General features: G+C 47.1%; 3 protein-coding genes and 1 long non-coding RNA gene across 12 annotated transcripts; 2 read left to right on the top strand and 2 right to left on the bottom strand.

Annotated features, from left to right (window-relative positions):
- The first annotated feature begins 32,782 nt into the window (after window positions 1–32,782).
- Window positions 32,783–61,874, top strand: TMEM72 (transmembrane protein 72). Of its 3 annotated transcripts, XM_032313673.1 has the most exons (5): window positions 32,783–33,141; window positions 51,019–51,085; window positions 54,969–55,040; window positions 56,618–56,757; window positions 58,151–61,874. In XM_032313673.1, exons 1-5 carry the CDS (start codon window positions 32,838–32,840, stop codon window positions 58,627–58,629), a joined length of 1,062 nt encoding a protein of 353 aa, XP_032169564.1. In that variant the 5' UTR covers window positions 32,783–32,837; the 3' UTR covers window positions 58,630–61,874. The 3 variants fall into 3 exon arrangements, with proteins under 3 accessions (XP_032169564.1, XP_032169566.1, XP_032169565.1); XM_032313675.1 differs by lacking the exon at window positions 51,019–51,085 and having other exon boundaries at window positions 33,069–33,141; XM_032313674.1 differs by lacking the exons at window positions 32,783–33,141; window positions 51,019–51,085; window positions 54,969–55,040 and adding an exon at window positions 57,704–57,808 and having other exon boundaries at window positions 56,688–56,757.
- Window positions 61,875–78,188: 16,314 nt separating this feature from the next.
- On the top strand, window positions 78,189–110,173 carry RASSF4 (Ras association domain family member 4). Of its 7 annotated transcripts, none has more exons than XM_032312376.1 (13): window positions 78,190–78,303; window positions 82,439–82,701; window positions 86,478–86,615; window positions 87,108–87,201; window positions 89,080–89,155; window positions 98,196–98,338; window positions 99,724–99,815; window positions 100,710–100,867; window positions 104,415–104,516; window positions 104,787–104,838; window positions 105,382–105,503; window positions 106,363–106,460; window positions 107,812–110,173. In XM_032312376.1, exons 4-13 carry the CDS (start codon window positions 87,140–87,142, stop codon window positions 107,870–107,872), a joined length of 966 nt encoding a protein of 321 aa, XP_032168267.1. In that variant the 5' UTR covers window positions 78,190–78,303; window positions 82,439–82,701; window positions 86,478–86,615; window positions 87,108–87,139; the 3' UTR covers window positions 107,873–110,173. The 7 variants fall into 7 exon arrangements, with proteins under 7 accessions (XP_032168268.1, XP_032168267.1, XP_032168264.1 ...); XM_032312373.1 differs by having other exon boundaries at window positions 87,105–87,201; XM_032312374.1 differs by lacking the exon at window positions 86,478–86,615.
- On the bottom strand, window positions 94,297–95,773 carry DEPP1 (DEPP1 autophagy regulator). The gene is made up of 2 exons (XM_032312378.1): window positions 95,526–95,773; window positions 94,297–94,983 (listed from the first exon to the last, which is right to left on the bottom strand). Exon 2 carries the CDS (start codon window positions 94,955–94,957, stop codon window positions 94,331–94,333), a length of 627 nt encoding a protein of 208 aa, XP_032168269.1. The 5' UTR covers window positions 94,958–94,983; window positions 95,526–95,773; the 3' UTR covers window positions 94,297–94,330.
- A 1,324-nt stretch (window positions 110,174–111,497) lies between the features above and the next one.
- On the bottom strand, window positions 111,498–112,712 carry LOC116572920. The gene is made up of 2 exons (XR_004278551.1): window positions 112,625–112,712; window positions 111,498–111,865 (listed from the first exon to the last, which is right to left on the bottom strand). It is a non-coding gene; the product is annotated as an uncharacterized LOC116572920 (long non-coding RNA).
- Between the last annotated feature and the right edge of the window lie 29,552 nt (window positions 112,713–142,264).

The following is a 142,264-nucleotide window of genomic DNA, read 5'->3' as shown; positions in this document are numbered from 1 at the left end:
GAAAACAAAAATAGCCAGCACACAAGGATAAAAAGTAACAGTGCCCAACAATCAATAAAAAATGGCCACACATGCGAGGCGGCAGGGAAATTATCCATCATAACAGGAAAACCCAAGCAATGGATTGAGTGCCAAAATATGACTCATCAAAACTGGTAGGACAGGGATCAAGCAATACTTAGAGGGACGTTACAGCACTAACTTGGTTTGAAAGCAGGGAAAATCTCAAATCTATGATTATCAGCTTCCATCTTAAAAAAATAAAAGAGAATAAATAACACCCAGAGTAAGCAGGAGAAAGAAAGAAAAAAGATTAGGGCATAAATCAAAAAATACAAAGTAGAAGAACAAGAGAAAAAAATCAGTGAAATTAAAAAGCTGGAGGGTTAAAAACAAAACAAAACAAAAAAAAGATCAGAGGTGCCTGGGTGGCTCAGTCATAAAGCGTCTACCTTCAGCTCAGGTCAGGATCCCAGGGCCCTGGGATGGAGCCCCACACCAGGCTCCCTGCTTAGCTGGAAGCCTGCCTTTTCCTTTCCCTCTCCCCCTGCTTGTATTCCTTCTTCTGTTATGTCAAATAAATAAAGACTTTAAAAAACATATAAATAAATAAACAAATAAATAATAAATAAGATCAATTAAATTGATAAGCCCTTGGTCAGACTGCTCACAAAATAGGAAAGAAGAACTCAAACTACTAATGTTAGGAGTGGTAGATTTGATATAATTATAGATTCTACAGCTATGGCCAACAGACACATGAAAAAGTGCTCCATATCACTCGGCATCAGGGAAATACAAATCAAAACCACAATGAGATACCACCTCACACCAGTCAGAATGGCTAAAATTAACAAGTCAGGAAATGACAGATGCTGGCGAGGATGCGGAGAAAGGGGAACCCTCCTACACTGTTGGTGAGAAGGCAAGGTGGTGCAACCACTCTGGAACACAGCATGGAGGTTCCTCAAAAAGTTGACCCAGCAATTGCACTACTGGGTATTTACCCTAAAGATACAAATGTAGTGATCCGAAGGGGCACATGCACCCAAATGTTTGTAACAGCAATGTCCACAATAGCCAAACTATGGAAAGAACCTAGATGTTCATCAATAGATGAATGGATAAAGAAGATGTGGTGTATATATATGCAGCCATCAAAAGAAATGTAATCTTCCCATTTGCGATGACGTGGATGGAACTAGAGGGTATTATGCTTAGCGAACTAAGTCAATCGGAGAAAGACAACTATCATATGATCTCCCTGATATGAGGAAGTTGAGAGGCAAAGTGGGGATTTGGGGGGTAGGAAAAGAATAAATGAAACAAGATGGGATCGGGAGGGAGACAAACCATTAGAGACTCTTAATCTCACAAAACAAATTGAGAGTTGCTGGAGAGAGGGTGGTGGGGTTATGGACATTGGGGAGGGTATGTGTTATGGTGAGTACTGTGAAGTGTGTAAACCTGGCAATTCACAGACCTGCATCCCTGGGGCTAATAATATATTATATGTTAATAAAAAATAATAATTAAAAAGAAATTATAGATTCTACAGCTGTTAAAAAGAAAAAAGAGCGTATTGTAGAAAACTTGAGACCAGCATAGTCAACAAGTAAAATAAAATGTACAAATTCCATGAAAGCCATTATCAGTGTTCACTAAAAAGTAAACAAATGATCTGAAAGATCTTTATATCTATTTTTAAAGTAAATTTATACTTTAAAATATTCCCACAAAGAAAATTCCAGGCCCATATGGTTTCATTAGCTAACATTTAAGAAAGAAATAATTCCAATCTTATATAACTCTTCCAGAAAATTTAAAAAAGGAAATACTTCTCAACCCATCCTGAGAGATTGGTTAGTATTGCCCTGACAGCAAAACCAGACAGACTTTATAAGAAAACTGTAGACCTATATCCCTAAGAAAACCGATACAAAAAATAAAAATAGCCAAACAAAATTTTAGCACATTAAATCCAATGATATAAAAAAATAATACATCATGGCCAAGTAAGATATTCCAGGAAGGCAAGGTCAATTGGTGATTTGAAAATCAATCTGTATAATTCACCACCTTTATCAATTAAAAAAGAAAAAATATCATATAGGCATTTCAGTAGACACAGTAGAAATATTTTCATAAAATCCACCTTCATTCCACACAAAAACTGTCAGAAAACTAGAAATAGAAGGAACTTCCTCAACCTGATAAAGGACCTCTATAAAGAATCTTCTGTGAGTTCATCCAATTTCATAGCTTCCAAAATCACCCATACACCAAGTCTCAGATTTATTCCTCTAGTTCAGACCTCCTCCCTGAAACTTAGACAACTCTCCACCACTTGAATATCGAATAGCAATCTCCAATAATAATATATTATTTCATTCACTTAGCTAAGATTTGAACTTTTCCTTCTACAGTAATAAGAAGTAAAATCAGAGTACTGTTTTCTTTACATGCATTGTTCTTATCTGAATGTAATTAAAAATTACATTAGACTTATAAAACAGGCCAGAAAACTTTCTCTTTTTCTATTGATGGAGTCCTTTATAAAAATCAGGAATTAACTATTCCTTGCAAGTTTTATAAAACTCACCTATAACCCATCTGGACTTGAGGTTTTAAAGGTAGAAGGTCTTTAAATGCCACTTTAATTTCCTTAATAATTATTGGTGTCTATAACTTTTCTCATTTTCTCCGGAACTAATTTGGGCCATTATTTTTCTAAAACTTCATTCATTGCATTTGGGTTTTTTTAATTATTAGCACAATTAAACATAATGTATAGTGAGTGTTTCAAGGAATGAGAGGGTTTAGCCTTTTCAGGCTTTGCTAAGTTCACTTACCAACCTATGCTTATTTGCATAGGTCAGCCTTCTTCCCAGATGGAAACAACATCATTTTCTTTGATGATGTTCATTTGTATCTCTAGAATTGTCTACAGCAAATAATGTCTCCTACAACTATGCCCTCCCTTGAAAGTCTATGTTGTTTTAGTACCAATTTCAAGAACCTATGGCATGCTTGGTTTCTTTCTACAATAACATATAGGTAGATCCTTCACACTCTTCCTCCTTGGCTTTGGTGTTTCATGCCACCAAAGGCTGCTACTGTGTCTTCCATCTTCTTAAGATTTATCTCTTCCCACTCAGTGCCTAGTGTATTGCCCAAATAACCACATTGATGTACTGATTACACTTGGAAGTGTTATCTCTGCTACATTACAATAAACCCAGGATTAACCAGAGAACAGCTGCCTAGAACTCCCAGTTGACAGTGGTAAATTTCTAGTATAGCTCCACTTCTAGAAGTAACTAGCTGAATAATAATAGTTATCATTCCCTGAATGCCTACTATAAGCCTGACATAAAATGGTGTTCTGGATGTGCCAGAAGCTCTATTAGAGCCAATGAAGCAAAAAATGTTAGCAATTTTGTTTCACTGATTAGGAAAACATGGCTCTCCTATGACTTGCCTGAGGTCATCTAGTGAGTAACAGTGGGGACTCAAATTCAGATCCATCTGGTTTAAACTGCGCACTGAAAGCTGGGATTTTTTTCAATAAAGAAGCTTCCTGGGGCACCTGGGTGGCTCAGTGGGTTAAGCCTCTGACTTCGGCTTGGGTAATGATCTCAGGGTCCTGGGATCAAGCCCCACATTGGGCTCTCTGCTCAGCAGGTATCCTTCTTCCCACCCCCAACACCCACCCGCCTACCTCTCTGCCTACTTGTAATCTCTGTCTGTCAAATGAATAAATAAAATCTTAAAAAAAAAAAAAGGAGAGTTTCCAAGGAATGACCCAAACCAAATGGGTCATGATTTGGTTTCTGCCAAATCATGTATACCTACAAAATTTTAAGCTCCTAGTTAATATTCTAATTCATGGTTAGTTATTAAGTTTCATGACTATCCTAACTCCTGCCTAATGGAAGTAGCTGTCTGCAGTCCTGTACTGAGAAAAACTGTGCAGCTGGTTTCAGGCTAAGAGAGAAAGATTGCAGAGAATAGATTCTAATGCTGTTTGTATTAGTCAAGATTCTCCGGAGAAACAGAGCGAATCGGATGGATAGATTAAGGAGAGGGGGAGAAAGGACTGGCTGGCAGACTGGAAATTCCAGCAGGAGTTGATGTTGGGGGTCTTGAGTTCCAGGGCTTTTTAGAAATAGAATTTCTTCCTTCACAGTAGAGTGGTCTTTTCTCTTATACCCTCAACTGATTGGATGAGGCCCACCCACATTATGAAGGGTAATCTCTTTACCCAAGGTCTACTGATTTAAATTTTAAAATTTCTTCACAACATCTAAACAGATATTTGACCAATCAAATGCCGAGCCAGGTTGACACATAAAATTAACCATCACACAGCTATAGACCAGGAAGAATATTCTGTACAACCGTGGATCTCAAGCTTCAGCATGTATGGGGATCCCTTGGAGGACTTGTAAAAACACAGGTCACAGAGTCCCATCCTCTGAGCTTCTGATTCAGTAGAGTGGGGCTGTCTTTATAGCAAGTCCCCTTGATGTTGATGATGCTGGCCCACGGACCACACTGAGAAATCCTGTTGCATCATGTTTCTACTTTGCTCTAACTGATGACATTAAAGCATCATAAACCATCATTAAAGAAATGTATTTTTCTGATCTGTATTCTCTGTATAATAACGATTATTTGAAAATTTCCCAACATTTAAGTTTTCAACAAGAAGTAATTTCTTAACCCCCAGAAAAATGTCCACCCAGCCCTGACCACCCCTTCATACAATTATATTAAAAAAAAGTTGGGTCACTACTCACATACATCTAATCAGTTAATTAATAAATAAATTAACTTAAATTTATTTAATTTATTCCAAAACAGTAGAGATACATGCCTGCTGGTCAGCCTCGATATGGTCAAAGTGCAGGGGAATGGCACCAAAAGTCAAGACTTCTGGCTGGGCAAGGTCATGGGGCTCACAGTTTGGAAAACTCAATGAAGCCAGAGCTCCTGTTGCTCCAGGTCTCTTCAGACCTAATTACTCTTCCACCAAGGTCTTACACATCTTGATTCTGTTCAATACAGACACTCAGACCGTTGGTGCTGTCGGTTGGGAAATGGACTGCTCTGTAAGGTAGGAGGTTGCCTGTGAATGGGAGAGACCAAGCGGAGGATGCTTGGAGGGAATTTCATAGAATTCAGAGAGCAGACCGGACACATCCTCTGCTCTCACATTGTAAAGTTCTATGAATCCCTGAATTCTAGCTCAAATTCCTGGGATGGAGCTTAAAAGAAAGGAACACACCTTAAAGAAATATAAGAAGGTGGCATTGTTAGTACAATGGTTATGAATGCCCATTATAAAAATATTAACCCTGCTTATGCATCTTAGGTACAGAAAACCAAAATCATGATGTTAAAGCTGTTTTGGGGTTTCAGAAAATAATAAATAAATAAATAAATAAATAAATAAATAAATAATCTCTACACCTGCGGGAAAACTGTTTCGACTTGGATTAATCTGGAACTGAATGTCACATTTGATCCTGCCAAGGCTTGGCAGGGCCCCAGACAGGGAATGGTTTGCATTCCATCTAGAAAAGCGGCTTGGGTGCTAAGGAACCTGTCATGTCAGTGGGGCCTCATCAGGGTGGCCAGGCCACAGTGCTCTTCGGGGTGGGCTCGGGCAGCACGAATGAGATGAGGGTCAGCCCAGCAGCATCCTGAAGGCAGTTCCCCATCCCTAGTCTCAGCCTGACCCTGCTTGTCCCTCTGCCAGTGTCACTGCTGGAAATGCGGGCAGCGAAACAAAATGAAATTTATTACCCCCAGAAGCTGTGATTCCCACTGTACCACACCAGTGCTTTGACTAGTGCTCCATAGCCTCATACTTGGAGCCAGAAAACCCAGGTTGAAGACCAGGATCCACCCTTTAAGGACGCTGTGTGTCAGGCGAGTCCTACCAACCCCCTGCACCTTCGCTTCCTTACCGGTAACCCCGGGTTATTAAGATGCAACCTCTCAACCTCTCAAGACCTATAGGATGTGGAGTCCAAAGGAAGCTTTAGACCCAGCTTGAATGAGTTTTACAGCATATGTCACAAAGATGAGAATATGGCATAAATTATTCTTAACTTTTCCTCTCTGTGACTTTCAGCAGAAGCATGAATAGAAGCAAGATTCTAAATCTTTCGTGGCAGTCAGCCAGGGGACCAAGAGGACAGCTGTGAGAGGGGGGAAGTGGTCTTGAAAAGGGGGCTGGCTGGAGCTTGGAGACCAGAAGGCGTGGCTGTGGCACACGACAGGGAAGAGGAAGCAGGCACTGGTGACAAAGACTGCAATGAAGCCTTATTCCTAAAGATAGCTGTGAGAACTTCTGCTGTGTCGTGTGTTCCCTCAAGTCTCCAAAAGACTAAATTCAAGTCTTATGCTACTCGGCAATGCTTCCGGAATTAAAACTGCATTTCTGTGGATTCATCGTAGTGCTAAGATCGGACCTTATGGCCAGGCAAGCAGACTCAGACAATCTTTGATTGTGCACACTTCAATGAAGAGTCGGGGCCAGAGTCAAAGTCAGCTTTAGGGCAAAGCTGATGGTTCTCAGATCCCGACAGAGGAGTGCCATGATCATAACAATGGCTGACATTCCCGTATGTTCCATCATGTCCAAAACATTTTCACGTATTCAGTACTTTCTCATTCCATCTATTAGACAAAGCAGAGACTTCGTTCCCTCCTCAGCGTTGACTGTTGAACACACAGGTCACTTTTCCTAAGCAGAGGACGTCTAAGAACCTCATGTCCGATTAGAGCAGGGCGCAGGGGACCACGGGAGCAGAGTCCCTGTCCAGCGGTGGGAGTGACGATGCTCTGGGTCACCAGTTTTTTCCTTTTTACCTTCAAAGGCATAGAGAACGTTGGCATTTCCAAGGATCCTCCCAAAAGGAAGGAAAAACTAGCGATGATCTTATTAACCACAGCGACAGGCAAATCAGAGAAGTCACTAAAACGGCCCTGAGGCCCGAGATACCGGTATTCCATCCGACCACGGCAAACCAAGTAACTGGATAATTTTCCAGTGTTTATTTGCAGGGAGGGGCTAAGATCTAGAAAATATCTAAATGGAAACAAATCCATCTGAACTGGGCGTTTTCCACGGATCTAATGGCTCACTTGCATTCCGTCCACGGACTCCTACTTAGGAGACAAGCAGAGAATTCCAAGCAACAAAGTCTCTTGTCTTTCAGAGTAGTTATGGGATTTCCAGATGGCATGTTGGAAGGTATGACAAATGGAGGCTGGCCTGGAAATGAGATAAAACCAGGGTGCTTGAAGGCCAAAATTAGATGTCGCACAGCAAGGTTTGACTTACCAGCAGTGCCGAAAACAAAACAACCCCTTGTGACCGTGCAGGGCTGAGAAAACAGCCAGGTCACAGGACCCATTCCTGCAGGCCCTGGAGCAATCAACAGCTGGGAATGTACTAGAAGCCTGGGAGGGAGCAGCCTGGTTTGACATTGAAAGGTCAGCTCAGAGAAGGCAGGGAAGAACACTCCCGCACCCCCTTGACCTTCCCCGCCCCCACCCCACCCAGGCTGCCTACCCAGCTGTAGACATGGGATGGCCCAGGTGAGGCCTGGGCCTCCCTGGGCTGGGTGGGAAAGTCACCTTGATGCAGCAACATCTCTGTTCAGTGCATGCGTCCCCTTGTCACACCAGCCCAAGTCCTCGGCTTCCCCCAGCCTCCCTGAGTCCCAGGTCCTGAATTCATATGCAAAGAGGCTCTGTGCACTGTGTGGAGGAGAGCAGAGAGCTCTGCTCTCAGATGCCAGGGCCCCACTTTCTAGCTATGACATGGACAAAGGCTCCATCCTGCTGAGTCTGACATCCTCATCTGTGAGGGGGACAGTAACATCCACCTTACATAGGACCATGAACAACTTAGCGCTGAAGAGGCTTAACTACTTGCATCCTCTCCTGGCCAGTTGCCTCCCAATCTACAGGCCTGTCTCAGGGCCCTGCCAACTTGGGGACACTGAGGACCGGTGTAGGGCTCGTTCCCCTGACTCCCCTTGTGCCCAGCGTGGCTGAGATAAATGTCCTCAGAGAACTTCTTCATGCCTACACGGAGGGTTTCCTAGGTTCCAGCCTCATGTCAAATCTCACATGGTCTCCACCCCCCCGACCTGCCTTCCCTTCTCTCCTATTTGTGCATTTATCTTCCTTTCTTCCTCCTTCATTTCTTCTCCCCCTGCCCCCGTCCCTCTTCCTTTCACCCTCCCCGTCTCCCCTTGCCTGGCTTCTCTATTGATGACTGTTTGCGTGGCCTTCCAAACTTTGATTTCGATGGACTCCCGAAGATACTGCCCATTTTCTCAGTTACTTCCAAACTCTTTACTCAGGGCCCCAGGAGGTCATGCCCTCAGCAGGTTCTTCTCCCTTACCTCCTAGACACGATCACGCAGTCGTCAAGTAGAGTGGACATTTGCTTTACAAAAGTAAAATGGGAGGAGGCGGGTTTATTCTCACCAGTGAGACCCTCAACGTCTTCCTGCTCCAAGCCTGGCTTGTCAGCTCTCCGTTCAGTCCTGTGAGTAAATGTAGTCCCTTCTGTTTAAGTTACTAGTGTTAAGTCTCTGTTGCTTCCAGCCAAAGAACTCTCCTTCCCTGAGCGAGAGAGGGTAAGACACCCAGGACACCAGCTACGAGGGAATCTGATTCTATTCCAGTTGTAGTCGTGAGAATGACTAATGCCCGACCCGAGGCGGGAGCAGTGTGTGCAGAGAAGGGGACTGGATTAAAAGCTATGAAGAAGGCAAGGACACTGGACTCAGGTGTGGAGGCTGAGTTCACCACCAGGCTCTTGGTCAGGGTGTTGGGTGGAAGATGGTGCTCTTACAAAAGTAGCCAGTAAGGGAGGGGGATGTCATATGATCTGTTTCAGGCACAGAAGGACAGATCTGCCTACAGAGCACCCAGGGGAGAAACCCCAGGAGCAATGGAGTGTATGGTTCTGAAAATCACCCCAAGAACAGATTATTTGCCAAGGATGTTGGGGAGATATTCCTGCCTGGGCTCCCAGTTCAGAGTGTACCTAGTGGGGAACTTGGATGCTGAGGTTGGCAAGGAGCCAGCATGAGGTGGCAGAAACCCTGGAGGAGAAGTCTGAAGATCTGGCCTCAAGTCAGGATCCCCACCACCCTGTGGCCTCAAAGGCGAGCCACTTACTGCTTTTGAGCATCAGTCTGCCCACCTATAGAATGGGGAGAAAACACCCTCCCAGCAGGGGGAATGATGAGTGTGGGAGGGTCTATGGGTTATGGGAATAGAGATGGTCTCACAGGCAAGGCTGGTCATGGGCAAGGAGGACCAACAACTTTAGATCAGGGCTGGGGCTACAGGGAGGAAGAGGAGGAAGCTGAGGGCCCTTAACACACAGTGCGATTATTCCATTTTACAGAGTCTGGCCCACCCTGAGTAACGTAGCTCAGACTACTTCTTTCTCTTCTCAATTAAATGCAAAAGCTCATCAAATACTTGCTCTGGCCTCCAAGTCCTTATGGATCTACTGTTTTTCTCTGTAGGTTTTCAGATTTAAATCCAAGTTGAGGAAAGTCTGGTTAAAGACAGGTTTGCTCTGGGGCGCCTGGGTAGCTCAGTGGGTTGAGCCTCTGCCTTCGGCTCCGGTCATGATCCCAGGGTCCTGGGATCCAGTCCGGCATTGGGCTCTCTGCTCGGCGGGGGGCCTGCTTCCTCCTCCCCCTCTGCCTGCCTCTCTAACTACTTGTGATCTTTCTCTCTCTCTCTCTCTCTCTGTTAAATAAATAAAATTTAAAAAAAAAAAAAAAGACAGGTTTGCTCTGGTCTCTGGAAGTGGGAATGGGCAGGACCCTGGGCAATATAGCAAAGTCCCACTGACAGTCAGAGATGTTCCCTTCTGAGGCTGGCTGCCCGAGGCTGAAAGACTTCTCCGTGTCTGGGGGGCCATGCGGTTCCCAGGCCCACATGTGGCCCAGGAGACTCTGTGGAAGACACCGAACATGCCATGAAACAGAAGGCACCTGTTTTTCCGTCACTGGAAAATGGAGCCATTGAGCAGACCAGAATGAAGCCATAGACGCTGTGGGTGAACGGACAGTGTGACTGACTGCTGTCACCCTAGAGCAGCACAGTTCCACGTGTGGCATCCTCTTATCAGAGCGATAGGAGAGCCCGAGGAAATGGATGCACATAACTCAGGACCCGCCTGCGCATCCCCCACACAGACAAGAGACAGCAGTCCCTTGGGTGACCGGGGACCAGTATTAGAAAGAGTAGCCAACGCGTTCTAGAATACTGAGGCTGGAAAGGTCCCACATCACGTCATCGCTCAGCCAGTGGTCAGTGAGACTGTCTAAAGCGAGGGAGGGCAGCATCTTCTACGCTGTCCATGAGGCAAAGACTCACGTGCTTGACCTTTGACCTTAGAGAACTCACCTCACCTTTCTCAGGCTTAGTAGCTTCCTTCTCTCCTTAGGGCATTTGGAAAGTACGCACAGAGGGCGGAGACACAGTCAGTGCTCAGTAGACTGTAGCTTTCATTTTCCTAAGACATTACTACTCTCTCTTTATCTTTATCAGATAAATAGCACCTGGCAGATCCACAGAAATGTCTGCTTTTATAGCAAGAAAGGTTGTAAAGCGAGCATGGGCGTTTCTCACAGGGCTCCACAGGGCTCTCTCTTCAGTTTTCAGTTCTAACACTGACAGGTCTCACCCTTTCAAGGACACCTTAATATTATGTGCCCACAGAAAACAGGAATAGAAGGATAGCTACAGGTCAACCTGTAGGGTTTCTCCTCAAGTAACATAACAATGTTTCTACACTGCATCTCAGATTCTCCTCCAACATCAGCTGAGGAGCTGACGATTCAGTTCAGTTCTGACACTAAGCACCCAGATCTAGGGAAGACCCCACAATCTAAGGGATCAGTCCCAGCACTGTCCTTGCTTCAGATGTCAGAGTCTCCAGGCAACCTGCACTTCTGCCCGGTCACCTGTAATTCAGGGTTTCCACAACGCCCCTTCAGCCTTGATAATTGGCTAGAATGATTCACAAAACCCAGGAAAGCAACTCTGCTTGCAGATATGGTTTTATTATAAAAGGTACGAAGGAACAGCCAAATGGAAGAGAGATTCATAGGGCAAAGTGTGTAGATGGGGTGGACAGAGCTTCCACGCCTTCTTCAGATGTGCTCCCTTCCCTACAGCTGTTGTATTTACAAACACAGAAGCTCTGTTAGCCTCATTGTTCCAGAGTTTCTAATTCAAGTATTTTTTTATCCAAGTATTTATTTTTTTAAATTTATGATGGATTAAATCATGGCCATTGGTGAGTAAAGTAAATCTCCAGCCTCTCTCCTCTCTGGAGGTCAGGGGGTGAGGCTAAAAATTTGAATCCTCTAATCCTCCACTACCCCCACTCCCCGGGGTTGGTTTCTCCAACAACCAACCCCCCTCCTGAGGCTTTCTAGAGAGCTGCCAAGATTCACCTCCTTTAGCTAAACTCAGGGAAATTCAAAAGCAGAGACTCAGGAGTAATAAAAGACACTCCTACCATTCAGGAAATCCTAAGGATTTTAGGAGCTCTGTGCCAGGAATCAGGGACAAAGATCAAGTGTCTATTTTTTTTTTTAAAGATTTTATTTATTTATTTGACAGAGAGAGATCACAAGTAGGCAGAGAGGCAGGCAGAGAGAGAGAGAGGAGGAAGCAGGCTCCCTGCTGAGCAGAGAGCCCGATGCAGGACTCGATCCCAGGACCCTGAGATCATGACCTGAGCCGAAGGCAGCGGCTTAACCCACTGAGCCACCCAGGCGCCCCATCAAGTGTCTATTTTTTATTGTACCACACAGCATGAGCTGGTGCTTCCTTGAACCACCTGGCTGACTAGACAAGGATCCACTTCCTGGGCTGCAAACATTGCAAGATATCATCAAACCTACCTAAATGGTAGGCTGTGTGCATCTAGGAGGATTGTGTGAAAGGAGCCAAACCAGTGCAGTAAACCAGTTAAAACTCTCCACGATGAGATACTATTTCACAGGTACCAGTGATGCTGCGATCAGAGCTAGCCAGAGCTCACCTTCACATGGGAGTGTAGGTTGGCACACCCATGAAGGAGACGTGTTTGTTAGTTTCCATAAAGTTAAACGCATGACTCCACCATGATTCAGCAATTCCACTCATAGGTATTCACCAAGAGAAATAAAAAACTTATGTCTACAAGGAAAGCTGTACTGGATGGTCATGGTCACCTTTTTCATAACAACTGAAAAAAACCTAGAAACAGAAGGTGAATGGATAAATGAATTGTCATAGAATAAAAAAGAATGAACCACTGATAGAAAAACCCAAACGAATAAATCTTAAAATTATAAAAAGCTAGACCCAAGAAGGTACATACTTTATGATCCCATGTATATTGATCTAGAATAATGAAAATTAATCTAGAAGAATCAAGGTAGGGACATGGTGGTTGGCAGTTGATTGGAAAGGGGTATGAGTGATCTCTCTTGGAGATTGAAATTGCGCTATAATTTATTTTTTGAGTGGTAGCTACACAGGTGTACATGATCATCAGAATTCCCCAAACTGAAAGCTTAAAATCTTCCATTTTACTATCTATTGGCTTGTACCTCAGTTAAAAAAAAAAAAAAAAATTAAAGCCTTCTCAGTGAAGATCATGTGCCTAAGAACTGTATTAAGGTCTCTTTCTACATGGGAAAAGGAGGCCCTCGGCCATGCAGGAAAAATCCTGTCTAATCCTATAATCCCAACCCTGAATTCCAGAATTGCATTAGTTGCTGGGGACTTGCTAAGGAAAGGTTCCAATGTCTGCATGAACACTGGTCTACCTTGCCTTTCCTTGAATTTTCCAGAAGCAGTGTCTGTGAAATGTGTTTCCTGAGTCACAATCCTTGCCTGCCTCTCCCAGTCCACGTCCTCAAACCAGAAACTCCTGGGACACAGTGAGGTTTGTCACCCATCTCTGTATACCTCATGCCAGGTGGGGGATAACAGACCCTAGGTACACTATAAATACAGAATGGCACTAAATCCCTAACTATCAGGGCTGGCTATGGATGACTCAGAAAACCCAATCCTAGACACCAAAGTACCCAGTCTGTCCATATGCGTTGGCTATAGTAACCATATAAGCATACGATTTTCTGGTAGGAGCAGGATAGATTTCCTCCTCATGCCACACACCATAGAGACAGCAAAAGAAACGACTCCCTCGGAAATTGTATTCTAAGGGGAGCAGACAAAGGGGGAAGTACCTCTTTCTGCAAGAAATCCCAGCATGTTGCCATGCTGATGGGAACAATTACATATGTAGTTTGTGAAGTGATTTATTTGAGCAAAAAATGAGGTCCTTCTCCTCCACCCACCTCACTTCCGTTTTCTCCAGCTTTCTTTCGCACTAAAGTGCAAGGAGGCAAAAAGGGGACTTATAACTCCTGCTTGAGACCCAATAGCCCCAAGGTGGACCTCCCAGATAAGTCCCTTGGGTAAGTCAGGTGGAAGTTACCAGCATCACCGTGGAAACATCTCCATTGCTGGGAAATACCGAAAATGGCTGGTGTCAAGAGAACTAGATTTCAAAAATAAGATAGGATTACATAGAGTCAGAAGAGGAGTGATAAAGGGATGATTTTAGTTAACAAGTAAGTGGTCATACCATCCACTGAGGTGATGGAGGTGTACAAAAGCAAACCAGTTATAAATCCAAAATTGAAGTCTGAGCTCATCAATTAGGAGTACTTAGTAATGACACTCCCATGACATCCTCCTATATCGGGTACATACACTGTATTTTGATTATCCAAGCTGAATCCCTCAACTCCATGAGGGAGATCCTAAGGGAAGCACAGGAACAGCCAGTGATGGGACATGCATCACAGCATCGGGAACAGGGTCAGTGTGACTGTGCTGTGGACATTCGCAGGTAATAGCTTCTGATCCTAGCAATGGAGTTCTCTAGTCTCAGCCCCAGAGGGAAGGAAGGAGAAACTGGCTGAGTTTGTAGACTTGAGGAAATACCCTGTGGACCTACCTTTATTAAGGGAGAACAGACCTTGAGAGAAGGGAAGGACCTTCTCACAAAAGACAAAGGACTAAAGCCACTTTGTTAGAATATTAAATAGAAATGAGGTTGATTTTGTAAAAGGCATGGCTACAAATCAATTCATGTAAGTTCCTTTACCGAATATTTATAGGATATCTACCATAAACCCAATATTATGTTAGTCACTAGACTAAGAGGACTAAGATATATTAACATGCTCCCTGCCTCCCAGGAGCTCAGAGAACAAGGGTCAGGGGGACACAGACATAAAAGCGACTCAGACTGCCCAGCTCCACGCTTTGCACCTTGTAAGTATTCACAAACACGAGTGGCCATGATGATGACAATGGTGGCATTACAGTGTGGTAAGGGTCACCACAGAGGTCCGGATGAGCCTTTCTGGCAGCAGAGAAAATGAATGACCAAGTCTATCAGGATGGTCAGGGAAGGGGTACTCAGGGGAGCAGAGGAAGAAACAAGATACAGTGGACCAGAAGAATGTCCAAGCCAACAGCAAACGGCCTGTGAAGACTCCTGGGAGCTCAGAGTCCCTTATGGCGAATGCAAGGCATGGTCAAAGAACCCAGCATCCTTGTCCGAGGATCAGGCCAGTTCACAGGTGAGATCGCACCAGCACCATTGCTATGAATAGGCTTCAGGGAAAACTCCAGTACTGTTGCTGTTCCCTCCTTGAACAGGATTCCTTTCCATTTTAACTCCCCGTCTTTAAAATGGCTATCAGAGATGAAGGCTGACTGACACAAGGAAAATTCTGCTACAGCGATCTGTGCAATGCCAACCATGAATATCTACAATCCCATGGACTTCACGTAATGAAAAACAACAGAATGATGGTGAATGGCATTCTATCAGATTCCAGGGCCTTTCCAACACCATCTGCACTTTGTTTTCCATAAATGAAAAGAATGCATGGATTAAAGGTTAAATATTGAGTATATGTTGTATCTCAATTCCATAGATAACTTTCTAATTCCTGACATTTTGGGGTCATCTGTCCTTCAGGTTTGCAGACTCTGGAATATGCCTCTAGCACTCCCTTCTGTCTGGCTCCAAGTCAGAGTACTGATTTCCCAAGTGTGCACATGCCTAGAAGAGGACAGGACCAACCAGGTAGAACTCAGTCATCAGAAACCAGGGAAGAATCCACGAGCAGGCTGATGAGGTTCAATTCCCAAGCCAAGAGCCCCACATTACAGCCCCAGCAAGATAGAGACCAGCTTGGTTGCAGGCAGTTCTGTGTTGGCATTGACTCGTGTTGTTTTGTGAGAGCTCATGGTCACATTTCCAGGTATTTAAAGATCTGTTAAATTCACCATTTAAAAGTAAATCATATTCAAGTAAATATATAATGAAATACAACAAATATTCAAAACTCATCACAGTCTAATGAATTTATTGCATTTTACTCTCATCTCTGGCCTTGAAGTCATTAGCAGCCCCTGGAACTGTATCCAGGAAACACTGGATGACGGTGTCCTCTGGGTGTTCCTTCCCAGCTCCTCATGCGAGAGCGTCCTGTTGGTAGCTTGAAGGCAGCCACAGTGGGAGCATTCACATGTCTGAAGTTGAATCCAGTTTTCCCTGGATGACTACGGTTGAACATTCACCAGCCAGCCCATCATCGTCCCTGAGCCAGATGAGTGCCGCGAATGTGTAGTGTAGGAGTTGTTGAGATTTTACTCTGGGGAGTGCCGTGGTTCATTCTGTGTCTGTGAACAACCCCGCGGGCTGTGGTGTGGCATCTAGAGTGGCAAGGGGAGGTGCCCGAGGAACAGAGCAGTGAGCAGCTTGTGGCCCACACCACAGGATGGACGGGCTGACCCTGGAGCAGGAATAGCTTTGGGGGCGATGAGCAGGAAACTGGAAACCGCAGGGCTTATGCTGCACTGGGAAGCACTGAGGGAGAGCTAGGAGCTCAAGTCGGTTCTGGGTTTTTTGGGTTTTCGTTTGTTTTTTAAATTGAAGTTGGACAGATCTCATAGCCCTCCAAACCCTTCACTCAGAAGAGGTAAGTGTATAGTCCAAGACCCTAGCTTTGAAGTCAATAGGTCGGAGTTCAAATGGACTTTGGCTATTTTTTTTTTTTTAAATTGGGGTGAGGAGGGGCAGAGGGAGAGGGAGAAAAACCTAAGTGGGCTTTACACCCAGGGCAGAGCTGGACTTGGGGCTAAATCCCAGGACCCTGAGATCATGACTTGAATCAAAATCCAGAATTTGACACTTAACTGGGCCAGCCAGGTGGCCCTGGCTCGGAGATTCGAAGCCTGAGTGATCTATAGATTCTGATGTCATCAGCCAAGTCAGAAGTCTCAGGAGGGTGCTTCAAGGGAGGACCAGGACTGAGAAAAGATGAGTCCCTTCGAGCTGTTTTGAAGCGGAAGTAATGGGTGGTGCCCTATGATCATGAACTTAGGGTGTTGGCCAGGCAGACACTGGAGGAAAGAGGTCTGAGTCTTTGGCGAGAGATCCTCCCCCCACTGCTCAGCAAGTTTTCAGTTCATTTTACAATCTCAGGGTGTCAGAGCTGGAAGGATGTTTGCAACCCTCAGATCCTGTCACCTCGTCATCCACATGAGATCATCACAGCTAGGGGTTCAAGGGAAGTATGCACGCCCCAAACCTGTCACTCCCAGGTAATCGCTGCAACCCTGACCTGCCCAAAACCCAGGGGTAGGACCTGGGTCTGTTAGGGGCCCCACCTGCCATTCAGCAGGGGAAACCCCATCTGCATCAGCCTTGACAGGATGGGCTCTCCATGCTGGGGACGGGTTGAGAAGTGAAGTAGCGATGGCTGCCCCAGGGGGCTCTGGGTGGGGAGAAAGCGCTAGAGCGAACAGGGACAAGGCTGCTGAAGAGGTGCTGAGGGCACTCTGCAGAAGGAGGTGAAGGCAGACCCCACTGGGAGTGTGCTGGGGTGGCTAAGGTAGGCTAGGGCAGGAGGCTGGGAAGAACTGCAGCCCAGAAAATGGGGTGACTCTGGGGTGAGCCCCACAGCCATCAAGAGAGTGCGCCTGCTCAAAATGCAGCTCTGCGGAAGCCACTGACCCTGGTTTGGAGCATAAGAGGTCTTCACATTTATGGGGTCTCCACTGACCCACCCAGGTAGCCCGAGATGATGGAAAACACAGAGCCAGAGCCAGAAAACGAGTGTGCTCCCTGCCAGCTCCGGGACCAGCCCCAGGCAAATAGCATCACTGGCTCCTCCATTCAGTATAAATGTCTTCCATGTGCCAAGCACTGAGGGGCCCCACTTTGCCCCTGCCCGGAGAAATGCATGTCCCAGTGGAGGGGGTACGAGCAGTAAGCAGGCACACAAATGAGAACACGTATGCATGTGCTGTGAAGAAACTCAAGGAGAATAAGGGACCCTGGGCCAGTTCCCTGAGCCCTGGGCCCTTGTCTTATTCATCTACAAAATGGGACTGTTATGGCTACTGACTTCCCCCTCTGGTGAAATCCAGGTGAAAACCGCTGCTATCTGCTGCAGGGCACGGAGAATGAGCCAAATTCAACCGCAGATGTCTTTCCCTCTTTTTCTTTTTCTTTTTTTTTTTGTACTGTGGGAAAATATACATAAATGTACTATTTTAACCATTTTTAAGAGGCATTAAGTACATTCACAATGTTACGCACCCATCACCCCCATCCGCCTCCAGGTCTTTTCCTCCCAACTCTGCCCCCATGAAACTTCCAGTCCCCATCCCCCTGACCCCCAGCCCCTGTCACCCTATTTTACTTTCTGTCTCTATAAATTTGCCTTTTCCAGGCACCTCACATAAATGGAATCACAGTGTGTGTCCTTTCATGTTGAACTCATTTCCTTGAGCTTCACTTCGAAGCGGAATTGCGGGATCATATGATAATTCCACGTTTAGCTTTTTGAGGGACTACCAAACTGTTCTCCGCCGTGTACCATTTTCCATGCACACTAGCAACGCACGAGGGCTCTCATTGCCCCACGTCCTCACCGACACCAGCTATTTCCTGGTTCTCTAGTAACAGCCATCCTAACGGATGGGATCTCTTGCTCTCTTTTATGTAATCACAGTGCAGTATCGTCAGATTGCACCCAGCAGGCATGCCCATTATATGCCTCCACTGCTCTCCCCATCATTTATTGATAGAAAACATTTCTGTGTAGGGTTGTGTATACCAGTCTATGTATTCTGCGCCATATGGACAATTTAAGGCATTGTCAAAGGTAATCTCAACAGGGACGCCTGGGTGGCTTAGTCGGTTAAGCATGCCTCAGCTCAGGTCATGATCCCAGGGTCCTGGGATCCAGTTCCGCATTGGGCTCCTTGCTCAGCAGGGAGCCTACTTCTCTGTCTGCCTCTGCCTGCTGCTCTGCCTGCTTGTGATCTCTGTCTGTCAAATAAATAAATAAAATATATTTTTTTTAAAAAAGTAATCTCAACAAAGTTATAACTGTGTCTGTTTCTTTCCATAGCAAGAGTGGTGACGGGGACTAGCAGCCTATCTAGAAAGCTTGGTGATGTGTCCTATCAGACCTAGGGAGTCTAGGAATCGGTTCTAGTATTTTCTTCTCCCTTCCTGCCAACCCTTGCCAGCCTTGTGCACATCACAAACCAGTGCCTGGGAGGAAGACACGACTGAAGGGAACTCACACAGTCTTTACACTCATATTTACGGGCCACTGCTCAGTTCCAAAATGACTGGAACCAATGAGTAGATAAATAGGGGAAAGGATGCAAGGTCTGCAGACCGTCCCCAGCTGGCCTGACCTGGCTGCCCTTATCTGATCCTCCACATAGCTTAACCTCCAGCAATAAATAACATGGGTCCTGGAGCAGAAGACACAGGAGTAATTTGTATCTCAAAATTCAAACAAGGGCCAAACTGCAGTCAATTCTATAAGTAGAAATCCCATGTTATTCAGATGCTGACTCTCCATGGTCTGAAAAAGAACATCGAGCAAGAAGGTGCTTTCCCAAGAGCTCCAAACTGCCAGGTCTTGAACTTGAGCACTTCTAGGGTCTGCAGCAAAGGCTCGGCAGAGACTGGAGGAGAGATGTCTGCGTCCTTGGCTAGAGATCATAAACCCTCCTCAGCAAGATTTCACCTTGTTTTACAATCTCAGGGTGTCAGAGCTGGAACGATGTCAGACCCTGTCACCTCATCATCCACATGAGATCATCACAGCCAGGGTTTATGCAAGGTCAGCTGGCCCCAAGCCTGTCACTCCCAGCCAGCCCTCAGACGGAACATGCCCACCAGGACCTATGAAGAGCTGTACCTGCCATTCGGGCCTAGGCCAGGAGGGAACTGGTGAGCCCACCAAGAGAATGTGGGGGGGAGGGCGGCAAACATCTCCTGAGTTTGGGCATGAGTCAGATTTCTTCCAACAAGCAGCAGCAGCAGTATCTCACTCTGCAGGCCAGAGTGGGGAAGGCCACTTTGTCAGTTTTGACTCACCAACACCCCACAACTTAAAACACAACCAGTGATTATCTTACAGCTCTGTGGACTGGCAGCTTGAGCTGGGCACAGTGACACGATTTCCTCCCCTGTTGCTGGAGCAGCTGGGGGCCAGCTGGTTGGAGATGACCTCAGTGAGAACAGCTCCTCTCAGCCCCTGTCCTCCAGAACACTGGCCTAGGCACCTTGCCACAGCAGCAGATGGGTGTTCCAATTCTGGATGAGCTCCAAAAAAAAGAAAGAGAAAACATGGATGTGTGTGGGACCCCGAGATCCAGAGCTGGCCCACCACATTTCCACTGCATTCCATTCCGTAGGCCAGCCCAGACTTGGGAGGAAGACAAGGAGCTGCAAAGGCACATTGCAAAGACCATGGGTCCAGGAAGGAGCGTGGGTTTGTGGCCATTCTTGGACTCTGCCACCACCCTCGTGACATGGTCCAGGTGGTTCACAGCCACTTGCCTTTGAGGAACCTGAGGGTTTGAACAAAGAGAATTTCAGTGGGGATTAGTATGGAATGAAAACCAGGGGGCCTCTTCTGAGGGTTTGGGCCATTTAAATCCCTAACACTGTTACTTAGTCCTATGGAGACGGCGGTCTGAGATGGCGGTCCTCCAACTGGACAGAATGCATTGTCCACGGGCTTAGTCACTAGAAGCCGCCATGGGTAATCTACCTCAGAGAAATGTGACAGTTCTTCTACCTGAGTGTTAGGCACCAATATCTGTACTCACCAAAAACAGCTGAGGTGCAAACAAAGACCAAGTCACTTGCCCAGTGTCACACAGCTAGTAAATAGCCCATCAACCTTGCTTTTCTCAGCACCCTACATGCTACCCTGGTTGCCGGTAGCTGAAAGCAAATGATCCACTGACTGGGGAGGCTCTAGAATGAACCATGGGCACTGAGAGCTCCAGAGAGGAAAGCACTGGGAGACCCCAGGAAGAAAGGCACGCTGAGAACTATGCATCTGGCCCCTGCCTCTTCACCTCCTCCCCCACACAGGGACCTGGAAGGCACATGTGGCTTCTGTGTTGTCATACTTGCAATCCCTGAGGAGGAGCCAGCTTTTCTGTTCTTTTGTTGGGTTTCTCTGTAAAACTGTCAGAATAGAAAAGCAGAGAAGGGAAAACAAGGGAAATCATTTTGTAACCCATTAAAATAAAAGGACTAGATCTTCACTTAAAAAAAAAAAAAAAAAGAGCTTTGACTAAAACCAATCTCAGATTATATAGATAATAATGACCGTGGGATACCTCTCAGGTCTCATGGCAGGGCCCAAGCCTGTCTTATGATCCAGGTTTCCTTGCTGGACACAAAGAAGAGCTGGTCTAATAGAGGACAGAGGGACCTCCACTGAGCCCTGCCATGTGCCAAAGCCAGGCCAGGCATTGCATTCCTTGAAATTAAAAGGGGAGGATCCCACCCCATGGATGGGTGTTGGCAGGCGACACTGAGCTGAACTTCAAGACCACACACAACCAGCAAGAGATAGCACTGCTGTCATTAAACCAGGACTTTCATTCTGGCTGTTCCCTCCTGGAGTCTCTCAGGGCATCCTAACGCAAACAGTGCCCGAGCCGGCCCCCCAGAGACAGGTTTATGGCACTGGCTGTCCTGCTTTTTGTTTGTTCATTTCCCAGTTGATTTCAATGTGTGGTCAGGATCAAGGGCCGCTGGGTGAGACGTGTTCTCAACATTACCTGCATGTTAAAGTTAGGGAGCTTTAAAAAAGGTATAGAGCCTGGGTTCCACCACAGACATTCTGATTTAATTAGTTGGAGGTGTGACCTGAGCCTCAGCACTTTTTAAACCTCCCAAGTGATTCCTATGAGTCTTGAAGTTAAGACCCACTCTCTGAGGTAACCTTAAGGAAAGAGTGAGTCTGGGATTCTCAGAAAGGTCAAAAGGCCCCATCACCTGGGTGCTTGACCCCACAGGGACGCACCCACACCACCATTCTCTGGGGTCTGAATCTCTGGTTTCACTCACTCCTCAAACGTTCGCCCCCAGAGAATGCCTCTAGCAGCACTCCAGAGCTCAGGCTGGCCTGTGTCCTGCCGGGGAGCTCTCTCCTTCCCGGCAGGCCTGACTTCCGGCATCTCTGTCTGAGCCGGGAGCCCAGCTCTGTACCCAGAAGACCCTGTCAGAGGCTTTTTAGTTCTTCTTGGTCGATTTTCTGGGTCATGTTACCTTTGAGGGGCATTTCTCTGAGGAGGCCCCAGAAGGGATGGGGGCACTAGAAGCCTAAGAAGACATCCCCCCCAGCCAAGCACAGGGCAGAGAGGAAGACTCTATCTTAGGTCACCCCATGGGCCAGCTCAGCCATCACAATGAGGGTGGGGCAAGATGACTATTCTGGAATAGGGTTCTAAACCCCGGATTGCTGGGTCCCACCCCAAGCGTTTCTGATTTGGTAGGTCTGAGTGGGACCCATTGAATGTACCTTTCTAACATATTCCCTGGTGACCAGTGCCACTGGTCCAGAGAGCCCCTTCTGCAAACCCCTGGTCCAAAGGTAGCTGTTTTCTACTTTCCCACTGTTGCAACTGTTCCTCTCACAGGATTCTCTGCAAGCCTAAATAAAACACCACAGCTTCTTGTGCTTAGGCTCCCTGCCCCAGTCTTCTGTGGAAAACAGGGTCTGCAGAGGGAAGACAGACAGTACAGCAGACAGAATAATGGTCCCCGACAACGTCCATGTCCTAATCCCTGGGCCCCGGGAAGGGTGTGCTACATGAAAAAGGGAAGTAAGGTTGCAGGTGGAATTAGACTTTGAAGGGGCTTTCCCTAAGAGAGGGACACTATCAGTCATCCACCTGGCCCAGGGCCCAGTGGAGCCACTTCCCCATCTGGGATAGAGATGAGATGAAGGAACACCTTTGAAGCTGAAAGTGATGTGGCCCCATTTGATGGCTTTGAAGATGGAGAAAAGTGATCACAAACTAAGAAATGGAAGGGTCCTCTAGAAAGTGTGAACAGCCCTCGGCTGACACCCAGCAAGGAGACAGGGCCCTCAGTTCTACAGCTGCAAGGAAATGAACTCTGCCAGTAAGCGGAAATGAGTAAGGAAACAGGTCCTCCCACAGAGGCTGCAGAAAGAGGCCACCCCTTGATTTGAGCCCAGACACAAGACTGAGCCCCACTGCAGCTCAGAGCGCTATGGGGCTCCCTCCCTTTGTACTGCCTTTGCCTCTGACCTGTATGAGTGCCCTGTGTGGCACCCTCCCTCCCAGAGCTTCCCGTTCCAAGGTAGTCTTTGGATAAGGCAACACAGATGGGAATTATACAGGCAGACACCATAGGCAGAAGGAGCAGAGGGGTGAGGTGTGACCGGAAAAGAAAACAAGAAAGGGGAGACTGGCTTTTAAAGCTGAGAGCAGACACAGAAGGAGTTGATGAAGGAAGCCGTCAGAGTGAAGGGCTTCATCCCAAGTGGAAGATTCTGCAGGCATCCTCTCTGCCCTCACATGGCTTCTCCCCAGAAACCTCCCAGGCTGGGACCTCACTGAGCTCAGCTCAGCTCGTCACTGGAGATCTCACAGTGGGAGACTTGCTGCATGTGGTGAGTATCATCACAGAGATGTGGAAGGTGTCCGCCCTGCTCCCCGTCCTTCCTGGCAGGGGACAGAGCTCCCTATAACCAAGCTGGGGGTTCCCTGCCCCTTAGCCTTTACCTGGACCCCAGCCGTGACGGATGTGGGCCCAGCCTTCCAGCCAGGACCAGGCATAGGCTTCACTGGCTGCGGATGGCTTGGAGCTGCCATGGTCCTGACTTGCTGTGTCTTCTCCATCACCGAGGCTTCTACATTTGTGACTCACAGTGTTTCTAAACCATTCCTTCTCAGAAGCCTCCCTATTATTTCTCTCCCCTGGCACTAAATCCATGCAGTTTTTATACTTTCTAGCTGTATAGAGCTTCATTCTCTTTTGCAGTACCAAGTAATAGGCTTTCCTTATATAAGCATCCTACATGTTTTTGTTGGCAGGTGCATAATTCCAGTATAGTTTTAAGTTTAAAAAAATGAATTATTTAACAACACACATGTTATCCTGTTGTGGTAAGAAAATATCTTTTTTTTCACATAGGCAGAATAGTATATCTAGAATACACTGTAATATATTAACATCTGCAGAGGGGGTACTTTCTTAACTCTTATCCCTGTTTCCTTTTTCAAAATGTATTTTTTTTTCCAAGTAATAAAGAAGGAACCAAGCTTAATATTTCAAGAGATAATAAGAAGCAGCAAATCAACAAGAACAACAATAACAAAAAGCCCCTATTTCTCAAATTCCTCTCTCTAGTTCTACTTCCCAAAGATAAATATTGTAAATTCTTCTGATTTTCACTGCCCTATTTTTTATAATATACTCATGTTGCAATTTTTTATTGATCAGCTGTAGGCATTAGCTTCTGACGTCCCCATCACTACCCTCCTTCCATCTTCCTAAAACATAATTTTTTTTAAAGATTTTATTTATGTTTTTGACAGAGAGAGATCACAAGTAGGCAAAGAAGCAGGCAGAGAGAGAGAGGGGAGGAAGCAGGCTCCCTCCTGAGCAGAGAGCCCGATGTGGGGCTTGATCCCATGATCCTGGGATCATGACCCGAGCTGAAGGCAGAGGCTTTAACCCACTGAGCTACCCAGACACCCCCCTAAAACATAATTATTGTCAATGCTCCTTTTCTTCAGTTCTCGGAAATTTTCTTGTGTTAGAACTTCCCTATTTTTACCCCCTCTGTCATACTTTCCAGAACTCCTGTAGACATAAGCTTAGCCTTTCTCCTCTATTTCCCTTTCTTTGTCTTATTGTTGTACTGGATTTTAGCTTCTAATTGTATATATATATATATATATATATATATATATATATATATATATATATAGCTTGGATCCTGTGTGCTTTTTGTTTTGAGATTCTTTTGCCTTTTTTTTTCCCCAGTGTTTTCTGTCCTTGTTTTGTAGGTGTCATACCTTCTCATAGGTCTCTCAGGATAGCAATTATAGGGTTTATTGTTTTTAAGTTCTCCGTGTGTCCATGGGTCCTCTCTTTCTGTTCATCTTGGACTCTCTCTGTTATGTTGGCGCCTCTCTTCAAGTACTACCTTCTACCTACCATAAGTTACTGAAAAACTGATTGGAAATGCCATGGGAAGACTTTGAGGACTTGGGGGTTTCATCAGAAGGTCATGAGACTTTTTGATCCCCTTCAAGTTAATATTTAGGTCTTCTCTGGGGCTAGTCCCACTCTACAGGAAAAGTTCTCCAGCTGCCTCCCTGGGGCCCAGGGCTGCCTGGTGCTGTTCTAGAGTCAAATCGGGGAAAGTGCTGAAGTGCCCACAGTTCATCACAAGTCTGACTTCAATGCCTTGCCTCACCTCCCAGATCCTGACATGCCTCCAGTCGGTTCATCTGGACAATAAACCTCTGGCCTCCACTGCGGGGAGGAACAGGAGACAAGCAGGGCAGAAAGAAGGGATGGGAGCCTCCACGTGGTGTAGGGGTAGGGAAAGGACCTCAAAGTTTCCAGACTTTTAACTCTCTCTCATTTTTAGCCCCCAGCCTGACCCTGGGTCCTTGGTCTGCGCTGTTCCTGGGTGCTGAACCTCTCAGGGATCTGCAGGAGGAAACCCCTCACTGCTCACAGGAAACACCCACGGGGGGGAAGGCAGCTTCAACCTTGCCATGTTCTGTAAAGTCGATTGCCACTCCTCCATCCCCCTTCACTTGAATTTCCCCCGTCTGCTCTTGTCTTGTGTCCTTGGAGTAAACAGTTTTTAAATTCTCACATTCCGTCTTAATGGGGAGGAGCCAAATGCTTAACCATTAAAACAAACAAACAAAAACCCCCGCATTCATCTGGAAGCTCCTGTGTTTTCAAAACTAAATCTGGGCATTTTTTTGTTTTATTTATTTTTTAACTATCAGAAAAAATTGTTTTTCTTAGTATGTGGACTAGCAATTGGTTGCTGGTGGATGAATGAAAGGAATCAAATGAGTAAAACATGCCTTTTAGCTCCTAGAGACGTTAAAATGACCTTGCTTGACTTCTGAACCAAATTCACTGACAGGATTCACCTGACAGAACCTTAGACATCTTATGCGAATTAATTTAAACCAAAAAAACCAAAACGTTCAAAGACACTCTTATGAAAAGCACTGCCATGGAAGGGGGTTCTGTAGCTTCCCCTCTTCATTTCACCCCTGCCCTCACATTTCATGGTGGGTGTGGTTTTCTAGGAGAGCACAGCCAGGACTCTCAAGAAGAAGCCTGTTTTCTTTCTTCTGAGCCCCCCTCTTGGGGCTCTGATTGATGAGGAAACTCCTTCCTCACAGCAACAACAGAGGGGGACCTTGTCTGAGTTAACTTGGCGCCTCTGACTAAAATATTATTTCCTCCACATGTTGGAGTTCACTCCTGGGACCTCTAGGGATTTCACCTCCTAAATGCTACAAACCTGGACAGGTATTTAGTCTCGCTGTGTCCCCTGGGGGGATGGATGTCAGAGACCAATTTCCCAAAATCCATGGTCATCAAGAGGGCCAAGCCCGTGAAATGTTTAAAACCGCCTCTGGCCTCGCACCGTAAATCTGTGTCTGGACAGGTGGTCCCCGGAGAGCGGCTGCACTGGTAGGGCCGCCCCACCACGTCCAACGCGGCTCGCTCAACAGAGCAGGTGGTCCCTGTGTCGGGCCGGTCAGGCACGGCAATCTCTCACCCTGTCAGTCTACCCTTTCGAGACAGCTTAATTGAAATGGAATCAGGGTAATAAAGGCCACAGTCTCAGTAACTTGGAAAGATCTGAAGGGTCCAACTGCTTCATTTATAAGTCCAGGAAAACCAGTCCCCAAGAAGCGTGACCTGTCCTGGTTCACATGGACCTTTAGAGGCAAGTCGGAGTTCACCCCCTGGTAAACTGGCCTGAAGACTGCTGCACCATCTCCTCTTCTAGAACCAGGGTGTGAAAATGACAGTCACAAAGCCCTTCCGTGGGCTGCAGCAGGACAGACCCACAGGGCTCAGTAGCCTCCCCCCTACCCCACCCAGCCCATTCCAGAACAGGTGTCTCTCCCTACCCTGCACAGACCAACACCTGGTGGGCCCTGGGCAGCTCTGCCTCCTTGGGAGCAGCCTTGTGCCATGACACAGGCCTTGCACGGATCCGTCAGTACACCCCACACTGTGAGGGAGCAAACACAGATGACACCAAACTTAGAGTCAAGAGCAAAGAGGAATTTACCGGAAAATGTGTGCACTCTATACCCTTTACACTATTGGGTATGTGGCTTCGCCTACTTCCTGTGCTTTGGCTACATTGATTCTAAAGAGCTAAAATGTAAATAAAGGGTCCCCTCGCACAAGGCTTCTTCATTCACTCAAGCACCCACAGTCCCTCTTGATCAATTTCACCAGCGTATGAAAGAGGCCAACAGTAACTCAGCAAGTGGAAATACAATGTGGCCCACTGCTGGGGACCTGCAGGTCTGAGGATATCTCTTTTCTTCTGCAGACACGCAGATGACAGTATGAGGAGGGCAAAGGTTTAGATGGGTCCCAGGGATCTGTCTCCAGGACCACGCACCGGCTTTGAGTTATACCCATGAGCTTCCTTCTCTTTTGTGCAAGCTTCCTCATGCCCCAACAGACGAAAATTAACATACACCCACATTTCATCTCTTCCTGACTTCTTACGCTCCCAGAGCCATCCTGGGCATCTAGGAGTTTAATGGTGTTCTTAAGGGCACACAATTTATGACCATCGCATACGGCAGGGCGTATCTGCAAAGCATCCATACATAGCAACACACAGATGTTCTAGACAAGGCCAGAGGCAGCTGCAGCCCAGCTTCTGGGCCCATTCATTCCCATGAACCACCATGTGAAGACAGAGGGGAGCTCTACCCGGTCCACAGTCGCCTCCTCGGATCTGAGAGCAGTGAGGGAATCAACGCCCAGCTTCTGGCAGAAGCCCTGGGATGGGCTCCTCTCACTGGGCAGCTTTATGATGGAAGCACCGGAAAAATCAGAGGGCACAGCAGAGGGAGCTCTGCTGAGACCCCTGGGTTCACTGTCACCTCATTTCTGCTTTGTGTGATCTCGAGGGCATGCCCTTAATCCAACATGACTGCTTTCTCATCTGTAAAATGTGAATAAGAGGAAGAATGGGGATGTATACATAGCACTCAGCACAGCACCTGGAATGCAGTTAATGTTGAGCAAACACTAGCTATTCTCATTGTCACCGCCATTATCACCAGTTTTCATGGCCCTGGAGGCAGGACATTCATTACCAAGCCACTTGAATTATTGTACGTGGATTGGGTTGAACTGTCTTCCTATGGTTACAACACATAGGAACTTCTGGTCAGTGTGCAGTGACATGAAACAATATAGTAAATAAAGCTCCGGGTGAGCCCTGTCGTCCCAAGGAACAACTACTTCCTCTAGCCTGGTTTTCCATGAGGTCAGGGCTATGCCCCGAATTTGGAGTGTTGTCAGTTTGCTGGGTGGAATCCTGCTGTAAAAAAAATCTACAAAACTTTGGCCACAATGCAGACAGCTTTCTTTGTTCACTTATAACATTAGACCCCATTTCCTGGTATCTGTTTTAGACGGGTACTTTTGACACCCTACTTCCAACCCAGTGAGATGTCTTGTAGAGCCCACTGGACAGATAAGAAAGTGAAGACTGACAGAAGATAAATAATGCTGCAGGCCCCACAGCTGTTAACCGCGGAGCTGAGCTTGGTGTCCCTCCTCGGCGTTGCTACACTGCTTCTCGGCCCAGGGACTGTGGACAGACGTGCAGAAGAGGAACCCGGCAAGGCAGGAGAGCCCGGCTCTCTTCTTTTGCATTCTCAGAGCTTCCCTGGAACTTCTCAGAGCACCTGTCTGGATTCTTTTAGGAATCATAGCCATATGGAATCAGACTCCCGGGTCCAAATCATCCAATCAGTGCTTGAGAATGACCCACAGTGTTCCCCACCCATGCACCCATGTGTGTGCACACAAACACACACACTCTCAAAGACTTTGAGCTTGGGGGTTCCAGGGAGTTCATGACCTCCTGCACCGGCCCATCCTATCAGTGGGGGAACGATGGATAGAACACCTTCCCCTGCTCTGAGCTTTTCCCCCATAACTCCCACCAATGAAGGCAAGTTGAGACTCCTCCCAGTGCACCAGGAGTGGGAAGTCCACGTTCTCCTTGTGATACCCATGTCACACCATTGAAGAGAGCAGTGCTCTGCTTCCTAACCTGCTGGAATCTGAGACTCCCTTCTTGTTGCTCGGGGGACTTTTCCATACTCTTCAAGCAGGTCCCTCACAGCCATCCACAGTCTGGGTCCTTCTCTCCACCCTTTCTCCAGCCTGTTGGAAGTGGAGTTCCCAGGGCAGGATCTCTCAGGAACACGCCCCTTTCTTTTCCCTCTGGGCCCCTTGGTGACTACAATGTCTGAGAGTTCTACCACCTTCCATCAGTCAGCTTTGATTTCAGGGCCTCTGGCCCTTGGTTCCTGGAAATCTTTTCTCCAAATTCTGAGATGTCTGAGAACCTTATCTGCCAGCCAGATTTCTCCTTTCTCCACGGGGCTCCACAAATGGCTTCATGGTAGTAAAAGCGGCCAGAAACTGTGCCAGAGTCCTCTAGGCAGTTTCTTTGAGACGACACACCCTGGGGTTCCTCCACATTGTGCTTTTGCCACAGGGGAGGCTATAATCGGGACTGAGCTGAACCCCACTGGCCCAACACCCCACTTCCATCCATCTTAGCTGCAGTCCCCATGAAACCGGGGCACCTTCAGGAGGGGTGGAGCTCCCTCGTTCTGAGTCTCCCCAACCTGAGCCCAGTGTGCAAGAAAGAGCCTCCTGAGGAGAGGTCTTGGCAAGAACTCTGTTCAGGCATGACCCATGATGTCAGGCAAGATGCTTTGGGCTTTAACCCAAACCTAGTTAACCGGCTTAGCAATAAGGAAGAGGTAAGTTTAGCAGCTCCTAAAGGATAGCCAGTGCCCCGTGTGGCTGCTGCACCCCGGGCCAGACGTCACCTGCTGATTGCGCCCTTTGTTTTGACCCTCCCATCACGACAGAGCTGCTCATCCCGACACAAGTGCACACAAACAGGAGGAGCCCGGCCCCTCCTTGGACCCCTTGGTAAAAGTGAGGGATGTTGGGGCGCATGGGTGGCTCAGTGCGTTAAGCCTTTGCCTTCAGCTCAGGTCATGGTCTCAGGGTCCTGGGATTGAGCCCTGTGTCGGGCTCTCTGCTCAGCAGGGAGCCTGCTTCCCCCTGCCTCTCTCTCTCTCTGCCTGCCTCTCTGCCTACTTGTGATCTCTGCCTGTCAAATAAATAAATAAAATCTTAAAAAAAAAAAAAAGTGAGGGATGCTTTCCCAGAAGTGCTTCAGCACATGCCCCTTCCAGTTCTATTTGACCAGAACTGGGCCTCATGCTCATTCCTAAAACAAAGGCACTAGGAAGGGGAGGCTATAATCGGGACTGAGCTAAACAGATCTTGTCTACCAAGGCCTGGAAGGACTCTATGTCTTCCAAGCAGGCAGGTATCAGAGAGCCAAGAAAACCAGCTGCTGTGAGCAAGGAGGAAGCCAGGCAGGCTGCGGGGCTGTTCAGAGTCTCCCGAGGGGCTCAGAGAGAACAGGTCCCCCCAGGACATGGAGCCACAGGGCCACAGACCCCGGCCCCCAGCAGCAGCATCTGTGCGGCTCAGTGTCTGTCACAGAAACTCAGGCAGGAGAGGCGATTCACGGAGACACAGGTGCCAAGGCCTGCGGAAAACTGGGAAATTTGGAGCTGATGATCACAGTCTGCTATTAAACATAGTCAGCTGACCCAAGAAATAAGTCAAACCATACAGTTTTAAACTTAAAGATCCCATGAACACAGAGATTCTTAAACTCAATCAAAGGGGGGAGATGAAAAAAGCATATGAATATTATAAAATCTTTTTTTTTTAGATTTTTATTTATTTATTTGACAGAGAGAAATCACAAGTAGATGGAGAGGCAGGCAGAGAGAGAGAGAGGGAAGTAGGCTCCCTGCTGAGCAGAGAGCCCGATGCGGGACTCGATCCCAGGACTCCGAGATCATGACCTGAGCCGAAGGCAGCGGCTTAACCCACTGAGCCACGCAGGCGCCCTGAAATCTTGATCAAATTAATCAATCACATCAGAACAACTTTTTTTTAATCATAATAAGTCTATAATTCCCATCCTCTATTTCCCCCACCTCCCCATCCACCTCCCTTTGGTAACCATAAATTTGTTCTCTATGGTTAAGAGTCTGTTTTTTGGTTTGTGTGTCTCTTTTTTTTTCTTTTGCTCATTTGTTTCTTAAATTCCACACATGAATAAGATCACCTGGTACTTGTCTCTCTCTGACTTATTTCACTTAGTAAGATACTCTCTAGCTCTATCCATATCGTTGCAAATGGCAAGATGTCATTCTTTTTTATGGCTGAGTAATAGTCCACTGTGTATATGTACTACATCTTCTTTATCCATTCATCAGTTGATAGACACTTCGACCGACTGAGTCCATAGGTTGACTACTGCAAATAATGCTTCTATAAACATAGGGGTATGTGTATCCTTTTGAATTTGTGTTTTTGTGTTTTGGGACTAAATAACCAGTAGTGTGCTTTCTGGGAGACAGGGTAGTTCTACTTTTAATTTTTTTTTTTTTAAACCCATACTATTTTCCAGAGTGGCTGCACCATTTTGTATTCCCACCAAAAGTTCATGCTTACCAACACCTGTTGTTTCTTGTGTTTTTAATTTTAGCCATTCTGACAGGTATAAGGTGATATCTCCTTGCGGTTTTGATTTGCATTTTCCTGATGATGAGTGATGCTGAGCATATTTTCATGTGTCTGTTGGCCATCTGGATGTCTTCTTTGGAGAAATATCTGTTCATGCCTTCTGCTCATTTTTTAATTGGATTATTTGTTTTTGAGGTGTCGAGTTTGATAAGTTCTTTATAGATTTTGGATCTTAACCCTTTATCAGAGATGGCATTTGCAAATATCTTCTTTCATTCAGTAGGTTATCTTTTAGTTTTTGTTGATTATTTCCTTCATTGGAAACTTAGAATAATTTTAATAGTTAAAAATATCTATTCATTATATGAGAGTATAGGGTCCTCACAAAGCAGTAAACAAAACAGACTATGCCTGAATTTTTTATTATCATTACAATTTGGTTTTGGGGTTTTGGGTTTTGTTTTTGTTTCAGTTTTTTACCTAATTTGGTGGTTTTGCTATCTATCCCATCTGAGCACAGGAGTAAAAGACTTGAGAAAAAATGCCTGGGAGAAAAGCTAAAAATTGAATCATGCAATTCCTCGCATCAATGAGTAAATTGGGAATTAGCAAAAGCCCACGACTGTCGACTTTTTGAAGCTGGGTTTCTTAGAGCAGCAATCAGAACATACTTTGAGAGCCACCAGTCTAGCCAAACCCTCCCATTTGTTTTCTGCAAAAGTTACACAGCTCACAAATATCTCTGGGTTTCCCCAAGGTCACCAGTTAATTATTGACATAGGAAGTCTCCTCCCAAAGTATCCCAGTGATTTCCCACATCGCGCATCAGGGATGCATGTCAGGGATAAAGGAGGGTACGTGTGTGGTGTTGGCCTGAGCTCTAGGTATGTCTGGTCGAGTCCAAATTCAACACAGACTGCAAAGCTTTCTATCTATATGCAGAGGAGAAGCTTGGAACTCATTTCAGAAGCTGCTTCTGGGGGCGCCTGGGTGGCTCAGTGGGTTAAAGCCTCTGCCTTTGGCTCAGGTCATGATCCCGGGGTCCTGGGATGGAGCCCTCCATCGGGCTCTCTGCTCAGCAGGGAGCCTGCTTCCTCCTCTCTCTGCCTGCGTCTCTGCCTACTTGTAATCTCTGTCTGTCAAATAAATGAATAAAATCTTAAAAAAAAAAAAAAAGCTGCTTCTGCTGGTGATTTAAAAACACATCTTTTTCTCCCGCACACACTGACATGGACCTGTCCCCTCTAGACACCAGCTCTCCTAGACCCAGTGGGCCTGAGATCAAGGTGTGACTTGTTCAGAGCTGACCAGGAAGGAAGGGCCTGGGCTGTCTCCCTGGCTCTCTCCTCCCGCCCAGAAATGGTTAATTGCCAGCTCCGGGCTGCCTCCAGCCCAGCCCTAATTGGCGTGATCTCAAGCGGCTGGCTGGCCGTGCTGGAACCGCAGCAGCTCCGGGCCAGGCTGGAGCTGCACGGAGCAGCAGAGGCATTCTTCCAAGGTAATGATTAAGCTAAGCGTCTGGCAAGGGCATAGGCAGCAGAGCCAGGAAGGTGAGCCCTATTCACACCTCAACCAGGCCGTGGTGGCCAAGACTGGTTTGGAAGGCAGGGCCCCAGGGCACGGGGGCCCAGAGCCGACAGCCACAGCCTCCCCCTGCACACGGGCATCAAGGAGCATCTCAGGCCGGAGTCTCTGCTGCCTGCCCTACTGGGACCCTGCCCTCAACCCTGGCACCATGAAGCTGCAAAAGTTCTGGACTGGTCTGGAATACACCTGCCGGCTCCTGGGCATCACCACCGCTGCAGGTAAGACCCCGCCTCCCAGCTGCAGTCCCTTTGGCTCTAGGCATAGTAGACAAGGCTGCTCAAGGGGTGGGAGCCAGAAGGCTGGGGACAGATGGACACATCTGGCCACATCTGCCTTCACTTTTCTTCCCAGTGCCTCCAGAAACTGCTCTTCAGGACAGCAGCAGGTGCAGTGGGGTGAGCCTAGGTGAGGGAGCCTGGTGCTGGATCTCCACTTGGCTGGCCCCCACCCATGCGACCTAGGGAGCCCTCGGTGTCCTCATCTGCAAAATAAGTAGAGAGGGTCTCCCCTACCTCCTTGAGGGTTATTGTAAGGTGGAGGTGAGAGCGGAAGCTGAAGGTATAGAAGCCCAGGCAAATGTGAGAGTTGGATGCTTCGCTGTATAGTTATGAAGCCGGTCAACAGAGCTCATCATGTTTTACTCAAACCATGGCTCCATTTCAAGGAAAGAGAATTCCCAGCACTTGGGACAGGCTGAGGTCCAGCAGTGGACATGGAGATCCCAGGCTTCCCTTGCCCCACTCCTCCCGCATTAACATAAAGTCCCATAGAAATCCAGTCCCCCTTTCTGTGGTCTGACCTCAGGTATGCGCCATGGGTCTGAGGTAGAATGGCTCCCTAAGCTGGGCTACTCTCCCTCACTTTGCCTGATCACAGGGCTGCTCGACTCTCAGAGCAGAACCAGAGCAGCCGCCCTCCTGAGTTCTGCCTGCTCCCTTCCCCAGTGTAGATGCCAACCTTTGGCCCCTCCAGATCCCCCACATGGTCAGGGTCTGTGTGTGGATTGTGAGAAGGCAGTATTCTGAGCTCTCAGCTCTAGGCTCCCCTGTCCCTTGGGCATCAGGAAGAGATGCACATTGCTCGCCAAGTCCTTCCTTGCCACTGAACAACATCCAGTATGAGTCTTGGCAAGTTAAGAAATGTCCCCCAGCTCAGGACTCCAGCTGTGCTGGTTCCAGCCCCCACCCTGTCATTTGCTGATGTGTGACCTTGGGAGAGCCACCCAGTGCCTCTAGGATGGTACTTTCCAATCTGGACCTCCTGGCCAGGTGTTTTGGAGGATCAAGGATGCATAGAATGAGCAAAGCTCCATGAAACTGAGCCCATAAACCTCTTGGGAGAAGCCCACATGACCTGGTTCCGAGCTCAGTGGGGTGGTTGGCTGGTGGGCTCTTCTAGCATCTAGGTCTTCAGCACAGGAAGTTAGCTGTTGGGGAAGGTCTAATGACATTCCTTCTATTGCAAGATGGAGCACCTGAGCCCAAATAGAGGCAGTGACCTTGCCCAAGGTCACCCTGCAGATCAGAGGGACAGCTAGTCTGGAGCCCAGGGGCCCCAGCTTTTGAAAAGGCCAGGACTCTGGCCAAGGAACTCCCTTCTCCCCAGAGTCAGAGTCTGGAATTGCTCTGCTGAGGGCCCTGAGTAAATGGCCCCATTCCTTACCTCAGTAAATGGGCTAATGGGGGAACCTGTTCCAGCCTCTGCCAGAACCACCTTGTCACCTACATGCAGGGGAATGACTGCCAAGGTACACAACTTCCCATCCTGGGGAGAGGAAGGTAAGCCTCAATAGGGCTTCTATGTCTGGAAGTCCTGGTCTACCATGTTGTTCTTGAGCCCACCCTGCTCTCCTTAGGCCTTGGTTTCCAGGTAGGTAAATTGTACCCTTTTCAGCTCTCAGGTATTTTGGTGATAGCTGCCCTTGCTATAGTCTGCCCAGAGCTGAGGCCTGCCTCCTCTCAGGAAGCTGTTTTAAGATATATCTATTTTCCCAATAGCCTTTCAAAAGACAGCTTAAAAGTCTGATATATCTCAGCCAGTGGAAGGGTTGGTGTCCGCGCACACGCGCGCGCACACACACACACACACACACACACACACAGAGTTACTCTTAACCACAACTCTTATCTCTGTGCAGAGGGCCACTGTTAATGCTGAAGATGAGTCTTCCGCTTGGTTTTGATATAGGATCCAAGCTAAAAATAGGCCATGAGTTGTCTTTTAATGGCCAGGCTTTCCAGTAATCTTGTTGGAGCCTTCTAGAGTGCTGGGAGCAAGTGGGAAGCTAGAGAGAGGGGCTTCGGGGCTCTTGGGCAAATCTCAAGTTTCTTCCAGCGTCACTAAACTCCTGGCCTGTTTCCAGGGTTTAAGATTTGCAAATTCCTTATTCCCTTAAGTCTCTTGTTATTGAAATCTCTGTTGAGAAGTCCGGGCCTCATTTACAGTAACACTGCTATAGATAGGAAATAAGACTTGAGACAGAGGCTGTCACTTTGCAGAAACCCCAGGAGACCTAAGGTGGCCCTGGTCCTTCTATAAGAAGTGTAGGTTCTCCAGAAGCTAGAAAAAGCATGTGGCTCAAGATGGCTCAGAGTGTCACCAGCAGAGACCAGGGAGCTGCCAATGTGGCAGCCTCTTCCCTGAATCCCCTTTTCCTCTGCAGATGAGATCTGGGACTGCTAGAGGCCCAAGGGTACCAGACCCCAGGAGACTCCGCCAGAATGGAAAGGCCCAGTGGCGATGGCCCAGCTGGCTGAGTTCATCTTTTCTTCGCCTCCCAGCCACTCTGGATGAAGCTTCATCAAGATGTCCAGGGGTCCCATGGGCCATTGCTGCCCCACCCCCATGCCCAGCCCTCACCACCAGTGGGCACTGACGAGCAGTGCCACTGCTAAACAGGGGTAGACAAGCCACAAACAGAGAGCACCCAGCTGAACTGTTCCTAAAATTAGAAGATTCTCTCCCATGAGATGCTTTTTATGACTTTGAGCCAGTCATAAGGTTTCCAAATCATCACAGAACTTCTCCCAAAATTTGTCTTTCTCTTGGCCAACTTCACTCATTTGCATTACCTCTCTGGCATGGAAGGCTGTGTGTGTGTATGTGTGTGTGCACATGTGTATGCGTGTGTGCACCTATGCATGAGTGGACACATGTGTGACCACTGGTGTGTCTCCTGCTGAGACGGAGCTCCAGGAGTCACCCAAAGAAGCAAACACAGCTAGGGAACTGCACACAGACTGTGAGCGCTCCACAATTCCCTGTCCAGATGTTAGATACCCACTTGTCCAACCCTCAAAGCGGGTTCTCACTGTGTCCACATAAAGGTGGGGTCATGATATCTTGAGTTGGAGACTCGGGCCCGAGAGGATGCATGGCCCTGTGATTTATTTTCACTATAAACCAACCATTAGAAGAGAGAACCTGGGAATAGGTTTTACTGAGATGGGAACACAGAAGCACAGAATGCCCCTTCTCCGTCTTACAGGACCGGTCCCCATACCTGTTCTTGGAAGGCGGGATTGGCTTCACTTTGAACTTCTGCAATCCTCTCAATCCCTGAAGGAGAATCTCCCTGTGCTTGCTCCTCACTCCTCAGTCCTAGTCCCAAGCCTGTGGGGAGGAGAATGGAAAGAACTCACTGTCTCAGCTGTTTGTGGAGACCTCTGTCACTTTCCTCGGGGCTAGGAGGCTCCAGAATGCGGCTTCTCACTGCCAGCACTTGAGGGTTTTCTTCGCTCTTCCAGCTCTACCCTGGGGTAACAGTTGATAATGAACATTTTGTGACCAAGCCCTGGGCTCCATGGCTTAGACGTAACATTTCCTTTCAGCCTCATAATTACCCTTTGAAGCCTCATCAATGCTCATCATCACCCCCACTGTATGTGGGGAGAAACCAAAGCGTGGTGAAACACCTTGTCCGAGGTCTCACAATCAGGAGGCAGAGAGGCAAGTTTCTAACTGATGAGGGTCTATTCCTGAGAACCTTTCTCTTAAACATTGTATCCTCCACTTAAATCAGGCTAAAGGACATGTCTTTCTCTGGTTTGGCAATCCCAAGATGCAGGATACAATACCCACAGAGCTTTGTCTGAGGCCATACCATACACAAGCTCAAGCAGGTGGGGGGGTCATGCTGAGGTTGGGCACAGTTAAACACAGCATAGGAAGCATGACCAAATACTTGCAAAGTCTAAAGACTCTGATATTTGATCCAGATGTTCATTTTCTCTCTCTGAATAATTGCCGTGCAGACTTTGACTGACACTACCATAACCATCCAGCCAAATCCATTCCTGGACCTCATCAGAGGACAGACAAATCTGCTCACATTTCCAGAGGGAACTAGGGCAGGACCTTCCATTTATGGGTCCAGAGATGCATAACTGACAACAGTGAGAGGAAGTCATGATCTTGCTAAAGCCCTGCTGATATCTATGAGGGCCAAATGCTGATCTTAGACGTATTTTACCCATGAGGAAACTGAAGCTCAGAATGTCCGTGTAGCTTGGCACAGGTCACATGGCCCGTAGAAAGCGGCTCTGGTATTGGAGGTCTGGTCTGTCCACTCACAAGTCAGTGAGGCAGGGGCACATCCGGGGGCTGTCTGCACACTGTTCCAAAGAGAAGGGCACCACACAGCCAGCAAGGAAATGGGCCAGCATTGAGACAAGGCCATTTAGAATGAGCCTTGCTTGTCAAGCTAATGTGCTCTTTCTCACAAATCAATGATTTTAGATCAACCTGGAATCACTTAGGGTTTTGTTTTGTTCCAGATTTTTGACCCATTAACCTCTTCTCTACTTAAAGGACAGTGCCACATTCCCAACAGCCCCACTCCTTACCAATACTCAGTTCGAAATGGAGATTTGGTTTGTTAATACAGCCTAAGACAAAAGTAGCATTTAAACCCATTATTTTTTAAAGAGTACTGAAGAGTAGAGCAAATGCATAGTTTGACCTTAGCCCTATCAAAGTCTTAAAAACAACAACAACAACAACAAAACTAATGCTTCTGAGACAACCATCTTGGGCCCTCCACGCTAATTTCCATCCTTCTTAAATGTGTATCCCCATGACCATCTCCTGCCATCCAAGGAAGCTTCCTGCACTTCAACATGTCCACAAGTGGATTTATTACCCAAGCAAGACCCCACTGTTTTCAGTGCCTCCAAATGGATGTTGACTGCTTTTCTTTTCCAATCTGATTGTCCTAATGAGTAAATAAAATACCCCTACCTCTGTTCCACTCTCTTTCCACTGAAAGATCATATGATTTGGTTCAAACACTTTTTCTTTACTTCCTTATGCCTGTATCTTCCTTAGATTTAGAACAAGGAATCTGTAACACTATTTAGGATTCATTTATTCAGCAAACATTTTCTGAGTCCCTACTCTTTGCCATGTAGACACATAGATCTATGCTACACAATCTTTCCTGAAGTCTGAAAAAGAAAGGTGACCCCTCCCCTTGAGAAGCACAAGGTCCGACCAAGGAAACAAGCCAGAAATTACACATCCTAGCATGATTCTCTCCAGTATAGAGTTTGAAGGGGTGAATTTGTGTCCTTCTCTACTAATTACTAGCTGTGTGACCTTAGGCATGTTACCTAGCCACTTTAAACATCAGGTTTTTTTACCTGTGAAATGGCGATAATGAGGGTACCTACCTTCCGGGGTTGTGAGCATTCAAAAAAACAATGACTAACACAAAAACTGCCTGGCACATAGATTCTCAGTCAGTGCCAGTTAATTTTTAAAGGAATGTGTAGAACTCAGGGACTGTATAGCATGAGTGATGGGCTCTTCCTTTCAGATGGAAAAAGAAGGAAGACCAGAGGAAAGGAACAAGGCAATCTATGACCCTTAAAGCTACAAAGTGAGGAAGGAGTTAGAATGTGAAGTCTTCTACTGAGTAACATTTTCCTTCACATTTTAAGGTTGGGTCATTAGGATCAGCTCAAGGAAATTGGGTTATTTCTGTACTACATGTAGTGACCAAATCAGAAGGAAGATGGTAGCCTCATTTTTTTTTTTTTAAATGGGCTGAAAATTCTCTTAAAATTGTCCTCTGTTCTGAACAACCATCTGAAGAGGGCTATTATCAAAAAGGATTGTCCTTACATTGTCCTTACATACCACTGGCAGATGCTGAGGAGAGAGTGGCTTCTGTGGGCTCCCTCTGAACCTTCCTAGATTACAGAGGCCAGGAGAAGGTCTGATGAAGAAACGTGGCTTATGAGTATCTGGAGGTTCAGTTATTGTTTCTGGCACCACCACTGTCATGTGGAAGGGTGAGCAGATGCATTCTTTCTGAATGTGAGAAAGAATAAGAAACAAATACCTTGGGCAAATACTTTAACCTGAAACCAAGACCCGGAAGAAATTTCCCCTGTGGGTCCTTACAAGAAAGATGCTATTCTGTGTTAGAGACAATGTCCTCAGTAGTATCAGTGAACCTGCAGGATTGTAAATGACATCATCATCAAAAAGTAGCATATCAGGGGCACCTGGGTGGCTCAGTGGGTTAAAGCCTCTGCGTTCAGCTCGGGTCATGGTCTCAGGGTCCTGGGATCGAGCCCCACATTGGGCTCTCTGCTCAGTGGGGATCCTGCTTCCTCCTCTCTCTCTCTGCCTGCCTCTCTGTCTCCTTGTGATCTCTCTGTCAAATAAATAAATAAAATCTTAAAAAACAAAAAAGTAGCATATCGGCACACGATCTATGCTACACAACCTTTCCTGAAGTCTGAAAAAAGAAAGGTTATTTTCAACTCACTCTATAGAACTAGCATTACTCTAATACCAAGACCATATAAAAGCATCATAAGGAAATTACAGACATACATCCCTCAAAACACAGAAGTTAAAGTCCAAACAATGTTTTAGCACATCAAAAATAAATAAATAAATAAATGCCAAGGGGGTAGTATATCATAAACAAGTGAAATATTAAGGTTGCTTTAATATTTAAAAATCAATCGATATAGCTGACCATGTTAACAAACTAGAAAAGAAAAGCTTATATTATGAAAATAGGTACAGAGAAGGCATTTGACAAAATTCAGCATTGTGTCATGACAAAAACTATCACCAAACTGGAAAGAGAAGAAAACTTTCTCAGCCTATAAAAAGCATCTACCAAAAAACCCTGTAACTACTTACAAGTCAAAGATCAGGTGTTCTCCTCCTAAGTCAGTAACAAGACAAGGATGTCCACTATCATCATTTTTAGACAATATTGTATTACCAATTCTAAAGAGTATGATAAGGCAAGAGAAATAAAATGCATACAGATCAGCAAAGAAGAGGAAAAACTTGTTATTCACAGATGACATGGTCCTCTATGGAAAATCGGATGGAATCTACCAGAAAAGCTGCCAGAACTAATAAAGGGTTCAGTAAGTTGCAGAAGACAAAATCAATATACAACGACCAATCATATTTCAATATACTAGCAACAAAAAATTAGAAAATGAAAAATTTGAAAGACAATGTATAATAGCATCAAAAATATGAAATAATTGGGGGTGAATCTGATCCCAAAAGTGTAAATAAAAACCTGTATACAGGAAACTAAAAAAAAAAATTGATGAGAGGTAATAAAAAGACCTAAATAAATGGAAAAATATATCCTGCTCATGGGTCAGAAGACTTAATATTGTTTAGATGTCAATTCTTCCCAAAACTGCTGTACAGTTTAAATGCAATCCTAGTCAAAATTCCAAAAGAGTTTTTTCTAAAACTTGAAGGTTGTTTCTAAAATTGACCTGGAAATGCAAAGGTCTTAATATAACCAAAATGATTTTGTAAACAAAGAGCAAAGGACGTTAACACTACCTGATTTTAACACTTACTATAAGTCTACAGAAATCAAGACACTACAGTATGGACACAAAGAAAAATAAATAGATTCAGGCAACAGGACAGAGTCCAGAAATAGACCTACACATATATAAACAACAGACTTTTGACAAAAGTGTGGAGAAAATTTAGTGTAGAAAGGATAACTTTTTCAACAAATTACACTGAGCAATATGCATTTACCAAAAACTGAATGTCTATCTACACCTCGTACCATACACAAAAAAGACAAAAAATTGATTATAGACCTAAATGTGAAACCTAAAACTATAAAACTTTTATTTTTTCCTAAATATTTTATTTATTTATTTATTTATTTATTTATTTATTTATTTATTTATTAAACAGAGAGAGAATGAGAGAGACAAAGAGCTGGGGGAAGAATCAAAGGAGAGGGACAAGCCGACTCTGCGCTGAGCCTAGAGCCCAACTCAGGGCTCGATTCCATGATCCTGAAGTCATGACCTGAGCCTAACTCAAGAGTTGAATGCTTAATTGAGCCACCCAGGCACCCCAAAAACTACAAAACTTTTTGATAATCAGATAAACTCTAAGTAATGAGTTAGGCAGCCATTTCTTTTTTACAATATCACACTTTCAGTCTATAAAAAAACAAACTGATAAATTGCATGCTATCAAAATTAAAAACTTCACTTTTTAAAATATAATGCTAAAAGAATAAAAAAAAAAGTTAACAAAGAGCTATGATAGTAAATGAGTTCCGTATCATCGGTCATCAAGAAAATGCAAATCAAAATGAAATGAGACACTACTACATAGTATTAGAATGGATTAAAATAAAGACACATTCAGGGGCACCTGGGTGGCTCGGTGGGTAAAGCCTCTGTCTTTGGCTCAGGTCGTGATCCCAGGGTCCTGGGATCGAGCCCCACACTGGGCTCTCTGCTCAGCACAGAGCCTGCTTCCCTTCCTCTCTTTCTGCCTGCCTCTCTGCCTACCTGTGATCTCTGACTGTCAAATAAATAAATAAAAATTAAAAAAAAAATAAAGACACATTCAAAAATAAATGAGTAAATAAATAAAGACACATCACACCAAGTGCTGAATGTTGGCGAGGATGGGGAACTCTCATACACTCCTGATGGTGATGTAAAATGGTGCACTCGCTTTGAGAACAATTTGGCAGTTTCTTAAAAACTTAAACATATACCTTCCATATGATCCAAACATTCCACTCCTAGCTATTTCTACCCAAGAGAAAAGAAAGCAAATGTCCATACAAAAATTGCACATGAATGTCCATAGCATCTTTATTTGTAATAGAAGCTAGAGAAAACCCAAATGCCCATCAACAGATGAGTTATAAACTAACCAAGGTATATCCATACTACTTAGCAACAGAAAGGCATAACTACTGATACATGCTACCAGACGGATACACCTCAAAATAATTATACGAATGAAAGTAGACAGCCAAAAAAGAGTACATGCTGTATGATTCCATTTTTATAAACTTCTAGAGGATTTAAACTGATCTCTAGTGCTGAAAGCAGATCAGTGGCTGTCTGGGGGTGAATGGAAGTGTGGGAAGATAGTATTACCAGGAAACTAGAAGTCATTCTGCTTTCTGTGTCCCTCATGTTCTGGCAGGTTGGCTCAGCTAGATGTGTATGATAATGGCAGAGGCAGGAAAGAGCAGGCCCAGTTCACAAACCTACTTTATATCTTTGCTTGCATGATGCCTGATTTAACATCCTCTTGCCCAGAGCAAGTCACATTGCTAAGCTCAGATTCAAGGGATGGGGAAACAGACTTCACTCTAGCAAAGTCACATAACAAAGAGGGTGGGCACAGAGAGGGGCATTACTGCACACTACCACAAGGCCTCCTGCAAGGCGAAAAAAACAAATCTCCTGGCTGGCCAACTTTGGTGTATAACTCATGTTTAGAGAATCAAGGTTAAAGAATCCCCATCAGTGCATTCTCTAGCCTTCAGGAAATTCTCCCCACACAGGCTTGTGGGAGGTGTTAGGGGTACTGAGTGCCACGCTATAGTCTAAAATCTCTTCTACTTGAATATCTAGAAGCCACAGCTTCTCCTGAGTTAAGAAATCTATAGCTACTACCTTCTTATCTCAATGGATTCTTAACAACTGGCTCCAGCATCTTCATGTTCCTAGAAACGGTGCAAATCTAGCTCTTACCTCTACAACCAGCCATGACCCTTTCAGAACCTAAACCATCCCCAGCCATTGTCATCAGGTGGTACATTCTTACCTGAGATGTTCTTACAGACCCTAAGACTAGTAGGACTTGAGGATGAAGAAGAGCCATGAATATAACAGGATGAGTTATGGGGCTGCCCTCAGCTGCAGTGAACATGACATTCTCAACCTTCTCCCTGGGCGTCCAGAGCCAAGATCACTGTCTGGCGTGAAAAGTGACCTCTATGGCCCCCAGGGCACTGCATTGAATGTAAGATGGATATAAAAACTCAACCAAGGGGGCCTGGGTGGCTCAGTGGGTTTAGCCGCTGCCTTCAGCTCAGGTCATGATTTCAGGGTCCTGGGATCGAACCCCACATCGGGCTCTCTGCTCAGTGGGGAATCTGCTTCCCTTCCTCTCTCTCTCTCTGCCTACTTGTGATCTATCAGATAAATAAATAAAATTCTTTAAAAAAAAAAAAAAAACTCAAGCCATCTATGGAGTCAGAACAGACAACCTACAGCCAACCATGAGGTCAGTCCGGGGACAAAAGCAGCACAAGCCGGGAGGCTGCCAGGAGAGCCCCTCGGCAGTCAGCACCACGGACAGGCCACATCCTTGTGAGCACGTTGGCCCTAAGCCCTTGGCATCCCTCGAAGGTTGCACAGAGGACAGGACACAAGAGACGTTGAAATGGATGGGGCTTTGGACTACTGATATCCCAGTCAGACCTGCAGAAGGGACCTAAGACAGGAAAATCAATGAATAAGCGTCAGTGTATAGATAAAAGCTCTTCAGCCACCATAAAAATGTGTATTAATGGAAGGAAAGGATAAGAATAAACCCTCTTCTCCCCCTTGAGAGTGCTTGCCTTTCTCAGTCAGGAACAAGCTTCCTCTCCTGATAATTCTATTAGCCATCATCTAAATTTGCACAACACTCTATAATTTACTAAGACTGAATGTTTACAGTCACTGATGCATGCTTTTATTATCCCCATTTTCTGGAAGAGAAAGCAGACGAGAGTGATGATTTGCTTGAGGAACCAGGACTCAGCTTTCCTGATCAAGCCTCACGTTCTCTCTGCTATAACACAGCACCCTCAAAGCTTCCACCCACCCTCTGGGACCAGAGCTTCAGGACACCCAGGAGGAGGCTGAGAAGGTGGTGCGCCACAGGGTCTCAGTCCAGCACCTCTGATCCCTGCTAACCTAAACTAGAACAAACCATTCAGGAAAGCTACTCAGAAGAAAGCCCTAGGAGAAGAGAAAGCTGTGCCTTGTCCCGGACAGGAGGGACAGAGACTAGAGGGAAGGGGACAAGGTGAGGAGGCCAGGCTTGTCCATAAAAGCTAGTAGAGGAAGAGTTCACTCCAATGAGTGCCAAGGAAGCAGCCTCCAGGGGGACTGTGCAGGAGAGGGGAGACAGAAGCCAGGGGCGGAATGAACTGGGTTGGGCTCCTAATGTGGTTCTGTTGGCCTGGGACGAGGAATAACAGGAACCTGAGGGAAAGAAAACAGGGAAGGATGGAAGGTATCAATGGGCCGCTTAATGGTGGTATAAAAATGGTTACATAGCTGCTCCGTCCGGCACCCCTCCCACCTACAGTGCAAAACCCAACACATCTGGGAATCGAGGCTGCTCTTGGGGGCTACTTTCTTCTTTCACTGTCTGGCGTGAAAAGTGACCTCTATGGCCCCCAGGGCACTGCACTGAATGTAAGATGGATATCAAAACTCAACCCAGGGGGCCTGGGTGGCTCTGGGAAAAGGCCTCAGTGTCATTTGTTGGAGTGAATTATTGATCCTGATTGCCCAGGTCACACTGAACCAGAGTCCTTCAAAGGCTAAGTTTCAGAGCTACCCACCAGGCTGCGTGGTAAGGAGGAAGGAGGACCAGAAGTACAGCCCGGACTCCACAAGTAGCTTAGAGGCTCCCTGGGCCATGAACATCACCAGATGCCAGGGCTGCAGGCACTCAGTCTCGTGGCCAAAAAGGGGCCAATGCTACCATTGGCCAGCACTGGGAGTGAATTGTCTCCTTCCATGGACGTTAAGTGCCTCTTTAAATGTTGTGCCCAGGGGCCCTGCTGACCTCCCCCTCGTCCTGGCTCTGCCGGATGCCACAGCTTCTCTGTGTCTTACAGACAGCCATGCCTAATTCTGGAAACTGGGGAGAGTTCCTGGGTCCAACTCCACAAAGCAAGGGTTGTAGCCCTTCTCATCCATGAGGTCGACAGGAGGCCTCCAGGAGAGCAGGTGTCTACCTGTGCAGTCCTGGGGAGACAGACACGCAGGACACAGGAGGACCAAACCTCTTCTCACACACCAGTCCCATCTTTCACCTACCACTCCCCCTTCCAATTTAAGACCACACATCGTTATCTTTTCCTAGCTTCTGAAATGTCCCAGTTCTGGAAATGAGTCCCTTAGGAAAAAAAAAAACAAAAAACATTTTAGGGTACTCCAGACCCTCAGTCAAACCATCTTGGAGTTCTGTTTCTGGGTCATGTGGAACTCTGGTGCCTTCCAAAGTCAGCTCATTCCCAGCTCAGGTCAGTGAGAACAGCAGGCTAGCAGGGTTCACGGCAATGGCCCCTGCCGTTGGCATGGGGAAGTACTGGATGCAATTCACAAAATCCTCCTGCAGGAGGGGGTCTCAATTTTTACTTTCCTCACTTTTTCCACTGGGACTTTCTGTAAAATGAATCTGTAGAAGAGAACTACTTTGGATGAGGCAGAGCCTCACTGATCCTGTGTGAAATCCTAAGATATTACATCCCCGGTAGGATTCTGCAGCCCAGAAATAGTCCCCAGACATCACCCAACCCCTAGGAGACTGCATCTCCCAGGCTGTGCCTGAATTTGAGCAGGAGGAGAGGTGCTGCAGGACCTAGGAGCCCATAGGTTGGCTTTCCGACAATCAAGCTAGGGACCAGTGAGAAGGGCCAGAGACCCAAGGGGTCTTGGGGACACGCTCCCTGCTGAGAGTCAGAATATAGACCAGACAAAGCAAAGGAACTTCTGCGCCAAAAACATCAGGTAATTAAGAAGATAGGATAAGCTGCTTTTCAGTTATCTGTGGCTGCAGAATAAAACTATTTCAAACTTTAGTGACTTAAGGCTACATCAATTTTATTATGCTTGAAATGTTGTGGCTCAGGAATTCAGACAGAAAGCAGTGGAGACGGCTCGGCTGCATGAAGGCGGAGATCCCAGGTGCAGGGCTGCAATGCAGCATCTAGGGCTGAACATCTAGAGCTTTGCTTCTGACTGTTGGTTTAGTGCATCAGTTTTTCTCCACTTCATAACTGCTGGGGCTGGGATGTCATCTAGAAACTTCCTCACTGACACATCTATGCCTGGTGGAGAGGGCTGAGCCAGTGGGGGGCTGGTCATGAATCCCTCTCTCTCTCTTTACCTCTTTCTCTCTGACTCTCTCTCTAGCATTCTTTCTCCATGGTTCACTTGGGCTTCCTCACACATGGTAGTCTCAGAAGCATCAGACTTCTTACAGAGGGAGTGGCTGCCCCAGAACCAGCATTTGAAGAGGGCTGGGCAGAAGCTCTTTGTGAACTGCCATTTAAGTCTGGATCATTCTATAGGGCAAGAGAGTCACTAAGGCCAGCCCCCATTCAAAGGGAGGGGAATTAGACTCCACCTCTTCATGAGACAAGTTGCAAAGAATTTGTGGTCAGCTTCCATCTAATGCACCCTATTCTTATAAAGAAACCCCAAATTGCATTGCTATAATTAGGGGTATTTATCTTACTTAACAATACTAAGTACATGGGGGGCCAATTCCCATTTTCTGCCAGAGAGCTCAGCAATTAGATTACGGACCTGGTCTCTGGGACTGTTGTTGCCCCCGGGATCAGCAGGAATACCTTCACAAGGAGACCATTCCTAGCTCACTTTACCTCAGTCATGGCCGCTGGTGTGATGTTCAGAAGCCCAGGAGGCCTTTGGGGAGATGAGTGCTGGGGAGGAGAGTAAGTTCTCACAGAAACAGGCCTCATGCCCAGGGTACTTATTGGCACCCAGACTGTGGGAATAGAGTTTCCCCCAGAATGCGGGGCGCAGCTTTCTCCGTGGACTTGGCTCCCTCGGAGGGGCAGGAGGAAGTTGCAAGGTGCAAAAAGACTTGAGGGTGTGGGCCCGGGAAGTCACACTGTCGCTGCCCCACGTAGAACCCGTGACCTTGCCCAGTTACAGGAACTGCAAGGAGAAGCCCACGGAACCGTGATAGCAGCTCCAGACTCGCCCACGGAACCGCGGTAGCAGCTCCAGACTCGCCCACGGAACCGCGGTAGCAGCTCCAGGCTCTCCTTCCTGCTGCTCCGGGCTCTCATTTGTGCAGCTCTGGCTCCTGGCCTCGCCTTGCCTTCCTTCTTGGTGGAGCCGTCCTGGTTCCCAGGCAGAATGGAGACTGCATTCAGCGTGTTTGCTGGGCCCTGTCCTACCCTCCATGGCTCTTCATTTTCTGGGTCCACGACAGTCACTGCAGCGCGTAGTTCCCTCCAGGCCCCGGCGCACAGGTTGTGCCATAAACATGGGTGCAGACTGACCACTGGGGACTCTGGACCCTGGATGACTGGAATGACTCTTGGATGGCTGGGTGGAACTGCCCTGGGCAAGGAGATTGGGCTGGGGCTACTTCTGACCTTCAGAAGAGAACTCTGCTCAGGCTTGGGGCGCCGCACCGAGCCCTCAGGTTGGGGAGCAGAGGGGCCGTCACCACAACCGGCACCTTAGGCACCAGGAAGCTCCCTGAGGCCGTGAGGTGATTGTTGGCCATTCTGTGGCAAACGTTACAAAACTCCATTCACCGCTGGGCTTGGGGAACACGGCGGTCCAGTGCCCATGGCAACGAGGGTCTCATGCATGTGACACCCCCATTCACATGAAGGCCCCCAGGAAATGTGCTCCCCACCAGCGCCATTCACACCATAGTCCTCCAGGAGGCTTGCTGGGATGTTTCCATAAATAACATGGGGTTGAGGATTCCCACCTTGAGGGATACGGTCCAGACTACATAAGATGCATGGGGGCGGGGCGTGGTGGTGCCGTGTGTTGCACGTGCTGGGACTTCCTTGAGAGGTAGCTGGGTTGGCACACCCAGGGGGCTTCCGAACCCAGACACCTTCTGTTCCTACGCCTCCACCTTCCTCCACCCCAGAAAAAAAAAAAAAAAAAGAAACTGGGCTGCAATGGCCAGGCTGGCCCTTCTCTGTGCCTGGAGAGCTTGTCGGAGCCCCCAGACAGAACCAACCTCCCCTTCTGATCTGTGCCTACTAACACCTGTGTATTAAAACAGGTGAACAAGGCCCCGGGCATACCATCAGGAACCATGACCAGAACTTTGCTTCAGGCCAGGCCAACAAAGGAGCCAGTGGCTCCCAGTGTGCTGGGACACCGGGAGGCCATGATCACTCAGAACATGGTTACTTCCTCCCCTCTGCTGCTTCCTCTCAGCCAAATATCACCAAAGCCTCTTATAACCTATAGCCCGAGGTCAGGTCGCTTTCTGTAACGCCAATCTGAACATGTCGCTCAGCCTCCCCAAAACACTGAAGGCCCTCCCTGCCCATCCTGTGGACGCTGATATTTCAAGACCCACTCCCAGGCCTCGGCTCACAAGGACTGCCCATAGCCCCCTTCTGTGCTAAGTGCTTACCCATGGTTACCAAGGTAAGAACTCACAAAACGGGGATTCCAGCCCAACTCTCTGTCTTCTCCGCTGTTTCATCGATTTGTTTTTTTGTTTTTTTGTTTTTTTAACTACAAACCAGTGCTGCCCCTACAGCATTCCTAGAATGCCCCTTTGACTATAGACCTTTTGTTTCCATCAGAAGGCATCAGAGTAAGGGTGCTAAACAAATCCGGGTAAAGGGCTGAGTTCCCAAGACCCTTTCCTGCCACCTGCTGGTCACTCACCGCAAGGCCATGCAAATCTCCAAAAACTGACCCCAACCCCGGAATGTGCACAAGGGACTGAGCACCTGTAAGGTGCTTGGCACTAGTCAGCTAACTGAATCCTTATAACCATCATGTGCAAGAGGGGTAAGGTGGAATCTGAGGCTCAGAGAGACTGAGTGACTCAGCTTTTAACCGGAAGATGTGAGACCGAAATGCTGGAATGGCCCAGGTTGGTAGATTGGTTTTGCCTATGTGCTCTGTGCCTCAGTTTCCCTCCGGTAAAATGAGGATAACATAAGACTTTCACATAGGACTGTAGTGATGACTTAAAAAGTTAGTAAGTGCTAAGTGCTGAGAACAGGACAGGATAGTTAGTGAAAACTAAATAGATGGGCATTTGCCTGCAGAACACACACACACACACCCAACGCACATAGGCACACATCTCACATACACGCACACTCACACACACACAGAAAATAGACAGTGGAAACCAGGAAACGGTCTGCCACCTGGAGCCAGAGTCTCATGTTTGGTCTGCAGGTCCTTTATTTTCTGGTGTGTCCTTGGAAGTACGGGGCATGGTGACTGACTGAGCCTTGTTTTCCCCAGTAAAATAGGAAGTACAGATGTGCCTGTGTCTCCAGCTGCTGGGAGGAGTGAGCACAAGTGTGATCATTGTGTATAAAACATTAAGTGCTCTGTAGGTCATGCTGACCCTCTGGAAGGGTCTGTGGCTGCTCAGCACTCCTGGCCCCTCACCTGGTACAAGCGTGAACATCTAGAACCTGAAGAGGGTAGAGGCAGTGTCCCCCACGGCTCTAGACCAAGGCCAGGGGAGCCCTGGAACCTTCCCTCATACTTAGGCATCTCCTAAGCATACTTAGGCATCTCCCCTCCCTTCCTAGACTGAAGCACCCTGTGCCCTGCTCGCTGAGGTACCTCCACAATCCAGTCCCCTCAGAAGTGAGGGGAGAGGTGCCTGTGGCCTCAGTGTGGGTCCTCACATGGCTTCTCATTTCCACATGGACAAAAGGCTCAGGACACCAGGGATGGAAGCTTACTGGGTGTCTGCCAGGGAGGAGAGTCATCAGACCCAGGGAAGCAGCCTCCTGAACAGCAGAGATGAACGGCCGTGTACAGGCAGCCAAACACGACAGCCTAGCGCTGCCATCTTTGATGTTCCGGGAGGGAGACCAGAGGAAGCCACAATGCGGCCACTACCAGAGGGTGTCTGCTGACCCCAGAGAGACATGGAGGATGCATGCGGTGTAATCAGTTAGGACCAGAAAGAGTTCTAGTTAGTGGGCCATGCAGCCCTGGAGGAAGGTTTCAGGACCCGTGAGTGCTGTCTGTGGAATGTTTCCATCGGCGAGCGGGTGGGGTTGGAGCCACAGCTCATTGAGTGAAGCAGGGAGAGCAAGGGAATCCCTGTGAGGAGACAGCCTGGAGTCAGCAAGTCTGGAAGGCTGGGTCCAAGACAATATTCACTCTGGACAAATGGAAGGCTGAGTACTTGTGTGCAAACCCCAACAGCCAAGAAGGGGCAGGAAGAAAGACGAAGCTAATCAGCTTCTCGTGTCAGAGCAAGCCCTCAGGGGCTCAGCCAGCAGTGGGTCCAAAGCAAGGAACCAGGAGGTGTGATATAGCTACCAAAACAACAAGAGAAAACGGGGTCACAGAAACAGCTAGAACAGTGATCCGGGCAACAGGGGTTGGGAAGGTCCCACCCATGGCCAAGCACTGAACCCAGACCCACAGCACATATGGGCATGGGCTGTAGGACAGTGAAGGCCCTTGAAGCATGACTGCTGTGAAACCGAGGGTCTGGAGGCCTGGGAGCATATGTTGTCTCTGGGGGCATGAGGCATGGCCAATGTGGGCAGAGGAGAAAAGGCATCTGCGATCTGGGAGCTGGAGTAAAAGGCCTCTGGGGTTCTGCTGAAACCCGTCTGGTTTCCAGAGACCAATCCAGAAGGCTCCTTGTTCCCTTGCATTTTCCCAGCCACCAATCCCTGTGCCTGGAGAAGAGCTTCTCTGGCTCTCAGTTCCCGGGGAGAAGGCTCACTCCGCAGCCAGGGAACCTTCCCCAAGGCCGCCGTGTGGCTGGAGCACCCAGGCCCACCCTCCCCTCTCCTCTTCCCCTCTTAGTGTTGATCGGCGTGGGCACTGAGACCTTCCTCCAGGGGCAGTTCAAAAGCCTGGCTTTCTATTTGCTGTGAGTATGTGTGCATGTGCCCTTCCCTGCTGGCATGTTCTGGTCCGACTCACCCTAAGGCTGCCCCACTAACACAGAGTAGCCCACACCCCTGTTTCATGCTAACTCCATCACATCCCACAGGTGGAAGCCCTAGAGGGGACTTCTAGGATATTCTCTGGTTTGGGCAGGGCTTTGGTCAGATCATTATTCCGTCCCTCTACCTACACACCCATCCATGCATCCATCCATCCATCCGTCCATCTGTCCATCTACCCACCCAGCCAACCAGCCAGCCAGCCAGCTACCATCTATCCAGCCATTCATCTATCTTTTCAATCATCTCTTTGTTCTGCAAACACGAACCAAGCTTGTTTCAGAGAGAGAGGAATCAGCTCCAAAGACTCTATGTTTGAGCCTTCTATATGCCAGGCACAGAAACACGTCTTATTCATGTGTGTCCTTGAACTCCAACGGCACTGTAGAAGGGCATACTGTCCTAGGTTTTCAGATTAGAAGATTTAGAGGGGATAAGCAGCTCAGCCAGCCCCAACAAACCCATGAGCAACAGGGCCCAGAGTCGGGCCTGGGTCCATTTAGTTCCCTAGCCTCTGTCCTTTCTTCCCGCCAACTGCCTTCACAAATGCCAGCCAACGGGAGATAGACCACTGTGCAGTGGTGGCCTGAAGGGGAGGGTGGTCTGCCAGCTCCCGAGGGACACGGGGCACCTGTGCGCTCTCCTGCGGCCTCACTAAGCTGCCGCCCGCACCCACCGTCATCCGGGCTTCCCCTGCCCAGGACGGCTCTTTGACTTGCTGTGCGGATCGGCCCCCACTGTCTCCCAACTGTCTTCCACCCGCCCAGCACATTACCACTCTGCCACAAAATTCGCCACCTAGAAACGCAGGGCTGTTCTGGAACCCTCAGCCACGGCCACGGCCTCCAGGCCATATTCCTCTGCCATCTCCTGGCCTCCGTTTTATTTCTTGTCACTCAGCTTCCACCTCAGGAGCCTCTGACTCTTTCTCAGACTCCCTGCCTCACCTCACCTCACCTCCAAGCCCTTGCTCACTGCAGTGAGCACCCAGGGTGACTTACCATCCACCTCGATGTCCCCAAAGCCTGATGTCCATCCCTGGCATTCCGCCCTGGGAAGCCTGCCCTGAGCCTGGAGCCCCTGACACCTACAAGCGACTTCTCTTTGCTCTGAACCCCCTCCATGTCTTTCTGAGCCTGTCCACCCAGAATCCAGAAACCAGCCTGGCCTTCGTCTTCTCCTCTCTCTACCTAGCTTCCCCACGAACATCACTTCAGGTATGAGTTAGATGTGATTATCCTCCTATAACAAGTCAGGTCTATAGCCACTTAATGCAAACTGCATTTTGCCCAGAGCCCTGCCCCTCCCTGACTGCTCTATTCTTGTCCCAAGGGGACACCAAGCCCCTCTAGTCACTCGGTGGTCCAGTCCTAGAAGACTTGATTTCCAGCCTCAGGTCCCGCCGGCCCCGCTCTGAGTTAGTTTATGTTCTCCCCTGTGCAGTGCTCCATAGCTGCAGGGATGGGAGCCCCTGCCCGCCTGCCTGCCCCAACCCTCCGTCCCTTCTGTCCCTCCCACACTCACCCCCCCCATTCCTCAAGGCCATCTCAATGCTCCGCCTCCCTCCCCCCACCTCCCTCCTCTTTCTCCCTCGCACACATGCAGTCTCTCCGGCAGATCTGACTCCTGCCTCTGTGTGCCCCCACACTCAGGGTGTTCTTTGACTCTAGCACACCCCTGTGTCACTGTCACCCCCTCCCCCGTGTCTCTGGGACCCGACAGAGGCCAAGGCTCAGAGTAGGCTCCCATGGGCGCTGAGCTATCGTGGGCTTTCTTCTGGTTCTTCCCCACTTCTCTGCACACCAACTTCCACTCCCACCTTTCTCCTTCCTGTGGGGCTCCTCACGGCCTTCCTCACACTCACCCACGAACACCAGCCACACCACTGGCTGAAGGGTCTGCGTGGCTGGCGTGACACTGCAGGGAAGAGGCTTCGGTTTGTGGGATCCCGCTAACCACAGCAGGGCTTTCGGCTTGGATTCGCTGCCCTGCCTGAGTGACCAGACCTTCCTGGCCTCGAGGGGCACAGCTTCTACAGCAACAAACAGGACCCCTGGAGAGTCACTCCACAGCCCAAGCCTCAGTTTCCTCCTTGTCCCCCATCCCATGATCTAGAAAAAGATATGATGCTTGTTTTATAAACTACGTGCCCCAGTGTACTTGTTAGAAACACAGGCTCTGGAGTCTAAGGTCTGGGTTCAAATCTTGCCCCTGCTATGGATCTGCTGTGTGACCACAGCAAGGAGCTTGACCTTTCTGTGCCTCGGTGCCCTTAGCTGTAGGCTGAGGGTTAGTACAGTGCTTCAATCATAAAATTGTTAGAAGGACTAAATGAATTGATATTGGTGAAGCCCTTAGAACATGCTTGTGCATAGTGCTCGTTGTATAAATGTGGATATTCCGTTTGAAAGCTGAGGAGTAAGTGTTAGAGAGATGCTGGGAGACAGAGAGAGTAGGAGAGAATAGGGATTAAGTACATAAATGCTTATGGAGAGAGAGACCGAAAAAACGGTAACTAACATTTACAAAATGAGCACTATGTGCCCCATTTGAAGGGTTTTCCAAATATCAGCTCATTGAGACCTTTTAACAATTTTATTGCTGGAGCACTGTAATTCTGTCAGTTTACAGATGAGGACATTGATGCACAGAAAGGTCAAGTCCCTTGCCTGAGGCACACAGCTGACCAGTAGCAGGAGCAATGCCCAAGCCACCTTCCCCTGTGGCATAGCCTCTCCTTTCACTCATTCATTCACTCCAGTGATATGCATGGAGCACTTAACAATAAGCCATTCCCAGAGTGGGCCTGGGCTGCAGGGAAGAATTAGGGAAGGAAGTGACAAAGGGAGTTCACAGGCTGGTAGCTCGGGTCACACCGTACAACACAGAGAAGCAAGAGATCACGGGACAGACAAAAGGAGGAAAGAAGAATCCTTTCAAGAAGGGCTAGCTTGTGCAAAGTCACTGTGGCACCTGGTAACTTCCTCTGTAGTCAGAGAACTATGGATTTTCATTTAAGGCTTTAAAGGCATGCTAAGAAAGTTCAATTTTATAGGACTCTCCAATAAAACATGTAAGTTCCACTCCCGAAGATTCTGATATATAAAGTCTGAGGCTGGCCCAGGAATCTTTGATTTCACATATTTCCCAGAAGATTTGGATTGGAAATTCCCTGGACCACACATGGAACATGAGGAGATTTTGAAGCAATGTGGATTGGGAAGACTACAGTCCCATTCAGAGGGAGTCCTCAGGGCAGCCAGTGGGGACCAAGTGGAAGAGCAGGAGAGGGAGAAGGGAGGGCAGGGAGTTAGAGAGGCAGAAAAGGGGAGACAAGTGCAGGGGTCAAGGCGGCATTACCCAAACTCAGGTCATATAGGTCAGGCCAGAGACTGTTTGGACAGTGGGAAAAGAGGGAGAAGGAAAGGGATCGGGAACAGATCCAGCCTTCAAGTTCGTACAACCAAGCAGCAAATGTTATGTTAGTGACAGTAGTAGAAGGACGTGCCGGCTAGTGGCCACATAGGGGGCCAGGGTCAAGGCAGCGTCCTCCGGTGGCCTACACTCCCGCACCCATCTTTGGGCCCTGGCTGGCACCTGTCCACTGAGGCCTGACCCAGCATAGGCCCTGGCACGGAGCAGCTCCTGGCAGACACCGGCTGGGGGGCCGCATTAGGTCAGGAAACTCCTGGACATTCTGTCGGCAGGAGATGGCCAGGAGCCCCAGAGGCAGTAAGAAAAGAGGCTCTGGAAGAGCAAAGGGCAGATCAGAGGGCTCTAGAACTCCCTTCCTTGTCTCCACCACAGGTTCATAGGCGCTGCCGTCTCTGTGTGTGAAGGGGCGTACTTTGTGGCTCAACTGCTGGCCATCTGCTTCCAGTAAGTAGTCTCCTCCTAGCCCCAGACGCCCCCACATACCACCACCCGTGAGGCCAGTCCAGCTGAGGTCCTGCTCCTGAAGCAGCTGCGACGGCTGCCCTCCCCACCCACACAGCCAGTCCCTGCCCAGACACGGGCTCAGTCCCACAGAACTCAATGGTCCCCCTTCTCTGCTCCCAACCAGGGGAGCAGAATGAAGCATCCACCTAGGGCCCGTTCCCACCCAGAAGCCCCTGCAGAGTCCATTCCCACCTCCAAGAACAGCACGTAGCTGCATCTGCCATCGCAGGTACCCATGGAGAGGGGAGGACCCTGCGGAAGGCCGGATGGTCTTAGAGGCAGCAGAGCTAGATTGCAGAACTGGTTCTTTTTCCTGCTAGAACCCAGGCACAAGTCAGGGGCTGTAAAGATCCCCTCGGGAAGCCACATGGTCACAGAGGCCCATACTTGCTGTCTAGCAGTGCTCAGTTACTAAACACTGTCATCATTGTGGCCAAGAGCTGTTTCTGGACCACAGCTCTCAGAACCTCAATAGTTGTGTCTCTAGGTAATCAGAGAAAGAGCCAGGCCTCAAATCCCCAGCACCTTGCAAGGCCATCAGCTGCCTCCAAAGGTCACCAGCCCTGAGGCAAAAGATTCTTCCTTTCTAATGAATGGCACAGTCAAGCGATCTTTGCAACTTCTCTGGGACAGGTTAGGAAGGAGCCTTGAACCCAAAGGGGCATTTCACTCTGTTCTGAACTCCCTCCTCTCCCAGCCAGGGTCTGGTCACAAAACAATGTCCACCAGATGGCACCAATGAGCCATGGTTATGGTTTGCAGGAGGAGGGCAGTGTTCTGAACCAGACCTTTGTCCTCCAGCCCCCGCCACTGCCCCCAGACTAGCCTGGACAGACCAATTCACAGGATGAAGGAGATGAACCTAAGACAAGCCCTTTCCTTCTTTGAAACCCGGAAGCAAGAGTGCTGAGGAAATGGGCTCGGCATCAGACCTCTGCCAATTTAAAAAGGGCCTGTTTATAAAGGGACCTTTTAAACTGAGGGCCATTTTAAAAAGAGGTCCCTCTGGGGCTGATGCCATCTTATGCCTAGGCGAGGCTCTGTGAGCCAGGTGGAGCTGGATTCTGGCCTGTTCACTCAGGGGGACAAGTGGCTTGTGCAGTGCCCAGTCTACACAGCTGTCCCAGCCAGCTGTTTCCCAGACCACATGCCTTTTCCACTCCACTGGGGACCTCTCAAAGGGCCCCTGAGTCTCCTATTCTCCTTCCCACTACCTTTGCTGAATCCTGGTATCGTTGAGCTCCCTTCACCCTTGACAGAAAGAGCAGGCGAGGCAGCCTTTTAGAAAAATTGTAGGCCCTCTTGAAGGACTCAGGCAAGAAACCTAACTGTGGAACCCATGATGAAGACCCCAGCCCCTGGGGAGTGTTTGGCCACAGGCCACTAAAGAGAACATGGGGACACCAGGACTCGATCCCAGCCTCCAACAGCTTCCCATGTCCTGGGGCTTTTCTGGGTTGTTTCCTATTTCCTGCTAATCCTGGACTCGGCCCCCACCCCCACCCCCCTGCTGCCAGGTGTCAACCAGAGTCCCTGGCCTACAGAGCAAGGGAGAAAGCCCGCTGGTTGGGCTGCTTCCAGAAGTTCCTGGCGTACATGCTGCTGTCTGTGGCCTGCTTTCTCCATCCCGTCCTGGTCTGGCACGTGACCATCCCAGGTAGGAGCTCCAGGAGTTCGTGGAGGGAGGAAACCCTACCACAGGTGGATTCTGAGCAGGAGGGGCTGAATCCCCCCGCATAGACCTCAGTGACACTGGCCCCACCTCTGGCTCCACTGACTTCTTTGGCCTAGATCAAGGGAATGAGGTGGGGTCAGACATACTTCATGTTGATAAAGTAGTAGAAATATCCCTTCTTATGGGCCCAGAGGCTGCACCTACAAACGGAGAACTTTCCTCCAGTGTCTGCGTGTGGTCTGGGCCTTCAGAGGGTATGAGATGGTCACTTCTCTGTCCAAACCCTCCCATGTCTCCCCAGTGCTACCCATTCTGGTCCAAACTCCTCAGCCTGGTTTGGGAGGCATGCCATGAGGGGACCCCAGCAGACCCTCCAGGCCTCATCATCTTCCCTCCCACCTCCTAAGTCCGTGCTAGTCAGCTAGAAGCCAGGGTGCCGTGCTCCCACCCCTGGGTTTTGCCCACAGCCCTTCTGCTAGTACCCTTTTCTTCCCCACTCCCTAGCTATGAAAGCCTGTCCCTCCTCGTGACCGGCCTAAAATGCCCGGTGTGCGGGGAGACAACGTTGGAAGGCAGAGCCTCCTCTTCCTTCCCATGGTTTATCTTAATGTACCTGTCTTAGCATCTCAAGGCCACTCTGCTCAACCCTCAGTGGACTCCAGAGGATTCAGCAACAATGAGGCCAGGGCAAGCCACAACCTCCCGCTCTTTAGAGAGGGAGAGACACCCAGAGGCCTCCTCGGGATAGGCAGGCCTGCAGGCAGGAGAACCAGGGCAGCAATCTCAACCTGAGCCGGAGAGACCTCTAGGCTGGAGACTGGGAGAGAGGGGTAGGGGGGGAGGAGGGAGGCTGCACCCAAGAGAGGGACCCGTGCTAGGCTAGCCCCACCCAGTAGGATTCACACTTTCCTCCATCTTTCCTGGGAAGGCTGAGGAAGGAGCATCTCTGCACTTCTGGGAATGGAAGGAAGCCCAGTTCTGCGGTTGGAGCCCAGTATCCAGAACAGAGTGCAACCCACGGCAGGCATTGCAGGTCCGGCCCAACACGAGGTCCTAACACAGAAGCTAGGGATGGTGATGAGAAGACAGGCAGGTGGCCCCAGGGGCGGCTATCAACAGGCAGGGGCCTCAGGCACAGGGCTGCCTGGCTAACAGTCAGGAGGAGTACAGCGCTGGCCCCATGGACATCCCTTAGTCAGACAGCAGGCCTGGCCCTGAATCAGGGGTTGTGTGAGGACAAGTCAGGGGTGCAGGCTGGAGCCTGGGGGGCCTGAGCATGCCACGGTGGCCCTCTGGAATGATGGGCTCGGACAGCATTCTGTCCAACTCCTCCCCAGCACACGTCTAGCCTCCTGACCTCCCACATTCCTTCCAGGCTCCATGCTCATCATCACTGGCCTGGCCTACTTCCTGCTGAGCAAGCGGAAGAAGAGCAAGGCCTCCCCGGAGGTGCTGGCCTCCTCTGAGCAGTACACGGACCCCTCCAGCAGTGCCGTGAGCACCACCGGCTCTGGGGACACCGAGCAAACCTACACCTTCCACGGGGCCTTCAAGGATGGGCCCGGCTCCCTCTTCGTCCACATGAAGAGCATCCTGAAGGGGGCCAAGAGACCCGGTGCCCTCCAGTGCCCAGACACCCTGACAGGGCTGACCTTGGAGCCAGCTGACTCTCTGGTCAAGAAGAAGCAAGTGCATTTTGAGGACAGTACAGTCAGTATCATCCCGTCTCTCACTGAAGACCTGGATGATGGGGACAGCGAGCCGGAGGAGACCACCTCTGACACTACCCCTATCATCCCGCCCCCACAAGCCCCTATCTTCCTTCCTTCTCTCGCAGACACCAGCCTGTTCTGAGTCGCTCCTTCCAGCCTGAGGGACACTCAGCAAGGGGTCTTCAGAGATTGACGGCCCTGCCTGGAGTTTCCTAATACCTGAGGAACTCCCAGGAGCTGGGGGTCGTCACCGGTCAGGGCTTCATGGCGTGACCAGACTTCCCCACAGTAGTTAGGCTTCTGGGACCATCAAGGGGCCTGGCAGATCCTGCAGATCCTTGAGGAAGGCGCAAATGAAGCTCACGCTGCCTCAAACCAGCACAGGTTCCTCCTTCCTGGGCATGGAGTGGGGAAATCTTGGTGCTTTCCCTGAAAGAGACCATCAGTCCCGCTTCACATAAGGCTGCTTCGGCCCCGGAAGCCAGTGGGCTTCTCTTCTCCGGACACGAGGACCCAGCACTCAACAAGGACTCATCATCCATCCCATCTCTATGCAACAACCTGGCTCTGAACAAGCCCAGGGGAGTGTTGGTTATGAGCAGATCCAAGGCAGGTGTTGGAGGTAGCCCTAGATCCCAACCCCCAGGCGAGATCGCTCCCGAGGTAGAGGGAAGACAAGGCTGCCAGCCCTCAGGATGCGAGCAGCGGGAGCTGTGGGCCGCCTTCTCTGTGTGTCCTGGGGCTGGGTGCTGGGCAGCAGGAGATACAGAGCCCTTCAGGAAACAATGCCGCTCTGTGCTCCCTGCAGGGAAAGCCAAGTTCATTCCAGAAGCATCACTGAGGACTCCTGGCGTCCCCACCACATGAACTTTCCCGAGATTCCGAGCAGATGACGTAAACCAAAAGGTCTTGGATGGCGACAAGGATTCAGCGGCGCCAGTCCCAGCACAGCACCCAGTGTCTACAGTGTGCGGGGAGGGGGGCGGGGGGTACTGGGGAGGCGGTGGTCCCCAGACACCAGTCACAGAGACACGGCCACACCGTGCTCAGCAGCCTGGTGGCAGAATAGGTGATAAATATACATTTGTTTTAAATGAAGGGAGGGAAGAGGAGGGAAAGGGGGGTGGATAGGAGGGAAGTGGGCAGGCAGGTCAGTTTTGGGACACTGGGCGAGGGAAGTGACAGTTAACCTATCATGAACAAAGAAATTTCAATCAGATATCCTTCAGAGATTTGCGAAATGGTATTTGTTTCTAAAAGGTGTCTTTTGGTTCATGGGATTGTCACAAGGAAGAGCAGACATATTATTCATAAATAGTCTCAGTGAATGGGTAATCTGAAGAAACAGTTATATTGTTTCCGTGTGCGTGTGTGTGTGTGCACCAGGGTTCTGCAGAGCAGCCCTTAGAGCACATGCTTGAAGGTCTAGATAAAAAACATGTGTTCATACTTTTCAACATCCCCTAGTAGTTCCTTCGCAAACGTGGGGGACTAAGGGCCAACCAGATGATCTTTCTGGTGCCTGAACCCAACAGGTTTCCCAAGTGAGCAGCTCTCTTCCCGCAGTAACCCAGTTCTCCTTTAAAACCAAGTTAGAACAAACAAGTAAATATGTTCTTGTGAGCCCTCGAGGACGGCTGCCACCAAGAGCTTCAGAATCTGCCAGCCCACAGTCAGGGGAGACCGAATCACAGAATGTGGGCATTAGGAGACAGGAATGGCACCCAATTCCTAATGGGCCAGGTGTCCCAGGCAGGACCCTTGTGCACAAAAGGAGCCCCTGTGGAGAGGAGCCAGGGGTCCTGCACCTGTCACACCCAGAAGGGGAAAGTGATGGGCACAGACAAACACACAACACAGGATTGGCAGGCTTCTGGGCAACCCAACACTTCCGCTCTGTTCTCAGAACTCAAGCCACCCCAGTGGGGATGAATGACCAGGTCACAAGAAGCAAATGCTGAAGTGTATTATCAGAGCTATTTAATAAACACTTCTGTAAACCCAGAGTAAAGCATTGTTTGGGATGGGTCTTAGCAGGGAGGCACATGTTGGGAATTCCAGGGGATTTGATGGGCCTACCCTCCTGAGACATCTGGGCTTCCTGGTGTCCATGATCAGTGAAGCAAGAGTTTGTTGACTAGACATCAGAAGCTCAACAATTATGATCTTCCCTAACTTAGCGAAGGAAAGCTCTCCAGCACGCTAGTGCTTCCAACCACAGCAGCTGCAGCGAAGCTGGGATGAGATCCTTAGACAGCCTGGAGCCCTCAGCTCTGTCAGTAGACCAGACAAGAAAAGTGGCATCCTCTGATGAGCAGATGAATGCCACAAGTCACCTTTTGATCCTCAGCCCAAGACACTTTGCAGTCACATCCCTGTGCACTGTTATCCCTAGAAAGACGTTGTTACCCTTATCCCTGATGAGAAACAAAGACCAGAAGGGCTGACCCTGTCCTCTCCTTTTCCCTTTCTCAGCAGAAAGTGGTTGTTCCACGTTGCATAGATGTGGAACAGAGCGACTGGAAGTAGAAACAGCCTTGGGCTGGATCACTGGCTCTGCTCCTAACACGCTGATTGACCTTGACCAACCTTCTTCACCCCTCTGGTCTCAGGTTCCCCTATAATGTGGGAATAACAGCACTTCTCTCAGGACTGTCACAATGACTCAACCAACAAGAATGGGGAAAGAGCTGCCAAGATTGCAAATCACCCAGGTCAGTGTGAGTGCCTGTCCCCATAGCTGTGGGGGCCCCATGCTGTGTGTGACTGCACCGTGAGGAAGTCCCAGAGTAAGGAAACACTGAGGAAACACCACCAAAATATGTCTTGGCAGCATGGCCAGTGAAGGTCCAAGAGCTCCTTTCGTCCCTCAGGATTCCAGTGCTTGAGCCTGGGAAGAGCATAGCCACCATCCACCATCTTAGACAGAGACACAGGGGACCCTCGATCAAGAGGAGCTGGGCCACCCAGAATGTCCTCTCTGTCTCTCATCAGCCCTAAGGGATTGTTTTTTTAGTTCTTAAAATATATTTATTGAGATAAAATTCACACAGCATGAAATTAACCAATATAAAGTGCAAAATTAAATGGGTTTAGTATATTCATAATCAAGTTCACTACAATCTAAGTTCACAATATTTTCATCACCCCCCACAAAAAAAAACACTTGGTATGCATTAGTGATCACTACCCCAACCACACCCAAAGCAACCACTAATCCACTTTCTGTCTTCATTGATATTCCTATTCCGAACATTTCATATAAATGGAACCACATAGTATGTGGCCTTTTGTTATTTGCTTTGTTCAGTTAACGTAATATTTTTCAGGTTCATCCATGTATAACATGTATCCTTTTTTTAATAACATGTATCCTTACATTACTCCTTTTTGTGGCTGAATAATATTCCATTACATGTATATGTCACATTGTATTTATCTATTCATCTGTTGACAGACATTTGGGTTGTTTACACTTTGTGCCTATCATGAACAATGCTGCTATAAACATTCACGTCTTGGGGTGGATACATATTTCCATTTCTCTTGGACAGATGCCTAGGGGTAGAAATTCTGGGTCAAATAGTAACTCAACGTTTAACTTCTTGCAAAACTGTCAAACTGTTTTCCAAAGGTGCTACATCATTTTACATTGCCACCAACAGTGTATGGGGGTACTGATTTCTCCACATCCTCACCAACATTTTCTATTATCTGTTTTTTTTTATTATAGTCATCCATTCATTATGGTTTTGATATACATTTCCCTAATGACTCAAGGGGTTGAGCATCTTTTCATGTCCTTATTGATCATTTGCATACCCTCTTTGAGACGTGGCTATTCAAAGGCTTCACCTTTTTTAAACTGGGTTGTCTTTCAATTTTGAGTTGTAAGAGTTTCCTATACATTCCAGATACTAGACCCTTACCAGATAAATGATTTGCAAGTATTTTCCCACTTCTGTGGGTTGCCTTTTCATTTTTTGGTAGGGTCCTCTGAAACACAAAAGATTTAATTTTGATGAAGTCCAATTTATCTATTTCTTTTCTTCTGTGGCCAAATCTAAGAGACCATTGCTTAACCAAAGGTCATGGTTTATTCTTATATTTTCTTTTAACAGCTTTACAGTTTGGGCTCTTAAATTTAGAAATATCAGTTTTGGGGTAATTTTTCGGCATGGTGCGAAATGGAGTCTATAACTTAATTCTTTTACTTGTGGATATCCAGTTGTCCCAGTGCCATTTGTTGAATTAAATTATTTTGCCACCTTTGTTGAAAATTTATAGACCATAAATTTCTGCACTTTTAACTCTATTCCATTGATCTGTGTATCTAGCCTTATGAAATTTCCACAGCTCAGATCACTGTAACTAACTTTGTAGTATGTATGTTTTGAAACTAGGAAGTGTGAGCCCCCAACTTTATTCTTTTTCAGGATGCTTTGGCTATTCAAGGTCCCTCACATTGCCATACGAATTTTAGGATCAGCTTGTCGATTTATGCAAAAAAAAAAAAAAAAAAAAAAAGGCCAGCTGGTATTTTGATAGGGATTCCATGGCCTTCTGGACCAGTTTTGAGAGCTTTCTCATCTTCACAATGTTAATTCTTCAACCCATGAATATATGGTGACTTTCCATTTATTTAGATTGTCTTCAATCTCTTTCAATGTGATGTTCAAACTTTAGCCATCTTTCTTAAAATTATTCCTAAATATTTTATTCTTTTTTTGTGCTTTTGAAAATGGAATTGTTTTCCTTGTTTCTCAGTTTTATTGAGGAACAATTGACAAATAAAATTATATATATTTAAGTATACAATGTGATGACTTAATTTATATATCCATTGTAAAATAATTTCCACAATCAAGTTAATTAACACATCTATCACGTTTTTTAGGGTTTTGTCCGTTTCACCCAAGTTTTTGTTGGCATCATGTTGTTCAGACTATTACATTTTAGTCCCTCTCATTTCTGTAATTTGAGTCTTCTCCCTGTTTTGCTTGGTCTTCTAGCAAAAAGATTATCAATTTTGTTGAACTTTTCAAAAAACCTAGTGTTTGGTTTCATTGATTTTTCTTTATGGTTTTTCTAGTCTCTATTTCATTTATTTTTGTTCTAATCTTTCACCTTTCTTTCTTTAGGCTTATTTTGCTTTTAGTTTGCTCTTCTGTATTTTTCAGGTAGAAGTTAGGTTGTTGATAGGAAGTATCTGTTATTTTTTAATATATACATTCACAGCTATACATTTCTCTCTGAGTGCAGCTCTAGCTGCATCCCATACAATTTAATATGTGGAATTTTACTCATTTAGAAGTATATTCTACTTTCCTTTGATTTCCTCTTTGGCCTTCTGGCCATATAGGAGTATGTTATTTAATTTACACATATTCTAATTCAACTCTGTTGTGATTACAAAACACACTTGGTTTGATATCAGTTTTTTTTCCATGTTTTCCTTTGAACATATTTATAACAGCTACCTGGAAGCCTTTGTCACCACGTCCCACGTCTCCACGTCCCTCGAACACTGTGTCTGTTGCCTGCTTTCTGTCCCTGTGTATCACATGTTCTTTCATTGTATATCTCAAAACTTTTAACAAGTTGACATTTTAGATAATACACAATAACTACTGGAAACTGGTTCTCCCTGTCCCTGTCTGAGTCTCTTGTTTTTGTTTATTCATTTGTTTATTTCCTGTCATTGTTTGTCTGCTAATTAGTTGGCTGGACTAATTCTGTGAAGTCAATCTGTTTCCCCCAGTGTTCAGCCCCTTAGGTCCCCACTCAGATTTTTTTTTTTTTACTTGTGTTTAATTTTTTAGCTTCGTTCCCCAGGAGTTTACCCTGAGTCAGCATAAGCCATTTATTGGTCAAAAAGTGTGATTAGGGGCACCTTGGTGGCTCAGTGAGTTAAAGCCTCTGCCTTCGGCTCGGGTCATGATCTCAGGGTCCTGGGATTGAGCCCCACATCGAGCCCAGCATGGGGCTCTCTGCTCAGCTGTGGGGGGGGCCCTACTTCCTCCTCTCTCTCTGCCTGCCTCTCTGCCTACTTGTGATCTCTGTCTGTCAAATAAATAAATACAATCTTTTTAAAAAAATGTGTGATTAAGTGCCTTTGACCAGTCAGATACTTACCCTTCACCAGCGTGCATGTGAGACTTGGAAACCTCTATCACAGTTCTAGAAATTTACATTTCCCCCCACATTTAGCCAGAGATTAGTAACTTGGGTGTTTCCTCCCTGATCACCCCTAAGAGGGTACAATTTTGGACACACAAAGCTGTGTGCTAGGCTATCGGGCATACCTGTGACTGGATTTCTGAGCCTGGCTTTCTGGGTGTTGCTGCTAGCCCTGCAGTGTGTGCTTAAGCCTCTTCTGCCTACGGGGCATTGACATTTGTTGACGGATCTGTGTGTGAACTGGGGAATGATTTCAATTCCCCCCACCTCCTGCCGATCGTGCCTGAGTCGGTCCAGCCTAGCAACCGCACACCACCTTCCTGACTCCCAGAACTGACTGAGATCCCAAGAAGGCTCTTCTTGGAGATGATCTCTTTACCCAATTCCTAGCAAACTCCTAGTTGCTCCTGTCTTTTGCTTCTTGCTGCTCATGCTATGAAGTTTATGAGCCTCCTTTTAATTGCTCTCTACCCAGATCACCATTGTTTTCAATAGTTCCCTTCTGTCGCTCTCGACCCGCAAGAACGACCCGCAGACGAGGTTGAGTGGCAAACTTCTTTATTGTCAGTCTTCTACATATCTTGATCCGGGAACCTCGCACCACAATTTTAGCCCCCTATTATAGTCCCAAAGCTTACATAAGGATCAAACATCACATCACGCGCTATACCTATGCACCAATCATAAACCCTACAGGTGACCTTATCGAAGAGCATGTGAGGTGCCCGTGAACATCTACGTGACTCTGCAGGTGCCCATTGTTCTACATGTCCTGTGTCTATCCCATGAGGGATGGAAATCTCCACATTCTGTTCTAAATAAAGTCAGTCCCCTGAGGCAGCACTGTGAGTTCTTCTAGAACATGTGTAGCAGTGCTCAGGAGCCAGAGATGGGGACAGATATCTGCTTCCCCCAGAGTGATGACACCCGTGTTCCACAAGCAGGTATTGAGATGGAGACAGCCCCAGTACTCTCAGCTTGCCTCTCCCAGCGTGGAGCCTCCCTCCTGGGGGCGAGTGGGGTGTGGAGTTGAGGTCCCAACATCCCAGCCCACTGCGCCTGGAGCAGAACTTCCGCTCATGGGAGTGGGGGCTCCATGGGAGAAAGGGGCCTTCGCCATCTTGGCTGTGCCTCTTCAGAATAGAACTTCTATAAACACAGGCCTGTAAGGATGAGAAATGCCTGCATCTTGCCCCATTAGGGACAAAACTGTAACCTAAACTGGGTCTCAGAGGGAGAGGCAGGCCCTGTGTTAGTGGCCATACCGGCCCAGGGTAGAAGCCTGGTGTGGAGTTTCCATAAGACAAAGCTGAGAGGGGATAAGGGAATGGGTCACAGTTCAAATGCTATAGACACTCCCTGTTCTCACCAAGATTTAGCAGATTTTCTTAAATGAATGTGTCTCCATTTGCTGTATGTCTTTAAGACAATTTCCAAAGATTATAAATAACTGATATTTATAATTTTCTCCAGTTAAAAAGCTGTTTCATGGGGTGGGGGGGTCCTTGAGCTCCACAATTTGCCAGTCCGGAAGCCCAGCTCCTAATTTTTTTTCGTATGATCTTGAAGAAATGGAGTGTATTGATGAGAACAAGTGCACAGGACCTAGGCTTGAACCCTAGATCTGCTTTTCACCAGCTATGTGGCCAGGAGGTCATATAACCCCCCTGAGCTTCTACTTCCCCATTCGTAAAGAGGAGATGGTAATAGTACCTCCTTCCAAGAACTGACCAGCAGCTGGCAAGGACTCAGTAAACACCAGCTCGATGGTTCCCCTTGAATGCTCCTTTTCAGGAACATGGGTGACTGCAGGGGCTCTGGTATCCTCTGCCCCCTCCTCGGTCAGCTCCGTGGGGAGGCGGCTCTCTCTGGACTGCAGGGCCCCCCTGCTCCTTTCCGCCCAGCCCAGAGTCCTCCCATGCCAATATGTTTATCCTAGAAATGAACTGGAGCCTCTTCTTGGGGTCCTGGGCAATTCCACTCCTCACTAATCTCTCAGAGGAATCGTACTCATTAATAAGTCCAAATGGGAAAATCTCTTGCCCATTCCCTGCCTGCACAACATTTCAAGCTTTCTCTGTAAACTGACCAGTCATCCAGCCTGCATCTTCCCCTGGAAGCTCTGGGCTCAGCCAGAGTCTCGACAGCGGCTGGCCTGGTGGAGAGTCAGTTGTTCGACCACCTGGAGAGGGAAGGAAATATAATGCTCTTTGGAGACACCGAGGGACTGTCCCCATTGGCTGAACAGGGGCTGCTCCCATGGGATCCCCCTGGCTGCTTATCTTATCATTTTTCTCTGAAGAAGGAAGGACTGATATGTCAAGACCTTTGCACAGGAGAGAAGGGAAATTTGGAGAAGCCAAGTTTCATTTAAGTGAATTTCACCTTATGACAAAGATGAAAAGAATAGAAAGAAGCTTTCAGGAGGCCAAGCATATATTCCCATGGGGGCTCTGCTGTGATTTGGGGCCTGAGGGAATTAGGTCATCTCCAAAAGTCCTGCCAGTTCCATCAGGGAGAGACGCCCAGCTGTGCCCATTAGGAGGGAACATTGCCCAGACTTCATGCAGAGCGGGCCCAAGGGGAATCCAATTCTGAGTCTAAAGATAGGCTGTGCAATGCTTTGTACAGTGTGGGTTTCTGGAAATTTGCATAATGTCTTAGGATAATCATCTGGGAAAGAGGGGAACATTCAAACTGGAGAAGTACCCTGGGAATACACTGGGGCAGGAGCAAGAGGCCCTCCAATGGAATGTTTACCCCCTAATAGATACTGAAAGCCTCTGCAAGTCTCAAATCAAGTTTCCTTTTAAAGGGAAGATAATAAGGAAAGTGGATGGGCAATGCCGGCGATGAGTCATTTGTCCCTAAACAGCTGCTTCTGTGTGAGGCTGCACATGGCTCTGAGTGGGGTGAGGGTGCGACAGCTCACTATCACTTCAGTTTCTGACTCCCAGGAAACTTGCTGAGATATTCACAGCCCTGAACTCTTTCCAGAGAGGAACACAGCTTCTGTCTTTGAAACCGGCAGCACCAATAGAAACTTAAAAAATAGGTTGCCAGAGATAAAAGTCAGTTTAACTCCACAAATATTCATTAAGCACCTACTGGTGAGTCAAGCACCAGGCAAAGTGCTGGGCTGAAGGAGGGAGTCGGGAGTGCTGTCTGATCCCATAGACGGACCGTAAGTGGGGCTGACATGAGGCAGGCAGAAGCAGTACAGCGAAATTGCACACACTGTGCTGTGAGAGATGAGTTCAGAAGGAAATCTGTGAAGGTAGATCTGTGTTGAGCTTCAAAAATAGGACTAGAATGTCATGAGGCATGTAATTGTTCCTCCTGGGACAAGGGAAGTGTGGCCAAGTTCATCAGAGTCTGAAGCCTGCCGATGCATTTTCCAAACATAATAAAGAAGATTTCTGTGCAGCAGGAAGAGTATAAGGCAAAGAGTGGTATCAACAACAACACAACCGACCGACTGACAGAACTGAGACCTGAGCATGGGCCTGGCATTCAGTGCTTCCTAGGTTCCACGCCCTCTGATCTTCACAGCATCTGAGACACGGTCTGTCAGGATCACATATTCTAGGTGAGAAACCTCCGCATGAAGAATTTAGTGCCTTGCACGCTGACATACAGCTAAGGCTCAGTAGAGACAGCATCCATCCTTTCCAGGGTCTGGAGCCTGAATTCTCTGTGACTGAAGTCTGAGACTAGCCACAGAACTCACAGCCCATGGCCTCAATCATGCTCCTTCCTCTGGGCCTGTCCCCCGCCCCCCGCGTCATCATGTGAATGAGAACAGTATTGACCAGGTGACCCTAAGATCCCTTCCAACCAGGTCATCTGAAACTCATTTTTTTGGGGGGGGGGGGCTAGAAGGGAAGGAGGCAAGGGACAGGGAAGGGTCAAGAAAGTCAGAGAGTAAGGGAGGACTGCCTCAGGTGGAATAAGGCAGAAAACCAGCTCCCCACTTCAGTTGTGACTGGCTTTGCCTCACTTTTCACTCTTGCACTCACGTGCCTGGACGGGGTTTCTTTCCTGAGCACTAAGCACCTCACCTCCACAGAGTCCGTCTGCTCTGAAGCGGTCTTGACAAATGATCCCAACAGTCAGAATCCCCTCAGGTGATGCCAGGTTTGGTTCAAAATATATTTACAGCCTGCTTGGCCGGAGAAGTCATTATCGTCCAGAACCTTGGTGACGGTTACTGTGTTGTGACCTGGAGTTCACTGTTAAAAATGTCACCCAAGTAGTGGAATGTATTTGGTTATTAATATGATTGTTGGCACATCCTGTGCAATGCTTCTAAGTTGAATTATGGTACTAGACAGAACTATAGATAAGAATGAAGCTTGTGTTTTATCCATGATGGTGTATCATTAAAGAACAAGGAAAGGGAAGGGAAAGGAAGGGCAGGGCTAGGTGGGCTCTTCTGCACGCCACCCCAACCCCAGCCCAAGCAGATCGGCACTGGGCTGCTCACACGGGAGAGGGAAGTGCTGACATTTTTGGGATTTCCCTGGGTGGCTGATGGGCCAGAGCAGAGCTAGGCCCAGAAGAGCCTGGGGGCTGTGTCCAGCCCTCCTTCATGGCCTGCCTCCAAATCCAGGACAAAAACCCCAGCCTCAGCAGGGCTACCCCCACCCCATGAAAGACTGAATAGCTAAGTCTATGTCACTTGAACATTTACAAACACAGCTTAAACCCCCAGGCTACCCCTCCAGTTTCTTTCTTGGGGCCCAGGTCTCCTGCTGCTCCTGCTTGCTACACTCCAGGCCCTGGGGGCTCTAAAGGAGGTTAGCAGATAGACACCAGCCAGCACAGCCTCCCAAGGCTTCTTGCCCTCGTGAGCCTAGAGTTTGCTGGCCAGGGGCTTTCCTAACAAATGGGTGACAGAGAGGGGAGTCTTCTGGCCCTGGGCACTCTTCATTTCTCCAGGGACATTTTCAGCTTCCATTTTTCTGGCCTGGGTGGGGGGGGGGGTGCTCCCTTTCTCTAGCCAGGGCTCCCTCACAGATAACCAGAGCCTCCCCAGCCCCTGCCCTGCCCCGCCCCGTTACATGGCACTTCACAGAGGAAACCGCTCTCTCCAACTGCTCTCTGGACTCTTTCCCTCCTTCTCTCCCTTCAAACTCTGCTCACTTACCACAGGGTGGCAATTTGCCCCCATCCTGGCCCGCCTTTTGTGGTAGAGACAGGATTTACAGCAGACATTGTTGGCTTCTTCCCAAGGGCACAGTTGATCACTTGGTTGCTTCTAGAGCCTGAGTTTTCACAGTTAATCTGCCTTCATCCCCTGGCCACCATGTGTTTTGCTCAGCCCGTCACAGAGGGCCCAGTCTCGGCAGTGTGCTCACAGCCTCGTTCTGGCCAACGAGAACTGAGGGAGATGGCCCAGGGCCCTCTGGGAAGGGCATTCTTGCTACTAAAATGAGCTACACGGAAGCACACTTTTTCTTCTTCCATCAAATGTGGTCATGTCTGCAAGGAAATATAAAAACCATCTGCAAATACTGGGGGAAACTAGACCAATATGCTGAAGATGACAGAGTACAGAATACAGAGAGAGAGTACAGAGGTAGAAAGAACTTTGGTCCTTGAAGATGCCTTTGAGACCATTGACTTAACCCTGGAACTACCCATTCCTGGGCTTTTTTGTTATATGAGATGTTAAATCCCACTTTGAGTTTTTTCCCCTCACAGCTCAAAACATCCCAACCCAGAGTGTAGTTTCTCCAGCCCTTTCACCAGGTTTGGCAGGGAGAAAATGTCTGATATCACCCCAAAATCTATCTTTACTCATGGACCAAATCAGGTGGCCCTTTGCCTGTTCTTGTAAATAAAGTTTTATTGGAACACACCACACCATTCATTTCAAATTACCATGGCTTGAGTTGTGGCAAGAGAAATGGCATTGTCTGCAAATATGAAAATAGTTACTATCTGTCCCTTTACTGAAAATGTTCTAATTTAGACCCATCAGGCCAGAAGAAAAGCAAAAGTTCCTCAAAAATTGCCACAGATCATATAAAGGTACATTAGAACATGAAATCACTGGGAAGGAAGGCGCTGAAGAGACTTAGAATACGGAGTATCTGCCACAGAGATGAAGCCACAGAGACTGTCCTGAGAAGGACAAGATGGGGTATAAGCTATTGGCCAAACTCACTGACTGTGACAGTTAATTTTATGTGTCTACTTGGCCAAGCCATGGTACCCCATTACATGGTAAAATACCAGTCTTAATGTTGCTAAATGTTTGTTGAGATGTGACTAACATTTAAATCAGTAGACTTCCAGGAAAACAGATTGCCTTCCTCCATAATGGGATGGGCCCCACCCCGTCAGTTGGAGACTTTACAGAAACTATAGAGGTTTCTCAAGGAAGAAGCCGTTCTGCCTCAACTATAAGAGAGAATCCCTGCGTGTGGTTCCAGTGTGCAGACTTGCACATTCTTGACTCAAGACTGCAATATCAACTCTTATCTGAGTCTCCCCCTAGCTGGCCTGCCCAAAAGATGTTGGACCTGCCAGCCCCCACAATCCCATGAGCCACTTTCCTAAAATAAATCTCAATATCTCTCTCTCTATTTCTCTCTCTCTTTCTAAATATCTCTATCTCTCACCTTTATCTATCTATCTACCTACCTGTCTATTTCTCTGGAGAACTGTGACCTACACACTGATCATTCTAATTCTGTCTCAGCGGTAAGGAACATCTTATTTATTATGCTGAGAGGGCTTTTCCAGTGTGAGATGCCAGAGATGACTCCCAAATGCACACAAACTTTAAGAAGTTTATTATTAAAGGGTACAATGCTGCCTTAGACACACAAGTCTCAAGTTCACAGTTACAAAGGCTGGGGAGGAAACTTGGGAAAACTGGCCCCTGGCACACCAAGAACTAAACAGAGGTGGCTCTGAGGGTGGGTTCAGAGATGAGGTCAACCCAGAAGAAACATCTTTTTAAACACAAGGTTAACGGGTCAAGTCTGGCCAGGCGCCACTTCCCCGTTTAGAATGTTTCACATTCCTTAGAAACTACATGCTCAGAAGAAGAGGTAGAGCGGCTGTCCTTCCTTCCAGAACACAGCAACAGCCACAGTCTCTTGCTGGCAAGTCTCCCCAGAGTGCCCTGAGGATTATCTGCTTTGAAATACAAAGCCCAGGAACTGGACAAATGGCCCTTGTTTGTGCCAACGCTCTGTGCTCTCTCTCTCTCAAGGTTCCTTTCTTTTCCATGTAGAAAGTCTCCACTTCCTTCGGCTGTTTAATATCCTGGCTTGAGGGAAAGTCCTAATCGTTTACTATTTTGCTGCCTTGGATCTCAGTCAGTATCTGGCTATTCACAGGCATTCTGGGCCTCCCAGCAACACCAGACTCTTTGTGGAGGGAAATCCTTACTTAAGACATTATACTGTGAGAAACTGTCCTTCCGTAAACCCTCCTGCCCTTGTACTGTTTCAGGTCATGCCCAGCCAAGAGTCTTGCCATTTGTTAAATGAATCAAAATATTGAAGAGCATGGGGCACCTGGGTGGCTCAGTGATTAAGCCTCTGCCTTTGGCTCGGGTCACGATCTCAGGGTCCTGGGATCCAGCCCCGAATCATGCTCTCTGCTCAGCGGGGAGCCTGCTTCCCCCCACCCCTCTGCCTGCCTCTCTACTTGTGATCTCTGTAAAATAAATAAATAAAATCTAAAAAAAATATTTTTAAAAATTAAAAAAGTATTGAAGAGCATAAAGTCATTTTCTATTATTGAAATTATAGTTATTGAAAATGTAATTTACCCCGATGTCTTGCATGGCCATAGGTATCTTCATCTTCTTTCTGAGATGCTCGCAGCTCATGGCCATTACGATGTCCACTCATCATCCCTGAGCTTCTGGCAGCCCCACATTGTCAGTGTCCTTCAGGAGCAGAGCCCAAGTAGAAGGTGGCAGGGTGCGTGATGTGTGGGTGGATGGGGAGGTGACATAGACCTGTGGGAGGTTTGGGACGGCAGGAGAAGACTAAGGAAAGGAAAGGATGTCCTTTCTTTAGCCTGGTTTGTATTGTTGGGTGAACCAAAATCATGTGTGTGTGTGTGTGTGTGTGTGTGTGTGTGTCTCCAACGTCAGGAAACCAGGGAAGAGAAGGTGAAGGGAAAGACCTTTGACTCATTACAAACCAGACCTCTTTATGCTCTGTGCCTAGAGATGTTCATGCCGTCCTTGTCCTCACATGTCTTTAGAGCAGGCTTGGGGACAGCGACATCCTTTTCTCAAGAGCAAGGAGAAAAGGCTTGAGCTAAGCAAATATTTTTCCTCAAAAGTAAGTTTCAGGAGCGATTTTTAGTTATCTCACCTTTTAAAGCAAGCTCTCCCCCTCCTAGGAAACCCTGTGCCTAGGCACTTAAGAAGAGTTCTGCGACGTGAAATAAAAGTTTTTCCAAAACATAACCATAAAGGACAAATAATATGTCATATGGGAAGTGCATGTGTGCGTGTGCATATGTGTGTGTGTGTGTGTATGTGTCTGTTTAACAAGAAGTCAGTTATGTGGCATACATTATGCAAATTTATGTTCATTTGGCAAGTAAACTCTCATTTCAGCCTGCTTTTAGCATGGGTTGTAGAGTTCCATATATTAACCTGAAGTTATTATTTCTGTGCTAACAAAGTTCATGAAAACCATTTCACATAGGGAAGAAAGATAGATGGTATGCAGATTATTTGAGAAATCATCTGGAAACCGATGGGAAATCCTTCTCTATGTTAAGATCATGCAGTGGGATGACCTCACTACCCAAGGATTCCATCAAAGCGAGTGGTGCAAGAAGCATTCTGTAAGTGGCCTCTTCCTGCTGGTGGGTTTAATAAAACAGAGCCCATTAAAGGCAAAGAAAAGATGCTTGGTTTAAACTGGATCTTACAGACCTCAGTCAAGTGCAATCATCGGATTGTTTTCTAAAGCATATACATTTGAAATCATGAAGACTTCAACAAATGCTTTAAAAATCACTTGTTCTGAATCTTATGTCAGAGACAGTAAAGAGAAAAAAAAAATCATACAAGCAATCCAGGCAGTTAACCAGAAATTTTAATTCACGAAAATGAAAAAATTCAGTTTTAGAGAATGGTCTAGAAAATGATCCTCATTATTAATAGCATTTATGTTAAATCACAAAAACCTGTATTTCAAGACTCAGAGAAATCTAAGTTGCATCTCAAAAACATGTGATTATACCCAGGCGCTTTCACGACTTGCCTGTTGAAGAACCAGAGGAAAGAAGGTGCTTTCTCAGCCTTCTTCGAACACTGCAGTGGTGCTAAGAAGCAGTGAGCAAGAGCGGAGCCCACACCTGGTCCTGGGAGCAGCCTTATCTGGTGCAAGACTTCTCATGTGTTCTATCAGGTGTGGGCTCCTTTAAGCGTAGCCCCTTGCATATCAAACACAAATTCATTCTTGTGGTTTCTTCTTTACCAAAAATGTTGGATCATGAGTTTTTCCATTTGGCCTTTTATGAATCTTACAAGTCTGTACATTTTTTTTTAAAGATTTTATTTATTTATTTGACTGAGAGAGAGATCACAAGAAGGCGGAGAGGCAGGCAAAGAGAGAGAGAGGAGGAGGAAGCAGGCTCCCCACTGAACAGAGAGCCCAATGCCAGGCTTGATCCCAGGACCCTGGGATCATGACCTGAGCCTAAAGCAGAGGCTTTAACCCACTGAGCCACCCAGGTGCCCCAAGTCTATACTGTTTTAAAAATAATGACTTTTCTGTGTGCCTGGGTGGCTCAGTAAGTTAAACCTCTGCCTTCAACTCAGGTCATGATCTCAGGGTCCTAGGATCGAGGCCCACATAGGGCTCTCTGCTCAACGGGGAGGCTGTTTCCCCCTCTCCCTCTGCCTGCCTCTCTGCCTACTTGTGATCTCTCTCTGTCAAATAAATAAATAAAATCTACAAAATTTTTTTAAAAAAATAATGACTTTTCTAAAGACTTTCTAGTGCAAGAAGGTTATAAAAAGTGAAATCGCTCAAGATGAACAGGATGATGCCCCATTCCTTAATGGACTCCCACAAGTCCCCTCTATGAGGGTCATGTGCTAAGGCAAAAAGTCTTGCAGAAACTTCTCTGTGGCCTCAGCTCCCCTGAGGCCAGATCTTCCAACAGAGGTAGGTGTTGTTCTACTGTCATTCCTTGGCAGCACACACATGACCCCCTGGGGCCCTCAGGGTACAAAACCAGATTCTACTTTATTCACCGTGTCCCCTTGGATGGAGGATTGAGGTTCCCTGAGTCTGTTTGCTTACCTGAATCTGGCAGAAAGGGGAAGGGAGAAATCATATACCAGATATTGATTAAACACTACCCATTCCAGAGAGAGTCAATATTGAAGGGAACAGAAAGAGTCTTAATGAGTCTCCTTCCTAAAGGAGCTTTCTAATTCTTTCTAATTTCTAATTTTTAATTTCTTAGAAAAACATACAGCTTGCCAGAGAGTAGTATGCACAAGCCAGTGAGGAGCATTTTAGTTAGGGGCCCAGGAAAGACCTTGAAGAGAAGGTGATTTGTGAATAAAGACCAGAAGAAGGCAAAGGAATATGTTTTATGGACATATCGGGGAAGAGCCTACCAGGAAGGCAACAGGAAATACAAAGGCCATGTGGTGGGAGTAGTCCTATGTAGGAAAAAGATCATTACCAGAGCAGAGAGGAAGGCAAATAAGAGGAGATGAGGTCAGAGAATATAGACAAGGTCATCTAGGAAAAGAGTAAACAAACTATAGCCTAGGTCATGTGTGACCCACCACCTGTTTTTGTAAATAGCTTTATTAGAGACATAGCCACGTCCCTTCATTTACATGTGGTCTACGGATGCTTTCAAACTACAATAGCAGAGCTAAGTAGTTGCAACACAGACCATTTAGCCCACTAGGCCAAAATATTTACTATCTGGACCTTTATTGAAAACATAAGTCTCTGGCTTAAACAAATAGGGGTTTATTGTTTTTCCATGACAAGTCTAGAGTAGGCAGTTCAGGCATGGTGCAATAGTCCCATGATGTTAATAAGACCCAGACTCTTTATCTTTTTGGTCCACTAGCCTTAGCATATGGACATGTTTTATCATGATCTCAAAACAGCTGCCAGTGCTCCAGAAATTACACATGGTATCCACATTTGAGACAGAAAGCATGTGAAAGGGATATCTGTTCCTTCTACCAGGGAAGTTGACTACACCGCCACCCCCAGCACATTTTTCCCTGTTTCTTCACCCAGAAGTGGGTCATATGGCCCCACAAGCTTTAAAGGAAGCTGGGAAAGCCATGGAAAGGATTGTCAAGATTGACTTAGACAGTGGATTTCAAACGTTTTTGACCATAGCCCACAGTGAGAAACATATTTCATTATCAGCCTAATCCATGTAACTGAAACATAAATAATACAAACAGAAGTTTCATAAGACACAACTTATATTTACTTTGTGTGCTGTAAACTGATATTTTCTCTTCCATTTTTTTAAAAATACAAGTCACATCATCTACTAACTTAATTTCATGACCCACAGTTGGGTTGTTGCAAGTGCCATGTAAAAAATGCAAGTGGTCATGACCCAAAGTCCCAGCTGCCCCCGCCCCTCAACTTCTTTCCTTTTATTTTTTTAAAGATTTCATTTAGGAAATCTTAAAGATTTCTTAAAGAGAAAGTGAAACAGAGAACACACAAAGGAGAGGAGCAGACCCCGCCCTGAGCAGGGAGCCTGAGGCATGGCTGGATCCCAGGATCCTGGAATCAGGAACTGAGCCAAAAGCAGACACTTAACATTCTGAGCTGCCCAGCCATCCCCATTTTTTTTTTCCTTTTCTGTTCCTTTCCTTCCTTCCTCTCTTTTTTCCAAAGAAGAAAATGGATAATGGATTGGCAACTAACAATATCCATAACACCCACCATAAATGAGCTGGAGACCGAATATAGTTACATTGAAAACTGAAGGAAAAGTGATCGCTTCAGGAGGAACTAAGGACCTGGTGATGGACACTTGTGTTCCCTATAAAATCCAGGAAATACCCATTCCCCAGGGATGTTGAGGGGATTGTGTGGGTTCATGACACACAGTGGGAGTGCAAGACACATCAGGTTGCTTCCTCAAATACAATCATCCCTCCAGCCTATTTGGGCCCCAGACGTAGTATCAACTAGATAAGAGAGAATGATTCATTCTTGAGTGCTGGAAAGCCCCAGGGAAATTATATGTTACCCTGGCGCTATGTTTATTTACCTATTGGGCATAAAATGAATACTCAGAGGTTAAGGGATCTGTTGAATTTTGTTTACTGTTTTCTAGAAACTTTCAGAAACACCAGTTATTGGCCTCAGCTTTGATGACCAGACCTTTGGGCTGTGCAGGACTTGGGAGGGTCCCTGACCACAGGGAAGCCCTGAGCTGGCCAAGGATGGGTCATTCTCCACAGATTCATGAAAGGCAAAGTTGAAGAATCTCTGGTCATCTTTAGTCCCCTCACTTTTGCAGGTGGAGAAATTGAGGCCCAGAACAATTGCAACATGGCAAGGTCATACAGGAAATAGACAGCAGAGCCCAATTTCTTGGTCGCAAATCCCACAGCCCTGACAATAATGATTAGCACAGCCCCTCTCAAGAGGGATCCAGGAGCCCATAAACTCAAATCCCAGACTGATTTTACCTGCGGTTTGCTAGAAGGTATATATCAGGTTCTAAAATGGCCATCTGTTTCTACAAAGATTAAGAACCACACAGATCGAATGACACTAAACTGATTTGTGTTGAGAGTAGAGGCAAAGAGGTCCAGAGGACTAGGGACGGTGATATTAAACAGAAACTGCAAATGTTTCCATCAGCCCGTTCCCCACCGCCGCCACCCCTATACCCCAGAAACACTGAACTGTCCGAGCTCCCCCAAAGGCCTGTGGGCTTCCGTCCCCTCTGCTTCGGTGCCTGCAAATCCTCATTCAGCTGGCGGTGACTGGAGGAGAAGTTTATACCCTCTTGACCATCGGATTCGGTTTCTTAAAGGCGGTGTAGCTGGGAGAGGCCACGCCAGTCAAACAGCAGGACCCTACTCAGGTGCCCCCTGAGCAAAAGAGATAACAATGCTCTGGCTTTAACTGATAACGTCCTCCCCAGAGCACACTAGTAATTTCGGCGCCCACGCAGCGGCCTTTGTTGGAAACCCAAGAGTCCCGGACTCCACCCACACCCGAACCCTCCCGGCAGAGTCTGGGCTGCCTCCTCCAAGCGTCTCCGGGTGCCCTCGTGGTCTCTCCCGTCTAAATCCCTAAACCTTCCCCGCCGCCCCTCGGGCACCGCCCGGAGCCCACCCTTCCCTGTGTGCGGGGGGCGGGGCGAGACGGACGGGGCAGTGTCATTGGCCTGCGAGAGATGAGGGGCGGGGAGGAGGCGGGGAGGGGCGGGACAGAGAGGGGGCAGATGGGGCGGGCCATTGGCCAGAGCCGGGCGAGGGGCGGGGAGGGGCGGGGAGGGGCGGGGAGGGGCCGGCTCTACGCGCCTAGCCCCGGGGACCTCGGGCTTTAGGCGCTGCCTACAGAGCTCCGTTGCTGGAGAGGGCACAGCGCGGGCAGCAGCTTCTGGACTGCGCGATGAGCGGAGGGTGAGTGATGCACAGGCAGGAGTTTGGGGGCATCCAGGGAGCACCGTCTTCCCTCTCCCCGAGCCCGCACTCGCTCCCAGCCTTGGACTCTGGAGCTTGGGCACCGGTGACCCTTGGTTGCCGCGTGCAGAGTTCCCTCCCCCTGCCAGCCTGGCGCAGCCCGGGCCTCAGGCCCATTGCTGAGAGTGGGCACTGTGCCAGTCACCTTCTCCAGGGAGAAGGCACTTCAGGGTCTCAAACCTGGGCATGATAGGTGAGAGCGGCCCGCAGGCTACACCTTTGCTCACCTTGTCTCTCATCTTAGGCATTGATCTTAGTTGGGGGAAAGGCTCAGAGGCTCTGGCACAACTCTCAGATTTCACAGATGGAAAACCGGCGCCGAGATAATAGCAGAAGGAGGGGCTTGCCTGACCACGCTATTTATAAAGGATTTGCTTGATTCCCAGACCTGTGCAAAGGGCGTTAGCACAGTATGGCACCTAACTTCTCATAGCCCTGATTATTTTCATTATCCCCATTTTCAGACGAGAAAACTGAGGCTTACAGAGTTATAGAATTTTCCAGCTTCACCCAGATGAGTCAGTGGCGGAGTGAGGATTTGAACTCAGACTTTGTTGTGCCGGGTCTCATTCCTTTCACCCACTGATTTCAGAGAGCACCCTGCCCACCACCCTCATCTCCCCCCATGCTCCTGAGTCTTTGATTCTGGAGAGATGGTTCCGAGTTTTTATAATGTGACACAGCCCTGAGGGAGGGAGGGCTGTGTCTCACTCCACCATCAGTGCAAGGCCAGTGCTGGCCAGTGCTTTCTTAAAACACTGGAAGGAGATCTTTGGTAACCTCACTTCATAAACAAATTAAATAAAGTTGCAGCAAATGGGGCTGGGATTCTGGAATTTGAACCCAAGCACGTTAGACTCCAAAACCACATACTTGGACTGGCCGAAGAAACCCTTGCTAGCTTCTCCGTAGTTTTAAACTGCTCAAGAGGCAATCAAGCTTTCTTGTCAGTAGCCATGATTAGGAAAAAAAAAAAAAAAAATTGCAATAAATTGGTAGAACTAACAGGTGAATGCAGGTCTGCTGGCCTCCTGTTCCTCCTGTTCCCCAGTGTAATTACTGAGCTGCTGCCACCAGGGTGGGAGGTGCTAGAGGGAGGAAGGTTGGGGTGGGGGTGGGGGAGAAGAGGAGAGGAAGAGGGAGGAGAAAAGGGGAAGGGGTAGCGGGTGGAACACATTATACTTAGGTCAAAAAATTTCTGGCTGGAAGTTGTTATGGGGTATGTTTCAGCACTTTGTCAGTGTTGAAGTGTATTTTCAGTAGCTCTCATCATAATTCTCTCTGTGTGTGGCACTGGTGGTTCAAGACTTTTAGGGAATAGCAATCTATTAGCAATTGACTTTTAGTGTGGAGAACAGAGTGAAGGTCCAGGGTCCCCTGGGTCAAGGTCAGTTGGACAATGCTAGAAAACCGAGAACATGAGCAGAACTCAGCATGTCGCATTTCAGATCCTGCCAACGCAAAGCCTCACAGGGAGACCCTGACTCGGAGGTCTACCAGAAGGCACTCTGGACTGGGCCCTTGGGGACCTGGGGCTTGGTTCTGAAAGCAGGCTCAGCCAGATGTCCTTGCTCACAGCCACTAGAGCTGGGAGGACTGCCCTCCTCTTTGAGTCCCACATCCCCCTTTCCAAAACCTGCTATCTCTTCTGACTCCCACTGAGACCTGTCACGGACCGTCGGTTTATAGAGGGTGAGTTCCATGTGAGATGCATCTTGCAGCAGCCTGTGATTTAACTGAGGAATCTGAGGTCCAGAGAGAGAGAGTGTGGGACTTTGCCTAAGGTCACACAGCTGACGAACCACAGAGCCGAGCTTTAAACCCAGATCCCTGTAAAGGCTGGGTGGTTATCTGGTCACAGAGTACATTGAAGGAAATATTTTGGAATTGTTTTAAAGTAAATTAAGGCCAAATAGGAAGTGGCTGCACTTCCCAGAGCTTCTTCTCTTATTAAAGGGGAACTTACAATTTGCTCAGTTTTCTTTTCTGGCTGCCTGACCTCCTTTCCCAGGATGCACTGTTGAGGGAGAGACTCAGAAACCCTTCCGCTTGCCCTACCTGACTAGGGGGTGGGAGCCGGGTGCTCAGGTAGCCCCGTAGCTGCAGAACAGGGAAGGGCTCTAAAGACATTCTGGAGCAGCTCCTCATATAATCCTGGCTAAACTGAGGCCCAAGGGACAGCACAACGTGTTGGAGTCACATGCCAGGGAGATGCTGCTGCAAAACCCACACCCAGACTTCTCTCTGGGAGGAGCCTTGGTCTCCTCTCTCTCACTGTGACACATTTCAGCAAAAGTTCTTAACCTGGCATCTAAGGACCCAAAGGCACATGAAGAGGAGCCTGAGGCCCTGCAGTGGTAGGCAAATTTGGTGGGTGCATACTTACACACTCAGGCACATGTGTACATTTCCCTGGGGAGTGTGCGTTCCGCTTTTAAGAGATTCCAAAAGAAGATTCTGAGATTCTGATTCCAGAAGATTCTGAGCCACACAGTGTCTCACAGGAAAGCACCTCCAGCAACTGCACTTGGCCCACAGACCTGGAGGCGACCCGGTGTAGCCCTGCAGCTGTGGGCACTGAGGGCCTGGAGGGCTCTCCCCCCAGACTGCCCCCACCTCTGGCCCCAGGCCCTCAGGATCTTGATCCTACAGAGCACCTGTCTGTCCCAAAAAGCGTGGTGAGAGGATTCCTGTTTTCGTAGATCCCGTAGATCCCGTCTTCCACAGGCTAGAGGTGAGCCTGATTTTGGCAGGAAGGGCCCCTCTGGCCCGGGGTCTGTAGGAGAGAGGGAACAGGAGGATGGGAGATGTGTTTGCTGCCTCAGGTTGCCACGCCTTGAAAGCCAGAGCAGAAACCAGAAAACCTGCCAGAGGGCCTGGGTGAGGCTCTGCAGAGGAGCTGGAACTGTGTGGAAGATGCTGAAGATGCGAGGGAGACCAGCCAGTGAGGGTGCGGAGGCTCAAGCTCCTCCGAGGGAGGGGCACCAGTGTCCGGGAGGCCTGGGTGTCAGGATGGGCTCTTGGAGACCTGCGGGTGGGGGCTTAGGACCCTGGAGGTGGGGAGGAGGGAGCAAAGGTGAGTTGGGGGTCCCTGAGTCAGCCCAGGAGAAAGCAGTGGTGGAGGAGGCTGCTCTCCCTCAACCACCGTCACCTCCATCTGGACTGTGCCCAGTGTCATTGTAGTGTGTGTCCTGTCCCCCCAGGTGCAGTGCTGTGGGAGGGGAGGGGCGTGACGGACCCCAGGGCAGATGGTGGCAGAGGGAGGGTCTGGCCTGTGGAACTGGAGAGGGGGTTAAGTTTAGCCCTGTGGAGGGGCAGGGACAGCAGCTGCTGAGTCGCTGCCTGCCACCTGCATCCCAACAACTGGCTTTCTCGGCAAACATGTGCTGCTGGGGGCAGCCTGTGTCCAGCCAGGCCCCCTCTCAGAGGCAGCTGGTACCGACAGCAGGCCCTGCAGCTTTCTCCCTGGCTAAGGCTCTTGCCATTTGCTGGCTGACAGGCGCTGGAGGAGGGGGTGGGGGGTGGGTGCCTTTAAGGCTCCTTATTTTCAGTACCTCCTGCTGCCCCCTCCTCCCCCCGCCCCAGGCTGGCCTTTGGAGGTTATAGTCCTGGGCTACAGAGCAGGGAATTTAGGCGTCTCAGGAATTCGAGGCAGTGTCCTGCACCTGCCCTCTCTCTCTCAGCCTCCTGCCTCCTTCCAGTCAAGGCAGCCTGGGCCCCAGGCTCCCAGCTGGGCCCAACAGCTCTGTCCTCCTTTCTTTCACTTCCCACGTCACTCTATTTACACATTCAATTTTAATCATGCCTAAATAAAATAAGCATCATAATTTTGTCAAGTATTGGAGGTTACCAGATCTCACAGACATCCGCAGAACATTTAAATTTGGATATTGATGCACTTGCCATTTTGCCAAGTGAGGACAATGACCATCTATTTTTGCCATCCTTTTATGAAAAGAGAGGGCATTGTAAGAGAAAAAGTAGGCAGCCCAGAATCCCGAAAGAAAAGGCATTCAGATGCACTCAGTTTGGCTTCATGAAAACCCCACTCCCTTAGCCTTTTTCTCCTTTGCAGGATTGGGCTGCAGAGGTGACCCGAAGAGCCACAAAGCCGCCTTCTTCTGCGATAACCGGCTCCGTGACCGCAAACTAGGGCAAGACGGGCCAAGCCTCTCAGTTGTAAAGGCTTCAGTGTCCTTTGTCCCCAGTCAAAGGCCAGGGACAATAGCCAGGGCAGGCTGTGGTGCCGGCCGTCCCCAGCAGCCCTCCTGCACGGCTGGCAGAGCAGCCGCTGAAGTGGAAAGCAGAAACAGTTCCCTGCCTGTTCACTGGTGACAGGTAACCGGGGCTGGCACACCCTGGGGCCCTTTCTCCAGGGACGAGGAGCCCTCGCTGCAGTCTGAGTCCTCTGGTTGCTAACAGAGCCTCCTCCAGCCTGGAGAGAAACATGGAGGCCTGAGCTGAGTGCCCCAGGCCTGGGGGGAGGGGAGCAGGCCTGGACAAAGAGGGCTGGACTCCCAGAGCCTCAGGGCTTGGCCTGCCCAGCTGCATCTGTCACTCTGGTTTTTGGACTGCCCCTGGGTGGTGGCAGGCTGTCTCCAGCCCGTCCTCTCCCCCACTCCAACTTCAAGCAGAGTAGCCTTGCTTTAATCTGTCTGTGCATTGGGCTTCTGCCTTTACACATAAGATTGTGTGTTTTATTAAAGTTTGAAAAGCATCCATTAGAGATTCTCCAAGGTCCCGTCCAGGGCATAAGGAGAGTGAATGTTTAAGGGGCAGCTTCAGGAGCACGTTTCTGAACACAGAGGGATCTCTGTTGCTGTCTTCCTGGGGGTACGCACTTGCTCGCTCTCCCTCCCCCTCTCTCTCCCTGCCTTGCAGCTCTCTCACTCAGCAGTTGTCCCTAGGGTACCTCGGAGTTACACGTACACCTCACTTTAGAAGTCTACGACACACAGAGATTATCAGAATGAATGAGAATTATCAGCTGTTCAGTCTGGTAAAGGAAGCACAAATGCACAGTGACCTTATGGGTCACCTTCCCCTTTCTCCTTTCACTTGACCATCCGTCCTTGACCATCAGACCGTCCTTCGCTTGTCTCTTGACTCCTTCCTTCAGCTTATGCCACCCAGCTCCAGCTGGAGCCGCTCAGCATATTGCTCATGTCCTTCTAAAGGGCAGGATCTGGACAGTGAAGCTCTCTGGAGGGTCAGCCCAGGGAAGGTCTCGTGGGTTACTTAGTACTGTGCTTTGCAAACAATATTATCCAGACTCCTAAGCAAAGCCCTAGACAGTGCTCCCTACCACCCACCTCACTGTGGACCCAAGCAGCCCCTTTTAATCTGACTTGCATAAATATTCCATTTGAACAAAGAGTTCTACAGTCGAGAAATTTGAAGATCAGTATTCCCATTGTGCAGATAGGAAGGTGACAGCACAGAGAGGAAAAGGCAGGCAACTGAAACCATGAGGGTCTTTAGCAGCTTCTGGCCCAGAGCTCTTTAGGAAGCATATTAATAACTAATCACTGCGTGACTTATAGAGGTTCCACATGTAAGCATTCCTACTAAATAGAGCAAAATTGGCATATTCCCCACATGCTGATGGAGAACAAAGTTTTGTAAACTAGGTCTTGTGGTGAATCCGAAGTCACACACTGGAGCCCCACCGAGGGCATCTATCTGTCTTGCAAGTATGTTTTGTCTGGCTACATTTTATTTTTAACTATGTATCTTTTAATGGAATAATTCCCTGCATCCGTCAGGACAGTCTGGATTATGCCACACTGACAAATCGTTGAGACCCCAGCAGCTTTTTGCCGCACTGACAAATCGTTGAGACCCCAGCAGCTTTTCCCAGCAGAGCATTATTTCTCCTTCCCGGGCCACAGCCACAGTGGGTCACCAGAGGACTCTGGGCCACAGAGGTACTCTGGGACCCAGGCTGACCATCTGGAAGCTACACCAACTGGGACATATGACTTTCTGAGTCACCATGACAGAGAACAGGGTCACACATGGCTCAAATGCCTTAGCCTGAGGGCGACACACAACTCTTCTTATGTGTGACATGTGAGGTGTTAGTCACAGGCTCCACAGGTGGCAGAGGAGTGTGAGCTAGCATGGGTCATTCCAGGGGAGGTCAGTGTCTTGGCCACAGTGTCCACCTTTAAGCAGTGAAATATAGCACATGCAAATCCAGATCTCTGCCTTATCATGACATACCAGAAGAGCTGACCCTCCAAAGAATGTGTCCCTCAATTCCCCAGGGACCCCACTGACCAGTGTCTCAGCTGAATCACTGCCCTGACCCCTGGAGACATTTGCATGTTTTATTCCAGCTGGATATGCCCAACTCTGGGAAAGTTGACTTTGGAGGACCCCGTGAGGCTTCTCAATTTCATCCAATAATTTAACAGCCATCCATGGACCTCCTGCTGTGTGTCAGGCTCTGGTTTGGGGCTAGAAACAGGAGGTGTGCCAGAAAAGTACTGTCCCTGGTGTGGAGGCCTGCAGCTTTAACCTCCCCCCACCGCACACCCCCCGCCTCCTCTCAGCTCCCTCACACACAGGTCAGGCCCTGAAGGCCCAGCACAGCCAGGAGCCCAGAGCAGGCATTGGACTGGAAAGGAGCCTCTCCTGATACTGGAGGAGGTGGCTGCTCGGGCAAGGGTTTCCTGGCAGAGCTCACGGCAGAGTATAGGACAGGGAGGAGGCTGTTTTCTGGACAGAGAACAGCACCATGGAGACCCAGAAGGAGGAGAAAGCGGAAAGCCCATGAGGAAAACGAGAGCAGCTCAGGGAGGCTAGAGCTCCGAGCAAGAAGTGAGGAGGAGTGGGAGAGAGGCTAGCTGCAGACAAGGCAAGAGAAAATACCACCGTGGTTACTTCTGGGCCCTTCCCATGAGGAGCGAGACAGTCATGCCATGGGCCCGCAGAAGCAGCATTGAGTGAGAAGCCCAGATACTTTTCTTGGGCTGAACCCAGCTCTGCATGGAAGTGTTTGAGGAACTACCCACAGAGGGAGCCTGGCAGATCACTTTTTCCACTGCAGACTCAGGAACTGAGGAACTGAAATCAGATTTTGAAATCCTGTTGCCTGACAGTGAGGCCCCAAGCCAGGCCCCCGAGGTGCCTAACTCTGTGCACCATGGAGGAAGGGCCTCGCCCGCAGCTATAGCCAGAGGCCTCACCTCTCTCTAGGTCATAGTTTGCCTCACTCTACACCCAGGCAGAGCGAAAGTATTTATAGGATGATTCTGAGGTCACTGAGAAGCCCATCTCCCTCAGCTCATCCCGCTTCTCCATGTTTCCTTGTTTCCTGGATCAAATGGTCATTCAGGCCTGATGCCATCATCGAAGGCAGGCTTGTTTGTGGGTGGTATCAAAGGTGTTCAGCTGGTCAGAGTCAGGGACCAAGGGGAGGGAGCGCTGTGAGGACATGAATACAACAGCAGTCGAACCTGACCTTGATCCCCCAGGAACATTTGCACACACACAGAGGTAGGAATGACCTGACTGAGGTTTGTGTGAACCGACGTTGGGGTTTTGTGAAGGAGCCACTCTGTGATGCGAAGGAAAAGCTGTGTAGCTTGTCTGGGCCATTTCCCCATGTGACTTAACCCCTCAGAGTTCTAGTAGAAACTTGAGAGAAAGTGAGAGACAGAGCCAAGGTTGGGGGGAGACAGAGAGAGAGAAGCTGTGGCTCACTGCCCAACACACAGCATGCCTTGAGAAGAGAGTTCTTGGCCAGAATAAGTTGGAGAGGGAGAAAAGTTGAAATCTGTGCAGAAGAAGATGGCAACAAGCTAGAGAAAGTACTAGTGGATTTTGCCAGTAGGGTTTGAGATGCTCCACAAAGCTTCCTAGGCTGTGAAGACACAGTTTCATATGTGAATCAACTAGCAATCCTATAGGCAGAGATCACCCCATTGCATAGATGAGGAAAAGAAGGCTGGAGGGTTTAAGTCACTGTGTGAGATTAACACAGAGAAGGGCTTAAGAGACCAAAATCTAGGATCTAAATGCTTGTGTTCAAATAGTGACTTTGCCACTGATTCGCTAGGAATCTCGAGCAAAGTACTCAACTTCTGTCTCTGTCTTCTCATCCTTAGAATGGGAATAGGATAGTACTTACCTTGTACTGTTGTTGGAAGGAGTAAATAAGATAATTCACAGAAAAGGCTCAACACAGCCTCCTGGATGTGATGACCACAGTACCGACTAACCCGTCACTAGGAGAGCTAACCCAGGTGTGCTGACTCTAAAGGCAGGGAGGGGCCACCAGCCTGGTGGCGGTGGGAACGGAGAAGAAAGGCCCAGGGTGCTTTGGGGGTTTGGAGGAGCAATGGAGGCAGAAACCACCCTTCAGGGTGTCCCGGCTGAGGGACGAGAGCTTGTGGTCTGAAACAATGACGAGACTGATCCAGATCCCTAGGGACTGTGGGGAGATTCTGGGAGGGGGGCTGGTACTGGGTGCCAGCTAGCTCAGCAGCTCTGACCTTGCCCCCTACCCACCAGGGGAGCTTGGCTGCCCCAGGTGGGTGTGGGACCCCATTAAGTCCTCTGAGCCTGATCCTTCAGCTGTGGCCGTGCGGTGCCACGGAGTGGAGGGAGGAAGGGAGCAGGCAGGTTGGTTGGGAGGTGAGGCTGAAGCCACAGGCCGACACACCAGGGTTCTGGACACTGCACTGGCCAGCGCTTCTCCATGCTCACCTGTCTGTCCTTCTTCCTCTTCCCAGCAGGTAACTCCCGAGACTGCAGACAAGAGGGGAAGATGAAGGAAGACTGCCCACCCAGTTCTCACGTCCCCATCAGTGACAGCAAGTCCATCCTGAAGTAAGCCTTTGCACACAGGGGATCTTCTTGTGGCCACTTCCTGCCATAGACAGACTTTGGGTGGAGGGATTCTGGGCAATTTCACAGATATGACAATGTGCCTGCCCCGGGGACAGTGATGGGGGCACTTCTTTTCAAAACCTGTCTCCTTGGAGATCAAGGATCTCTTTGGGGTGTGGGTTTGACCCCTGCCCGCTCAGGCCCACAAAGGCAGGAAAGCGTGGCAATGTCTGCCATGATTCTGCACAGATGGCATTTAATTGATTCAAAAGCTAGAGCAATGCTAACGTTCTTATTGTGTTAAACAGTTCAGGGGGAAAAGAGAAAAAAAAACTCTAAATAGGTTTGGAGTTTTTACTGAAAAAAAGTGTACTGTTATTGATTTTTAGCTCTGCTTATTTTTAATTCTATTTACCATCTGTCTTAACATAAAAAAAAATTTAGGATAGTTTTTCAGATTTATTTCTGAGCTAAAGAAAAGTATATATTTTTATGTTATCTTGCTTTTTGAGTACTGAGTCCAAATCTTGTCTAAATTTGGGCAGCTCCTGTCTGCCATGTTGAAGACAAGCCAGGCTCCTAGCTTTCACTGACCTCCTTCCTGGGTCCTCCTCTTAGAGACCTGAGAAAGCAGACAGCCTGCCCTGCACTGTGCTGCCCACACCATCATTTTCCTTGTTTAAATTTTATCGTGAGAATAATATTGAATATAACTTTGGGAAAAGTCATAATCATAACCACAACATGATGAATTTCATGGATATGTGTCCTAACAAGTTTATTTCCGGCATTTACACAGTTACAGGCACAGCGTACGTGCAACATTAATCTTGCTGTGTTAAGGGCGTCTCATTCATTGAATCACAAGTGCCTCACTTCCCTTGTCAGTTGCCATCACCCCCACATTGGGCAGCACCCCAGAGCACCAATGGCAGGTGCTGGGGACCCCCCCATGTCAGCCAAGGCACTGCCTGAAGACCTTCTAGAGCGGGACTTACCCAACACAAGCCGTGGTGGCCACCAAGCACTTGACTTACAGCAGGAGAGGAATAGTGAATATAAAAGAAAGCTAGCAAACACTCATTACAGAATAAAATAATGAGCCAGATCTCAGTAATAATTTTTATATTGATTCTACGTGGGCATGATAATATTTTAGATATCTTGTGCCATTAAAGAAGACTCATTATGAAAACTAATCTCCCCTGTTTTGTTTGCCTTTGCAATGTGACGACTAGAAGATTTAAAATTGCATGTGTGGCTCACATTTCTTAGGTATAGGACCGCACGCCCCTGCAGAGTGCCGCTGGGGTGCAGGGATGGTGTTTTCTCTGCCACGGCCTCCCTTTATTCTGGGGAGAAGGCGTTTTGGGCAGAGTGGCCTCCCTCAGACCTTCGGCATCTCTTCTCACAGCTGTCGGCCTCATCTCTTGATCGTACCTCCAGAAAGGCAGGACGAGGAAGAGGCAGACACCCCTTATGGTGCCGGCACAGGCTGCACAAGGCCCTTACAGGAAGTAATATGGGGAGAAAGAGCAAGAGGCTTTAAGATGCTAATAACCCAATCTAAGAGAATTTATTGAGGAAGTGACTCAAAGTATAGGGAGATTGTCAGGAACTCTGATCTGTGATGGTGAAAGTGTGTACACACAATTTGCACAATTATGTGGGCCATCTGTGAGTTTCTCTTTGCCCTCCTCCCACCCCTACAACTTCCACAGGGGTTGACAAGTGAAAGCTCTGGAAGACTGAAAGGCATGTGTCTGATGGTGGAGTCTATTCTCTAAACTGATTGTGTGTGGCTGGCAAGACGTCTGTTATTACTGTCCAAAGCCCTGCCACACCCCAAGGTTATTAAGTGTGTCTTTACCTTTTCAGGTCGGAGCTCTTAAGCTTGCTAAAAACTTACAACTGCTACCATGAGGGCAGAAGCTTTCAGCTGAGACACCGAGAGGTAAGGCCTGTTTCTCTTCTTTATTCATAGGCTACCATCTAGAAGCAGATGCTAACGTTCTAGAGCATCTGTCCCGGTTTGCTGAAGACTGTCCTGGTTTATACCTGTTACTCCAGGGCCATCATTAAGACCATTCGCTTCACTCTCAGAGGTACCCCAGTTTGGATAATAAACTGTGAGGTCGCCCATCTGCTGAGTTGGAGACCAGGTTACCAGCAGCCAGGGTGTCTCCTTGGAAGTCCTGTAAGGGGTGCTGAGGGTCAGAGCACCCCGCCCCCCCCCCAACCCCACACACACCTAGCAAGTGTTCAGAGCAGGTGGGAATAATTGCCTGGGGGTCTTCCTCTTCCACCCAGGACTTTTGCCTGAGTGAACTGCCGGGACATTGGAGTTTGAAATCTTTGAGACTGCACAGCCCAGTCCCTTCTCGGCCCATCCCACGTGACAAATAAGGAACTCAATGTGGGGCTCTTGTTTGCCCAAGGCCACAGGGCAATGGAGAAGTGAAAGCATTCTCTGTGTTTGCCAATCAGAATAACCATCAGAGGAAAGGCCTGAAACGGAGGAGAGCTCCCCAGAGGATGCTCCCGGGGCCAGGCAGGTGGGAATGGGAGAGGCAGCACAGGCTGGGGGAGTGGAGGGTGCAGGAGAGCACGTCCCAGCTGCAGACGCTGCTTTGCAGGGACGTGGGCTCCAGACAGCCAGGCTCTTTCTAATTTTTTTCCAAAGAAGTTAGATATCCGGAATTTCATGTGGAATTTCCTAAACCTCGAAACACCACGTGGGTTAAACAAAACACTCGGCAGGCACAGTACAGCCTGGGCCAGGCTATTGTCACGTGCGCGGCTCGAGAGCCTGGGTGGGAGGGAAGATGCTGGTTTGTGGTCAGGCAGCACGGGGCTGCGGGGATGATCTGGAGCAGCACACACCTCACCCTCCACCTCCCCAAGGCCTGCTCAGCCTGCACAGGGCCTTGTTCCCCGCCCAACCCCCCTTCTTTGGGCAGAGCTGCTCTCTGACACCTGTCTCACCAGCCTGCCTCGCAGCCCTGCTCTTCACTGTTGCTGGCCAGGCTCTGATGCCACTGTCCTGCCATCTCTGGATTTGCTGTTTCTTCATTTACCTAAGTGCCTTGATGGTTTTGCGTCACCGGGCCGGGCACAGTGCACCACCCCAGCATAGGTGTTGGGTGATAAACGCACAGGCCCAGGCAAGCTGAGATGGGTCCTGAGCTCTAGTGCACTGGGCAGTTTTGATCTAGGCTATGTGAGAACTAGACCTAACCCAGAAGTGGTGCTGGGGACGTGCATGCAATGGGGTCTTCTAGCTGTGCCCTGTTCCTCAGCCATGGGCCTTAGTCCAGTGATTAATCTAAGACTTGGCAGCTCTTAACCTGTGGTCAGTGCACCAGCAGCCTCAAAGTCACCTGGGAACGCCCTCCTGCCCCCAGGCCTGCTGAATCAAAAACTCTTCCTGTTCCCATCTGTGTTTTAGCAAGTCCTCCAGAGGATTGGGATGAAGGCCAAGTTTGAGAACAGCTACTCTAAGAGCTTGACCCTGGCCCTTGGGATTCCCCGAGACAATCCCTTCTGTAGGAACAGTCATGTGGGGAGGAGGAGTGGGAAGCCCCAAAGCTATGCCTGTGTTTGTGTGTGATGGGGGAGTCCATGTGGAAAAGTGAGAGACCCCAAAAAGAGGAAGGGGTGTTCTCGACAGCCCCCTGTGGTAAGAAATTAACACCCTACAGATGGGGATTTTCCCACTCCTAACCTAAAGAAGGTATGAGGATCTGACTTAATCACCCTAGAGCCAGAAAGTACCTTTCAGGAACCTTCCCCAGCCTTAACAGCCAAGGGGCAGCAGCCTGAGGGAGTATGCATCTTGGTGGGGGTGGGGGGTCACCGCCAGCGCAAAGGCAGCCTAGGCCTGGCAGTCCAGAGTTCTGATGCCGAAATGCGTGACTGATTCCTGGACACCAAGTGCCTCCTTGACCCACCCGCCACCCTGTGTTCAGGCCTCTGCGATTTCTCAGATGCAGACCCGGGACCTCTTAGGCCTCAGGGACTCACAGCTCAGGCACCTGGGCCGGCCTCTCCTCAGGCACTGCAGGCCCTGAGGGCAGACAAGGACCAGGCACTTTGTCCCTCTGTTATTTATTGTAATACAAGAGCCGTGTGACCTGGGAATAGCCATTTCCCAGACAAAGAGACTGAGGCTTTCAGAGTTGGAAGTCTACCCCACAAGGTAACCCTGCCATAAGATGCCCACAGAGCTCCAAGGCCTGAGCACTGAAGTTTGTAAGACAGCGACCCCACTGCCAGCATTAAGCTTTGGCAGGCCTCAAAGATGCAGGGAGGGATTTGTTACCTTCAGTCACCAAGTGAAAGTGCCTCCCAGCTGCGGAGGGGCTGGGCACCAGCTGGGCCCTCACAGAGCCATGTGGGGCTCCAGAGAAGACCCCGCTCCCTGCTGTCACTAGGCCTTCCCCCGAAAGATGGTGGCCTGGCTGTTCCAGTTTGGGGACACCTCTTCTTCCACAGTCTCTTCCAGGATCCAAAGAAGTGTGTCAGGGATCCATAGAAGTGTGTCAGGGAGCAGGGGCCATGCCCTGGGGCCAGCGTATCCCTGAGAATTCTCCCCCAGCTTCCAAAGGGCAAGGGATTCCCCGTCCTAGCTTCCTCTGTCCATGGAGGCCCAGGCACTAGCCTCCTCTATCATAAATTTTGCCTTTGGGATACTTTTGCTTATATTACAAAGGAGAGCAGGAGCAACTTGGAGCAATTTGTGCCTTTTGAAGATATCAAAGCATTTTAACCAGGCTGTTTGATTGCTCGAGAGAAAAATGGAACACCCAGAAATATCAGTGCTTAAATATATCACTGCGATGAAAAATAGGACCCTCCTGTTGGGCACCTGCACGCAGTGGACTAGGGGAGCCGGCCTCTCGTGCTCCCCCTGGTGGCCGAGAGCATACATCACACCCAGTCCTCTCTCCCAGGCTCCTGAGCTGAGTGAGAAAAGGAAGGAGCATCCTTTTACTCACTCAGGGTCTCTGCTGCTCCCAGGGTGGAGAAAGTCAGGATCCTCTTCCCTCTTATAACGATCCGCCTTCTTTTAACGCCTGAAGGCAGGGATGATGGGCAGTTGGCAGACCACTGGCATCCAGGTGAGTACTCCGCAGGCAATGGACGTGCTCCCTTTAGAGCTCCCAAGTGCTTCCCAGACTGCCCGCTGGTCGGGACACTGTGTCCCTTCCCAACTCCAGGGGCCAGTGAGCAGGAGACTGCTGTATAGGGCTCCCATCACAGGGACTTTCTGCTAGGCTGTTCTGTCCCGTGCAAAGCTTGGAATAATGCCAAAAGTCCCTCCCTCCCCCACTCCCTTTATTCAATTATTTTTGTTTTGCCCCTTCATGAAGGTGCCATTAGCTTCTTTCACATCAGGGGATATGAGCAGAGGAGCCCAGAGCCCTGTCTGACCTCCCAAATGCAGCCATGTGGGTTTTGAGCTTGGGGTCAACTGGCCAACCTCATCTTTCTTCCTTCTGACCTGGTTTCACACAGCTTTGCAGAAGGGGCCACAGTGAGGTGAGCCCAGCCCACATGGTCACAGGCCAGCACCCTCTCCCAGGTCAGCCCCCTCACCCCAACGCCTTCTAAGGGTGTTCTGGCTAAAGGCTGCCCCTGCACTTATTTGCCAGCAAAGGTCAGGGACAGGCAGGTCTGAGCAGATTAGATACACAGTGGCTTGTGGTGGACGCAGGCATTCGTCTGTGGGGTTTCCATGCTATCTCCGAGGACACACGCCCCATTCCACAACACTTGCAGCCTATGAAGGCAGGGGCGGTGTCCCCATTTTACAGATAAGCAGACTGTCTTGTGAAACTTTTAAATGTCTGGTTTACATTCTGCCTTCCCACAAAACACGCATAAAAGTGCAAAGCAATTTTAAAAATAAAAGAAGGAAAGGAAGGAGAAAATAGTTTGATCCTCCTCAGAGCAAGGAGATGGAGCAACTGAAGCAGGCTGTGAGCTGGGCTGCGGCCACAGTTCTGTTCTCCTCCTCTCCCCTCTGCCCCTTCTGCCCAGATCAGGGTCAGCCAGCTCTGCCCAAGGGAACAGGGTAATGGGTCCTCAGGCCTGATGCTTTTCAGTTCTCTGATGCCTCCTGACCTGCCTGTCTGAGGAAGACCCCCCTCCCTTTCCCTTATTCCTCACCTTCATCTCCTTCTGTGCCAGGTGCCTCCAGGCACTGGGGTTGGAAGACCTAGGCCTGGCCCAGACCTTGGGACCTGTGGAGTGAGGCCTTGGCCACTGGGCTTGCCTAAGGGCAGGTCAGCTGGCCAATGGCCTGCACTTTGTCCGATGGTTGAGAAGCCCCCCGGGTGGAGGGAGGGATGGGGATGGTGAGGACAGGACCGCCTGGTCCCGTGGTTGGACATTCTGCCAGCTGTGCTGGTACTGGCTCTCTTGGGCATCAAGAATGTGGGCGAAATTCAGCATGGGCAAAACTCTCCCAATGACACAACAGGACTTGTAAGCTGGAGCCACGGAGAAACCCCAGGTGCCCTGGTGACAGGTTCCCCCCAAACTCAGCAGGTACCTTTGGGGAAACCATTATGTTTCCTCTTGGGCTGCATGGAGCACAGGCTCTGAGGGTGGGGGCCAGGAGGCTGACCTGGGAGGGTGCAGTCCTCGCTCGGAAATCCCTGTGTGGCCGAGAGCTTTGCTTCTCACCCGCCACTGACCTCCGTCCCTGCCTGCGAAGCAACCACACAGACGTGTGTAGAAGCCTGTGTGCAGGCTTTATGCACCCATAATGCATGTGGCTCTTACCCCATCTACTCACCAGAGCAATCTAGAAAGCAGATCCCTTTAATTACCCCCATTTTACCCATGAGAAAAATCAATGAACAGAAATGTTAAGTAACTTGCCCAAGGTGCTCAGCCAGTAAGGAACAGTGCGAGCAGGACCAGTAACACCACATGAGCCCAGATGAGGCTGTTCTCGCTTTTCAGAGGAGGGGGTTTCTCTATAAAATGCCCAGGCAGGCAGCCCCTGCAGAAAGGTGTTTCCCTCTTGGGGACCTGCCAGAGACGGTACCCACCTCAGGGGAGGGGCAGGGAGGTGACAAAGACCAGCGTGCTCTGTACAGAAGCCTTTATTGGGAAGGGGTTAGAGTTCATGGATCACTGGGAGGTGCAAATAGAGAGTTCTGAGGGTGCTTCTGGGGCGGGGGGTATGGGGGGAGGCCACGTCCGTACAGAGTTGCCTGGAAGCCCAGGAGCCCTGGTGCCAGTCCCTTGAGGGTCTTGCCAGAGAGTGCCCCTGCACCCTGGCATCCCAGGGTCTCCCTCTGGGGGTCCCTCGTGCCTTGCCACAATCCATCTGTTTGTGTGGACCCCAGGAGTCAGCAGAGGAGCCAGTCCTCCTTGGTTGGTCTCTCCTACTCGACCTTTTTTCCTGGGACTCCCCGAAGAGCCAGTCCAGGGGGTCAGCAGTGCCGTCCCCAGGCAGTGCCGGCTGCTGACCACTGAAGCGGGTAGTAATGTCCTGTAGAGACTCAGTAGGAGGGCTCTTCCTGAAGGCGCGGGCTGGCCGGGGGGTTCTACCGGGTTGGGCCCTGACTGTGGCCACATCCAGCACTGAAGTGGGCTGAGCCAGCTGACAGATAGACTTCACGTAGTCATCCAGACTGGGGGAGGCCGGGGGCTCCTGCCCGGGCCCCCCAGGCAGCATCTCCTCCAGCGTCTCCTGGATGGTGGGCAGGTGGGCCACAGGAAGCAGGAGCCGGGACCTCATGGCCGTCAGCGATGCGGAGCAGCGACCTGTTTATCGACAGAAGACCAGGATGAGGGGTCTGCCATTCTGTCACCTCTGCTGGTCCCCTCTCTCAGCAGAGGCTGCCCGGGTGATTCACAGGCCGAGAGTGGAGTGATGTCTGCATACCCAAACCCGGGCTCAGACTCCTGAACTCTTCCTTCCCATTAACACTGAAAGCTACGTGCTCAGGAATCCATCTTTACTGTTGTTGAACCCATACAAATCAGAACGCAGTCTAATGGACTGGAGTCAGAGGGAACCTGGGTAAAACCGGCCTCTGCTGCTTCCTCATCTGGGTGGGGACCTCTCCAAAGTCACCTCTCCAAGTGTCCCCGACCCACCCACTGGAAAGGGTGTTGTAAGAAACACATGGGATGACAGTTCCCGGGAAATCCCACTGCCGATGCGAAGCCCTCTGTGGCTATTATCACTGCCTCGACTGCATGCCCTGGTCTCTGTCCCACGGTCAGGCCCTGTTCGCCCCGCCCTCAAAGAGAAACAAAACCTTCTTGTTGTGTCTCTAACCAGAGGGAAGCTTCTCTCTTACCTGGAGTCAAGGGTACTTGGGGCTCACAGGGCTGCTGGATAAGCAAGGACAGTCCTTGGAAAGACCCAGGAAGCTCGAGTGGAGGGCTGGGGGCCCGGCCGTCAGAGCCCCGTGTCCAGCGTGGAATGGCCAGGAGGATGGGTGGTGGGGACGACTGGCCACTGTCCGGCGTGCAAGCGTTCCCGAGCTATCTGGTGAACCTGGAGGCCTGGCGGCTGCTTTTATACTTCCTCACCAGCCACCAGTTACTGTCACGAGGGCCAAAAATAGCAGCACACAGGAAGGCTCTCAGAGGGAAAACAGCTTGGCGGGCGGGGTTTGGCCCAGCTACCAGCCTGGAGCAGTGGGAGGCTCCGTGGATGGATGTTTACTCCGCAGGGCAGGGAGGGGTGGCACCGCTCCAGCCACCTCAGGCTGCGGGAGAGGTAGGGGGCTACAGTGAGGGGGGGACCCAGAATCGGAGGGCCCAGAATGACTTCCCGACTTATGAACATGGGAGGCTGTGGGACCCACATTCAAGTCCTCCTTGGGCCTGTTTGGCGAGGGCTGCCCAGGAGCCTGGAGCTCCTTCTGCTCTGCCCCCAGTTTCCCCTGATTTGAGCAAGACAGCTGCAGCCTGACGGGACCTCCCCTCTATTCCAATGGGGCCAGGCAGAAGGACAGTGGAACAGTGGTCGGGGGGCAGCTTGGGGACACACACTCTGTCCGTGCAGGGACACAGGGCCCGAGTCACATCAGGCCAGCAGACCCCAACATAGCTGATCCCTGACCTTGAAGACAACAGCTCTGCTTCCGCTCCTGGCTCCCAGCTCCAGAGCAACTCCTCCTGCCTCCTTCATTGCACTCTCCAGAGCCGTCCTGTGGCATGTTTGAAGGCCCAGCCCAGCGTATACAGCCCCACTGCCAATGGCCCAGGGGTGCTGTCTTCTCCTGCCCCTTGGAGCTCTAAATGATCTCCTGACTCTCAGACCCAGGACCAAGACTGCTGGATCTCCTTCACACATGGAGTCGGACATGGGACCAGCAGGCAGTGGGGCTCTGTGAATGAATTTGCTGAGCTGTGTTGGGGGAGGGGGTGTGTTGACCTCTGACAGAGGCATCTGAGGCCAAGACAGAAAACAAAGAACGGAAACCCACTTTGGGGTTGCTTACTGCCCCCTTTAACTCCAGCAAATCAACCCAGTCTTTTCTTCTTAGGGAGCGTTAGTTACCTGTCTGCGACTGTGTTAACATCAGTGGTTATCAAAAAGTCCTCTGCTTTTATTGTTGTTTTCTATTTTAGCAAACAGTGCAAGGTCATTCAAGAAAGCAATGTGTATTTTTGATAACCTTGAACAGAGTGGAACTATTTTCTCTGTGGATAACAGGGTGCTTTAAGTGGTTACTAACTTACCATGAAATTGACCCTGCAGGACACCTCTGTAAGCCCTTCAGGGGAAAAGAAGGCATTTCCACAAGGTTTTTTATTCTCACAAGGCTTTCAATGCCAATACGGAGAAAGAAAGAGAATTTGTGACTCTAAAGTGGTGTTTAAGATAGCAGTGGGAGTATAACAACCAGCGCTCAAAAAAAAAAAAAAAAAGGTAACATTCATTGTGAAATGGCTAGTTTCAAAGCAGCTCAGGAGCAGGTAGCTGGGGGGATCACAGCTCTGGGGGAAGGGGGGCTGAGAAGATATTAGGAAGATGCCCTGAAGGCAGCCTGGCCAGGCACACACGTGGGGGAGTTCGGCTGGGCGCAGAGAGCCTAGAGGTGGTCACTCGTGGATAGGAGCCTGAAAGAAGTCAGAAACAGAAGCAGAGACCTGAGGGTTGGGAGGGGAAACTGGCTGAGAATGCCTCTGGAGGGTTCTGTCAATTAGGACCTCGGGGCTCAGCAGGAGGGCAGTAGCTGTGCCATCCGCAGACCTTGGGAAATCAAGGCTAGCTGGGGACAGAGAATGGGAGCTGTTGTAGCTATTCTGAGTGCTCATGCCAGTAGTGGAACGTGGAGGCTGGCAATGGGCAGGTTGTGAGAAAAGCAAGACTGGCCATCAGGAAAGAAGGCAGCTCAGAAATCGGGGTGGGCCCAGCCCACTCGAGTGGTCCCTGGGGTAGTTGGGAGCAGCGTGGGCAGAAGCGCGAGACTGAGACACAGCTCCGAAGAGCAGCCATCCCTGCTCTGGTAGGCATGGAATCCAGGGCCTGCAGCACATTCTCGGTAGGACTTGGTGACCATCGGGGCCGCTTCCCCAGGTGCACTGGGGGAGGGGGAGGGGAAGGCACCCCTACACGGCACCAGGGTCAACGTGGTCATGCTTCTCTGGAACGTGTTTCCTCACCCGTGTGGACGTGCTTGCTGGATAGCAGCTGGATTCCTGTGGGACGCCTGACTCAGCTGCTCCGTCCCAGGCCATGCCCCTGACCAGACGTGAACAGAGCGGTGGAAGGGCACGCCTCAGGCTTCCTCTGGTCAGCCCATAGCCTCACACCCTGGAGCACATAGAGGCTTGTGTGCCTTCCCCCAGGGGAGGATGGGATCCCAAGGAGGAGAGCTGTGTTTGTGGCAAGGAGGTTCAGGGGAGCCCACGGGGGAGGGCCCGGGCCTTCAGGGCGCTCAGGGAGGGTGAGCAGTGACCCCTGTGGAGGGCTGCTCTGGGGAAAGAGACTAACCTGTGTGGGCTTCCCACAGGAAGAAGGTGCTCTGATCATCGAGGGGCTTCTCAACATTGCCTGGGGCCTGAGGCGGCCTATCCGGCTCCAGATACAGGACGACAGGGAGCGCGTGCACCTCTCCTCAGCCTCTTGGACACCCGGACAGCCCAGCTGCCCCCTGTGAGTGTTCAGATGGTGGAGGCAGGGCCGGGTGTCCTCCTTGACACCGGTTCAACCCAAGCGTACCGTTTGGGCTGGTCTGCGGGGTGGTGTCCTCTGTCTCAGGGCAAAGCCCTGCTCCCAAATGGGGCACAGGAGAACACAAGCCAGCCTTATCCTTGTCACCCTGTGATTGCCTGAGCCTGCGGCCTCACCTGCCAATAGTGGTCTTTCTAGATAATGACCAAACCATCTTGCTCTTGGAGAATTTTCCAGACTCCCATCGCCTCCAGCTGTGTTTCCTCATACATTCACAGGAGCTGCCTTATCTGCAAGGAGAGGAGCTATGCTGGGCAGGGGCTTCCAACATCCTGGGCAAAACAAACACTTCTTAGCATCTCCAGTTCTACCTTAAAAATTCACACAAATTTAACCTCTTATGGCTCTACTTTCATTTTAGTATCAGAATTTGTTTTTATAAATTTATTAGAGATTAATATCAGGTTTATTTTAACATCAAAAATATGTTTCAGTCATGATGAAACTGTTTCCTACCTTACCACTTAATGAACATCTGCCCCCTCTCTCTGCCTACCCCCCAACCCAATAAAGGGCAGTTAGTTGCTGAGTTTTGCTCGCTTCTGCATGTAATGAATCCTTCCAAGAGGCAAAAATTCAAAACCATTTCCCTTTCAGAAATTCAAGCAAAGTTGCTGTTCTGAGGGCACTTAGCACCTTGACACCCCATACAGACTTAGAGTATAATGTCTGGATGGGCTTCGTAGAAAGGCGACAAGTATGACTCGTGAGTCCCACCCCCCAGGGCAAAAGCAGCCATGGGAACAGACAGGACCCCCCTCAGAGGCCTCTTGGCCTGGGTTCTGCTCTTTGCCTGACCCTCCCTGGCTCCCTCATGCTGTGAGCAAGTAGCTGTGAGGCTACTTCTCATCACACACATCCCCTTCTCCAGCCAGGCACCAGCTTCCCTGGCTTGGACTCTGCCCGGCCCAGAGGCCCAGAGATTGGCCCCTCAAGCTTCCCCCACCTGACTCTCCTTCAGGCCTGAGGGAAGCCCAGAGAGCCCACTCAACACTTGGCCACAGACACCATCTCCCTCAGCGGGGTGCCCAGGAGTCCATGGGCACACAGCTAGTCCCTGTGTCTGTGCAGCAGGGACAAGGCCACTCAGGTCTGCAGGACATACTCCCTCTCCTTACAGGAGACACCGTGGCAAGTCTTTGCTTTTCTTTTACTATCTTACATTAACTTGGTGTGAAGTAGAGCCTTACCTCGGCTGGCCTTGCTTCTGCCTGTGTCCCGTCCACAGAGGCAGGAGGCCTCTTCTCTGTGACTTGAGCTGCTTTTCTCTCTCAGAAGCTCTCTGAGCACCTTGACTGTCTTTTCAGAAAGGATCCACTTCTTCAGGACGGCAGGGTTCCTGCCCAGGAGCCGAGTGCTCAGACTGCACACGGGGCCGAGAGTTCCAGAGATAGCTCAGGTAAGCGGGGCCTCGGGCTACCTGGGAGCCCCTCTTGCTCACTAGGGTAGAAGAGGAGGGTCTTGGCTCATGACCATCATCTCTGAAGAACAGCTTTGTGTTGGGGCACCTGGCCCGCTCAGTGGGTTAAAGTGTCCAATGCTTGATGTTGGCTTGGGTCGTCATCTCAGGGCTGTGAGCCTGAGCCCCGAGTTGGGCTCTTCTCTGGCCATGTTGTCAGCTAGGGATTCTTTGTCTCTCCTCTCCCTCTGCCCCTTCTCCCTTCTCTCCCACAACCCTTAAAAAAAAAAAAAAAAAAAAGTAAAAAGTAAAAAGGAAGACCAGGAGCACAGAAAGGCTTTATTTATCTTGCCAAATCCTTGCTAATACCTCCTCACTTGCTAAATAACTGTCTCAGTCCAAGGCCTTCTCCTCACCTCCCCACTTACAGAAAAGAGGCTGGCAGAGGTGACTGTGATGTAATTTGCCCAAGTCCCCTGCTTTTTGGAAAGGAGAGAACAGCAGCAGCAGGCAGGGCCTCTGGGGCACGTCTCCCTCACACTCTGGAATCCAGGCTGCTCATCCGTCCTCTTTGTGTCCTCCCCTCACACTCAGTGGGGGCTCAGAGGACGGTGTGGTGTTGCCCAAGACCTGCCCTGGGTGCCCAGAGATGGAGGCCAAGGCCATGGCGACACAGGTGATCCTATCCGGGGGTCCCCTTTCCTGTCTACAAAGTGGGCATCCCCCAAGCACTGTCATGAAAACAGCAGTGATGTTACCCTCCGCTGTAGCATGGCGTCACCACAGAGCTCCAGGGAACCAAGCCCCACCTGCCACGGGACCGCTACAGCTCTGCAGTTCTTGGGCCCCTGTGCTCCACCCCGGACTGACCTTCTCACCGGTTCCTCACTACAGAGCCCCTGGAGGAGGACGAGGAGACCCCCCAGCTGATGCGGACCAAGAGTGACGCAGCCTGCGTGATCCAGAGGCGGCCCCGGGCCCGTGCACCTGGTGAGGCCCAGAGGATTCGGCGACATCGCTTCTCCATCAATGGGCACTTTTATAACCACAAGGTGATGTTTCTGCCCAACCCTTCCCCTGGGCCGTGAAGCTGAGGCCACAGGGAGGCAGCCCCAGGCACTGCTGGGCCTTTGGAAGGCCAGGCCCCACCAGAGTCTTGTCAGACTCTGTGTGCTGGTGTGGTCACAGCTGCGTCCTCACCAATAAATGGGCTTGGGAGGAGAAATAGCTTGCCCAAAATGACATCAAAATAACAGTCAAAAGAAAGAAAGAGAGAGAGAGAGAGAAGGAAGGAAGGAAGAAAGAACGAATGAACACATTCCAACTGGTCACCCCAAAGCCTGTTTTGGGGGCATTTGTATTTTGTTTTTACTTTTGTTTTTGTTTTTGTTTTTGCTTTTACCACATACTTACTGTCAATCCATTTTCCCAAGGTGTGTGGATTTTTGGAAAGTAATGCCAAGTTTATGTCTAACTAGACAGTTTTCTCTGAGATTTCCACCCAAGCTTGATTGAGAGTTTCACGGGAACGTGATGTGCTGCTGACCTTCTCCCTGGGTCAAGTAAGTTCTAGATTGAGGTGTGCCCAGGGGCACGTGTTTCTGGGCCCCAGAGAACCCACACTGCTCCTGGTTCCCAGCACTTAGCCTTTTGTCCAAGCATGCATTGTACTGACCTGAGGAAAAGATCTCCTTCCCCAGATGACATCAGTCCCTAAACAAATCCAACTGTAAAAGGAGAAGTTGATTGTTTCTATAAATGGCATGAGTGGCAGTCTGGGTGAGGCCCTGGAGGGAGCGTCCTGTAACTGGGCCACATCCTGCAGCGCTAGGAAATGGAAGCAGAGGTTTCCAGTTGAAGCAGCTGCCTGTCTTGATAGGCGGTGACTCATGGGAGGGGGAGGGTGCTGGCAAAGGCAACTCCCAGGGTCAGACCTGAAGAACAGTTACCCAGGTTAGGTCTGCCAGGAGCCATTCAAGTACTCTGGGGGCATCCTGGACTTTGGGGTGAAGGATCCAACAAGGCAAGCAGAAGGGACTCTGCCTTACTAAGAGGACCACCCCTACCCCCACTCTGGTCTGGGTTTGCAATGTGTGTTCATGGGTGACACTACATCATCTTTGCTAAGTGCAGGGAAACCCAGGACCATTTGAGAGTAGTTTCCCGAAAGGGTGCAGGGTTGAAATGAAGCAGAGATTAAGAATGATTTAGATTAGCCAAAGGACCCACAATCTGACCTATATATTCCTTAAATCTTGTTCCGAACGGGTTTAGTCTGTAAAGTGTCCAGTAAGTATACTAGCTCTGTATAGGCAGTTTTGAGGAATTATTAAAAAATTTTAAAAGAATATTTGCATGAGGTTAGCCTCTTCGTAGTTCTAGGATCCTAAAAAAGAAAGCTTTTGATCCACAGCTCAAGGTAACAAATAGTGGGGTTTATCTCCAGCACATTCATCCCCTCTTCTAAGGGAATCATTCCTCTCTAAGATCATTCCACCTTTTGTTGTCATTGCAAAAGTCCCAGAGACATGGTGATGTCTGAGGATTCTGTAGCCTTTGAAATGAACAGAAATGAACAATGAGGGCTTTTGTCACATTCTTTCATGTCCGTGGGAGCCATGATAGCAAGAAGGGCTCCTCAGCCAGCTCGATACTCAACACGCTAGCTTGTACTCCAGTCTGTGTGGCTCTTTCTCCCAGTAACAGATTTACTTACAGAAGGTGGGTTCATTCTTCCAGGAAAACTAGTATCCTAGGTGTGTTGGACAGCTGGTTCCCATCTCTGGGCTGGGTAAGGGGCTCCTTCTCGCTCTTCCTTTCAATCCATTCGGAATCAGTGTCCTGGGAAATCAGGTAACAGTGTGTACTTGAATCACAGGCAACAAGTAAAAAATAATTACCTAGAATTAACTTCCTGAGGTTGTTATTCTGGATTTTATTTCTTAGAATTGCACAGTTACCTCACTCAATCATTTTCCAAAAGTATTCTGATTCACAGTAGTGTTGGCATGATTTCCAGACTCAGTAAAACTTGGTACCTGTCCCATTGCTTTGTCCTGGGCTGTTAGATTCTAATGTGTTCTATCGGAGAGAAACCATTGTGCTTAGAGATGGCAAAGTAGCGGGGACCTTTGTTTCTACTTGGAGCTGATCAGTATCATTTTGAGAAAAGGCTCCAGGCAGAAGAAACACTAATAATGTCTTGTTGACAAGACCTTTCTTCTTGAAATAGCTTGACTCCTCTATTCCATATTTCTTGGAAACTGAAAGCCTAGTCTGGCTTTCTATGTAACACAGAGTCACCCTGCATGTCAGCTATGGAGGAAGCAGGTCTGGGTTTGAGTCTGACTCTGGTACTTGGGGACACTGAACAAGTCATTCTTATCCCTGAGCCCTAGTTACATCCCCGGGAAAGCAGAGCTAGGACCATAGAGGAGGAATGTATAAATTTGAATTTGGTTTTGGAAAGTGAGGAAGAGCTCACCTCGGGGAAATGAGATTCACAGGGAGGCCCCAGTGCCACAGGGGTAAAGCATGGGGTTTCCAATGGCTCTGCCCTTTCTAGATGGAGGACCATGACTAAGCGACTTGACCTCTCCAAGACTCTGTGTCCTTTCTTAAAAGGCGTAATGACAGGTGCTTCAAAAAACTGTTGTAAGGATTAAGTCAAAGGTTTTAGGTGAAATGCTTGGCAGGTCTATAACTTGACTCATGCTCCCTGAGGACTTATTAAGCCTCAGACGGTGCTCTGGTTGCCTGTATATATGGCGTCTCACATGGAAAGGCAAAGTACCCGCAGGACTATAATGGGACCCCCAAACCTTGAAGAGCTTGTGTGGCTGGACCACAAGGCACGAGGGAGAGAATCACCGTATCATGTGTGTGAACAGTGAGAGGAGGAAGCAAGGGTATTATTTAGGCTATGGGACGCCTTCAGATACTTCTAACTAGAACTATGCCACAAGATAGTGCTTCTCAAATCGCACTGTACGGAGAGTATCACTGGGTTTCCTCAAAATGCAGATTCTGGTTCAGGAGTCTGGGGCTGGGAGCCAAGACTGTGCTAATGCAGCTGGTCCAGAATATATTTGGAATTGCAAGGTTTTTAAAAGGTTGTTCCTTGGGGTAGCAGCATGGAGAATGGGTGGAAAGTGCTGAGATTGAAAGGGGAGAGGTGGGATGCTGATGCAGTGTGAACTGAGAACCTCTGCTGCTGGGAGAATGGGGAGGAGTGGATAGATTCCAGAACTTTCGGTCTTAGAATCAACAGACACTTGGCAATATGAGCCAAAGAAAGAGTGAGAAGGAGACTGGGAAGTACTTCCGTGGGACTGGCTGCTAAGGCCAAAGAGCTGGCCCTCATAGCTTTGGAGGCATCCCTCTTACAGGCCTCTGTAAGACAAGAGTTGCTACGGCTTCCCCAGCTGCATCAGATGTGGGCACAGCTGTGTGTGGATCTGTCCTGGACAGGCACAGGTGCTTCCAGAGCCCGGGCTCACCTGTGGCCTCAGACCACACTGGACAGTGTGCCCCGACCCTCTGTGATGTCAGCTCTGTGTCCCTCTGGCCCTGCCCTGAATGGCCCTCCTCCCTCTGCAGACCTCAGTGTTTACTCCTGCTTATGGGTCCGTGACCAACGTGAGGGTCAACAGCACCATGACAACCGTGCATGTGCTCACCTTGCTGCTGAACAAGTTCCGAGTAAGTCTGGCTATGAGCAGGAGGCCTTGCCCTGGGAGGCTGGTGACTTGTTGGGGGAGCTAGCAAAGGCTGGGGAAGCTTCCTGTGGTTCCTGGGTAGAAGGTCTAGCAACATTTCCTCTGCTGACACGGCATCTCTGGGATCTTATGCAGAGAAAGAGGGGAGGATCCTTGGGGACTTGTGCATGTGGCACTGGGGGTCTGGTTCCTGCCAGGGATCCCTTCCTGTCTTGTCTCCTAAAGCCCTGACTTCCTGTTCTTGCCTACACAGGTGGAAAATGGTCCCAGTGAGTTTGCACTCTACATTGTTCATGAGTCTGGGGGTAAGTGTCCGCCTGTGCTTCCATATCATAAACACCAAAGTCTCTGTCCATGTGGCAAGCTCACTGACCATGCTCCTTCTCTCACGGCCCCTGTGAATGCTCCGCCAGCCCCAAAACCAGGCACACTTTCTGCCCCTTACAGAATCCTGCCAAAAACACAAGGGAAGCCATTGTCTTTGATCTCATTCAGTTGGTAGGGGTTGGGGGACACATCAGGGACTGTGAGCTGGAACTGAAACCCCTCGCCCCCTGAGAACGGTTGCAGGACGCACATGTCCCTCTGTGCAGGGTTCTGCTCCATGGTAACTGAGCAGCCTGGCCTCCCGTGTCCACGCTCTCCTCTCTTCTACTCCCTGGGCTCCTGTTCTGACCTGTCTTTGCTGAATGCCACAATCACACAACACTCAGGGCAACCTTCTCTTCAAGGTCTGGAAAAAGTTCCCAGCCCCTTGGACCACCATTTTTCTACCACATTCCCACCCCAGAACAAAGAGGGGGCAATCCTAATGCCCCAGGAATTTTATAAATGACCTTCTTTTTCAGAGAGAACAAAATTAAAAGACTGTGAGTATCCGCTGATTTCCAGAATCCTGCATGGGCCATGTGAGAAGATCGCCAGGATATTCCTGATGGAAGCCGACCTGGGCGAGGAAGTTCCCCACGATGTGAGTCGGGGCTGAGGTTCAGGGAGACCTGTTCCTCAGGGAGGGGCCGCATGACAGCATGGGGGTCTCCCAAGGGCTCTGAAGATGCGCTTGGCCAGAGCCCTCTGCAGTGACATCTCACCCAGCTGTCCCAAAGGGCCCCGAGCCCAGCACAGTGATGGCTCCAGCCTTCCCTCCTCCTGTCAGTGCCCACCAACTCCGTCCGCTGGCTTAGGGGAAAAAGGAAGTTGAGTCCTCAAAAACCAATGCCTGAGCTTTCCCTCTCAGGCAGGCAGAAACTTTTACTTTGTTAGAGTGTATTTAGTTGTCCTTACACTAAAGACTCTCACAGGGGCTCCTTATTCAGGGCCTATAAGTACCCAGGGCATGTGGAAGGGAGACAGGTGCCTAAGGCCCACTGCAGCCTGCATCCTGGTCTAGGAAAGAGCATGCTGCTGAGCTCCCTTGCACAGAAAAGGCCTACAGGGTTTGGGCCAAGGTGAAGGTCAGTGACCCTGTATCCCTTGGACCACTCACAGACTAGCACAGCTTTGTTCCACGGTTAGAAATGGGGACGTTTCCAGGGCTCCACTCCCCCGCTCTGGAGAACCCCCAGTGTGGTTCTACTCTCTGTTGAATACTTTTCCCAATATCCAGCTTCATCTTTCCTCCCAGGGATAATAGGCTGTGCAGTGAGCATGGGCCTCTCTGTTCTCCGTCCTAGTACAGACTGAGTGCTGGGGGTGAGTGGGGAGACAGGTAGCCCCTTCCCAGGCTAGAAGACAGGGCTAAATCAGCAGCTGTGGAGACCCTGAGGAAAAGAAAAACACATTTTTGGCTTCTAATTTAAAGCACATTAAAATGTTCTTGGATTTTCTAGGTCGCTCAGTACATTAAATTTGAAATGCCGGTGCTGGACAGTTTTGTTGAAAAATTAAAAGAAGAGGAGGAAAGAGAAATAATCAAACTGACCATGAAGTAAGCAGCACATAAAGAGCCAGTCGTGGGTCAAAGTGTGCAGGGCAGAGCCCCCAGGCTGGGGCCGGGCGAGCTCTCTCCTCCAGGGCATGGCGCTGGCCAGAATCAGGGAGGCCTGCCCACCCTGGCTGCCCGGCACCGCCCGCTGGCCCCCTGCTCTGTAGTGAGGGCAAGCTGGGGTGATAGCCTGCGGAAAGGACAGGAGGCAAGCCAAACTGCCCCTCTGGCTTCAGCACCTCACCAGCTCCAGAGGGGCGCCGCTGTTGAAACAGCTCGGGAGAATCAGGCAGGAGCAGGGGTGGGCGCTGGACCAGGGTCATGAGCTCTACAGGAGACACAGCCCTGGAGGAGTGACCGAGGAGAAGGTCTGCTCGGGGCACATTCCGCCAGGTCTGGGCCTTTCCCGCTAGTGAGAATTCTGAGCCTGCCAAAGAGTGGTGACCGCTGGAACCCTCTGTACCAGCTGGTGTTTTCAGGTGCAGGGGACCTGTTCAATGGAAAGGTGAGCAGGTGTCACCTGCGGGCTCCTGGGGAAGCTACATCAAGGCCTGGCTGCTTGAGGCTAGCCAAGTTGCATCTGCAAGCAGCCAAGTTGCATCTGCCAATGATTGGTCTGTTCCTCTGTAGAGTGAAAGATGGGGTGGGGGTGGGGGAACATGTGGGCCACTCAGCCGGGGCCAGGTTTGGGGTCCTCCTCAGGAAGGGAAGGAGGCAGTCTGCTCATGGTGAGAGGACCTGCAGTTGGGGGACTGGTTTGGATTCCGGTGTCTGGCTGAATGAGTTTTGGAATGCCTCAGCCCTTCCCCCAACCCCCTACCCCAGCTTTCCATCTGTGTAGTGAGGCCCCTTTCAGGAGGACAGCAGAGACACCCGGTCAGAGGGGACAGTCCACCATGCAGTCTGCTGTAAGTCTGGGAGCTAGAAGGGGACATGGGGGTCACCTGGCTAGTGTAGTCAGAGCACAGAGAAGAAACCGAGGCCTGAGGTGCAGAAGGTTGGAGCACAGGTCACTGACGAGACTGGGCCTGAATGCAGGTTTCCTGATCCCCACTCTGCCACCCTGTCCCCTCCAGCACGCTCTGTCCTATAGTGGAGAATCTCTGGAATAGAAACAGCACATTCTGCATTTGAAGCTTGCCAGCGTCTTCAGCCCCGTGTGCCTGCTCCTCTAAGCCGCTGGTTTGGCAGGGTGTGGCCTGGCTCTTCTTCCCTGGCCTCATCGGAGGAGAGATGGTGGCCGCTGAGCAGCCTTAGGTCTACTGGCCCAGCTATCTGTGCACTCCCTTGCTCTGTCCCCCTCTCCTTGTGTCCCCCTGTGTTGGTGAGTCCTCTTGGCTGTGTCTCCCTCCAGGTTCCAAGCCCTGCGTCTGACGATGCTGCAGCGCCTGGAGCAGCTGGTGGAGGCCAAGTAGCCAGCTAGCAATGGCCTCATCTGAAGCCCCCCACAGCCAGTGCCCCTGCATGCGGGTGGCCAGGCCCTGACTGAGGAATTTCAGCCCCCGCACTTCTACGCGTCTTTCTGCCTGAGTGCCATGCGTCCCATGTCCCTGGCTCTTGGCTCCAAGCTGAGCACTCACGGGGCCCAGAGCCAGGCCTGAGGAGCCACGACTTTGCTCGGTGCAGTCTATGTCTGAGGCTTGCCTGGGCAGTATGCAGCCCTGAAGCTGGGGAACTGGTCACATGATGTGGCTGGATGGCATGGCCAGTCCTCTTCCTGCCACCCCTCTCTTGCTCAGGAGAGTGGTATGTGATCGAGCCCATGGGTGTGTGCTCTATCTGTTTTCCCAGTGCCTAGGTCCAGAGTTTCTGCCTGGCCACAAGCCCCTGACCTCTTCATCCACGTGAACCATGAGATCCTGTCTGCCTTCACCACATGCTGCTGCTCAAGGCTCTACTGAGAAAATCAGGGCTGCCAGCAGATAGGGGATGTGCCCTGCTTCTGACCTTCACTTCCCTGTGGCAATCCTGGCCTCCAAGACTTGGATGCCACCCTCTGAGCATTGCACAGCCTAGCACACTGGCAGCAGAGCTCAGACCCCGACAAGACCATGAGCATCCCATCCTCTCTCTGAAGTACTGGCTTCTAACTTCTTGTTGGGACCAGAAGAATTCTTATAAGGAACTTGCTGCAGGAAACAAGGTGCTTTGATCCCATAAAGGAGGTGGCCCCCATGGCACTGGAAGGATGCCAGCCCTTGTGCAGCAGGGTCCAGGGCTCAGGCAGTGGCTCAGGAAGGCAATGCTCAGTCCCCATCACCGCTGTCCCGTGGATGCCTGTGTGCCTCCTGCCCTTTCTGGGCTTATTCCTTCAATCTCTACACTTCCCATCAAAGGGGCACAATGAGAAGAAATGTCTATTTGAGGAGAAATGGCTTTGAATTCCCTGGGGCCAGAACAATTTGGATTTGTCAGCTGAGGGAGAATTTCTGGAATGAACTGGAAGGCCTTTGCAAAACTAACTATGCAACAGTTTACATTGGTCATGTGAAGTGTTTGTCCAAACAGAGCAAGTTAAAGACCATATTCTTTTCCCACTGGGGCCTGTGGATAGTGGATTTAAAGGAAAAAACTATAAAGTCTTCCAAATAAAAGAGACAGTCCAGCTCTGCTCCATGTACTGGCTCCTTCCTGGCACCCGGAAAGAGCCGAGCCTGGGAGCAGCTGTGCTGTGTAAACTCACAGTTCCAGGTGAGCTTCCTGCCAGGACATCCCCGGCCTAGCTCCATCATCATGGAGACACGCAGAGGTGCCCTAGGGAGACAGCCTGCCGTATCTGTCATCTCTGCTCTCCCTTCCTTTCCTAGTTTCCTAGGTGCTCAATAAAGGTGCGCTCTATTGAACTGAAGGAATTCGGACCAAGCCTTCTTTCTGAGTTATGTGTCTACCTTGACTCCCAGATCTAACCTCTGAAACTTTGATCCTACAGTATGTGTGGCCAAATTTGGCAAAAGAGCCAAAGCTGAGCCACAGCCTGGTGCTCTCGACCCCAACGTGACTCATTCATTTCAGTGCATAGCCGGAGGACTAGTGTGGGGCCTGAGGACAAAGGCAGCCAAAGGGCACAGAGGAAGAATCACTGCTGGGGGTCTGTGGGCAGCCTGGAGGGTGAGCAATTGAATCACCCTGATTCACAGAATCTCAGCATCAGGAGGACCATAAGAATCTTCCAGACAGGGGCTCCGATGGGACGGCAGCAGTACCTCAGGGAGGGTAGAAAACAAATCAAACAGGCTTCTCCAGGCTGTTCTACTCCCCAACCCATAGTTACAAGCTCAGGTCTAGTTCAACTGCCAATCCACTATTCAGGAGTAATTGTGCCAGGCTCGTGCTCAGTTCAGGAGGGACAAAGACGGAGCCACGGTTCATCTCAGTAAGAGGTGTTTGGTGTTATCCTCAACTGGAGAAGCAGGCTGGATATCCAGGAGGGTCAGGGGACCAACAGACGATGGAGCTGGTGTAGGTCCCCGGAAGGATGCTGGAGGCTGAGCCCAGGTTGGGATAGGTGGCTTTCCAGCCTGAGAAACACCGCCGGCTTAGGAGCAGGACAGGGCCCTGCACATGGGAAGACATCAGAGGCCCTCCAAAAGCACTCGCTGGTTTTGTTTTATAGTTTTTCTCATTTTAGGATTTTTTTTTGTGGCAATCTTTACAATATTATTTAAGGCCTGCCTAGATAAGCACCACTTTTGAACTAGACATTATCAAAACATAGCTAAGAAAAATCACTAGCAAGTTGCACAGGAAAGGGAAAAATGCACACTTCTACAGTCATCCGAGGGGTTAGTTAGCCAATCTTTTTACCAACAGTGTGTTTGTTTTTCAAGGCAATTTGTAAATCTGCTAACTCAGCTCACTGTGCCACCACCACTTCAGATTTTCTCTGCTAGCTCTGCGGCTTCCTGCTGGTTTATGTGGGAACTCTCTTTTCTTCTCTCCATAGAGCTTATGGTATTTCTCATGTGCTCCCTCACTAACTAGTATCTCAGACAACAAAAGTATCCCAAACCAAAGTACAGATTCCTATGAGTGAATGTCCTCTCCTAGAACAGGACTGTCTTCCCAGGTCAGGTCTCAGGAACCACAGAAAATAATAAACACAGGATGAAATCAACAGGATTGCAAAAGAAGGACTGGACTCACGGAAAACAGGGTGGTTTGCCCAGAACAAATCATCAGAAGGAACCAAAAAAACAGCTTGTTTTTCTCATGTGATAACTATATGCCAACTGCAGGAATGTTTACCAGAAAATGGATTAAAGGCCTTCCCACTGTCACAATAAAGCCATGTGTTCACCCAGGATACATCTGGTCCTTTAGTCCCAGGGAAACAAAGCACAAGTCTTATCAACCTTCTGACCAGGTGATTTGCCGAGGAGCCAGCAAAGCACAATGTGTGCCACCGTGGGCAAGAGGCAGGCACCCTGCAGCTGTGGAGAAGGAGTGGGATATCCTTCCCAGGTGCCTGGGTGAGCAGCAGCCCCCCTGCCTCAGTCCCTCAACTATGATCAAGCAGGAAGTGCAATCAGAGCCAAGCCGTTCTAAGTATAAAAACAGCACGTGTACACGTGCTGTACTTTGGCCCCACAAGCTGAGATTGCCTGGAAGAAAGCCAGCTGTTGACCTGCCCCTGGACTCACAGCATGCAGGGTGGGGCTCTGCTCCCTCCTGGCCATGCTTTTAATAGAGATGTTTTCTGCAAACCCAGGAATGGGAATCCCCAAAGTTTCCTTTCCCAGGGAAACCAAAGGAAACAGAAAGCAAAGTCTCGGGCTTGGTGGACAGAGCCATTGTCAGGGTCCCTTTGTAGGAGATGGACCAGGGCTGTTACTGCACTTGTGACCAGCCTCTCTTGTGGTCTTGCCAAATGCAGCAGTGCTCCCTGCTAAAACGGAGCTTTTCCACGTCATGTGTGTATACCCTTCTTCTTAGAACGAGCTCTTCAAATACAACTAGGCTCAAGGGCACACTGGTCCCTGTAGGGTGGTTTCTCACAGAAGCCTCAGCTTGGTGGAGGTTATAGCAGTGAAGCTGCTGAAAGCAGTTCAGTTCAGGATATATTTGAAGACAGAGACACCAGAATTCAGAGTTGGATTGGGTTTGGATTTGGGGTGAAAAAAGACACAAAGACAGATTTATGGCCTGAGCAACTAGAAAGAAGGAGTTGCCATCAATTGTTGGGAAGAAGACTGTTGAAGGAACAGGTTGGGTGAATGTCAGCAATTCCTCTGTGGTGCAGGTTAGCTTCAGGATGTCCAGCACACATGCTAATGGCAGCTGAGTAAACAATTGGATATATACAGGTCTGGAGTTTAACACTGTTTGCATCCCAGTGTCAGACTAGAGTTACCAAGTCAGGAGTCTTCAGGTAAACAGATGGTATTGGAAGCCATCAGACTGGAGCAGCTCTACAGGGGAATGAGGGCAAAGAGAAAGGAGGTTAGATGACCTAGCCCCTGCCAGGCTGGTGGAGGAGGAGGAGCTTTTAAGAGAGGAGAACCAGGAGAGATCATTATTAAAGAGAAATGAGGGGTTATGCCGAAAATCAGGAGACTCTGGTGCCAACAAGAGCCCTCCCAATCCTTGCTCTTCCACTTAACACGCTGTGGGAACTTGAGCAAACTTCTCTAAGACTCGGTTTCGTTATCTATAAAGTATGATCATTCCCATCCTCCAGAGGCTTTTTTTGTTGTTAATTAAAGGTGTTAAGCACAAAATGGAGTCATTTGCCCCAGCCCCTCACCGCCTCTGCCCACGGGAAACCAAGACTTAGTTACAGTTTCAACCTATCCCAGGAATGTGGTCTTGTAACATTTGAAATTTCCTTAGGGGCACTATTGAGTTCATCCTCATGACAAAAACTGCCTTTCCTTCCCTCCCCACCAAAATATAACATTTTTTTTTTTCCTTTCGCTAATAACTCTTTGTTCCACCCTCCTTCCTATAAAAACTTTTCACTTTGTACAACTCCTTGGAACATCCCTACTTCCTAGATGGGATGCTACCCATTCACGAATTGCTTAGGAAAGCCAACTGAGATCTTAAAATTTACCTGAAACTAATATAACACTGTAAGTTAACTATACTGGAATTAAACAACAACAAAAAAATCTTGACATTTACTTGGTTAAAAAACAACAAGAACAAAAACAACAACAACAAACCACCTTTTTAACGCACGGGGGACCGTATCAGTAACAGTTTCGGCTCTCCAGAGTAAATAATTTAATAATTAGTAAATGCTCAAAACTTATGAGCAGAACGAGGTCTAGGGGTTGGTCCGGCCGGTGCCGCCTTTCAAAAGCCCCCACTGACCGGGCTGCAGTCAGCCGGCTCCGGAGGCCACGGCGCGCACACAAAGGGACCCGGCCACAGGTCTCGCGCTCCTCAGGTCCTCCGGGAGGACTTCGGCGCGGCGGGAAAAGGAAGCAAACAGGAGGAAGCAAAGGGTTTCTTCTTTCCGGTGGGCCCAGCACCATAGAGGGTCGCCCCCGCCACGTTCCTAGAGCGGCCGCGCTGCGCCGACTGACGGCAAGGCCCGCACTTCCGGCGGCGCGAGGGGCGCCCAGCGAGCGAGCGAGCCAGGGCGGCGGCGGGCGGCCCGCTGCGCGGTGAGTGGGCCGGGGGCGCGCGGCCCGGTGCTCGGAGGCGGCTCGGGCGCCGCTTGGCAGCCGCCGGGCGGCGCAGACCCGGGTCCGCTAGGAAGGCTCGGCGCCGGGCGGGGGCGAGGGCGGAGGGAGCTGGGCGGGTCCGGCCTGCGAGGAGCGGCCGGCGGCGGCCTGGGGAGGGCGGAGGCCTGCACGGGAGCGCCCGTGGGGCGGGCCGCAGTCCCCACGACGGCGTCGCCCGGCGCTTTTCAGGACTAAATCCTTGGATCGGATGCTGAGGTAGCACAGGGCTGTTAGGAGCGAGCCGCAGACACGGACTCCTTTACACCTCTGACACCCCGACGACGTCGCAGCTTTGTTGTCCTCCGGGTTTTATGTAGGAGAAAGCAGGTCCATTCCGGGTATGCGCGTTCGCACGACTGCAGCTCCATCGCTCAGGTTTACCGTAACATCCGCACCTGCGGAGGAATTATGCCGAGCACCGGTCTCTGCGCTGGACGTCGGTTCGGCCACCAAGAGGACTGGCTCTAGGATCAGGCTGCTAGGGGTTGGGGACCTGGCCGAAGTCGGCCTGCCTTTTCTTAGCTGTGAAATGGAGAGCATCGCATAAAGCTGCTATGAGAGTTAAAGGTTATGGAACAGTGTCTGCGTACCACTAAGGCTACCTCTCAGTATGATTTCCTCACTGTAGTGTTCTAGGTGGATTGCATAGTCTCAGAGTTTCCTATCAGATCTGACTTCTATAGCATGAAAAAATTAAATTTTTTCCATGTGTGCTTCCCATGATAGCTGTGTTTTGAACATCAACACTAGGTACCTAACAAATGTCTCCTTGAAACAGATATTCTGTAAATAGGTAAATACTCTGTAATAGATACTCTGCAAATATTGACCAAAGTTAATGAGTGGTGCTCCTTCGGTGATAGGTATTGTATGCAGTTTGCTCTTTCTGATACTTAACTGTAATTACAACAGAGATAATTATTAAATATCCAAGTAAAGTCCTTAGTACTACCAGGCCTGGAGTCTGAATTACATAAAAAGATGAAGGAAAGGCAAGAACAATGATGTCATTTGTATTTTCAGTTATTTGCTTTATAAACTTTTATGCAAAGACTCTGGGTAATTATTCCCATTTTAAAGTCTTTCGTGACACAAGATGTGAAAAACAGTTTCAGTCATTTTATTACTTTTTCAACCTAGCTTATCCCACTTTGTCACCTGTTTATGTTTATGGCCATTATGTTAAATAACCTTATAAATAAATAAATGAAATTATTTTATTTGAATTTTCGCAGCATTTGAATATTTTAAAACTTCTATTTTTGCATGTAAACTTATTTTCTTCCCCTCATTTTCTTGTGTTCTACTCACCACCCTTTGTTTCTACTCAGTTTCATTCTATTTTCCAGCAAAAATTCTTCTGAATTTTTTTCTTCTCCAGAAACAATTTACTTATTTCAAATTTTCAAAGAATTGTCCTCTTTCTTGGGCCATTAGAATCTAAGGGGGGGGGGGAAACCAATAAGACATCTTTTCATTTACATTTTTCTCATCCAGTATTACTGAATTGACTCATGGAAACTTGCCATTCCTTATAGGGTAGTTCCTACTTTCAGAACAATGCTACAAAGTTAGAGCCAAGTCGTATTCATGCTGTGACAGCAGAATGGTGAAACAAGAAAGGATAAACAAAATTAATTTAATAAAGTAGTATAATATTTCATCTCTTTCTAATTTGGATGCCTTAAGTAGTCACCAGTAAGTAAGTAAGTAGAATTTTAACATGGAAGTAAATACTATAATAATATTCTAATCCCCAAATTTTGATTGTCTTTCAGAGTTAATTCTTCTTAGAATATTATGGTGTCTCCACCTTTTAATTCTTTAGTTATATACTCATTTAATAATGCCTAATAAAAATTTATTATTTCCCATTTATCACTTCTATTCTGTCCCAACAGACAAAAACTCCATAGGTAAATTTGGTCAAAATTTGCAGATATTTATTAAATTGAAACCCTGGGAATTATTAGAATTATTTTGCAAGTATTCCCCCCCCCCAGAATTGTTTTTGTTTTCATATGCATCAGATACATTTTTAATTTACACAGGGATGCAGTTTCCGCAGGTTGAAGATTGAATAATTGTGTTCAGGTTGAAGAACAACAATAAAGAGTGATCTACTTTGGCTTTTATTTTTTTCTTTCACACAGAAAATTGAGCTACGTAGCTCTAGGAAGTGAAACTTCAGCTCAGAAGAAGAGAGCAGACTCTTAAGAATATATTTGGCTCATCACCATGCGGTTAGGAAAACCAAAGGGAAGTATTTCTCGGAGCTCGAGCCAAGGAAAAGCCTATGAAAACTCACGCAAAACGGGCCGGCAGCGGCAAAGATGGGGAATGACTGTTCGATTTGACTCAAGTTTGAGTAGACTGAGAAGAAGCCTGGATGAGAAACCTTATAAATGTACTGAGTGTGAAAAGAGTTTCAGTCAGAGCTCAACTCTTTTTCAACATCAAAAGATTCACACTGGAAAGAAATCCCATAAATGTGCCGATTGTGGGAAAAGTTTCTTTCAGAGCTCTAACCTCATTCAGCATCGGCGGATCCATACCGGGGAAAAACCCTATAAATGTGATGAGTGTGGAGAAAGGTTTAAACAGAGCTCAAATCTCATTCAGCACCAGAGAATTCATACTGGAGAAAAACCCTATCAGTGTGATGAGTGTGGCCGATGTTTCAGCCAGAGTTCCCACCTTATTCAGCATCAGAGAACCCACACAGGAGAGAAGCCCTACCAGTGCAGTGAATGTGGCAAATGCTTCAGCCAGAGTTCTCATCTTAGGCAGCACATGAAGGTGCACAAAGAAGAGAAACCTCGTAAAACCCGGGGCAAAAACATTAGATCAAAAACTCACTTAGTGTCATCCTGGAAAGCTGGTACAGGTAGGAAGTCAGTGGCTGGTCTCCGCTAAGGAAAGGGTGCTGCTTCAGCCTTTTAAAATAAATAAATAAATAAATAAATAAAAGCTCTCTCTTTTAGAACTGGAGATATTTTGTAATAGAGCTCTTAAATACTATATCCTTTCCTAGCATGGAGACATTGTAATGACATTGGGCTGAAAGAAACTATGAGTCCAACTGTTCTCATCTTTTTTTTTTTTTTTTTAATGTAACTTGGAGTACAAAAAACTGAAACTATGTTTTAAGAGAATATAAGATCCTTGACCTCATGTGATATTGCTTCCTGCATCATTTTGACAAAACCATGTTTTGATGACACATGTAAAAGTATAGGTATTCTGATGACTCCTCAGCTTTAGGACTTTCTGTGGAAGGAGTAGTTAAAAGGGAGAAGAAGTTAATCGCATTAGGTCGGAAGTTCTGCAACTGATGAGGAGATTTTATGTTTGTAAAGTTTTGTAGTATATTAACCACTGGTTTGTAAGTATGACTCAAGACTCAATATATTAACATGTATTCATGTTCACAGATTTTTAATCAACAAAGCCCATCCCTCTGTTGGCTTTTTGTTTTTGTTTCATTTTGTTTCCCCTTCTGCTAATGGATAGTTATTAATTAAGGAATTGAATTTCCCTCTTTTCCACTAAATTCTTAGAGATATTCTAGAAGCCAAAGTGAGAATTGAATTAGACTGTAAGTCTACTCTTAGAAGCACGGTTCTTTGAAGTGATATTAGACTGTCTCTTGTTTTCCAGAAGTTGGGGTGGACTTATGTTGATCCATCCCCATGCCTTTGCCTTTTGACATTCTCTTATGCTCTGACAAACTGAGCTAGCCTTTTAGGTCTACATGAATGAATAATTAAACCATATACCAACATACCTCAACTTGTTAATTAGAAATCTACAATTTACACAATTCCCTGCTTTCCCCCTTTGAGAGTTTTAGGTAACACTGGTTATCTTAAACAAATGTTTAAGCCGGTAGCAAAGTCATTTAATTCAAGTGTTGGTGCATTTGTAGCTCCATGTGTAGATTTTGAAATGTAAGCTAACTTTCTCTGAGTTAATATGAATTATTTATGGAGTCTAGCATACATGTTTCTTTACTTTCATCAGAACAGTGCCAAGTGTCAGACTTTCTTATCAGCCTTCAGCTCAGGTTTTAATTTCTATTGAATGCTAACATTCTTCTGATTTTTTTTGGTATCTTTTATAATCATACCAGTTCCTACTGTATTAATGACAGTTATCCATAAAAATAAAACAAAATGGAATATTTTGCATACTACTATCCTCTGTTTATTCTGCTTCTGGGAAATGGTTTTAATGATTTAAACAACCCCTAAAATCATAGCTTTTGGAAGAACCATTTGATTTGCCTATTTTTTTATTTCCTCAAGCTTGAACTTTGCCTCCCTTCTGGCCTTGCATTTGAGTGCAAGTCATAGAAGATGGTCTCGCTGACAACAGCTCCATCCAAAAGAATATCCACAAAGTGTTTTGTGAGTATGAGGTGATTGCAGTTATCTTTTATGAAAGACTTGATCTTTGACCACTTACCAAGTGTCCTGTTAATCACAAGCGAGTCACTTTGTAGCAGGAGCATGGCTGTAGGGCCATTTGGAGGATCTGTCATCAGTTTTATAGAATTTTTGTGTCTGGAGTAACTTCTGATTGGGACCAACACCACTTGAAGAATTTGCCAATTTTGACAGCATCCTGCAACAGAAAGACCTCTGTATATTGTTAGATTTCATAATTTTATACTTTTAACCCAGAATGACTTCCGTATTCTATAAAGTAAAGCAAATACTCCAGATTTTTATGTATTCCCAGTTTGTGGTATGCATTTCTTTTTCAGAGGCCTAAAACTAGAAGCCAGTAGGTAACATGGTAGCCTTCTGCGGTAACTAATGCACTGCAGCAGCCTTCATCCCCTTTAATGAGCATATTAACAAGGGAAGTACCACAGCTGTTTTAAGTCAAAGAATTAAAAGATGTGTTCTGCTACTGGAAATTGAGTTACAGGAGAATGTGAATCTGAGAGGCACTGCCTCTGAGTACAGTCTCCTTTGAAAATATGCTGCCCCTCAGTATTCTGCTAAATTTCCAGCATCGCTCAGGTTTACTAAACTGAATCCTTTTATTCCACTGACAGGCTTCTTAGGCAATCTCTGGATGATTTACTTGGGAAGGAAAAAGAGCTCCAAGGTTTCTGGTTTGTATGTTTGGTTTGTTTTTGTTTTTATTTTTGTTTTTGTTTTAATGTATTGCTGAAATCTCATTCATCCTACACTAATGAGTGAGGGGCCTTGTTAAATATCTTTGCCTGCCACATTCACTCAGTCATTTCATAAGTATGTAGAGATAAAACTGATCAAGGCGGCCTTAGTTTAAGGAACTTGGTTAAATGAGTAGTCAAGTAGAGAAACGAGAGCAAGCACTTTGGACCTCTGCCCATTGCTTCTCAATTTCAGGGTGCCTCAGCATCACCCTGAGGGCTTCTGAACACATTTCTGGGCCCGTTCCAAGAATTGCTGATTCATCATGTTTGGTCTATAGCCAGATAATTTACCTTTCTAACAGGTTCCTAGGTGATGCTGATATGCTGGTCCACTTGAGAACTGCTGCTATAACCCATCACTGGGGGTATAATGTACTTGCATAAAATTGTGTCTCCGTCAGATATAGGGTACTTGTTCCTTGGTAAGGGTGGGCAGGATTTAATGAGGAAGACAGCCCTGGGGTCAGCCTACTTAGGTTTACATCTTAATTACCTCACGAATGGGCAATTTGAATAATTGCTCTTGGGTAAATTGGAGAAGATAGGGGTAGTTGAGTTGTAGAGGAATTTAAATGAACTAATGCAGGTAGAGAGCTTAGTGTGGAGCCTGGGGTATTGTTTAGAATTCTGATTAGCTTATTAGGTTGCCAGAGACAGAGAAGCTATTACATGGAATCAAAAATTGTCAGTGACAAAAGTATTACTCCCATCTTGGTCCTTGTAGATACAAGTATTACAGTGTATTTCAAGTATTACAAATGACCAGTGAAAGGGATGATTAGTTTTGCTTTTAAATAATGAGGGACATTGACTCTTCCCATTACTTTTTTGCTTATATAGCTGCACATGTCCTCATTATTAGTTCTCTAATTCTTAGATCACAAAAGGGATGACATTTATTAGGTTAAGGAATGGAAACCCAAAGGCTGTGGAGGCCAGGCAGCTAAGCCAGAGAGATGCGTGCTGTGAACTGCAGGGCATGTGCTCCTTTGAAAGACAACCCGACTCCATTTCAGCCACTTGTTGCCATGCAAAGATTCAGGCCCAGGCATACCAGCTCCTAATTTTACAAGAGACACTAAAATTCCAGATTTTAAGTCACAACCTTTCCAGCTTGCCACACATGGACTAGAGTTTTAAGGATGTAAAACCTCTGTGTGTGACAGGGTGAGTGAGCAGGGAGGGGAGAGGCAGAGCTACATGATGGAGTGGAAGCTTCAAAGCACAGAAGAATGCTCAGGGAACAGCAAGTGGCTGCTTTATTGACAATCCAGTTTCATCCAAGAGATGTGGGCTGGAATGGGCCTCTGGGAGAGACTTAGCCTAGGAATCAAACAGTTTATTAAGATAAGTTGCATAAAGGTTTTTAGGGCATGGGTTAGAAGACAATCATCGCATGAAACAACAACCATGTTGCTAGAAGAAAAACTCCCCCAGAAGAGACCACTTGGCTAATTGGACCTACAGAGCTTCACTTCCTGCCTTGGGCCTGAAGTCTCATCTTGCGTTCCGTGCTCTGCTCCACACGGAGTGACAGCATCTCCAAAGTGCTTTGTAACTCTGTTTATCCTGTTTCGACCATTACCTACTCTGAGAGGCCTCTAAGAAGTCAGCCTTGAATCTTCCCTAGATGCTCTTCCTTTAAACTGTCCATGTTTCAATCTCTCATTCTTCCTCTATCCTACTAGACTGTGAGCTCCTGGCTTATAGTAGTCATTCAAGTCAAAGTTTTAATGAAGAATGGCCAAGAGGGAAGTACAGAAAGAAGGTTAAAGAAAGATGTAAGGAGTTAGTTCTGGGGAGTTTCTAGCCTGGCTGTCAACAACCATATCTACCTAGCTGGAGAGTCCCACCTAGAACTTTTCTTCCCTCATCTGACATCTTATCCCTCTTCTTCAATCTTTCTGTTCTCTTGGAGGTCATTACTCATTGCATAGTTTATTCTTTAGCCATGCACAGGGAACACACTTAGACTTGTCAAGTGAATAAATGAATGAATGAAAGAACAAATGTGTAAAATGGCATCGACCTTTAAAGAATCAGAGAATCTCATGGTCTGACAGGCCCTGGAAGGCCACTTGCCTCACCTGCTCTTAAATTGGATGATTATTTTTTAATGACCCAATTATCTTATGCTTTTTGAATTATAAAATACACATACACAGAGTCTATATCATTTTAAACAACTGTCATTTCCAACTTTTAAATGAGCCGATATTGTGTTTTTCACCTGAAAGCCAGGTCTAGAGCATTTTAAGGACTTTGTGACTTTAAAACACACACACACACACGTTTTCTTAGTATCGGTTTTGCGGCCCAGCATTACCACACCCTCCAAAATTGGAAAGTCTGGAAAGTTTTGAAAGAGATTTTAAGTTGCTAATTTGGAGAGAATGTTTTTTAGATGATTTGAGTCAGAGATGTGGGACAAGGAGACCAATTGCTGTCACTGAGAGTTAAGAGGACTCAGAATGGTCCATGTGGGAAGAAATTAAAGTGGGGTTCTGGAATGGCAAATGCTGAAGAGGAGAGAAGTAAGAGATATTGTGATGACGTAATGGACAGGCCTGGCCTCATATTTGAGGTACAAGCAAGAGAGAAACACAGTAGTGGTTTCCAGCCTAGGTAACTAGGAGGCCCGAGGGAGAAGTTGATGAATTTGTTTTAAGAAATGCTGATCTTGAGATGTTTGTGGTAGTATCTGAGTGAACAAGTGTAACAGGAAATTGAATATCTATTTCTAAGCCAGGAAGATATTTAAGAAGGAAATTAATATTTGCACCATCCTGTGCCAACATCAGATACTGTATTAGCGTGCTTGGGCTACCATAATGAGATACCAGACTGGGTATATTAAACAGTAGATATTTTCTCACTATTTTGGAGGCTAGAACTCCATGATCAAGGTCCTGGCAGGGTGGTTTTCTGTTTTTCTCTTCCTTGCTTCCAGGCAGCCATCTTCACACTGTGTTTTGCATGGCCTCTCCCTTATGCATGCACAGAGAGAGAGAGAGAGAGAGAGAAAAGGATGCTCCCTATATCTCTTCCTCTTATAAAGATAGTAGTCTTATTGTATTAGGGTGTCATCCTTATGACTTCATAACTTTAATTCCCTCCTTAAAAGCCCTGTCTACTAATACATTCACATTGGGGGTTAGGGCTTCAACATAATGAATTTTGGGGGGACACAGTTCAGTTCACAACAGATATTATTCCCATTGTCTCCATAAAGAAACAGACTAAGAGAGTTCAAATAACTTATTCAAGGTCAAACAGGTCAAAAAGATCCATGGCCTTTTGGTTGTCTCTTTTAAAAATCTTGTTACCCCATCCTAGATCATGTGAGATGAATGCATCTGTATGGCTATCAGAAATAAAAGTAACAGTCCTAACCCCCTTGACCTCAAAGAGAGGAAATTTGCCAGAATAGAATGACAGAATGTGTGTTGATTCTACTACATGCAGCCTCTATCTCTTCTGGCTTTATGCCTGGGTCTATCTTAGTTGTGTAGACACCCATAAATTTGGATTTATTTGCCCCTTGAGAACCAAAGGAATCTAAACCTAGGTTCTGTTTTACATGTAGACCTCAGTGTTCAACACGGCTGTTCCAAGGACAATTTTACAAGTCTTGACCTATGGTTTTTCCTGAAGACTTCATAAAAATGAATGGTGGTCTGGGGAGAGGCAAAGGGCTGCCCTCTTATCTGCTCAGAGCATTGTGAGATCATCTGTAGCAAAGTATTTCAGTGGGACCTAAGGTCTAATCAATCAGGTCTGGCCTCACTCTTGGCTGTAGACAAAGCATTCACTCTGGAAATGAGCAAAATCAAAATGTTGTTGCTGCCCTCTATTGGCTGGGTCTCCTCACAGGCGAACAGGAGACCAGCCAGCAGAGGGACAGGATTACAAATACCAGTCCTCTTTCCTCCCTTGTTTTCTCTGATGTTGAAAGCTGTATAGTTTAATAATGCAGGTTAAAGCCTGTATGCCATGTAAAGTGTTCCAGAACAAAGGGGATAAGGGTGAGTATTATTTACAAGCTCTCAGATATGGAAACAACCCAAGTGTTCAGGGATGGGCTTATTTTTCATGATGTCCTCATGGCTTTTTGTTTGAGCTATAGAAGGACCAGATGTCATTTGCAGGGTTCTGCTTGTCTCGCTTTGTACAGGACCCAGAAACATGTTTAGTAAGTGCTCTTGAGGAGATTGTCACCACGGATGCAAATCAGCAGATTAAATCCCTAGGTTCAGAAGTATCTCCACCCAATGAAGGCACCACATGGGGAAAGGAAATAGAAAGTGCTCAGTTACCAAAGTTTTCATTGTTCTAGGACACTGGGATTCTTGTAGTTTATAGAACTGTCACTGCATGGCAGCAAAGGAGATATAATGGAAACCAGACTGTAGTTGATCCACATTCAACTTGTATTTTCCTTTTAAAATACCATACTCAAAATGTTGAAAACTTGGGGCCAGTCTCTACAGCCAGCTGGGATTTTGTAAAATGTCTTTGGGAATGCAAGCATAATTTAAAAAATTAAGTACATCGCATCCAAATTACCCGAATGGCATTCCATTTCTATAGTAACTTAAATATTAAGTAACTTCTAAGGCACAGAGGGGTAAGTAAATCCCTTTCTTATTCTGGTAGAAGAGGAAAAGAGTTCATCTGAAGTGTTGGCTGAGCAAATCACAGCTGCTTTGTCTGCTCCCATCTGCCTCCGCTCTCCTGGAAAGATCTGCATGTGCTTGTTTCCACCCTTTCCTTACCTGCCATTCTCCCCTCAGTCATCATGCTTTCATCTGCCCCTCTACTCAGAAACACTCTTTTCAAGGATTCTCCATGAAAACTTGTGCAGTACAGGCCACTGAAAGGAAGGTTCAAAGGCAAGACCCCATGGGAGAATGGAATGCAGTTGTAGAGACTGACGCCACAGCCTGAGAGCTGGGAGAGCAGTTTGCTTTCCTGAGGTTGAACTTCTGCACATGTGCATGCATTATGCTTATAATTAAAATATAAACGTAAAGCCAATTACATTCCTGTAGCAGGACAGCGACTAGAAGAGTGGGGAAACAGGAGAGGAGGTTCCAGAGCAATGCCTAGGTGCTTTGTCACCTCTGCCTGGTGGGCGAGAAGTCCTAAGTAGCAGTGTATCTCATAAACTCACCATCTCATCTGGTACTGACTCTTCTAATCCTTTTCCTGGTGCTGTTCTCTCTCCCACTTCCCAAAGTCCAGATGATTTCCTAGAGCCCATGTGGGAACATCTTTGTGTTCGTGGTTGGGTGCCCCTAGGATGAGGTGGGGGGGAAGAAGGGTGTTGAATGTGAGAGGTAGTGTGTATAACAGAAATACCTCTGAGTTAGAGTGATTAGTTGTGAGTTCCAGATCCTGCTCTGCTGTGGAATATCCAAGTGCACTTAGGCAATTCATTTCTCTCCTGTTTACTTAGATAGAAAATACATATTTGTATATTCTTATATGTGTGTGTGTGTGTGTGTGTGTGTGTGTGTGTGTGTATACACACAAAACCCTTTTACTAACATATAATTAGGGGAAAAATTCTTTATATTAATATTCTGATACTGAAATAAAGCATTTGCTTTCATCCTATTACACTCATCTGTTTTGACATAACAATTACTATTTTATCACATCATATCAGCTGTTTTAAATATTTTATTAACTCAGAGCCTTTCACTGGCTTAACTTGTTCTAATTCATTGTAATTATTATTCTGATTTTTTTCATCCTCCCTACTGGGAGCCCCTCCCCCTGACGTTGTGAAAGTGTCCTGACCTTATATTATCAGTGAGTCCAGACCCACTGTGATTTTTTTTTTTTTCTGAACCATGAAATCAGTTTTCTCTGAAGGATCTTGGCTCCTCTTACTGAGAAATAATACCGGAGATAAAATCTGGTTACTGTGGTGCACATGAATCACAAAGATGGAAGACATGCCTTTTTTTTTTTTTTTTAAGATTTTATTTATTTATTTGACAGAGATCACAAATAGGCAGAGAGGCAGGCAGAGGGAAAGAGGAGGAAGCAGGTTCCCCGCCGAGCAGAGAGCCCTATGCAGGGCTCCATCCCAAGACCCTGAGATCATGACCTGAGCTGAAGGCCAAGTCTTACTCAACCCACTGAGCCGCCCAGGCACCCAAGACATACCTTTTAAGGCTGTGTGTCCCGTCGGCCAAAAAAATTAGGTGGCCACAGCCTGCTCAACATATATTAGGAGGTTTTATCTGCCTCTGTGTCTTTCCACTACATAGACATCAAACTGCTGCTGGCCTCCAATGTAACTCTGAAAGTGCAGTCAGTGCTCCGCTTTTTATCTGTTAGTCAGCCACCACTGATGGGTACTAGGGGGAGAGTTCACTGGGCCATAGCACCTGCTTAGAAGCTTTCTGCACGTTAGAAAAGTCAACCATGAGATGAGGTGCTGCATAGGATGGGGTTGTGTGCAGAGACCTGCGCTGGCTCCAGCAGGCACTGTGGGGGAGATGGGGGGCCTAGTTTGGGGGGCCAGGAAGGACTTGCCAGTAGAGTGGATTTACCAGGAATGGAGGAGGAGAAGGCATGTCCCTATGGAAACGTGTGAAGGCAGAGGAGTAAAGGAACACGGAATATTCAGGGGGTTGTGCACAGCCCAGCTTGGCTGCTGCTGAGAGTGTATGCTGGGGAGTAGAGGAGATGAGGATAGGGAGGTAGGGAGGGCACATGGAGAGGCTTGAATGCCTAGCTAAGAAGTGTGGCCTGATGTCTAGAATGCAGTACCGTCAGAGGGGTGTAAGTAGGGACAAGGCAGAACTAACTTTGCATTTTGATGGACTTTTTCTGGCAGCCGCATAGAAGAATATCTCAAGGATGTAGCCTGATATATGTTTCAGGTTCTTTTCAATTTCCTCTCCTTATCTACTTTCTGATGCTGAATCTGTGTTATTCCAAATGATACCACTTGACAATCCTAAATTCTTTTACTCCCTTTCTGAGATTGAAGGGAAATTGATCTATTTATGCCTTTCCTTTCTGGAGCTAGACTTTTAACCCCTCAAAGCCCCATAGCTAAAGCAAAGTTTATGTATTGAAGTGCTCTCTTACCTTCTAGCAATATTATCATGATAATTAACATCTCACCTGGTTCCAGAAATGATTTATGGTAGTTTTCAAAAATCTGCAGCATCAACAACATCAAGGGGACAGTTGTGCTACATAGCACGCTCTAGTATCTTCCAGCAACATCCCACTGACATTTTCATGTACACACCACTAAGAAGAAAAACCCACAGTCTCACTAGAACCTGAGAATGACAGACAAGCTCTTGGCTAGCAAATAAGGCTAGATTAAGGAAACTGCAGCACAGGCTTCCTTTCATAGAAAGCTCAGGCTTTGATTGATGGAACAGAAACTACCTAAAAGGGCAGGAAGACACTGATCCTGTATGAGTTTCCCAGGGCTGCTGTAACAAAGTACCATAGACTAGGTGACTTTCAACCACAGAACTAGATTCATTCACATTTCTGGAGGCTAGCCATCTGAAATTAAGAGGTAGACAGGGCCATGCTCTTGCTCAGAGGGTTCTAGGGGACAATCTGCTCCATGCCTTCCTCTTAGCTTCCAGTGTTGCTAGCCATCCTTGGTGCTCCTTACTATCACCCCAAAATCTCTCTCTTCCTTCACATGGCCCTCTCTCTTTTCTATTTGCATCTGTGTCTCTTCTCTTCTTGTAAGGATACCAGTCATAACAGGTGAAGGGGCCACTTTGCTTCAGCATGACCCCATTGTAACTAATTATATACCCACAGTGACCCTATTTCCAAATATGGTCACATTCTCAGGTTCCAAGAAGAACATGAGTTTTGGAAAGATACTAAAAAAGCACAGGTTCTATCTCTCAACCTGCTCCTTGACTCAAGATCGGTGAGAAAAATGAGGTGCCACAAATTTAGTAGCTTAAAACAACACAGTTCTTTTGGTCAGCAGCCTTATTAGGCTTGACTGAGTTTTTTGTTTAGGGTCTCACAAAACCAAAATCAAAGTGTCATCCAGTCTGTGTTACTACCTGGAGGCTCTGGACAATAATCTGCTTCCAAGCCACTTAGGTTGTTGGCATGTAATACAGAATAATGGAAAGGAAATACTCTCCTGGAATTAGAAAGGTGGGTGGCTCAGTGGGTTAAGCCGCTGCCTTCGGCTCAGGTCATGATCTCAGGGTCCTGGGATCGAGTCCCGCATCGGGCTCTCTGCTCAGCAGGGAGCCTGCTTCCTCCTCTCTCTCTCTCTGCCTGCCTCTCTGCCTGTTTGTGATCTCTGTCTGTCAAATAAATAAATAAAATCTTTAAGAAAAAAAAAAAAAAAGAAAGGAAAAATAAACTTACTCTGGCTTCAGATACCACCAAAAACAGAGCTTAAGCAAGAACATGTTTAAAGGGTATTTACTGGAGGAAATCTCAGAAAGTGGAAGGCAGGCCCTTGGGACAGTTGCTATAGAATGACTGAATGTATCTCCCCAAAATTCATATGCTGAAGCCTAATCCCCAGTGCGATGTCTCTACTACAGGAGATTCAACAAAGGCTCCCAGAGTCTCCAATGGCTAAAAGTGGTCCCTGAGAACTCACCCCAGAGTCTCCAATTACCCTGGAAGTACCCATTGGGATACCTACCTCCATGAGATAACAAAGCCATCAGAGACAAGCAGATAATGCCAGACCCCAGGATCCCTGCAGACATGACCAGGGTTCATCCTCTGCCTACAAGATCCAGAGGCTTTTCACACTTATCCCAAACTTTCTGGGAGTAATTAACACTCAAGAGAAATATCAAAAGACTAGTGAGCCAGAGTTCCAGGAGATAGCTCTCCAGGGTGTCTCCATCCTGGGCTGAGGGAGCACAGGCTTCTGTCCTTGACTGTTGAATTTATTTCTGCTATTCCTTGCTGTCTTGTCCTTCTGTTCTTTCCTTGCTGCTCTTGTTGGGTGCTGTGCTATCGGAAACACCAAGTACAGAGGATGATGTATGAGGAGTTAGAATGGACAGGTGGTGTCCTCTTTGTGAAGTCCCACGCTATTTCCACATTGTCACATATTTTAATACTAATAACTAATTTGTAAGATACACTTCTTAAAAATTATCTTTAATCCCCACAATGGCCTCAAAAAGAACACATCATCAACAACTTCCTAGCATGGATGCTGAGTCTGGGACACAGCTCTTTGCACATAAATTCTTATGTATTGGGACTTGAAGTTCTATAGGATGGATCTCCCAAGTGTGATTGCTGGATCAAAGGGTATGCATGTTCTAAATGTCACTAGGTCCTGCCAAGTTCTATTCCATGAAGGTTGTAACAATTTGCACAACCACAGCAGAGGAATGGGGCCTTTTCCCAGTGCCCTTAGCTTGCACTCACTGTTGTAATTCTTTTAAGTGTTGGCAAGTATGATAGGAAAAATGTTATTTCACTATTAACTCTTATTTTACTTTTCATTTTCTTGATTATTAGCATATTTGACGTACATTTCCTCTTCTGAGAATTGTCCTTTAGAATGTTTGTTAATTTGTCTATGGAGTTGTCTTTCTCTTATGAGTGATTAATATATTAAGAATACTAACCTGGGGTACCTGAGTGGCTCAGTCAGTTAAGCATCTGACTCTTGATTTTGGCTCAGGTCATACTCTCAGGGTCGTGGGATTGAGTCCAGCATCAGGCTCCACAGCAGGCATGGAACCTGCTTGGGATTCTCTCTCCCTCTCCTTTTCCCACTGCCCCTCTCTTCCACTCACACACCCTCTCTCTCCTTTAAAAAAAAAAAAAAAAAAGCATACTAACCTTTATCTGTCAGGTATGATGTAAATATTTTCTTTCAATCTATCATTTTGTACCTGACTTTATGATATAAATATTTTCTTTCATTCTATCATTTTGTACCTGATTTATGTATATTTATATATAATATGAAATATATTTTGCTATATAGAATCTTAATAATTTTTTATGTAGTTGAATATGAAGCTTTTAATTTCATTCTTTTCTAATAATTGACTTTATGGCTTCAGTTAATAATTAACTATATGACACAGTCTTATGATGGGGTATTATGCAGCTGTTTATTAAAGGAAATCACAGTTGTCTCACATCTAAACAACTTTACTTCAAAATTCTTGCATGGGCAAAGGAGAAACCACATGTGGTATTGACCTTCTTCACTTTTAAGATAGAACCCATCAACGAATAATATCACACCAAGATTTTGGAGAGGGTATCCAGATGACCAGCTTTGGGCATAGATAATCCCATTAAAAACACAATATGCCCAATCATTGGGTAAGGGGAAAAGAATGACCAGTTTCACTAGCATAAAAATTTAGCTACAGCTACAATTGTTTAGAGGTAGGAAAAATCAACCTTAGCTACTGGGTCAAGGGACAGGCTCTATACAGTGTGTCCTTAATGGGTATATTTACATTTGTGCCTCTAGACCATGGTCTGAACTTACCTGGATATATAAAAAGAAAAGTTTATCATCATCTGGAAGACCCAGGAAAGGTGGCTGTTGGAGGCACGTTCTGATATAATAAAAGCATCTTTAAAAAAAAAAAAGATTTTATTTATTTTTTTGACAGAGAGAGAGCGAGAGAGGGAACACAAATAGGGGGAGTGGGAGAGGGAGAAGCAGGCTCCCGCTGAGCAGGGAGCCCGATGCAGAGCTCAATCCCAGGACCCCAGGATCATGACCTGAGCTGAAGGCAGATGCTTAACGACTGAGCCAGCCAGGTGCCCCTGTGAAAAACATCTTTAACTTCTGAGTTCCACAGGAGTGAAACTTATGTAAAGACCTTAATAGTTCAGAAAAACTGGAACCCCATAATCTGCAATAAACAGTAAATCCAAGAAGTCCTCCCAATTGTCTTTTAGAAAATGGTTTTGGGTAATTTTGAATAGTCAACAATCTTTCCCCCAAACAACTTTTACCTTTGGCTGACATATAAGATTTTCCTTAAAAACTCTACATCCTTTTTAAACCAATTTATTTATTTTTTTTTCTTTTCCTTTTTAAACCAATTTAGTCAATAGATACTTAGAATGAGTTTTAGAAGAATCAGTCAGTGAAACACAGAAGGAGATTCTTGACATGTTGTATCAGGTAGATCAATATGGACACTTCTTTAAATACCTGATCTAAACATCAGGAGATATAAGATGGTGCCTCAGTAGCGTATCCTGGAGTCATCATTGTCCAAGTGTTTGGTGATTTTCCCTCCAGTGAATCAAATGAATATTGACTATCTTTATCTACTGGGATAGTAGAAAATGCTGAACTCAAGTCTGTTACAGAAAATTTATTGTCAGGTAGAACTAAAGAAAGAAACTATGCTGTTTCGGCTATATCAAAAAACAAAGCATACTATTGCATTAACTGCTCAAAATATTGAACAGAGCCACAATTTTGTCTATTTGGTCCTTGTAGATAAAACAGAAGTATTACAATGGCCAGTGAAAGGGATGATTAGTTTTACCTTTACGTAATGAGGGATATTGACTCTTCCCATTACTTTTTTGCTATATAGCAGCACATGTCCTCCTTAATAGTGCTATAATTCTTAGGTGATAAAGGGTCTTTCAATTCAGTTTCTGTTTCAGGAACCAGTGCTTTTATCTCAATGGCATAAGTGTGTTATTGGCCCTAAACTTATCAATTTTTCTAGGTCCATCTGAAAATGTTCAGCCAAATATTGGAGATTCCCCAGATTTATAATTTCTCATACAATGTTCTGACCAAGTTCCTTATTTCAGGTTTTAGCACATTTACACAGAGAGGACAGGGATCTTTTTACATTAGCTGGGAGTCCACAGCAGAATATTGTTTAAAAGTTTCTTGAACAGAATTCTAAAATCTTCTCTAGTGTTGTCTTTTCTTTGCTTATAACAGTAGCTATTGGTCTTAAGGAAGAACTTTAAAAATGACCTACTTTTCTTCCAGCTTCTAGACCTTGGTAAGTATTTTCCGTGATGGTATTTTTAAAAATTGTTTTAACTTTCCCACATGATAGTTTTCAATAAATTTTGCCTTTATCTGAGAAAGACTAAGTAACCTGGAAATGACTAGTAGAATTAAAAAGCCATGGCAATATTTTGGGGTTTTTTTCTGAGGTTTTGGAAGTCTTTAATTGTGGCTCTAATATGACTCAGCTTATATTCATCTTCCACTGATTTATCTTCTGAAGTGAGGAATGACCCATTCATCAATCTGTTGGGTATGACCTTGACGGAAGACCCAGTCTGCTGGGTATGACCTTGAGGGAAGTAATCTACGTTGTGAAATCACAGCAGGTAGAACATAAGAAGATACAGTGAGGACCAGTGTATGGTGATCTGAATAAAGTGTGTTCTTTAGCTTTTCCCAGAGAATGTTTTTTTAAATTTTTATTTCTTTTCAGCGTAATAGTATTCATTGTTTTTGCACCACACCCAGTGCTCCATGCAATCCTTGCCCTTTCTAATACCCACCACCTGGTTCCCCCAACTTCCCACCCCCTTCAAAACCCTCAGGTTGTTTTTCAGAGTCCATAGTCTCTCATGGTTCACCTCCCCTTCCAATTTCCCTCAACTCCCTTCTCCTCTCCGTCTCCCCTTGTCCTCCATGTTATTTGTTATGCTCCACAAATAAGTGAAACCATATGATAATTGACTCTCTCTGCTTGACTTATTTCACTCAACATAATGTCTTCCAGTCCTGTTCATGTTGCTACAAAAGTTGGGTATTCATCCTTTCTGATGGAGGCATAATACTCCATAGTGTATATGGACCACATCATCCTTATCCATTCATCCGTTGAAAGGAATCTTGGTTCTTTCCACAGTTTGGCAACCGTGGCCATTGCTGCTATAAACATTGGGGTACAGATGGCCCTTCTTTTCACTACATCTGTATCTTTGGGGTAAATACCCAGTAGTGCCATTGCAGGGGCATAGGGAAGTTCTATTTTTAATTTCTTGAGGAATCTCCACACTGTTCTCCAAAGTGGCTGCACCAACTTGCATTCCCACCAAGAGTGTAAGAGGGTTCCCCTTTCTCCACATCCTCTCCAACACATGTTGTTTTCTGTCTCGCTAATTTTGGCCATTCTAACTGGTGTAAGGTGGTATCTCAATGTGGTCTTAATTTGAATCTCCCTGATGGCTAGTGATGATGAACATTTTTTTATGTATCTGATAAACTGAAAATGGATAAAAGACCTCAATGTGAGACAGGAATTCATCAGAATCCTAGAGGAGAACATAGGCAGTAACCTCTTCGATATCAGCCACAGCAACTTCTTTCAAGATATGTCTCCAAAGGCAAAGGAAACAAAAGCGAAAATGAACTTTTGGGACTTCATCAAGATCAAAAGCTTCTGCAAAGCAAAGGAAACAGTCAACAAAACAAAGAGGCAACCCACAGAATGGGAGAAGATGTTTGCAAATGACAGTACAGACAAAAGGTTGATATCCAGGATCTATAAAGAACTCCTTAAATTCAACACACACAAAACAGATAATCATATCAAAAAATGGGCAGAAGATATGAACAGACACTTCTCCAAAGAAGACATACAAATTCCCAGATAATTTTTGAGGAAGACTGTAATGGAGTCAAAATTTTGTTTTGAACCCTCAACAAACCAATCCAAAAAACTGCCTTCTGAATATTTGTTATATTTCCTTCTTTTTGGAAGCTACTCCAAAATGCTTTGTCTTTGCCATTTGAAAAGTTCTGCCTAATGGCCTTTGTAATTCTAAATCACTCTCAGTGAAATTGTGTTATTTTAGAATTTAAGCCCAAGGATTATGACTGTTGTAAAAATACCTAAGAGTTCTGCTTTAAGGTTTGATGTGGGCACAGAAAGACTCCTTGTAGCACACAAAAAAAAAAAAAAAAAAAAAAAAGAGCAAGTCTTGATTGCTAGCATCCAGAGGTCCTTATGAAATGCTGTGTCAGCCTTTTGATTTCAAAACTTCACAGTTAGTAGCTTAGAAATCATTAGCTCTGGAATAGGAAAACTAAAAATGAAGATCTCCTTCATTAAAGTGTTTCTCTCCTAAACAGACAAGATAAAACCTTCCCGCTGAGTGTGTTTTAGAGGAAGGGTTTATTGTTCCAGCAATAAACAAAAGCAAAAACTGGAAGAAAAGCACCTTCCCCAAAGACAGCTGAATGGTGAGTAAGAAAATTTCTATCACTGAAGGCTCAAAAAAGCTTCCCTTTTAACATTCAAGCTAGGGTCAAACAAAAGAGGCAAGAAAAGAGAGAGAGAAAGTCAGAACTTGGTTAATAACAGTGAAAGGAATTGACAGTATAGAAGACAGTACTTTTCCTAGGAGGAGAATTTCTATCACAAATTTCTATTTACAATTTTCAAAAACTAAGTAATCCAGTAAAGCATGTGGGAGTGCATGAAGGCTTACACACCACCAGTCTTAGGAGAACAAAATAAATGCAGCTTGATTCAGTAGTAAGAAGCTCTATTAAAGAATTGAAAGCTTCAGATGGCCAACTGGGACACACATCAGTCATGATCAGGCTGAAATGGCCCAAGTCAATCCGATAAAAGGAACCAGAGCTCTTTTGAAAATGCCTGATTACAGAATTGCTGCAGGAAAGAACAAGATGAGCTTGGAGCTCCTTCGTGATGCTAGCAGGTTTCCCCAGAATAATAGAGACATGTCAAATGGCACTGGAGCTAACTTGAGGGGGCTCCCAGTGGCCACATATGGAACAATTTGAGCAACACAGTGAGCAGTGGTACTAATAGATATAGACCACTAAGTAAACCAATACACATGAGTCCATCCATGCTGATATGGATAAAGAATTGAATTAATAAACAGATAGTGGGAGAAGGAAAACCACTTCCTTACAGTAAAATTCTAATAAGTGTAGATAGAATGATGGAAAAAGAAAATCACCATTTGAAAAATACCACAGTAATAATTGTTTCAGGCAAGTATCAGTACTAGATATTAAATGAGTAGGCAAAATTACAAGGATTTAATATTTACATAGTCTCAGAGCATCTTTCAATAAGACACTAAGTACAATGGGAAAAATAGTAACTTTATTAATTTTAAATAGACACCACTTAACCAATAACTGTAACTATAACTAACAGTAAACTAACATCACCAGTAACAAGATATGGTGACATAAATGCCAGAGAAAAGCACAATATCATTTCTATAGTATTTTTGACAAAATTGCACAAGCTACTTTAATCAGATAAACCCACATCGAGCATCATTGTATAGAATAAATAGCACTCTTCAAGATATCAGAGCCATGAAAGGCAATGAAATATGGAAGAAACTATCTCAGATCACAGAAGGTGTAGGAAGCAAGAAGCTATGCACAGATATAATACATGCACTGGATTGGATCTTGGACCAGAAGAAGGACAGTTAGTAGGACAACTGACAAAATATTAATAAGATCTGCAGATTAAATGTTAATTTCTTGGTTTTATCATTGCTTTCTGGTTATATGTTAATATTTTAGGACACTGTATGAAGGGTATATGAGAATCACTTTTGTTCAGTTTGCATCTTTTACTGGGTAAGTCCGAATTTATTTCAAAGTGAAAAGTTAAAGAGAAAAAAGCAAGTTTAAAAATAATGTAATCAATATGATCTGACCTTTTTAAAGAGAAAATGTCCATTAAATGTACTTAAGTATAGTTAACACATGAGTATTTAAGCACATGCGTATTTAAGGAAGGTTACAAACTCCACTACTAACACTGGCTGCATGAAGGCACTGTGTTGGGATGGAGAGAGAGAGGGTCTGGGAAGGGAAAGGAGGGATTAGTCACTTTTTCTCCAAACCCTTTCTTTCTATGTAAAGGGTTAATAAAATCCATTCTCCTTCTCTAAGAATAGATTTACCTTAGACTAGCTTTCCAGCTCTGTTCCAATGGAAATCTTAGAAAGGTGGTGTGCCATATAAACTTTAAGGTGGCCTCCAATTATCCCCACCTCCTGGTATTCACACCCTTGTGTAATTGTATGGGCAAGACTTGTGACTTATTTATAATCAGGTAACACTATAAATTTCCCTGGAAACACTGCTTTAGCTCCATCCTGCAGATTTTGATGTTATGTTTTCATTTTTCTTTCACTCCAAAATATGAAAAATTTTTTCCTTCCTACTTCCTATCTTCCTATTGGTGATAAATAGTGGATTGGAATAAATAAGTAATCATTTTTTAGCCAAAAATTATTTTGAAATGTGCTATTTAATTTCTAAGTACCTTAAGATTTTCTGGCTATCTTTCTGCTATTAATTTCTAGTTTATATATAATTATGGTCATAGAATATATATGACTTGTATGATTTAAATTATTGTAAATTTGTTAAAATATATGTTATGATGCAGGAAAAATTCTGTATTGGTGAATGTTCATGTGCATTTGGAAATAATATATATTCTGCTATTATTCAGTAAAGCATTCTGTGTCAATTATATCTACTTAGTTAAGGGTGATGTTCAGTTCTTCCATATACTTGCTGATTTTTCCCCCCAGTTAAATCCATTACAAATAAGGAGTGTTAAAGTCTCCAGTGATATTTGTAGATTTGTTAATTTTTTCCTAATTCTGCCATTTTTTGTTCCAAGTGTTTTGAAGCTCTTTTTTTAGGTACTTATACAATCAGGAATTTTGCAACTTCTTGGTGAAATGGAAACTTTTTCATTATGTAACTTTTCTCTTTAATTCATGGTAATTGTCTTAACTCTGAAGTGTATTTTATCTATATAAATATAACTACTCTAGCATTATTTTGATTAGTGTTTTCATGCTATGTCATTTTCCATCCTTTTACTTGTTAACTACTTGTATCATGGTATCTCTTGTTTTTTTAAAGAGGGAGGGAGGGGGGGAGAGAGAGAGAGAGAGAGTGAGCATGCTCGAGCATGAGCATGATGGAGAGGGGCGGGGGGAGGGGAGAGAATCTTAAGCAGACAGTACTCCTAGCAGGAAGCCTGATGGGGGATTTGATCTCAGGACCTGGATGATATCATGACCTGAGTCAAAATCAAGAGTTGGACACTTACCTGACTGAGCTATCCAGGTGTCCCCCTGTATCACTATATCTCAAATTAGGTTCTTGTAAACCACATGTAGTTCAGTCATGTTTTAGTTGTTCATTTGTATGTTTTTAATCTGAAAGGTCTCTGTCTTTTTCCTGTGGTAAAAAGCACATAACATAAAATTTACCATCGGAACCATTTCTCAGTATACAGTACAGTAGCATTAAATATATCTACATTATTGTGTAACAGATCTTATAAAAGATCTTATAAAACCTTATAAAACTCTAGGTATGAAACAACTCCCCTTTCTTTCTTCCCATCCCTGTCAACCACCATTTTACTTTCTATTTCTAAGAGTATGACTACGTTAGATACCCCATATTAATGAAATCTTGCAGGGTTTGTTATGCCAATCTCTGCCCTTTTTTGGGTGAGTTTAGGTCATTTCCCCTTATTGAAATTATTCTTATGTTTGGATTTAGGTGTGCCATTTTGTTATTTGTTTTATGGTTTTTCCTCTGTTTTTCCTGCCTTCATGTTCCCAAATCCTGTCTTCATTTGGCTTCTTTGAATATTTATTATTCCATTTTAATTAATCAATTTTTAAAATATAATATTTATTTGGATAGATTGCTTTAGTGGTTACTAGGAAAATTATAATTTACATATTTAACATTCCAGTCTAATTAGAATCAACACTTACGTGGAATTTAGAAATCTTTCAGCCGCATGGATCCCTTTATCCTCCTCCTTTTTGTTCTAATTATCTTTTTAAAATAGTGTTTATTTATTAGAGAGAGAGCGAGAAAGCACAAGCAGGGGAAGCAGCAGAGGGAGAGGGAGAAGCAGGCTCTTCGCTGAGCAGGGAACCCAACATGGGGCTCAATCCCAGGACCCTGAGTTCACGACCTGAGCCGAAGGCAGATGTTTAACCAATAGAGCCACCCAGGCACTTTTGTTATAGTTATCTTATATATTATATCTGTACAAATTGAACCCCCCCTGCAGATAATATTATATTTTTTCCTTTCAACCACCAAAAATATTTTTCAAGAACTCAAAAACAGAATAGGTACCAAGATATTTACATTTTCTCTTGCTTATTATCCCCAATGTACCATTTTTTTTCCCGGTACCTTTTCCCGTCTATCATTGTGTATTTAGCTAAAACAACAAAATTAAATTAAATTATTAAATAAATAAAATTTAAAAAATGAAAAAAACTTCCTTCATCAATTCTTTTACAGCAGATCTGGTGGCAACAAATTTCTCTTAGATTTCCTTTACCTTATTTCCTAAGGGTGCTTTTTTCTAAATATGAAATTTCAGGTTGACAGCAGGTCTTTTCTTTCAGCGACTGAAAACCATCAGCCCACTTTCTTCACTAGTTTCTGGTTAGAATTGTTCTTCCCCCACAGGTAATAACATCTTTATTTTTCTGGTTGATTTGAATATTTTATTTTGTCTTTAGTTTTCAACAGTTCAATTATGTTTGGTCTGAGCATGGAATTTCTTTGGATTTATCCTGTTTGGGTTTGTTCAGCTTTCTGAATCTGTAGATTTATGTAGTTTACCAAATTTAGGAAGTTTTTGGTCATTGTCTCTTGAACTACGTTATTCAGCACTGAACTCTTTCTGCTTGTCCTTCTACATGTCCCTGAAGCTCTGTTTGTTGGTTTTAAGTCTTTTTTTTCCTCTTTCTTTTCCAGGTGGGATAATTTCTACAGATCTATTTTCAATTTCACCGACAATTTTATGTCATGTCCACTTACGCTTTTGAGCTCAGTCTGTGAGGGTTATATTTTTGTCACTGTATTTTTCAGTTCTGATATTTTCAGTTATGATATGGAAATATCAGATGGCATCTTTAAACATCAGATGAGTCATATTACTCTACTAATCTTACAAGTGCTTATATTTGCTTGTAAGAATATTTTTAAATAATTGATTTAAAGTCTTTGCCAGGTAATTTCAACATCTTTTTATTTGAGAGGTGATGTGTCTTAACTATCTTCTCCTAGGAGAATCAAGATTTTCCTGGTTCTTCATAAGCTGAGTAATTTTGAATTGGGATATCAGGTTTTCAGACTCTGAGTCTTTTTAAACAACCTTTTGAAAATGTTGGTTTTTGTTTTGGCAAGAAATGGACCTGATTCGGTTTAGACCATACGTGCCCTCCCATCTTCTATAGGCAGTTTCAATGTCAGTGCAGTTTTCAAAACCTTTGCAAAGCTATTCAGATCTGTCCCACATGTGCACCACCAGTGGCAGTCTGGGAAGGGCTAGAAATTTTCTGGTAATTCCATTTTCAAAGTCTTGATTATGCTGATTAAGATCAGATCCCATCATGCATAGTTTGGGAATACATCTTTGAGTTATTGAATAAATTAATGGGATCTCTTTCCTCCGGTTACCCCTCATCATAATCTCCCCAATACATCTCATGTCCCTGAAGTGCCTCTTTTGGGTTTTGTGGCCAGAAGCATGTGGCCTTAGTTACTCTTCTCTGTTGCTCACTTTTGTGACTGGACCAAGAAGCAAGAGAACCAGAGAATAAATAAATATGGTAAACTCATCACTGATTTGGTGGTATGTCAAATTCTGGTCTTCTTTCCAATCCTCCTGCTGTGGTCCACAGGGCAGAATCCTCTCACAGCTGCCCCAGCCACTCTGTTTTATAGCCATTTTCAGTACGGCAGAGAGGGTAGAACATGTTTTCCCCAGCTTACCTGGAACTAGTTCCTATAGTTGTTTTTTTACTTCTTTATTTTTGCTTATCACCTGCAATCAGTTTGGGGCCTCCAGTTTTTGAACACCTTCTGCTCTTGGCTCATTTTCCTTTTTTCCCCAGTCAATACCCAATACTCAGTCACTGTATTATTAAATTACTTGCATACCTTTTGTGTTGTAACTGCCTTACCTAGTCCCATTCAGAGTTCAAAGGGCAGACTCACTGAGGTTTTGGGTGGGGATGGGGGGGTGGAGGGGAATGCCTGGTAACTACTTTCCTGCATTAGTTAATTAGAGAACCAGCAGGATAATGAAAGCAGTATTTTATGATTTCCCACAAGCGTGTAAGTTTCACAGAAAAGTATTTTCAAGTTGAACTAAACAATGAAAAAAGTGCTCCCTGAAGAATTAATTATCTGCTAATTTATCCCCACTGGAGTCACTGGTAGGCTAGGAAATGAATTTGTTACTTCTAATTATAAGCCCAAGTGCACAGAGAATCTCTGTGTGGTAGCTCCTTACTCATGGTGTTCTGGGATGAAAAGGCTTCCATGCAGCTCTGGAGAATTCTCTGTTAATGCTCTATCACAATTACCACTAACTAACTCTGAAGCCGCTTCTGCTTATGGCTCTCAGAGCCAGTTGACACACCAAGTTAAGCAAAAATAAATAAACAAACTTCCTCTTGCCTGTCACCCTGCCTCTTTATTCTTTCTACCCCTGCTTCCTACAAACAGTTCCATTCTAATAAGCCCCTCACTTGAGACTACTATTTCCCACGGCATTCATTTGCTTATACTCCACTTTGTTGCTGGATATAAAACAGCTTGTTATTTCCTCAGCTTCCCCTTCCCTCACTGATAATCTTCATGAAGATGAATTCACACTTACTGGAAGCAAACTGGAATGATGTCAAAGGAGTGAAATATTTCATTGGGTCTCAAAGTGTGGTCCCTACACCAGTAGCAATACATCACCTGGTAACTCGTTATAAATGCAAATTTGGGAGCACCACTTACAGTATAAGAAACACTTGCGAAGGGGCCCAGTGATCTTTAAAAAGGGCTCCAGGTAACACTGATGCATTCCAAATTTGGGGAACCACTGCAACTAGGGAGTTAATAATCACCTGGCAGTGGCATAATGAGGGAAAAGAGTATTTCAGATGAGGATCTTGCTTGTCAAATTGGAAGGACCTTTTGAACTGGTTTTCCACTGTGGTTAGAAGAAGATTTATTGCTAGCACCCTGAGTGGTTCAGTGGGGTGCAGGAGGGGAGGCAAAGTATAAATGTTGAGTCAGATGGGCTGACAGCACCAAAAGCTTTCATTCCCTCCCTGCCTGCGTGCCCCATCGGTTGGCCTGGATATTAGTCTCTCCAGTTACTGTAACACTTTGGCAGTTATCCCCAGTGGCATTTTTCCAATAAAAATTCATTCATTATTCTTCCAACATTTTCTCCTTCAGTGGTCCTGGGAGCAGTTGACAAACACACAGTAGGCTTCACAAATACGCCATCGTCATGTTCTCCATATATTACTTCAATAACCCACTGACACTTCTTGGTTGACTTTTTGCAATTTATAACATCATATGAATTTGAAAATAAGTTTTATTGATGTAATAGTTATTTCAGTATTATAAATACTCTGAAAGCTGAGTCATTATGTCTTGTGATGGAAACAGAATTTTATGCTGTGCTAGAACCTAGAAAAGAATAAAATTTGTCCTGTGTACAAAGCATTCCTGCATATTTCTATAATCTTCATGGCAGAGAAGGAAACAGTGCTTGACTAAGCAAAACTATTTCTTTTTTTTTTTTTAAGATTTTATTTATTTATTTGACAGAGATCATAAGTAGGCAGAGAGGCAGGCAGAGAGAGAGGAGGAAGCAGACCCCCTGCAGAGCAGAGAGCCTGATGGGGGCTGGATCCCAGGACCCTGAGATCATTACCTGAGCCAAAGACAGAGGCTTAACCCACTGAGCCACTCAGGTGCCCCCAAAACTTCTATTTCAAGAAAATTTGTTTCCTTTACTTCAGAGAAATTTTGAGCAAGTGGAATATGTCCAGGAAAATACTGAAACTGGTCCCGGTGATCTTGCATGGGAACTCCCATCTAAACATCATGAAAATAAAGAATATAAAGGCATGTTTGCTTATTTTTTAAATAGACTACAGTTCACTATCAATAAAAAGACTAGCCCCTGAAAAGAAACTCAAATATTCTTCTAAATACTTCCTTGAAGTTATCAAATACTAGAGGAAATGATTTGAACATTAAAGTGTCAGAGGACATTTTTTGTCATTAGCTCATAACTACATCTGGAGTCTTCTTCCCATTAGAGTTAGGAAAAGTTTTGTAACAGAAATTTTTTCACAAAAAAAATACAACTCAAAAATGATTAAATATTTTGTTTATAAGATTGCATTTCTAAAGAAAAAACATTTTATTTCAATTATTTTATTCAATTATTTCAATTTTTGTTAAGTACTTTTTTTGAGAAAAAACTGTATCTGCTCATAATATATATAATATATGTTAAAATTTGTGTATATTAAGCATTTATTTTTTTCAATTTCTCATTTCTATGGGGCATGATTTACATTTAAATAAAAAGCAAAGTTTGTAAGTTAAAGCTGATTAATTGGACAAATGTATACACTTATGCACCTACCATCTTAATTAAGATATGTGGCATTTCTATGATCCCCAAAATTTCCTTCTCTCTTTCCCCAGTTATTGCCTTCCACCCTGAGTGATAATCCACTGTGTTGATTTTCATTATCATATAGTAGTTTTACCTGGTTCTGAACTCCATATAAACGGAATCACACCATAGGCTCTTTGTGTCTAGCTTCTTTCATTCTGTGTGTTTTTGAGATTCCTCCATGTTGTTGCATGTAGTGGGCTTCGTTTTATTGCTAAGTAGTAATCCATTTCTGTGATGACTTATCATTGTTAAATTGTGTTCTTTATATATTTTGGATACAAGTCCTTTATCAGATATGTGTTTTGAAGTAGGTTTTCTCAAAGTCTGTGGCCCATACTTATTTTCTTAAGCATTTTTTTTTAAAAAGTCTTGGAATAACAAAGATTTGTTATTTTCCAGTTCTTTGGCTTGGCAAACTTTGCTGGTTTTCCTGCTATCTTCCCTGGAATCATTCAGATAGGTACAGGCCCCAAATGACCTTACTTACACATCTAAAAGCTGGTGCTGTCTATTGTGTATGCCTCTTCCTTGAGGAAGTCTCTCTCATCTTCTAGTCAGCTAGACTGGACTTCTTCACAACATGGAGGTCTCAAGATCATAAAAGAGTAAAAGCAGGGGCTGTAATGCTTCTTCAGTCCTTGGATCTGAAAAAGTATAACATTACTTGGGCTGCGTTCCATATTTTTACTCTTTCCGTTGTTCCTTCATTATTCCTGATAGTCCAAGTATTCCGAGTTTTCTTTGGTATCATTTCCCTTCAGTCTGAAGGACTTTTTTTTACATACACATGAGGCTAGATGGATAGATAGATGATAGATTGATTTGAGAGCAGCTTCACTGACAACAAAATCTTTTCATTTTCCTTCATCTGAGAATGTCTTGATCATATCTTTATTCCAGAAGGATATTTTAACTGGACACAGAATTCTAGAAAAATTGTTTTTCCCTTTCAGCACTTTAAAAATATTGCATCATGTCTTTCTGGCGTCCACAGTTTCAGTTGAGAAGTCTTCTGTTCTTACTTGCACATAATGCGTCATACTTTCTGACTGTTTTCGAGAATATTCCTTTGTCTTTAGTTTTTTGAAGTTTATTTCTGATGTGTCTTGATATGGATTTTTATTTGGGTGCACTCAGCTGCTTGAATCTGTAAATGTATATCTTTTGCCAATTGGGGATGTTTTTAGCCATTATTTATTTATAAACTCTTTTTAACTGCATGTCCTTCTCTCCTACTTTTGTTACTCTTCTGATGCCAAGGTTAGATGTTTTCTTTTTACCTATAGGTCTCTTTGATTCTGTTCATTTCTTTGCAGTCTATTTTCTCTCTATTGTTCATATACAGTTATTTGTATTATTGTATCTTTGAGTTCACTTATTCTTTCCCCTGTGATATTAATTCTGCTCTTTGGCCTCTCTAGTAAG

This window comes from Mustela erminea, chromosome 14 (genome assembly GCF_009829155.1).
Source record: "Mustela erminea isolate mMusErm1 chromosome 14, mMusErm1.Pri, whole genome shotgun sequence".
Lineage (NCBI taxonomy): Eukaryota > Metazoa > Chordata > Mammalia > Carnivora > Mustelidae > Mustela > Mustela erminea.
This window is presented reverse-complemented; position numbering and strand designations above follow the sequence as displayed.

Excerpts from the sequence above, each read along its gene's own strand:
- TMEM72 (XM_032313673.1), top strand. The coding sequence starts at position 32,838 with ATGATTAAGCTAAGCGTCTGGCAAGGGCATAGGCAGCAGAGCCAGGAA. Across the intron at positions 33,142-51,018 it reads GGGCATCACCACCGCTGCAG|TGTTGATCGGCGTGGGCACT; the intron begins GTAAGACCCCGC and ends TTCCCCTCTTAG. Across the intron at positions 55,041-56,617 it reads CTGCTGGCCATCTGCTTCCA|GTGTCAACCAGAGTCCCTGG; the intron begins GTAAGTAGTCTC and ends CCCTGCTGCCAG.
- RASSF4 (XM_032312374.1), top strand. The coding sequence starts at position 87,140 with ATGAAGGAAGACTGCCCACCCAGTTCTCACGTCCCCATCAGTGACAGC. Across the intron at positions 89,156-98,195 it reads TTCAGCTGAGACACCGAGAG|GAAGAAGGTGCTCTGATCAT; the intron begins GTAAGGCCTGTT and ends GGCTTCCCACAG. Across the intron at positions 100,868-104,414 it reads GGCACTTTTATAACCACAAG|ACCTCAGTGTTTACTCCTGC; the intron begins GTGATGTTTCTG and ends CTCCCTCTGCAG.
- DEPP1 (XM_032312378.1), bottom strand. The coding sequence starts at position 94,957 with ATGAGGTCCCGGCTCCTGCTTCCTGTGGCCCACCTGCCCACCATCCAG.